Source organism: Chlorocebus sabaeus, chromosome 13, assembly GCF_047675955.1.
Source record: "Chlorocebus sabaeus isolate Y175 chromosome 13, mChlSab1.0.hap1, whole genome shotgun sequence".
Taxonomy (NCBI): Eukaryota; Metazoa; Chordata; class Mammalia; order Primates; family Cercopithecidae; genus Chlorocebus; species Chlorocebus sabaeus.
In genome coordinates this window covers 522,773-666,951 of record NC_132916.1, presented here as the reverse complement: position 1 = coordinate 666,951, position 144,179 = coordinate 522,773, and the positions used below count along the sequence as shown (strand labels likewise).

The 144,179-nt window shown below is 45.8% G+C and overlaps 1 protein-coding gene and 1 non-coding gene across 7 annotated transcripts; one reads left to right on the top strand and one right to left on the bottom strand.

Moving 5' to 3' along the window:
- Window positions 1-22,496: 22,496 nt before the first annotated feature.
- On the top strand, window positions 22,497-22,603 carry LOC119625398 (U6 spliceosomal RNA). Its single transcript, XR_005241606.1, has one exon. It is a non-coding gene; the product is annotated as a U6 spliceosomal RNA (small nuclear RNA).
- Window positions 22,604-42,766: 20,163 nt separating this feature from the next.
- Window positions 42,767-135,433, bottom strand: FAM120B (family with sequence similarity 120 member B). Of its 6 annotated transcripts, XM_038001242.2 has the most exons (12): window positions 135,312-135,427; window positions 129,371-129,433; window positions 122,925-124,535; window positions 118,839-119,019; window positions 110,127-110,228; window positions 93,831-94,003; window positions 83,899-83,991; window positions 57,438-57,644; window positions 54,754-54,862; window positions 50,546-50,638; window positions 43,230-43,281; window positions 42,767-43,070 (listed from the first exon to the last, which is right to left on the bottom strand). In XM_038001242.2, exons 3-11 carry the CDS (start codon window positions 124,512-124,514, stop codon window positions 43,241-43,243), a joined length of 2,589 nt encoding a protein of 862 aa, XP_037857170.1. In that variant the 5' UTR covers window positions 124,515-124,535; window positions 129,371-129,433; window positions 135,312-135,427; the 3' UTR covers window positions 42,767-43,070; window positions 43,230-43,240. The 6 variants fall into 6 exon arrangements, with proteins under 6 accessions (XP_037857170.1, XP_037857169.1, XP_037857173.1 ...); XM_038001241.2 differs by lacking the exon at window positions 129,371-129,433 and having other exon boundaries at window positions 135,312-135,433; XM_038001245.2 differs by lacking the exon at window positions 129,371-129,433 and having other exon boundaries at window positions 42,767-43,066; window positions 135,312-135,433.
- Window positions 135,434-144,179: the final 8,746 nt, after the last annotated feature.

The following is a 144,179-nucleotide window of genomic DNA, read 5'->3' as shown; positions in this document are numbered from 1 at the left end:
CTGTTTGTCGACTGACCCTCCTTGGAGAAGGGGTCTGAGACCACCCTGTCCACAGCCCCCAGCAACTGGCACGGTTCCCAGTGCGTAAGAGCTGCCACACTTGGCTGCTGGGTGAGAGCAGAGGACGCAGCCATCAGAGCAAACAGGCAAATGGAACGGAAGCCTCAAGGGCACTCACTGCGTGTGCCTTTGGAGGCTGCGATCTCAGTCTTTCTGAACTCACTGAGAGAACACTGAGGGAATTAGTGTTAAGGAATAACTGCATTTCAAAACTGCATCAACTTTTGAGATACCACAAGATTCCACCTCCATAGCCAGGCCCACCCCTGCCAGGGCGTGGGGCGCCAAGCAGAGCCTGGCCCCTGCACCTCCACCCACCGCCCGGGGGGCAGTGCCTAGAGGTCCGTCCCAGACGGAGGCGCTTCAGGCCTCCGGCGTCTGCTGGTCTGCCCTGGGTGTGATTTCCACCAGCCCACAGTGCTCATCTCTGCCTTCGTACTCTGTCGACGATCTGGCCCTTACCACCAGGCTCTCCACAGGGCAAGCCCTTGACTCTGATGTTTTTGCAGAAGATCCCACTTTTCAGAGTCAGAGGTCAAATCACAGGCAGGAGTTAGGCAGAAATAGGTCCGTTTGCTTTTTCTCTTTGACTTATACTTAAGTCTGCCTTTTTTTTTTTTTCTTTTTGACAGAGTTTTGCTCCTGTTGCCCAGGCTGGAGAGCAGTGACGCGACCTCCGCTCACCGCAACCTCCACCTCCCAGGTTCAAGTGATTCTCCTGCCTCAGCCTCCCAAGTAGCTGGGATTACAGACACCTGCCACCACGCCTGGCTAATTTTGTATTTTCAGTAGAGACGGGGTTTCTCCATGTTGGTCAGACTGGTCTCAAACTCCCAACTTCAGGTGATCCACCCGCCTCGGCCTCCCAAAGTGCTGGGATTACAGGCATGAGCCACTGCACCTGGCCAAGTCTGTCTTTTAATTACAAGTGCCACACAAGCTTGTAACACATTTAAACAAAAAGAAGGTAAAGGACATGGAGAGTGGTGGTCCCTGTCCTGGTCCCTGCCACTCACACGTGCAAACACCCTCCCGGGACGGCGCTGTCACCCTCTGCCAACGCTCTCGATTGGCTCCACTGCCCATTTTCTAAAAGCCCCTCCACTGGCCTCTCTCAGCATCCTCTGAGCTCGTGCCCCTGGCTCACGGCTGCACGGGGCGACATGCGTGGCCTCACCACTCTCTCATGCATCAGGCACCATCTACTTACAATTCTTAGCTGAGTCCTTGTGGAGTCAGTGTGGAGGTGCCTCAGCCTGCACAAGCGCAGAGCTGCCTGGAGGACGCAGGGTTGTGACTGAGACCATCAGAACGGGCGGGAGGCAGATGGCGACCTTTGCCACAGCACGAACGTGGCCTTGCTGGGCCAGGGAGCTCTCTGCCCTGCGAGCCCCCGTCTGGTGCAGGGATGTGGAGCTGAGATGCTCTTGGTGATGCATCAGGAGCTGGTGCAGGGTCCACGAGGGCCCTCCCCACGCCTGGGCCGGCAGGGCCCGCACCAGCAGCTGGTGTCCATTCTGACAAGGGGGTTGGTAAGCACGCTGGATACCAGCCACACAGCCATCGAGGCTCTGCAGAGACGACACACAGCTGTGAAGTGCTCCAGAGAGCTTTGGTGGAGGTGGCCTTCGGGAAGAAGCGGAGAGGAAGGGTGCCACCCGTGGGGTGCTGGCTCATGGCCCACCAGGCTGGTGCAGCTGGCTGCAGTGGTGTCCTTCGACATCAAGCCCCACCCCGTGGTAACCAGCTCCCGGGGGGAAAGGCCACAGGGACACAGATGTGGGGCAGCAGAGCCCATGTGGTGTCGGTGGTCAGAGGGCTCTGGCCACAAGGTTCATGTTTGCAGATAGTGACAGCCAGCCTGGGTCAGAGCCCGCACTGAGGGCTTCGAACTCCCACTGGAGCTTCTGGTGTCGGAAGGGTGGTGGTGAGGTGTGGTTAGGAAGATCGGGAGGGCAGGAATTGGAAGGGCAGCTTGAAGGGAAGAAATGTGGCTGCAGCCCTTTGCTGTGTGTCCTGAGGGAGGCGCTACCTGGTGCCCACGTGTCAGGAAACACTCGGTCAGGAGAATCCGACCAGGAGAATTCCTTTCACCAGAGTTTGTATCAGGTGGGTTCTCAGAATCAGAGACCCCAACGGTAAACCCACTTCCCTAGTTCCAGGGCCCTTAAACTCACTTCACGCTGAAGCCATTCTGTAATAGATAACTCCCATAATAGAAAACTTCTGTAATAGGTAACTTCCCTGTCTTTCCCCAGCGAATGCAGCCTACATGACCCACCGGTTCTGTCCTACTGACGTGGATTGTGTTGTGGGAAGAACGTTGACTGGCAGCAGGTAACTCTAATAGGCGGGTCCTCTCTGGGCTGGAGCAGAGTGAGACATCCTTGGTCACACACCCAAACTGAAGTCCTGGTGTGCACTGCGAGCTGGAGGAGACACAGGCCTCAGCTCCAGTCGGCAGGATTAAGCTGTGCTGTGATGGGCTGAGGCATAAGCTACCGGGAAATCCTGTAAAGGATGTTTCTCTGCCTTTTAAATTTTTAAATATGAACAAGGGACATAAAGTCCGTGTTTGTTTCTGAATTGTAGTGTGTTTTCTCCAGGAATTAATTCAAGGAGTAAAAATCTTCCACCCAGACATATGTCAAAATATCAGTAAGGAAGGAAAGGTCATATTCTGCTTCAGGAACTTTGAAAACGCTTCCCAAACTATAGCTTAACAGGCTTCACAGCGCAGCAGCTCAGCTCGGACTCCGCAGGCCACCCTTGGGTCTGGCCAAGGACGTGTGGGGTAGCTGACAATGCCGTGATTCCACCAATGGCAAATCCATCTGCTCCTGGCGCAGCTGTTTAATGGCTTGGCTGAACTGTTTGCGTGAAACCAAATAGCAAACGTGTTACAGTTGAGTCCCACTTGCAGGCGCGACGGCGACTTCACTAGCACCGTCCGGAAGCCGTCTCCGCACTCCTGTTCGGGGCCTGCTGTCAGAGAGGACGAAGACCAGCGTGAAGGCTGTTTCCAAGGGGAGCGACCGGGGCGAGCGCAGAGCTTTGCCTTTGCAGTTCAGCACCGAGCCTGCGCAGGAGGGAGAGTGGGACACAGGCTGTCTTCCCTCCAGGCTCTGACTTTCATCATAAAAAACAAACAACACTCACAGGTTTCCTTTCTTAGAAGCAAGGTCTTGATACGGAAGTGTCTATCCTGCTCTGCGTTCCTCGAGGCCCCAGCAGCTGGCCCCATTCTCCTTCTCACAAGGGACTTCTGGGCCCAGCAGAGGCTTCACCTCAGCCCACAAAACTCACTCTTGTTTTCAGGAGCACCGGGGGTCCCACAGGGCGCAGGGCAGCAGGTGGGCAGAGCAAGGGGCTCGCCCTCCCACAGCCGGGCTGCAGTGGCCTTGCAGCAAAGCAACAAGCAGCAGACACCTCTGGAGCTACACGAAGGGCACAGCACAGCCGCTGCCCGGAACCGGAGCACAGTCCAGAGGGGCTGCTGTCTCAGGACCCCAGGGAGTCGCCCCCGCTGGGGCTGTCTCAGGATCCCAGGGAGTCGCCCCCGCTGGGGCTGTCTCAGGATCCCAGGGAGTCGCCCCCGCTGGGGCTGTCTCAGGATCCCAGGGAGTCGCCCCTCTAGAGCACACAGCCGCAGGTCTGGGCCCGGCTCAAAGGGCTTTCCATCAGGAACAGCTCAAGTGGGCTGCAGCCTCTCCGTGGCAGGGAGGGCGTGAGGCCGTCGGGGTCAAGGAGGATGCGGTGTGAGGTCCCTGACTCGTCCCGAGCTGCACCCAGGAAGGCACGCGGCAGCCAGGGCTGAGGGGACAGGGTCAAGGGTGGACTGTGGACAACCTGGCATGGATGGCAACATGGTGGGCGTCGTGAGGCAGGGCCATGCCAGGAGAAAAACCAGGGAGCCAGGGAGACCTCGTCTGAAGAAGCTGCCAGGGAAGGTGACTTGAAACTTTGCATTCTCCCTTTGGCTTTGATGATAGGAAACAACTTTACCTGTTGAGCTGCTGCCTTTTCTGTAAGCGAGTTCTCAAAGTCCTTCCAAGTGTGTTCTGCCACCTGGACTGAGGCTTCTGCCCCAGCTTTGACAGCCAGGCATCGTTAGCAGGGATATTGATGTTTTGTCAGGGCTGTTCTATGAGAGGCAGGGCGCCAGGTATCCTCCAGACCAGACCCACCTGTGGGACTCAGCGCTCCAGCCCCTGCTCCTAAGAAGCAAGTCTGAAGAGGGCCGTTCTGTGAGGCAGTGGCAGAGGCCTTGGCAGGAACCCCTGAACCTGCCAGTGGAGAGGCTGAGCTGTGTCAAGAGGGTGGCAGGGCTGCTCCTCCACTGTGCATCCTCGCTGACTGAGGGTGTGTTTCACAGCAGTGACGGGCGCCGACTGACTGAGGATGTTTCACAGCGGTGACGGGTGCCGACTGACCGACTGAGGATGTTTCACAGTGGTGACGGGCGCCGACTGACCGACTGACTGAGGATGTTTCACAGTGGTGACGGGCGCCGACTGACTGAGGGTATTTCACAGTGGTGACGGGCGCCGACTGACTGAGGGTATTTCACAGTGGTGACGGGCGCCGACTGACTGAGGGTATTTCACAGTGGTGACGGGCGCCGACTGACCGACTGACTGAGGGTATTTCACAGTGGTGACGGGCGCCGACTGACCGACTGACTGAGGGTATTTCACAGTGGTGACGGGCGCCGACTGACCGACTGACTGAGGGTATTTCACAGTGGTGACGGGCGCCGACTGACCGACTGACTGAGGGTATTTCACAGTGGTGACGGGCGCCGACTGACCGACTGACTGAGGGTATTTCACAGTGGTGACGGGCGCCGACTGACTGAGGATGTTTCACAGCGGTGACGGGTGCCGACTGACTGAGGATGTTTCACAGCGGTGACGGGTGCCGACTGACTGAGGATGTTTCACAGCGGTGACGGGTGCCGACTGACCGACTGAGGATGTTTCACAGTGGTGACGGGCGCCGACTGACCGACTGACTGAGGATGTTTCACAGTGGTGACGGGCGCCGACTGACTGAGGGTATTTCACAGTGGTGACGGGCGCCGACTGACCGACTGACTGAGGGTATTTCACAGTGGTGACGGGCGCCGACTGACCGACTGACTGAGGGTATTTCACAGTGGTGACGGGCGCCGACTGACCGACTGACTGAGGGTATTTCACAGTGGTGACGGGCGCCGACTGACCGACTGACTGAGGGTATTTCACAGTGGTGACGGGCGCCGACTGACCGACTGACTGAGGGTATTTCACAGTGGTGACGGGCGCCGACTGACTGAGGATGTTTCACAGCGGTGACGGGTGCCGACTGACTGAGGATGTTTCACAGCGGTGACGGGTGCCGACTGACTGAGGATGTTTCACAGCGGTGACGGGTGCCGACTGACCGACTGAGGATGTTTCACAGTGGTGACGGGCGCCGACTGACCGACTGACTGAGGATGTTTCACAGTGGTGACGGGCGCCGACTGACTGAGGGTATTTCACAGTGGTGACGGGCGCCGACTGACCGACTGACTGAGGGTATTTCACAGTGGTGACGGGCGCCGACTGACCGACTGACTGAGGGTATTTCACAGTGGTGACGGGCGCCGACTGACCGACTGACTGAGGGTATTTCACAGTGGTGACGGGCGCCGACTGACCGACTGACTGAGGGTATTTCACAGTGGTGACGGGCGCCGACTGACCGACTGACTGAGGGTATTTCACAGTGGTGACGGGCGCCGACTGACCGACTGACTGAGGGTATTTCACAGTGGTGACGGGCGCCGACTGACCGACTGACTGAGGGTATTTCACAGTGGTGACGGGCGCCGACTGACCGACTGACTGAGGGTATTTCACAGTGGTGACGGGCGCCGACTGACTGAGGATGTTTCACAGCGGTGACGGGTGCCGACTGACTGAGGATGTTTCACAGCGGTGACGGGCGCCGACTGACTGAGGATGTTTCACAGCGGTGACGGGTGCCGACTGACCGACTGACTGAGGGTGTTTCACAGCGGTGACGGGCGCCGACTGACTGAGGGTATTTCACAGTGGTGACGGGCGCCGACTGACCGACTGACCAAGGATGTTTCACAGTGGTGACGGGCGCCAACTGACTGAGGGTGTTTCACAGTGGTGACGGGCGCCGACTGACCGACTAACCGAGGATGTTTCACAGCAGTGAACGTCCTGAAGACAGGAATGGAAATTCCCTCAGAACATCTCCGTTGTCTGGGCTCTCCCATCTTCACGGTAACACTCCAGGATGGTCTGTAGTCAGGAGCGGGCCGGGTTGCCATGGTTCAGGTCTGCAGTCACTCCCTGAGCTGGAAAAGCCCCTGCGGATTCTGGAGGTCACACCTGCTCAAGCCCGTTCCTCCACTCTGACAGTGCTGACCCTGGGAGGTGGCCCTGGGAGTCAGATTCTCAAGGGCGGAGTCAGGGTGAGAAGCTCCGAACTTTGAGGGAGAATCTGTGCCTGCTCTGCTCGGCAGGGCTGAGCGCACCCCGGGGCCTAATGAGAAACGCCCTTGACAGGTGAATGATGAAGGAGGAATCACAAACCAGCTAATGGCCATGTGCTGTGTGAGCCTTTTCCGAACTCTAGACCTGGTCTACGGTTGACGGCCACTTCCAAGCTTCTGTGGCCCTGCCTCTGCGAGTGAGCACACATACGCTGTTTCACGTCTGCAGTATCGTATCCGTAGAATAAATTCACAGGAATAGAATTGTTCATAGAATTGCTCAGCCAGGTGTCACATGCATTTGCCATCCAATGGATGTGGCCAGTTTTCTGTTATTGGGAAGAGACGGGCTTTACGCAGCCTACAGCGCACGAGACACTGACTGCCCACACCCTGGTCCTGGGCAGTACTTTGTGAGCAGGTTGAGCATTTTTTTCATGTAAAGTGCCTTGTATTTTGTTTTCTGTGAACTCAGTTGAAATCCTTTGCTGCTTTTTACTTATTGACTTACTGGTCTCTTTCTTATTGATTTAAATGTTTGGAAATGACTTTCTGGTATTAATTGCAAATTTATTTTTCAGCTTGTTATTCTCTTTTGATTGGCTCATGGTGGTGTTTCATTCTAGGCAGAAGTTTTTTATTTTTGTGTCATCATATTTCTTAGCATTATTGTGGCTTCTGGGTTTCGTCTTGTGTTTAGATCTTCCATACTCCAATGTCATAAAAAATTCTCCCATGGTCTCCTCTTTGCTTTTCTTCTTTTTTTTTTTTCTTTCTGGCAGTTACACCTTTGCTCTATTTGGAATTAATTTAGGTGAAGTATAGAACCAACTTTATGGTTTTTCCAGGAGACTACCTAGTCAACGTCATTATATGAATATCCTGTTTCCCCTCATGATTTAAATGTCTTTATCATATAATTTGCAGTATTTTGAGGTCTATTTCTACACTTTCTAATTATTTATTTGCCAGTAACATTTTTAAGTGGACATAGTTTTAAATGGAATTTTATAATATGTTGTCATATCTGATCGTAATAGTTTTCTCTATTATTTGCTTTTTCTTTTAGGTTTGTCTTATCTGTTCTTAAATATTTCCTTACACACACTTAGATTTAGCCTGTCTGATTTTTTAAAGGTTAGCCTTTTAACTGGGATCGTATCATATGTGCAGAGACTAACTTTGCAAACTGAAGCCTGTACCCCTGCCTGGCTTCCGCCCCATCTGTGCGCGCCGCTCCAAGGCAGGGCCGTTTTCCTGGGGTAGATCTTTCACATTTCTTGCTAACCTTGTTGAATTACATTTTTGCACGTTTTTTTCAATTGCTCCATCAGCGTTATCCAGATGTACAATAAAATAATCTGTAAGTAATCATCGCTTTCTCTGCTCCTTTCTCATTTCTGCACTTCCAGTTTCTTTGCCTTAGCTGCACGCGATGTGCCTGCAAAGCAGTGAGAGAAGGCAGCCTGGAAACTCTGAGTGTCTCGTCCCCCTCACGGCTGTGGGGCACGGTCAGGATGAGGCAGAGGTCATTTATCAGGTAAAAGAACTATTCGTCACTTCCTGTTTTATCAGGAATATTTCAGTCTCTACTTCAAAACACAGAGTAGGAGGTTGACTTCCATCCACTGTTTGCCAGCATGTCTAGGGCTGGTCACGCTACTTTTCTCTTTTGCTCTATTAAATGGTGATTGATATTAATAGACCCAACACTGAGCCACTGCTCCTTGCCCTGGGCAGCACAGCCCACACTGAGCCGTGGTGTGTGATTCTCAGCATGCTGCTGGGCTTCGTTTGCTCTGTTTCACTGGGCTCTTTGCTTTGCTATTGACACTTTAGGTTGGGTGGTAGCTTTTTGTTTTTTTTTTTTAACTGGTCTCTGGTGGCAATGTCATGCTGGCTTCAGGAAAAAATGTGGAAGCTTTCCTTCTATTTTTGTTTGGAGCAGTTTAAATCCTGTTGGAATAGATGGGAAATGGCACAACTGAACATTAACATTTTCCATTCTTTATCCAAGTAACCTTGAAATGGGTCTTTCTGTCAGAACTTAAAATATAAATCAGACACTACAAAGAAATTTCAATTTTATTTCAGTTGAGATAATGAAGTCTAAGAGCTGGAGTTTGGTGAAAGCCTAAGGTACAGTTGTCCTTAAACCCGTTTGGTGCCAACACACATTTGCCGGTTAGTTCAAAAGTTGTTTGAAGGCCAGACTTTAATCTGACTTAGGCAACACTCTTGATGCTTACAAGCTGCCATGGCGAATGATACAGAAGACTCCAATTCAGGGAGGGACAAATCCCTGTTTTTAAGGAGCGTAACATCCTATAGAGCAAGGAGTCTCATGGGCCTGACCTTGCCCCGGACAGACCTGTGGTGACCACACAGTGGGTCTTGGAAGAGTTGGCGGGAGCTGGACTTTTGAAAGGGTAGAATCAAGGCCAAGAGGGGTCATCTAGCCTGGGAGGACCCAGGAAGGGAAGGTCAGTAGGGAGGGGCCACCAGTGCTCACTGCGATGGAGGGATGCTGTTGAGCTCAGGAAGGCTGAGCTCCCAAAATGGCCAGTGAGACCCGGGCTCCCGACGGAGGATCCGTCCCTTCCAGTGAGACCCGGGCTCTCGACGGAGGACCCGTCACTTCCAGTGAGACCCGGGCTCTCGACGGAGGACAGGTCACTTTTACAAGGAAACTTTTAAAACAGATTTTGCAAAATTCTGGGGGCCACGAGTGATGATACCTGGGCCCGGGGCCTTCTCCATTCCAGGCAGAGCCATGATGGGCTGACTCCAACCAAGTGGTGACTTCTCTGTGTCCAGATGGGATCCTTCAGGGGCAGTGACTTCCCAGGGAGTTTGTGGGATGTGGGCATTCTGTGTCACTCCACTTATGCTCAGCATCCAGTGACAAGAAGGCCCCAGAGAGCCCGGAGCAGAGCTCGGCCTCCGTGTCTGACCCCAGCTGTGCGGCAGGACCGGTGACTCAATCACCTCAGCCAACAGCAGGCAGCCCAGGGCCTCTCTTCCTGGGAGCGAGGATGCTGGTGTGCTGTGCCCCTTGTGATAAAATGCCGTGGTTCCTGTGGACACAGAGCTCCCTCACCTGTGCTGTCTGAGACCTCATGTGGCCTCCACATGCCATGAATGTGCAGTCCGCATGCCCTGAGGCCCAGCATTCTGGCACTCACGCCAGTCCTGCGCAGAGCAGGCCCACGCTGCTATTCTTAGTCCCAGGATTCCAAGCTCAGACGAGAGTGAGGAGGGCTCCCTACAGACATTTGCTACCAGACTGTGAGACGCTGGCAGAAATAGAATGTAGACTTTGTGACGCTCAATCCCAGGTCTCGCTAAAGAAAACGCAGGCTCAGTTTGGCATTAGTGTGTGCCTCGGTCTCTCCATCTCACGCTAGTGACGTATCAGCACTTGGCTGATGTCCTTAGCAGGGAGGAGGTGGTTTGCCTCTTTTGGAGACTGCCATGAACTGGCTACTGCAGCTTCCATTATCAGCTCCTCCACTCAAGCTAAAAACTCAGGAACTCCCTCTGGGGGGTGGGATCCGCAGCTCCCACCCCTCCACGATTGCAATGTGCCGTAGGTCCCTTCCGGAGCAACTGAGCAGAGCGTCTTCCTGGGACTGTGGTCCATGGACGGCCCTGCTAACCACTAACTGCAGCCCATGTGTCCTCCGCACTCCAGGTCTCCAAAGCGGCATGGGGGAGCAGATGTCCACTGCCGTGGGGCGGCTTCTGGGCAGCTGCTGCCCCGGACTGGGAGGCTGAGAATCCTCAGCCTTAGATTCCAGCCTGCAGTTTGGGAAAGGCACTGGAGCCAGGTGAACAAGAACAAGCCTCCACCCAGCTCTCAGACTGGTCAGCCATATTCCCAGCTCTACCTGCTCTGAACTGTGGGGAGAAGGGCCAGAATGGAGGTGGGTGAGTGCTGAGGGAAAGGAGGTGGGAGAGAGGTGAGAAAGGAAAATGGAGAAGGGGAGCCTGGCCTCCCAGCTGCAGAAACCCCAGCCCCAGTCTGCCCCCCACAGCCTGCTCCCCCAGCCTCAGACCATCCCTCAGCCTTCTGACCACCTCCCAGCCTGCTGCCCCCCAGCCCCCAGATCATTCCCCAGCCTGCTCCCCCAGCCCCAGAGCACCACCCAGCCTGCTGACCCCCCAGCCCCAGACCACCCCCTAGCCTGTACCCCCCAGCCCCTAGCCCATCCCCCTATCAGCTGACCCCCCAGCTCCAAGCCTATTCCCCCAGCCTGCTGACCTCCCAGCCTCAGCCCACCACCCCCAGCCTGCTCCTCAGCCCCCAGCCCACCCCCGAAGCCTGCTGATGCCCCAGCCCCCAGGCCTCAGCACCCCCCACCCAGCCCCATTCCAGAGCACAGATAAAAGTGAAACCTGAGCGGCAAATGTTTGTGGAGCCGCCGCCAATCAAGGGCTTCGTTGCCAGGGTAACCGGGACACTTCATCAGCTCTGAGAACAGATGGTCAGTGAGTAACAGGCAGCATATGTTCCCGTAAGCCCTGACACGGGCACAGATGGAGGGTGGGCGGGAGGCTCTCCTCCCTTCCCATGGGTGCGGCATTGCCGAGAGGCACAGAGGCCAGGGGAGCCCGCGTGGTGCTGGTGAGCACGGATTACTAACACGCCAGGGCCGCTCCCAGCCTGGCTTAACCAGAGCGCTGCACTGTTAACAACACCGGGCACACAGGGCCGCGCCGTTAGCAACACCGGGCACACAGGGCCGCACGCTGAGGCTGAATCGCAGCCAGGAATCCTCACTAGCAACCTGCCCACCTTCCAGTGTCACTGTCTCAGGCCTCTGGTTTCTGTGGATGTTTGCGGGAGAAATCAAACTGCCCTTTACAGGATCAAAGGAGAATCTGGTGCCTTTCGGCATGGAGGTGGGGGTCCCAGAGGGTGCGGCCTCAAAGCCAATCAAAGTCAATATATACAGGTTCGCGTGCGCTGGCCACTGGCTGGTGTGACACGATTCGTCTCTCAGACCTTGTATTCCCTGCATTTGATTCCGCAAAATGAGGTCCCCAGTCTCTCCACTGTCACCAACATGAGGATAGCTCAGGGAGCAAGGATCTTGGTGATTCCATCGTCGATTGCCAGCATGATTAAAGCAACTGCCTTTCACCAAACATCTACTATGCCCAGGCCCTCGACACACCTCTGGGATCCCATCTCTGCCGGCCAGCAAGGGAGGAGGAGGTGTCTAGCCTGGCTCTGAGTTCCACGCCCAGCTGGGCTCCAGGGAGGTGGTCTTGTGGTCACAGGCCACAGGGCAGGCCTGGCTGTGTCTGCACTGGGGCTATGCTGTGGCCCGGAGAAGCCAGGCACCCTTTCGCCCGTGGACAGTCTTGCCAGCTTCAGAGAAGCCCTGGGCTCCTTTCTCCAGTGTCTGCTGGTCCTGGTGCAGCTCTGTCCAGAGTGGGCACAGCTTCCCAGCTCCCATTGTGTCTCTGGTCTCTAATCTCAGGCCTGTCTCTGCTCTACACGAGTCTGCCTGGTTCACCAGGCCCCACAAATTCACTGCTCACTGGTGCCCAATACAAGCACAGCTCTGACCCTCTGGGGTCCTGTAACAATCTTCAGTTGGATCCTATCCCATCCCAGGAATGTCCACAGCAGATTTCTGCTCGGGCTGGATGTGTTCCAGTCCTGAGCAGCGCTCTGCCCTGTGGAGAGGCCTTCAATATTCCGCCTCTAGGTCAAACGTGGTGGAAATCCATCTGCAAGCTCAGAAGTTATCAGGAAGAAGCCAGCAGGCGCAGCCACTCAACAGTTCTCCTTTCCATAACAAATCAGGTTAAAATCTGAAGGAGCAGGCTTGACTGACCAGAGGGATCAATCCAGTACAGAAACAAACACCCCGGCATGCTTTGCAGAGAGCCTGGACACGGAGACAACGTTTGCATGAGTGAGACCTGCCAGGTCCACTGGTGCCAGTGAACAAACTACTCATGGCAGTGCCCAATCAGACGTACTGCCAGGAAAGTCAGGAATTTCCTTTCACCTGCTTTCTGCTTGACTTGGTTTACCAACACTATACATCCAAGAGAAAAAAAATTAATGTGCATTTTCTCTTCAGGGGCACTTGTGTGAAAAAGATGTGTCTGCCTGTCATCATCCCTGGGTGAGCCCATGGCCACCAATCCCTGGGTCACAGCTCCCCGAAACCAAGAGAAACAGCCGGCGGGACAAAGCCAGGGCAGCCCTAAACATGCCACATCACCCCAGTGCTATGCAAAGGAAGCTTCAGGGGCATCTTCAAGGAAATGTGTGAATCTGAGTAAATTTTACAGATTAAAACTTTTACAAATTGTATAAAATTTTAATCATTCCAATTCAGCATTTAGAAAAACACTTGTTTAGTGGGAAATTTATAGCTATAAACGCCTATCCACAAACGAAGAAATGCTTAAAATCAATGACCCGAAGTTCCACCTTAAAATGCTAGAAAGAGAAGAGCAAACGTAACACAAAGTAAGTGTTAACAAAAACTAAAGAACAGAAATCAATGAAATAAAGAGCAGATGACAGAGAAATTTAGCAAAACCAAAGTTGGTTCTTTGAAGAGACTGGCAAACTCGATAAACTCCAACCTAGACTGATCAAGAAGAGCGAAAGCACAAGCTAGCAAGGCCAGGAATGGAGGAGGGTCATCATAACAGACCCTACAGGCATCAGGAGAATCAGCGGCAGATGGTCGTTGTCCTGCCAGGGCTCAGACTCAAGACAGCTTTTTGGACAGAAGCCTGTGTATCAATTGTGATAGTTACACGGGTATTTCCATTTGCTAAAAATGCATAATTTTGTTGGATGTACATTATACTTCAATGAACTTGATATCAACAGTAAAAAGATTTTCCTGCCTTCTTAAGCAGAGACAATTTTTCATGTTCCTCTGCCATAAATTCAGACATTCATTACACTTTTCTCTAATTCCACACGCTGTGAGGCCCTTGGGAGGTGAGCGCTGGTTGCTTCTGCCATAGTGAATGCCCATAGCAGGGAGCAGCTGGACCCATCCTCTCCCCAGGGTCAACCCACACTTTTCCTTGGTGCCAGCCCTCACCCTCCAAGCCTCTGGTATGTGGCTTCCACCAGCTGCAGCCTAGGAAGCCGTGACATCAACAGGGTTGGCTCTGGGGCTGCCCAGGCCTCTGAAGGAGAGATGGGTGTCCTTGTGCTGTCGGGATCAGGTGCTCTCTGAGAGGGCCTGGGAGTCACCTGTGCTTTCCCCAGGCAGTAGCCACACTTAGGAGGAACTGGAGGTTGTCAGATGAATGAGTGAGGTGCCCTTTGGGGCCCACTAGGCTCTGGGATTTCTCATGACCAGACACGTATTTTTGCCTTTGTTTAGGCAAATAGAGCCACACACATAATTATTTCAGTTGGGCCAAATCTGTAAAAGGAAAAAAGAAAGATTTTAAAACTCACTCAGAATGATGCATTTTGGGAACAGGAATTTTACAAAACCCAATCAAATATTTGTCAGATACCCACCATGTGAAGTCACTGTCCCAAGCCTTGTGGGGGACACAAAAATGAACAAAGCCATCCCCTGTGCTGAGGGTCTCACAACAGCCCTGCCAAGGCTGTGTGTCTCTCGTGCCGAGAGCTGGGCCTGAGCCTCGCGTCGGGGAGACCTGGAGATGGTCCTGGGGAAAGGCGGCATCACGCTGAGGCCTTTGGTGGACAGAGAAAAAAATCTCAAGATATTTACCCAGCTTTCCACTCAATGTCCCAAAGTACTAAGGCTTGCTTCAAGTTAGTTTTTTCTTCCTAAATCAGGCTCGTGTTGTTCGCAGTTTCTCCGCCCATGGAAAGCTCACCTCAGTAGACGCTCAGCTGTGCCAGGCAGCCCTCATCCTCCTGGGGTGGCTGGGGGCGTTGACTTTTGCCCACCGTGAAACCTGCACTCTGCGCACAGGGCTGGCTGTCCCGCGTGCCTGCTGCGGTCGGTTCCAAGCTGCGGGAGTGACGCCTGGAGTCTGGTTCTCGGGACCTGCCCGTGTCTTCATCGCACAGATTCACCTCAGGTGGAGGGAATGGAGGGACTGCTGTGAGACTGTGGGTTTCTCCAGAGGACTTTGACGTCCTCCTGGTCCCCCAGGGTAAGCACTTCTTTCAGACGCTGGTACAGCCAAATAGGGCAGTCAAGGTCACGGTGCTGAGTCACTGCGACCTGCCCCATCCCCTGCAAAGTGCTGTCTGAAGCGAACCCCAGCCTTCCCTCACTGACGTGGCCCCAGGCACTGTCCCCCAAGCTGTGCTGCCCTCCTGGAAGCTCAACCTGGAATTTCTAGAGGCTTTAGGAACCTGATTAGGTTGCTATATGGGAATGCAGATGCTAAATTTAGCCCTGCCCATCTCAATCCCGAATTCCAAAGCAATGATTGACAAGTTTTGCCAGTGGTTCATGACTCCAGAGCGTGTAGTCCAGGCATCCACAAATCCTCAGCCATGGGATGGAGGGCAGCAGTGACCAACGGCTGCATGGACAAAGTCGGGACATGGAGGGTGGTAGGGGGAGGGGAAGTTGCGGGAAGTCCTGCGGCACCCACAGGCCTCACCGATAGCTGGGGTGCCAGCTCTGCACGGCACTGGTCGCCATGGACTTCCAGTCCAGCCACCCTTGTGTGTGTTTCCTCAGACCTGAGCCTGCAAGGACAGGGCACACTCATCTCCTCCCCGCTGTAACCTGAGCTCCCCATCAGCTGAGGTCCAGGCCAGGACCAGCATGTCAGGCTGAGTAGCTAAGAAAGGAGAACCCAATTCCACACTCAGGGTCTGCAACCAGAACTAAGACAAGGGGAGTGTTTGCAGAGAGGTGCGTTGTTTACCTGCAGAGGGGCCACTCGTCCAGTCTCTGCAGCCACCTGTGATTTCTGGACCCTACTGGACAGTTTTTGCTATGGCTGCTGTGATACACAACTACATACCTCGTGGCTTAAAGCAACACACGTTTATTATCGTACAGTTCAGGAGGTCAGGAGTCCAAAATGGGTCTCACTGGGCTAAAATGAAGGTGTCGGCAGGGTTGGCTCTTTCTGGAGTCTCCAGGGGAGAACTGTTCCCATATTTTCCAGCTTCTAGAGGCAGCCGGCACTCCTTGGCTCATGGCTGCATCACTCCAACCTCTGTTTCTGTCTGGCCCTCCTGCCTCCCTGTTAAGAGGACCCTTGAGGTGCACGCAGGGCCCACCTGATCCGAGACCATCATCTTAATCATCTTAATCCTGAGACCATCAACTCAGGACCATCCGATCCGAGAGCCTCAACTTAATCACACTTGCAGAGTCCCTTTGCAGACCCCAGTCTGGTGGGGACAGCAGCAGTCCCCACCACCTGCCCGTGTGCCCCACCAGCTGCCCCATGGGCCTGCCATGCTCTGAGCTGTGTGTAGCGTTGAGGCAGGCAGAGCTTGGCAACCAGTGACAAAGACAATGGGGATAAGACCATGGACAGCAAGGAGCAAGGTACTGGGACCACACCCCGGTGCCTCTTCTCTTCCCTGGGCCAGGCCCTTGTCAGAGCCTTTCTGCTGCTCAGTGAGTGGGACAGGGAGGGAAGAAAGGCCTTCACCTGTCAACAGCAATCAGCCTCATGGGGCCTTGGAGGGCGAATTCCTCTGCAGTTTGCGAGTGTCTGAGAAGACTGAGTGCTGAATGAGTGGAGAGCAGGCCTGGACATCCCACACAGCCAGCGCCTCCACACACCTGGCCCAAGCCACTGTGAATTATTTTATCCTGCCGTTGTCCCCTTGGCATGGATAGAACCTTATTAATTGGCTCTCCATTGCTGCATATATATGCACATAGTTTACTACGGCACACGTATTCCCATTGCAATGCCTACTCCCAAATAAATACCAGTTTCTGTTAGAGCGCCTGTCTCTGTTGTTCAGGTTTACGTAAGTGGTGTCAGAGCAGAAGAAAGACGGTGATGGGAAGGAACTGGTGATTCTTAGAGCTGGCATGGAGTTGTCACTGGAGCCCTCTGAGCTCTCTGCGTCTGCCGCTTGCTTTTCTACCCTGGTGAGTCTTTGCTCAGGCCGAGTCTCGCTCTTTTTTGGTAGAGGCGGTTTGATTTCATAGGAGTTTGTTTTGGTGATAAGGCCACCTTTAATCAAGGACCTTCCATCCCTGCTGAGATGATAAAAGACCTTGTGTCTTTTCCAGCAAGTCCTTTCTGGTATAAAGTGTCTGATTCCTGCAGAATCTCCATTCTGTCTCTGAGGCGTGTCTTTTTTAGTGAATTTGCTTCTGATTCTTTCTGTGTACCTAATTTGATATTTTGCTTGATGTGGCCCTTTTCTCTTGCTTGTTTCTGGAAACCTTCTAAGAGCAAAAATAAGCATTCCAAATGCTGGACACAGGATGGCTCCCTAAAAGCCACTAGAGTGGTTGCCACTATCTAAAACACTGGTCCAGACTCCTGACATTCTCTTGAGAGGATTTAGAGGATTTTTTTGCTCTCAAGAGATTAATAAGGAACGGAACGGGATTCTCAAACATGAAGATGTGCCAGGTACTCTGGGACTCCAGCTGTCTGTATTGTGGCCCATTCTCATGCACATTTTTAAACTGAAGGGGCAAATGACACCAAGGAAAATTCAGAGCTCAGTGGTCATTATCCGAACTTTCTAAAAGAAGATTCTACAACTATAGAGTTAGCATTGTAAGTCCTCTATTTTTTTTTTCTGCTTATGTCCAATCTGCTGACCCTTCTGCTGGTATTGAGATAAAACTCACTGCTTATGATACTCCAGCCAAGGTTATTTTAAAAAAGTCTTAAAGGGCTTTCAAATTACTGGCTTTACAAATTACAACAGCTCCATGGTAACCAACAACCGAGCCACTTTTTGAAAATGTAAATTTAGGTTTGCCTAACAGTTGCTTAGGGTGATGGAACAGTTAATTGAAGGACTGATAGTCTAAAAGGAAAGACCTAGATAAATGTTTATAAAAGTTAGGCTCCGAGATCAAACAGGTCAAAATCTGGAGCTCAGAGCAGTAATACAATTTTTTATATCTCTGGCATAAACATGGCTTTTTCTGTCATGCAGGAACCAAGGGAAAAAAGCCCCCAAAACCTGCTAAAATGTTTCCCACCTGCATTGACCAGTCAGGGGCAAGGAAACCAGACTGCAGACAAAAGACAGATGTTTTACTAATTCAAGGCTATTGGACATTTTCTTTTTCCTTTTATAATTCAGCCAGTTCAAGGTAAAACATAAACATTAAAAATTTAACACTAAACTCATTTGAAACAAACAAAAATGTTTTTTAAAACCAAACTGCTTAACCCAACACTTTGCTGCACAGCCTTCGTTAGACTATCCGCAGGGCAAAGAAAGTTTTCGCCATGTGAACAGTTCCCATTTTGTCAGAAAGATAATTTGGATCCAACTATCGTTTATGAACTAGTGAGTTCGTATATACGACTAAAATTCTACAATGAAAGCTATAAGAGCTTTGTGTATGTATATGCCTTTAGGTGTGTTTATGCATATGTGCATGTATTATGTTTTACGTTGTATCTACATGGTAAAATCTGGCAGAGCGGGCCAGAAATCCCTAAGAAATTCCATTGAGATTTGCTGAAATGAGTGCTCATATAAAGTATACAGCTATTAACCTAAGTGTCTTCTATTTCATGTGACCTAAGTAGATCTTTGATAAATACGTTGGTTTTAAAATCATTGGTAAAATAAAACTGGAAGTATCTTCAAAATTGTGAGTATACATTTTTGCCTGGGTTTACTGGTGTGATAGTTTTATATTTGTCTGCCAGATGTTTTAAGGTGTTCAGGGTTTGACACAAAAGTTGTAAAACTATAAACTCAGCCTAAAACAGAGTGATCTTCATGCAATTCTTTGATAAATAAGACTAATTTAATATTGTGGTTTAATAAGAACAGCTGTGTCTTCAGAGTTATTGGCTAAATGCCCATATATTTAACTTTAAGGTTCTTACTTAGATGAATGCCTGATATTCACAGGCTATAAAAATGGTTAACAGGAAATAACTTGAAATGATGACAAGCTTTGTCTAGTATCTCAGTTTTCATAACTAATCTAGGCAAATTGTTAAAAATAAATTAGGTAAATGTAAATGGAATAAATGCTTATAAATAAGCCTTTCATGTAATTTGAAATCTTAACATTATGTTAACAGATACTCATTAAATGTCTAGATCATTTCTAAATAAGATTTAAAAACCTAAAACATCAATTGCTAAACATAAATATAAATTTGTTCTTGTCTTCTTACATTTTATAGAAAGACTAAATGTATTTGGGTCTATTAATATATATAAAACACTATGTTATATGGAGAAACATATTTATAAGAATTATAAAATGCCTCTCATCCATAAAATACCAATATGTGACAAACAGTTCAAAATTGCTTGCCAGAAATTAAAGTTACTAAGAATTAAAATTCTAATTTTTATATATATAATTCTGCATATAAAACATACAAAAAAGGAAAATGTGTTTTTGATTAGAAAAATAAGAAAGGCATAAAATGGGTTCTTTATTGAGAAAAAAGAATAATTCTGTCTAATTTACAGGTTATTTAAAGGTTGTTTCCAAATATAGATTTAGGAAGGAAACAGAGGCAATACAGCAAGGAACCAGTAAATAGGAGAGAGAGAGATACCAGGAATGTTGTGGGTATGAAGATGCATTCTTGGTAAGGAAGGCTATTAAAAAGAAAAGAGAATAATTTTATATAAGAAAAAATCTTGAGTAGAAATTGTTGTCTTAAAACAGCTGGTTATTTAAGAAAGCGTAAATAAGGGCACAAAGCAGAAATTCTAAGTATGTTGCCAAATGTCGCAATGAGTTGTGATGAGGTTTGTGAAGGATGAATTTATAAAAGGAATTAAGTTGGCTATAATTAGAAGGAAATTATTTATAAGTCTTTCTGAAGATTGAGCTTCAATATTAAAAATACACGAATACAAAACTAAAAACTTGGTACTCTATGTTAGAACAAGCTTTTCTTGGAATTTTGATCTCGTCTTAACAGCAGCTTTTCTCTTTTCTGTTTTACAGTCTCCATTGAGTTTCCCTAGTTTCAGATTAGATCTGCTTTTTTCATTCAGAACAGTAGTTTCATTTCTCAAGGCAGCATTTTCCTCTTGAAGCCTCTCAGGTTCATATCGCAGAGGCTCTTCTGCTGGATCTCGCTGCACGTGACTCGCCAGCCAGGCATCAGCACCCTCTGCTCTTCCTTTCCTCCCTGCGAGGAGGCCTGGGATGACAACTCTCTCCAACTTCATCAGCTCCTGTAACGTTTTTCTCCAGCTCTGATTCTGTGGTGAGGGCCTGAAGCAGAAATGTTTACCTTGGAGACCTAGAAAAGCAATGCTTTCCCCCAGTATAACTTGATTCTGTACTCTTGGCTTTCTTGATGAGTCTGAATTGTTCCGTGTAACCAGGAAATCTCACATGCTGTCACTAAGAGCTGTGCACTCTGACTTGCTGAAGGTACTGGTTTTCTTACAATATGGGACACACTCATAAGTTTGGACACACATTTTTTTTTTCTGTGTTTAATTAAATTCAAATACCTTTCATCAGATTCAATTTCCAAGATACTTAGATGGGCTTCCCAGAAGGAAGAGCAATCACAGTGCAGGAGGGTTTCTTTACCTTCTCGGTAACTGGCCTAAAAAGCCCAAAGAATTTACCTTTTACCAAGACAGTTTCCTGTGTTGTCTTCATTAGGTTTTTGATTACTTAAGAAAACAGCTTGAAAAGGGTTAAGGTTTTAAAATCCATGTACTTTTCTGTATTGCTTGTGAAGTCTTTTGATTATTACTTTGATTAAATGACTGTATTCCAGTTAAATGAAGTTATTTCACTGTGACCTGTCATTCTGTTTTGGTCAAGTGTTTTGAACCTTTTTATATCCTTGGCAGGCTTCCCCAGGATTGAAATTCTAAATTCAGTCTTTTTGGCCTATAATTAACTTTGAAATTTTCTAGTTGGGCCCCTGGAGAGCCTCACAGAATGTTCTCTCTCATCTTGTAGAGATGTTAAATAATAAGGCTTATTTGATAAATTATACGGAAAGCATTGTGAAATGGTAAGTGACACTAGATCATTCAGTTACATTTATGTATGTTATGGATATGAATATTTCAAAAATTATATAAATTCATAGAACTCCAATATGTCATCAGCCCTAATTTGGATATTATGTCGTGTGCTATAAAAATAACTCTATTTCCTTGTTACTTGCTGATTATAATAAAATTCCATCAGAGTTTTAACCATGGCTATTCTAAGTTAATATTTTACATTCTCCCCTAAAAGCATCTGCAGTCAGACTCATGGAAAAGATTTCAACAGGTGCTCTTACATATACATTTCTTATAACTTTAAGATCAATGGAATAAGTACAATTTTTAAAAAACTCTAATGAAGAAACTGGTGGGCTCATGAAACTGCTCATCAAGGTCAAGCAGAACAAAGATTAATCACCGAGATTAAATAATTGATAATGTTTTTGTTATTTTTATTTAAAACATTATGAGTTCTTAACTGTTTTGCTTTCCAGGTGTAAGGACATTTTCTCTCTTAAACTGTCTATAATTTACAGCAATTTGGTAAAGAATACTTTTGTGATGGAAGCATTTTTTTTCTTCTTTCTTGATTTCTCCAAAATTTGAAAATCATTCATGAGCATTTTTATGGCAATAAAGTTATTGGCTAAGTTCAATAAAAATCGGCTTTCTCTTTACAACAGAATACCATTTAAAAATTGTTTCTTACTCAGACTTTGACTGGTGAATGTACACAGAATGCCTGGTTTCAAGGGTTCCCAGACGTACAGTGAGTAGATAAAAATGGTCACTTCCTGGCAGGCACAGGAACTTTAAGACTGTAAGTAAAATCTAAAGTCTGCTGTGGTTTGGCTTCCTAACCCCCAGAAGTTTTTAAATCTCAGATTCCTGTGCGACAAATGTAGGGATACAATGTTTCTGAAGAAAAGCTATAATACACCTCTTATTAGATTGCAGCTCTGTGCATTGTTTTCAAGCTCTGGTTATCTACCTATAGACTAGACTTGAATTATCCTAACTCCTCCAATCCAACTTTCTTGCATAGAGTTACTAAAATTGAATACTGCTCTCTTCCTGAAGCCCTTTAAGCTGAAACTATATAAATTTTAAGGAACAAGTCTCATGTCTGATGTTTGAGGAACACCCAACTTACCAAAACATCCACTGCCATAGCCAGAGATGTTCAAACTGCAAACCAGGCTGAGAACTGGATGGTTCCATGCTGTAGACAGCTTTTTCTGACGTTAGAACAGAACTCTGTATCATCATGAGACTTTTACCCCTCTTAATGCCCACCTATTTCGCTTGACGGGATCATGGCCGATTGATTTATCCAGTTGGCTGCCTTTAAGCCTAGGTTCGTGGCTCAAAACCATTATGCAGACTAGGATAGTCACATTACTAACAATTTTACTTTGAATTTCCCCTTTTAAAACTTGGTATTTGTTACTTGTTAAATTTTTGTAGACGTGCAACTCCTAACAGAATAATGCTTGCCCAGTGCTTTGAGATGATAACAAAAGACTATGGAAAAAGACAACATTGAACTTAATACTAGATTTTAGGTAGACTTAGCCTGACAGCCACTCCCTTCAAACCTCCCTTGTTGCTCAAATGTAGCTAAAGGGTTTTGACAATGATCCCTACCCACCCATCACGACCCCCAGTGTGGGACCAGACCAGCAACCCAGGGCAGGTCCATCTTGGCACCAGGGAGCATCAGACCTCACTGCAGCAGGATTGATCAGTGATACTTTGGAGAGAGACCTTGATCAAAGTGGAAAATGTAGAAGCTGTAAGAATCAAAATCAAAATGGAGTCACTTCTGTTAACAAATGCTCTGACGCGCTCGCTTCGGCAGCACATATACTAAAATTGGAACGATACAGAGAAGATTAGCGTGTCCCCTGCGCAAGGATGACACACAAATTTGTGAAGCGTTCCATATTAAAAAAAAAAAATGCTCTGACAAATAGAGCTGGGACAGACCCTAAAGGGACGGTGGTCATGCACCACTGCGCAAACACAATTGCAAAAGACTGAAAAAACCATCACTCTGCACAAACGCCGTTGCAACCTTACACAAAAAACACTTCTACATCTGTCCAGCAAGTGCCTGTCCGGCACTGAACTGGAATCTCCCTCGTTATTCATCTTTGTAGCCAAGGATACTTATCTCAAAACAATCCTGTGTTCCTCCCCACTTTTCCCTTAAAAACCTTTGTCTTTTTTGACTTCCCTGAATGTGCACATCATCTACTAGGGCACGTGTATTTTCATTGCAATGTCCTATTTCCCAAATCAATGTCATTTTCTCTTAGAGCCTCTCTCTGTGTATTTCTGCTGACAGCCTATTACCCCCACCCCTGTTGCACTCACTCTGGACATTTGGACAACAATGTGGATGGACATCATGGTTCTCTCCCCACTCCTGAAATGGATGCTGCAGGCAGGGGGCTAGTGTGGCAGGAAGCCCTGAGGGCCTGTTAAAGTTGCAGCTTCTCTTCCATGGAGGGTACAGGAAACACGTTTTGGGGCATTTACTGTGGCTTGTTTTAGATTAACTTGGAAAAGGGAGAAAACATCAAATATTTTCCATCAATGTTCTAAATGTTAATTATTTAACAGTCTCTTTGCTGCTCAGAACTGAGAACACTTTTATCTGATAGTTTTTCGTTTCTTTCCAGTATTTTCAGTAACAATGAAGCCAAACACTACGATGAATTTAGATGTGGAGTGAATGAAGTGTCTGGCCTTCATCAGATACTCAAGAAATTCGGACGGAGCAGATGTCCTTGCACGTAATTCACACCTTAAGCCCAAATATAATGCAATGAGTTTTTATTTTGTTTCAAAGCATCAATGTGTGTTCTTTTCCTGCGCGTTCCTTAACAAATGTTACGGCTCTAAATTTCTAGGCGACTGTTTGCTAATGAATTGTTTCTATACTACATCATCCTGAGGCCAAAAGGAGAGTTCAGGAAGATCTCTGTTCGTAGCTCTAAGGTAGCAGAGCCAGCCTGGAAGCAACTTGAAGATGAGAACTGTCTCATGCCTTTGTTGCTCCGACACTGGGCACAGTAATTGCTCCAAAAAGGGGAATGAGTGGATAGATAGATGCCTGAACAAGCTTCTGGGCATCCAGGAGTGTAACTGCTTAGCATGTGCGATGGGTTCGTGGATTTTGTCTTTAAAAGTAAGCTTCAGGTTAAGTGAACAATAAAACTTGTGTAGACAAATTAACAAGGATGACGTTGAAATGAAAATGGCAATCATCAGGTAATACGTTTTGTGACTTTATTCACTTATGGAAGGTAGACATTCTCTATGGGGGGTTTCTGTTTGTTGCGGCCCTCCTCATTTGATGGGATCACATCTGATACGCAGGCAGATAAGTTGGTGCATTTATTTTCTTTCCTGTAAAAAGTTCTTTGACTTTTGCTGATAGTTTTCAAGAAGGTATTTTCCATGAAACCACATGAAAAGAAAAACAGAACCACGTCTCCCTGAGGAGCTGACACATCCCGTGTGGATTCCCTGCCCCAGCTTCCCCCATGCCCCCGGCTCTCATGAGCCTCTGTCCTTCCTGTTGAAACACAGAGCAGCTGGGACCACCGTGTTTCCAGATGTTCGGGAGCATCTGGGCTGGGCTGGGGGGGTGGGGGGTGCGGGCTCCCTGCATGCCTGGGGACGCTGCCCACTGAGCTGTTCTGTGCTTTCAGGCAAGGACAGTCTTAGAATTTCCATCCATGGTGACCCACAGCTCCTGCTCCTTCCAAGGTGAAGGCGAATCCACACACCTCATAGGCTCCTTCATTTAATAGCTTTTCAAATGACTAAGAATGTGCCAGAAGCTCCACAAGGCAGTGGAGACTCAGCCGTGCACAGGACAGAACCCTGCCCTTGGGGAATCTGTGCCAAGCAGGGCAGAACAGACCTGAGCCGGTAGGTCTAAGTGCTCAGGGGCCAGGTGCATTATCGCTGCCTGCCCTCTAGCCTGAGCTGACATCTGAAGAGGGCAACCTGCTGGTGGAGGTGAGGTCTGTGCCCCACACCTCCATGGTCCAGAATGTGTGATTTCTGGGAGGCAGCCACACTGGAGGGGACAGCCTTCTAATCCATCACCCCTTAATTGGCTTTGGAATGTATACCCTTACTTAGTGGAAGATTTAGTTCCTCAACTGTGTTTTCTAGGTTAACTCTAAGCCAGCTGGGCACAAGAGGATGCTGACCTGGAGCAGCCGGGAACCACGGGGGGTGAAACTCATCCAGGAATATGCAGGAGCTGAAGCGCTTTCCTGGGCTCCCCCTGCGCAGGGCCTGTGTGCATTTCAACGCATATTTCCTCAGGCCTTAAGAATGCCACCACTGCAGCCATGCAACCATAGAACCGGTGGCTTGGGACAGAGGCCTTTGGGAGAAGCCACGGCTGCCGGGCAGCTTCTCAGGACACAGGTCCTGCTCTGGGTGGGGCAGAGCTCTCTGGTACGTGGGAGTGATAGGTGGCTGTGTGAAAGGTTGCTCAGGGGACATGGATTACGGCCTCCACTGTCCTGTGTCCTCACACCACCACTGCACCCGTCCAGCCCACTGATGACCGGCTGGAGGTCGTGAGGCAGCCCGGCCGCCCTCCTCACATGCCTGGGCAGCTGGCACAGCTGCAGACATTCAGCCAAGGCAGCTTCACCTGGACCATCTCTGCACATCCACCTGTGTCCTGTACAGGGGGCAGGCTTCTTGGATTTAAATTCCTGTTCCAGCTAGTAGGCAAAAGAGGAAGAGAAGAGCAGCTATTCGGGGCCTGAGTGCAGTAGAAAAAAAAATAGAGAGACTTTAGGTCAAGGCCAGGCCCGTTTGTGCTCCTGGGCTGGGGAGGGGTGTGGAGAAAAAATTCACTGAAAACAGGATGAGGGACTCATGGCTCTCGAGCTCCCATCAGACATGTTTTTGTAACACGTCTCAAAGGGACAAGGATAACATTAAACTACGTTATGCTTAGTAAATTCTTGATTTTATTTATTTGTTATTTTTTAGAGATAGAGTCTCACTTTGTCACCTAGGCTGGAGTACGGTGGACTGATCTCGGCTCACTGCAGCCTCCATCCGCCTCCTGAGTTCAATAGATTCTCCTGCCTCAGCCTCCCGAGTAGCTGGGATTACAGGCGCCGCCACCACGCCCGGCTAAATTTTGTATTTTTAGTAGAGACTGGGTTTTGCCGTGTTGGCCAGGCTGGTCTCGAACTCCTGGCCTCAAATGATCCCCCCGCCTCAGCGTCCCAAAGTGCTGGGATTATAGGTGTGAGACACTGAGCCTGGCCAAATACTTGATTTTAAAAACATCTTCTCATTCTTCTTTATTGGCTTGTTTTAAGCGGCTATTAAACTTTGTATTAAAAAAGAAACCTGTCAGTTCACCAGTATTAATTCCTAAAAACGATTTAAATAAGAGCCGAGTTCAGCTGCACACGGGGCCGGAAGGCAGCAGCGAGGGAGGGCCAGGGTGTCGCCGGGGCGGGGCTTATCTTCCTTTCCCTGTTGTAAAAAACAGTCTAACCTCCTGAGAGGGGATCTGAAAGCCAGAGGTCTCCGGCGCTCCCTTCTGCCCCGCCCACTGGGGCAGGTTTCCTTGGTAGTTGCGGCCTGAGCTTGCATTTGGCCTCAGGTCCCCGGCTGAGTTTTCCCGACAGCAGCGCGTGGCTGTGACCAGCCTATCCCCAGGCTGAGCCGCCTCCGAAACCTCTGCTTGTGACACAGGCAGCGCCCTCCAGGCCGGGGAAAGGTCTGCACCCGCGCCAGAAACACGGGAAGGGAAGGCGTCTCCGCGCATCGGGGGCCGGCTCACTGGTTTGTGGATTTTCCAGGCTCTTAACAATTTCTTTCTCTAACCATCTTTCAGCCGGGTGATCGCGTGTGAGTGTTCCAAAAAAAAGGAGGGGATAGACCAACGGCGCTAAACAGCTTACTGAGAAGGAAGGCAGAAAACAGCAATGGGATTAAAGGGTCAGATCATGAATGCACCGCCCCTCCTTTTTTTTTTTTTTTTTTTTGAGACGAAGTCTCGCTCTGTTGCCCAGGCTGGAGTACAGTGGCCCGATCTCGGCTCACTGCAAGCTCTGCCTCCCGGGTTCACGCCATTCTCCTGCCTCAGCCTCCTCCTGCGCGCCCTCCTGCGTGGGTTTCTCTCTGCCTTCCGCACACTGGACTCAGGTCCTCAAGGGCAGGTGCCCTCCTGTGTGGGTTCATCTGCCGCGCACTGGACTCAGGTCCTCAAGGGCAGGTGCCCTCCTGTGTGGGTTCATCTGCCGCGCACTGGACTCAGGTCCTCAAGGGCAGGTGCCCTCCTGTATGGGTTCATCTGCCGCGCACTGGACTCAGGTCCTCAAGGGCAGGTGCCCTCCTGTGTGGGTTCATCTGCCGCGCACTGGACTCAGGTCCTCAAGGGCAGGTGCCCTCCTGTGTGGGTTCATCTGCCGCGCACTGGACTCAGGTCCTCAAGGGCAGGTGCCCTCCTGTGTGGGTACATCTGCCGCGCACTGGACTCAGGTCCTCAAGGGCAGGTGCCCTCCTGTGTGGGTTCATCTGCCGCGCACTGGACTCAGGTCCTCAAGGGCAGGTGCCCTCCTGTGTGGGTTCATCTGCCGCGCACTGGACTCAGGTCCTCAAGGGCAGGTGCCCTCCTGTGTGGGTTCATCTGCCGCGCACTGGACTCAGGTCCTCAAGGGCAGGTGCCCTCCTGTGTGGGTTCATCTGCCGCGCACTGGACACAGGTCCTCAAGGGCAGGTGTCCACAGAACAGCTTCCCAGCATCCAGACTCAGCGCCTGGAACATCGTAAGCCCTGGTGCAAGTTCTGTAATGAATGAGAGAACCAGTGTGGTGCACTGACTTCCTGGCTTCCTTCCTTGCAGCTTGGTTCCTTCCGTCTGCTTCGTGTTGCCAGAGTGATCTTTCTAAAACCATCTCTCATAGAAAGTCCCTGAAAAACGCATCAACAAGTCCAGATCCTCCCAGGCATCCAGGATCTTCACAGTCTAACCCAAGACTGTTCTCACGTCTCTCCTGCTTTTGCTCTTCCAAGACCCTCCACCCAGCACACGCTGCTCACCAGCCTGGTCAACACACACGCGCGGGTCCTGCCCACCCGGCTCACAGCGCACGCGCGGGTCCTGCCCACCCGGCTCACAGCGCATGCCACCCTCTTCTTTGTTCCAGTTACCTGAGTCCGTGCTGTCATCTCACCCACATGGGTCGCCCCGTCTTCCTGTCTGCCCCGCTCAAGAATGAGCTTCTGGTGGGCAGGCCCAGGTGGACTCATCTTTGGGCCCTGGCATCCAGCACGGACAGCATGCTTGTGGACACAACCAGTCTGCAACGTACGAGGCCCTGTACGCTGCACACGTGATTTTGGAAATACTGTCCACTGAACTGTGTCTGCATTTGGAAGATTTCCATAACTCACTGGACCAGTATCTTCCACATGACCCAAGCATGATGTTCACAGGAAAAAGATTCATTCAAAGTGCAGGACAGACCAATGGATTGTGATACAGCCACACGCACGCAGTCACCAACCAGCTTCAGATTCTATACTGTGGTCTTTAGAGGATGACCACTTGTGGAGTTTTGATGTGGTATCAGGGAAGAGTCCACAGTTCCCCGAAAAGGCCACTAACAAGCACCTCCCTGACTTTTCTTTTTGACTTCAACAGCAAAACACCACATTGCCGTGGGCTGACTGCAGGAGTGTGCATGTGGCCCGGCTTTCATGGGATTCAGATATTATGCAGACTTGCAAAAGTGTAAAAAAAATGCTGCTCTTCTAATTTTTTTTTTTTTTTTTGGAAAATATAGAGACTTTTTGCAAAAACATTAACATGTAGGTGGTGTACTGTTATTTTGAAATGAATAAACACATATTTTAAAATTTATCTGGTAAATCTGCAATCTGCAGTAACTTTTCAGTGTAGAGGGGTCTGGGACCATGGAGAATGAGACCTGCTGCTGGAGGGTAACTGGGTTGGACAGAATCTGTGTTGTCTGTGACCGTCTGATTTCTGTCTTTGGACACTTACCCACAGCACCCTGGCCCAATGAGTGCCTGCTGCTTTTTCATAAAAGAAAAAAGTCTTCCAGTATCCAAACATAACAGGAATGCAACTTTGTTATATAAATGCAGAAATACTTAGTTTGGGAGTCAACTGATTCTGTACTGGGAGAACTTTTATGAAAAGCTGATGGCTCGGTCTTACTTCATGCCAAGAACCCTCCTTTAAACCAGCTTTGAGACTGAAGGGTCAAATTGTTGCCAGGAAATGTACAAAACCCCAGAATATTGTAAAGGAGCAAAGGGAGAGGAGGATTTCTGAGGAAAAAAAGAGCATCTGACTCTCTGTTAAACCCCTTCAGATAGAAATAAAATTCTAGAACTATAAATTGGCGCTGCCACCTTAGAACCCAGAGAGCCTCCTGAGGGGTGGCACCTCCAGCACCAACACCACTGTCTCAGAACCAGCTTCCTACAGCCAACTCCAACCCAACACCGACACCACCATCTCAGAACCAGCTTCCCGACGGCCAGCTCCAACCCCAAGTTAGAAAACGTTCTCCCTTTCACATGAAACTCACGGTTCTCCTTCACAAACACACGCTGCTTCCTGCCCATCTCTCATCCCCAGAGGAGCTTCTGGAAGAAACACGTGCAGTCGCCTCCTCACACTCCACAGATTTTTTTTTTGTCTTGATTTGAATAGTTAGGGCTGTGGCTGGAAGCAATTGATTTAATAAACAAATTGGTATCTTAATTTAAAAGAATTATCTGCATTGTCCATACTTTTATAGCTACAGGGACTGGGTCAAGGGAGAGCCTGTCTCACACCATTTCATAAACACGTACAAACCCGATGCTCACAAAGGGGCAGAGGACTGAGTGGACACCTACAAACACCCCCAGGGCCCCTTTCACTCTTGGTATTAAATTGTCTCATATAAGATGGGATCAGAAGACAGTGAAATCGTAGAGAGAGCCAGTGGGGAAACATATGACCTGCATGACCTTCCTGGACTACTGTATCTCGTTTTATTGAAAACAGGATTAAAGTTCAGTGGCCCCTGTGGGGAAACGCAAAGCTGTAATCAGTGAAGAGCCGGTGGTTTCCTGACGTCCCCGTGTGACCTGGACTGCCCTGGGTTCTCAGGTTCTCCCCTGGTCAGGGTGAGGCCTGAGGGAACCCGGCCCACAGTGTGGGTGCTGCCAACAGAAATCACCTCAATCTCTCACAATGTGTCTTATGGGGTTTATTCTTACTCCGGCTTCCACAGATAAAAGAGACTTTTTAGGAAGTCATAAAGAAATAAAGATAAACCTCTTTTTGAAGGGCTGCTGCTTCTCTTTCTTTTTAGTTCAGATAACGTGCCAGGTAGAAAAGGTTGAAGTTAACTGTTTTTTATCTAACATCTAATAAAGTTGGCAATAATGAGATAAATCAGATTCTTAGACTGATTTCACCCTTCAATTTCCTCCTTCAGAAAAACAAACAGCTTGCAAGCCAAGGGCTGTTTCTACAGGCCTGAGGGGCTTACCCACTGGGCTTCCATGCTGTGACATTGCCCACAGCACCTGCAGCAATGGCAGGAACAAAACCAGCCATGCAGGCAGCAAGGGCCATCGGGGAAATGGGGGCTGGAGGAGGACCACAGGCCACAGGGCCCGGGGATGGCACAGGGGACTGCAGACGCACATGGCCAGCAGCCTTCCAGGCACCCAGGACCAGCTCGCACACTTGGCTCAACATGAGGGAAAAGGAAAAAATCAGTGCATTTCCAATGACTGCCTGGTTTCATCACTGTTTGACTAAATTTCATCACCGTTTGACTAAATCTCATCACTGTTTGACTAAATCTCATCACCATTTGACTAAATTTTATCACCGTTTGATTAAATCTCATCACTGTTTGACTGAATCTCAACACCATTTGACTAAATTTCATCACCGTTTGACTAAATCCCATCACTGTTTGACTAAATCTCATCACCATTTGACTAAATTTCATCACTGCGGGGGGTTGTGGCAACAACAGTGTGTGTTTATAATTTGTTTTCATTTCACTTCTGTGATGCCTTAGATTGAAAGTTGTATTAAGAAAGAACCTTAAGCATAAGGAATCTAAGTTGTGTTTGCACATATTTAAATAACATTGGGTGAGCAATCACAAATCACAGGACTCCACACTTTTTCTTCTTTCCAAGGGAATGTACACATGACTTGAATCAGAGAAATCCTGAACTGCAGCAAACCCAACTCCTTGAGGACAATGATACTGGCTTAGGCAGTCAAAAACCAAGGGTGGCCAAGTGCAGAGCAGGGCCAGGTGATGATGCTGTCACAATACCCCATGCAAACCACATGGACTCCGCTTGTCACCTGGGAGGGCTGTCTTAGATGCCCTACAGCCTTACCAGCTCTTGAACTTTAGTAACAGGTCTTGATGAAAAACAAAAGCAAACAGTTATGTTTTCTTGCAAGTAATAGCAGACCATTTGTATTTGGCAAGAAGTCACAAGACTGCATTATGGAACACTGTCACCACACGCAGGAGAGCCGCCAAGCCCTCAGTCTGTGAGGCCGTGGTGCTTCCTCTGCCTGGTGGCTTCGTCCAAGGCACTGGCAGATGAAATGCTGGAATGGAGGAGGGGCCTTGGGCACACTCCTGCCCACCCCTGTGTGCGCCACCAGGTCATCTTCTATGAGCCCTGAGTCAGGCCAGTCACTTCCTCTCTCCAATGGAGAGCTCGTGAGCTAATGATAAGGCCACTTTTGACAAGACAAACTTAAACAAGAAGTCACAGCACACACACTGATGTGCGCATCTCTATGGAGTTTATGAACTTGTACCAGACACGTGTCAAAAAAGCCAGTGTGAGAGTGACTTGCACGAAATTGCATCCTAAACCAAGGGTGACAGGTTTGAGGGCAGCTGTCAGAGGACACTGCATGCCGAGCTGGTGCTGCAGATGTGGCCAGGGCACGTGTGGGATGGAGGAGAGGTGTTCCTGCTGTTTTCCACCTTTCCAAAGGAGAGAGCTCACAGAGGCTGCTCTCAGCTACTTAGCAGAGCACAAGCCTCTGCTGGCCACAGGAAGATGGTTCTTCCTTTCTTCTTTTCTGAAAACACATTCACCATGTGTATGTGAACATTTACACATATTAAGTTACACACAATCGTTGTATTTAAGGGTGAAGATCAGTGAGACTTTTATGTGGCCGGCAGGTTGTTTCGATGAAGTGTCTGCCAGAAGGTCCTCTGAAGCCCCCTGAGCTGTCTCCACTCTGCTTCAACTCCTTGTTGCTCTAAGAGTCAGCCCCACTCTAACTGCTGCACGTAGGATGCACAGCACAGCAGGGCGGCTTAAGCCACGTCCACGTGATGCCACGCAACACATCTGTACTGGGCATCTGTGTAAAATGCACGGTGAATTTCATCATATGCCTTGATTGCAGAATAAGCAAGATACACTAACTTTATGCTCAATGTCCAAGCTTTTAAACAATGCTTTCTTCAACCCTGAAAGGGTTCTGTCTTATTCCGGCAAGTAGGTATCAGCTGGGCCACCTAAAACACCAGCAATCATGTGATATTCCAAGCTGACTCCTGGGATGGGTGACAGAATCAACGTCTCCCTCATCCAGTAGAAAGTGAGCTGCAGCCGGAGGATCTGGGCTGTGGGATGCAGCCCCAGGAAACGTGAGTGGCTGAGGCTGAAGAGTATCTGTCAACTGTGGACTTGTGGATCTCTCACTTGTAGTTCCCTTTGTGAGTGCAGTGGCTGAATTCCAGGTGTGTGTGAATGTGGCAGAGTGACCGATCTGTGGATTTGTAAGATATGTCAAGATTGGTTGGGAAAACTTTGTTCTATTTTTTACGTACCTATCTGACCTAATTCTAGAATGCCCTTCAGACCTGCTCCCTCCCTTCCTGAACGGAAGATCAAAGCCATCACTATGGATCTCCTAATTGCTGAAACCAAAGATCACATTTTCAGCCATTTTAACCTATGACTAATTATGGGCCCTGGCATCTCAGGGACACCGCATGTGTTTCCTTGGGACGTACCCTTTCTAATGGCCTGTGGTGCTGTGTGATCCGTTTTCTCCCCGCCCCTCTCTGTAGACTCACCTTTCCAATAGACCCACGAGTGCTGGTGTTCCCAGGTTCTATTCTTGGGTCTCTACAAGATTCCTGAGTGGTGCCGGTCCCTGCCATGCCTGTGTCCAGCCTGACAGGCCTGCATGCCTCTAGTGTTGGAAGGAAACTGTGCCACTGTGAATACAGTGGTGTGTACTCACTGTGCTGCGTAAGGCTAGATGCTTTACGGATATACATTCTCTCATTTAATCCTGGGGGAGGTAATGTTATCCTTTCAGACACACGTGCACATTCAAGGTGGCTGTCCTCCTGCCCATGCCCTGTGCTAACAGGCGGTAGACACTGAGTCAAGACCTCTTGCCCTATGCCAGTTGCCCAGCCACAGTGGTCCTCAAAGCTGTGTCCTTCTCCTCTGCTTGTGTCCTCCCCTGCATTTCCTAAGGTCATGGTGGTAAAATCTGAACCCAACTCAAGTCAGAAGCCTAGAAGTTGTCCCAAGGCCCTCCTCTGTCACCTCCTACCCTCCCCCAGTTTCAAAGGCTCAGAGCTTTTCTAGAATTTCTAAACTGTATCACTCTCCTTGTGTTTCCAACAAGAGATCGGAGGACTCTTATCTAAGGAAACTGAAAAAGCTAAGGATTCTAAGATCAGGACTTCCCCAAGGACTCCATGACTGACAAGACAGCTGAAGACCCAATCAGGCAGGCAGGCTTTCAGCCACCTTTTTAAAGCCCAGCTCCTACACGAGATGAGGCATTCAAGAATCACCAGGCATTGCAGAAGAAAAACTGAAAATGAAAACAGACTGAAACAACCAAATAAACAGAAAAAGACACTTGGAAAAAATAGTGTCTACAAAGGACACTATGAAATAACAAAATAAAACTACTGACACAATTTTCTCAGAGACAGAAGACAAAGTGTTGCAGCCATGAAACAAAGACTTTCCAACAAAAAAGGAACAGTCTGGGCTTTCAGAATTTAAAAACAGCAAAATTAAAGAATTAATCGAAGGGATGAAAGATAAAGTTGAGAAACCTTTCCAGAAAGTAGGGCAAAATGACAGATATTAGGAGAGAAAATATAAGATCATTACAGGACTATGATATAGTGTGTGACCTCTGAGACAGGGAACAGAACAGATAAAATGGAGGGCAGAAAATCATCAAAGAAATCATTCAAGAAAACTTTTCCAGATCTGAAAGAAAAGAATTAGCTTTATGGCACTGCTACCTTTGCAGACAGGAGCACTGACAATGGGAGGTGAGGCTTGAGGGCTCCGGGGGCTGGGCCTCCCCCATGGGATCCTCTCCTGGAAGCACCAAAAGGCTAGACAGGCAGGTGCCCCAGGACCACAAGGCAGCCATGCCTGGATCCTTTCGAGAGGAAGCTCACCCATCCCAACCTCTTTAAGAGTGGGGGAAACACGTTCCTTGCCACAGGTCAGAGTCACAAACTCAAGTCTGTAGATGAGAAATGACAGAGATGAGTTGGCAAATAAAATACGTGGAAAGTTGAAGTAAATGCAGTGAAATCTCAGTAATGCAAAATCTTGAACATTGGTTCGGAAGTTGAAGCTTCTAATATTGGGAAAAGACGGAAAGAGTTGTGTCTTTTAAGTGGAGAATTGGATGAGGGGGGTAGGAAGCTCACTGACAGAGGCAGCACACCAAAAGCAGCTTCTACTGTGGAGGGAGGCTCAGCAGAAAGAGGCAAGACAGACGGATTCTGGAAGAAGGTTCCAGAAAATTATAAAAAGGTCACCTGGGAAGAAGTCAGATGCCCTTCCACCCATTTTCCTCCTCCCAATGATGCTAAGGATGGATGGGACAGAAACTGTAGCAAAGACACCACTTGCACTTTTTGCTCAGCCAGGACAGTTTGATTGGACATTCTCTACAATAATGAAGCTAACAGTCAAAGATGAACTGAGGCAATCACACTGATATCTGGTCAGGCCAATTTAAGTTGCTAAGACATGTGTTCTGTGATGAAGGACTGAGGGGTTACACTGAAAATTCTACAGAGTGCCCAGCATGGTAGGTAAAAACAAACCCACACCAAGGAAGGTCTCTCATCACAAAATTTCACACAAATAGGGACAAAGAGGCCCTTATAAACAGCCAGGGAGAAAATACGGGTACAGACAAGCATCAACAACCAGAAAAGCATCAGATGCCTGCCTGAAACACTGGAAGCGAGGAGACAATGAGGCAATGTCTTCAAAATTCTAAGAAATTATTTCCAACCTAGAATTCTACAACAAGGTAAACTTTTAATTAAATATGAAAGTATAATAAAGACATTTTCAGACCTGCAAGGCCTCAAAAACATATTCCCTATTCTCCTCTTCTCTCAGGATAAGGAAATAAATCGAGAAAGAGGATTGTATGGGACTCAGTGCCCCAATCCCAGAGAGAGGGATGACAGCCACAGCTCACAAGGCAGGGCTGGGCCAGTGAGCAGAAGATATGTCGAGAAGATGAAATTGACAGGATACCTAATATATAGGTGTACTGAAATGAGATTTCTATAACTGAGAACTGAAATTATGATAAATGTATAGAAAACTAAACTCACAGAAAAAAAAAAACCAAGAATCTAGGGAAAACAAGTGATAAGTGAAAAAGCAAAAGTAACTGTAATTATTTGGTTTAGCTGTGAACAGTGATTTCATGGAAATAGTAATATAAACTAAAATTTAAAACATTCGAGAGAACTGGGAAACGCAGTGAGATGAGAGGCAAGAGAGGAAATCCTTTGATGTCCATACTGAGTGCTAGATAGGTAATCCCTAAAACAGAAAATAAAGAAGTAGCAATAGGAATTTTATTTAGAAATACACAGATTATTAGGAAATAATCATCTGAAAAGCTGAAAGTATAAGTAGGTGTTTCTGGGAAACACAGAAGGGAAAAGCTGAAAGTATAAGTAGGTGTTTCTGGGAAACACAGAACAATTTCTAAATTATTCTGCTTTTAAAAACAGCCTATCGAACTATCAGACTCTCTAAACTATGTGAATGTTTTACTTCAAAAAATTAAACCTCAAATTAAAAAAGAGTAAGTAGGCTGGGAAATCAAGCTAATGAATTATTGTAGGAGACAATGTTGAAGCAAATGACATCTTTATACACTGTGAACTCAATAATGTAGATTAGTCAGTTGTTTCTTATGCATTTCTTTCAAATCATATAGAAAATAAAAAGTGCAGTTCTAAACCAAAATTATAATAATGCTAGCTTTAAAAATTCCCCATATATTTATCTCTACTGGAGATTTTTTACTGCTTCATGTAGCACTTGGGAACCAGGCATCAAGTTACTGACTAGGGCCCTTTAATTTCAACCTGAGGGATTTCCCTTTGGCATTTCTTGCACAGCAAGTCTAGTGGTAATGAACTCCCTCAGCTTATGTTTATTTGGGAGTGGTTCCTTCATTTTTGAAGGATAGTTTTGCCAGACAGACAATTCTCAGTTGACAGTGTTTTTTCTTTCGGCATTTTAAATATATCTACCTATTGTGCTCTGTCCTCCAAAGTTTCTGATAAAATGGCAATAATTCTATTGAAGGTCCCTTGTAATCTATCTGACGGGTAACTTCTCACTCTCAGGATTGTCTTTGGCCCTCAATGGTTTGGCTATAATGTGTCTTGGTATGAGTCTCTTTCCAAGTTTATCCTAGTTGCAGTTTGTTGAGTTTCTTGGATTTGCAGATATGTCTTTTATCAAATAGGAGAAGTTTTCAGAATTATTTATTCTATTTCTCGCTCTCTTCCCCTTCTGAGACTCCTGAAATGTGTGTGTTGGTCCACTTGCTGTTCCCCAGGTTCCTTAAGCTCTGTTCACATTTCTTCATTCTTCATTCCATTTATCAGGCTCAATAATTTTCCTATTTTCAAGTTTGCTGATTCTTTATTGTCTGCTCAAATCTGCTTCTGAACTCCTCTGGTGAATTTTCATTTCAGTTACTGTTCTTTTCAGATCTAGAATTTCTTTTTGGATCCTATTTGTAATTTATCCTTATTGAGTTATTCTCATTTTGTTCATACATTTTCAATGGACTTTGTCCATGTTTTCTTTGAGCATCTTTAAGATAGCTGTTTCAAAGTCTTGTCCAGTAAGTCTGACATCTAGGCTTCTTCAGAAATATTTACTGCCATTTATTTTTTGTTTTGTTCGAATGGGCTATACTTTCCTGTTTCTTGTACGCCATGTAATTTTCTTTATCACTGAAAAACAGACATTTTAATCTTTTAACGTTGTACCTCTGGAAATCAGATAATCCTCCTCCCCTTGGGTTTGCTTTTTGATTGTTAAAGAGTGCCTCTGTGGTGAAGACCAGCCTGAGGGAAAAACGTCTCAGTTCTTCTCAGGTTTTTTCTGAACCTGCCACTCCCCTGGCCAAGTGCCGGAGCTTTCTAAATTTTCTCTTATATATGGTTGCTCTTGAATGTCCTAATCCTTAAGTGCCTGACTCCCCAAAAAAGCAAAAACACATCAATAGAAACCCACAGGTGTCACTCCATTAGATCCCATGAAGATGCTTTAGCCAGTGTGGGCAGAACCAATGGTGTCCAGCCTCCATCTGAACTCAGGGATCCAAAGCAGCAATCACAACACAGAGCCCTGGTATTTGGAGAACAAGGTCCTTATTGCTCATCCTGGCTCCAGCAAACTGCACCAGGAATGTGTGCATGACTGTCTACCATGCACTTGGGAACCAGGCATCCAAAACTGATGGAAACTAACCACAACTTACCAGGCAAGCTTCCCATTAGAGGCTGCAAGTTGTCAAGTAGACTCCCGAGTTCGAAAATAGTTACTTTGGTTAGTTTCTGCCAGTGCCATTTTTGTCTAGGTGGGGATACAGATCCCTGGTGCTTCCAGGTCTGCCATCTTCTCTGACATCATTCCCCTCCCACGAATTTCTTAAGGTAACACTTGTATTTCTAAAAGTAATTTTGGTTTTGATTTCCTCAATACATATTTTAAATGGTGAGTTAATTTCTAAGTGGAAATATTTTTGCTTTTTATCCTTTTGTTGTTGATTTCTCATTCTATTTTTCCTTTCTTTCTTTTTTTTTTTTTTAAAGTCTTGCTCTGTCACCCAGGCTGGAGTGCAGTGGCGCAATCTTGGCTGACTACAACCTCCATCTCCCAGGTTGAAGTGATTCTCCTGCCTCAGCCTTCTGAATAGCTGGGACAACAGGCGCCCACCACCACGTCCAGCTAATTTTTGTATTTTTAGTAGAGACAGGGTTTCTCCATGTTGGCCAGGTTGGTCTCGAACCCCTGACCTTAGGTGATCCACCCACCTCGGCCTCCCAAAGTGCTGGGATTACAGGTGTGAGCCACTGCTCCCGGCCTCTATTTTCTTAAGGGCAGAAAATAGGCTTGTGTTATTTCAGTAAATTGGCTTTTCAGTATTTTGACTGAGGTTTACTTTGGGGTCTACTACATGGTTAAATTTTGTGAACTGTCCATCTGTGTTCGAGAATATTAATAAAAAGGTATCTATTTGTTCTGTATATTTCTATTAGAATAAGCTTGTTTACTGACTTACTCAAATGTATGCCATTTCTTTTGGTTTATAAAATCTTTTGATTTCTGAGAGTGAAATGCATGTTAAGTGTCCTACTACTGTGTCTATTTCTCCTTGTATTTTGCTTGTAATTTTCATTTATTATGCCAGATGCATGAAGATGACAGCTTTAAGACTTTCCTTTTATTATTTACTTTTCTTTTGATGTGCATGCTTAACATTTCAGCATAAACTTACATTTTTCCAAAAAATTCAGATTTAATAAAAATTTGTGTCCTTTCTAAGCAAGAGTATGCTTTTTTCTTTTTATCTCATTGCCCTCATTCATCTCTTTCCTTGAAATAATATGGAAATTTAGTTTCCAATTGTTCGGCTTCTTTGCTTTGGGTTAATAGTTGCTTAGCAATGACTGAAATTTTACTAATTTCTGTACTCAACATTGTTTCTCATTGCCCATGTATTCCTGTTAGATGTGCTCATTTTGCTATCCAGTTTCTCTTGGAAAGGATCTATGGGTCAAAGAATTTCTGATTCCTGAAAATGTGTTAATTTTTCCTCTTAGTGTAGAATGCTAATTTGACTGACCTTAGGATTCTGGGCTCAACATTATTTTTCTATAAAGGTAAAGAAACATAATGTGGCTGCTGGAATGAGAAGCAGGTTGCAGAGGTTTTCTGTAAGATGGGACGGACAGCATGGAGGGGACACCGCTGATGACTCAGGGACAAGGGGCTGTCTGAGCAGCTGAGGGACCCTGGGTTCACAGCTGGAGAGATGGCCTTAAGTAGGAGCAGAGTGAGCTCATCCATGTGGGTAGGTTAAAAAGTGGATACTTCCTCTGTTGTGGATTTGTCTATTTCTACTGGTATTCTGTTTATGAATTCTGACTTGATGATGCAGATGCTTGAAGGGTAGCAAACATGGGTGTGAGAACTTACAGAAAGCAAAGTTGTCACCTGTGACTGAGGACAGGAGAAGTGCTGGAAGGCTGAGCAGAGGACACGAACCAAGCATCTGAAGAGCGGGGGGAAGTGGGGAATGGCCGCCGGGCAGCACCCAGGGCTCACTGGATTTAAGGTGGGACCAGTAATGATGACTGTGGGATTTTCTCTAGTCACATTCTAAAAGCAGAGTTGGATTTAACGCAGGTGTATGGTTTTACCACATAGATACAATAAAATGAGAGAGGCAAAGTAGTGTATATAAGAAAGTCACTTCCATTACTGGCCACGGAAGTTAGCAGATAGGGGAGGACAGGTGAAGAAGGGACCAGGGCTGATGACAGGCACTCGGCTGCAGTGTGCTGGGTCAATGGACCCAGCTCCTGTCTGACTGAGGAATCACCGTATGCCAGAGGTAACGAGCTGTGTGGCTGGAGAGTGTTGGGGACTGAGACTGTGAAGGAGTTGAGTTACTGGTAATGACAAGACCAAAGGTGGGGAGCAAGATCACCGGGAGGGGACATCAAGGAACTGAGATCAGGGCACCAGAAGGATTAGCTACAAGATACTAAGGCTGCCAGAAATTATTACAAGAGTCATACTGGGAAGAGTGAAAGCCAGGAACCCGAAGGCCAATAGGGAGGACTGATGGGTGGCAGGGTTGGATGATGAGATTCCAAGTTTGTTGCTTTAATGGAGAAGGGGAAATGGTCTGTGAAGACTGTATTTTCCAAAAACGGCCGTGGTAATACTTCTGGTCTCACATGATTTCCTGGGACTCTGTCCTGATCAGCCAAGAGGAAGCAGCTACTTCATCTCCATCTGAATTTGGACTTTTTTTTTTTTTTGGTCTGCCTTGATGAACAGGATATGGCAGAAGAGATGTTGGAGGCTGGGCTATGAAGAGCAACATGGTTTCTACCTGGCTCTTTAGCCTTTGGGATGCTTATGTTCAGAATCCAGTTACCATCCAGTTATCAGTTAACTAGACTAGAGGACCAATGAGAGGCTCACATGGAGAGACAAAAGCCCCATCTAAGAGCCAGCATCAGCCAGATACGGGCGAGAACGAAGATTCGTCCGACTCCAGGTCTTCCAGCCAAGCCCAGACATGGGAGCCAGGACAGGTGATGCCTGCCATTCCTTCCTTGCCTGGACTCAACGCCCAGAATCTATGAGCAAAATGAACAGGTGTTCTGCACCACCACATGCTGAAGTGACTACAACAGCCTGCAAACAGGCCAAGAATGCGAGGGGCATCAGCTCTATGCACCAAGGTATGGGGGAAACGCCAGCTTTCTGTGAGCAGGAAGGTGAAGGGAACAGTCAAAGACAGGGTGGGTGATGGTAGATTTACGTGGAGTTTCAGGAGTCAGTGAAAGACCACAGAGCCGTGGCCATGGTGGCAGCAGGGAGATGTTTCTGGGGCAGGCTCACCCTTCCCCGCATCCACATGCTGAAATGTCTTACAAAGAATCAAAGAAATGTGAAAGTATATTAATTATGAGTAATAAACATATTTTGCTTTACTTTCAATTTGATATATGGAAATTTCATAAGACTTGACTGCAGTGTTAACTTACATATTGGAATGACAAAAAATTCAGTTCTCTGGTTTTTCAAGTGTAATAAAGATTATATTAACTTAATGGCTTAAATAAGGCTTGTTAACCAAACACAAATATTTCATTGACAAACTAGAATTTAGGTATTATGAAGGAGAAAACAATTTTCATAGATTCCCACTCTCTTAGTCCAAGGGATGAGGAATTTATTTCAAAGTTATACAAGTGCAAAGAAATAGCTCTAGAAGCAGCAGGGGTTTCAAATGAGCAAAGATGGAAGAAATAGAAAGTTAATGTTTACTGACATAGGGAAATCCTCACAAGAGCAATGAAAAAAATCTATTTCCAAAGCTAGGAAAAAATGTTGGTCCTACAAGACTTGCATGGAAAATAATTCGATGTAAATGTCCTTAAGAAGAAACTGAAGGGAGTGGTTAGGGTTTTTCAAATATAAGAAATACAAATGTCATAAAATACCCAGAGGCCGTGTCCCTTTTTAGCAACACTCAGGATTTTAAGGAAAGATGACGCTTTGGAGCTCTGTGCCTTTGGCCTGTTGGTCAAGGTAATTTGTCAAGTTCAGGCACACCAACAGGCCTGCAAGCACGTTCAGGGGCTTATTTTGTTTTTAAAGAGCAACAACCAGAAGGCAGTGTCTTCAGGTGACAGAAGTGAGCACCTCCTAAGGACCCTGGGCATCTTCAGAGCCACAGCGCGGCCCAGCGGGACCGGGGATCACCACCAGCTTCTCCTCTCCTTTCTCAGGTGGAGAGAGACATGAGTTCGAGGTTTCTGGAAGACAGCCTCCCACAGAGGGCTAGCCTTCTAACTCCTCATCTGAATCTTTTCTATCATCAACACCCTGGCCATTCCTTTCACCACAGGTACAGCTCCGTACAATCTGGGGCTTAAAATTTCAATTCTTGGATGACCTGAAGATTCTTCCATGAAAAGGATTACTCTGAACTTAATTTTTTTAAAAAAAACAAAAGCCTCCAATGCTCAGAGATAAAGAGGAACAAACGTGCCATTCACTTGCGGCATCATAAACCAGGCCTGCTGGCAGCACAACCGCTGGCTTCTCTCAGCATGTTCTCTGTGGATTTCCTGTGTGACTGCATGGAGGGCCAGGCCTGTCCTCACAGGCACTGCCACTGAAAATCCTGAGCCAGGCCCTGGCAAAATGAAATGAAAGGGATGACTCCACAGAAACAGACACAGGAGTCACACACATGCTGTCATGTCTCCCAGGCAGAACCCTCCAGGCAGAATTAACTCTTCCACCAGAAAGGTGGGAAGTTAGTTGTTACTTTTCTGTTCAAACACTTCTCAGGACCAAGAGCACACATAGTTGGAAACTTATGTTTGATTAGAATTTCTGATTAGAAAAGAATTTCTGAAATATGCTCAGCTTCACTTTCTGGGGTTTTGGTTCCTCATGGTCAACTCAAGTCTGAAAACATTAAATGGGAAATCCATTTTAACTTGCTCGCCATTGTGAGTATTGTGATGAAACTTCGTGCCTCCTGCTCTGTCATGCCCGGGACATGAATCAGCCCCGCATCCAGCTTCTCTGACCATTAGTCACTTAATGGTGGTCTTGGTTTTCAGATAGCAAGAAGGGTGATTACAGTATGATATTTTGAGAGAGACCACATTCACGTAACTTTTATTAGTTATTGACTGCTGTTAATCTCTTACTGTTCCTTGTTAAGCTTTGCCACAGTATGTACGTAGAGGAAAAAGCCACGTGTATACATATATGTAGGGTTCCACACATACTATCCACAGTCTTAGGCATCCACTGAGGGTCTTGGGATGTCTCTCCCGCAGATAAGGGAGGACTACTGTATAGTGTTTTCTGACTTTCTAATAACAGGAGACAATCCCTCATAATCTAGTGTTGTTAATAAAAAATCAGAATACAACAGACCCCCATTTATTTTAAAATGAAATTAGCTAGGCATCATACATACGAATGAAAGATCAGAATGAAATACACGAAGATATTAACAATGATTGTTTTGGGCCACAGAATCAGGCACAAGCTCAGGAGAGAAGCCCTTCTGCATGAGGGGCGGAGGCACCACTGAAAAGGCATCTTTCCTTCTTCATGCAAGCGAGGCCCGGCTCCCACAGGCATGGTCTCCTTGCAGCTGCGACAGCAGAGGAGGGCGCTGGCAGGGCTCTGCGTCCAGGTGTGCCTCTTTTTCTCTCCACGCTCTTTCTGGAGGAAGCAAGCGTGTCTTGAAACCAAGTTAACTCGGCACCAGGTCAGCAGGATTCAATATCTGAGTCCTGTTTACTTGGGTACGTGATACGGAAGATTTATGTTATAAAGACAGACGTGACTGATTTCTTCTGGAGATGCGGGTGGTGAACTTACCTGGAGGACGGCTAGTACCTTCTCCACTGGTCATGCTCATACTGTCTGCTTCCTGCAGTAAACAGACATGAAAACCAAAGTAAGAACACATCTCTCTCAATACACAAACAAGAACGCTGCACATTTCTAAGTATGAACAAAGATGCTGAGCTGTATTTGGAGGACAGAGCTTCATCCTCTTCACAGTTGTGGCCACATGCCATTAAAACTGTGTTCCATAATTATTCCATTAAAGTGGAAGCAATTAATTAAGAGGTTCGTGGAAGGAAACAATGTCGAAGTTGTTCCTCTTCACACCAGCTCCATCCATCTGCGGGATTTCTAGGCATTTACTATTGCTGACGACGTTTGGAAATGGAAATTCACATGCAGATGGCTCACCGTGGACGTTCTGCCAACACAGAGAAGCCCACGTGCAGCTCTTTCTGCGGCTGGCCCAGGCTTCCCTTCTCCAGCCCCAGCGTGGGTGGCCACTGTCTGCCTTTCTGACAGACAGGGAACGTTGGGAAGAGACTCGGGGCGGAACCTCCCTCCTCGTAGTAGAAACAGTGACAGTTTTTCACATTTTAAAAATAACACTTTTCTTCCAGAGTTCCCTGCTCTATCTTCTGGTGTATGACAGTGTGAGCCTTCATTCGCAGTGACTGGGGATGGTCTCCACGACTCTCCTCTGACCCACTCCTGCCGTGGGCAGTCTGGGTCTCTCACACTCCCCCCAAAAGTGTGGGCTCCGGCAGAAGGTGTGAAAGGAGAGGGTTACAGCCAAAATGAGGTTTCCAGACCCTTGTTACCTCTGCCCCCACCCTTGTTATCACAGATGATCACAGGCAGTTTTACAGCAGGCCTCCTACAGAATCACCACAGAGAAGTGACAATCTGGAAAGTCACAGGCAAATTGTAGCTATGGACTGTGGAATTTAACACATCATCTCTTGCCAGCTGGGCTGAGCAACAGCAAGGAAGAGGTTAAAGCCTTCTCACTTGAGCAGCCTTTGTTCTCGGGGCAGCTGCCTGCACTGAGCTCTGAGGCCTTTGAAGTGGACCAGAGAGTTCAGGCTCCCCAGGACCCCGCTACCTGTCCACACACTCAGGCCCCGGAAGCTTGACAACCTTTTGGCAGTGACTGAATACTTTCATGATGAGGCATTTTTAGTGTTTTTACTAATACAAGGAATTTTTACCTATCAATTGCCCTGGAAACAGTGACAACTTTCTACTTGAACTACTTTAATGTCTCCAAGAAATACCAAAAGAGGAGTTCAAGGTAGGCAAAACCCAGGAAGAAATGTGTTGCCCCAAAGTCACTCACGGTAATTACAAGTGAAAAAGTGGATTACTTGGTCTGAAAAGCACATTCCAGTATGTGTATAACATACCCTTTACACGGGAATCTCTGAAATGAGAATACACACAGGCACCCCGATGTCATTTGTGTAACTACGTCCGCATGGAAGGCAGAACGCAAATGAAACGTAGCACCCTCGCTTCTGTTTTGCAAGAACCGCTTAATTTCTCCTGCTCTTATTCCTAAACTCTTAAATCTGGCATTCGGCATTTAACATCTCAATTCTGCCTTTAAGCTGAGAGTCTCCTAGGGCTACTTTCTGGCCCCAAACCGCATGCATCACCAGTCTCTGATTTCTGTGTTACTGTCACGATCTACTCCAATGAAGCAGAAATCTTTGTCAAAGACCTATTTATGAAACTAGGGCACGGCCTTGAAGTGGTGTTAGGCTCCAGCTGCTGAGGTCATTACAGTTTTATTGTTTCTAAGTGACCAGAACAGAAGTGGTAAAACGTGCCTCCCTAGGCCTTGCACCCAGGCTGACAAACATTCCTTCAGGTGCCCAATAGTTCCTGAAATTCTAAGTGGTCCTGTGGGCGGTGAGAAGGGACCCTACACCTGGAGTTCACGCCACGTAGCCCGACCGTCTCCTCCTTTCTGGAGGGCTGCGGGCTCTGCAGAGCCCGGGAGAGCCCACTGAACAGTGACGTAGGAACGAGGCGGCAGAGACAGGTGTGGAGCTGCTCTCCTGGTCTCACGTCCTTCACTCAGCAGGTGCCCGCACTTATCCTGGGCCCACTGCTCACATCTCCTCTGTGCTCCTTTCTGGGTCAGGAAGAGCTACAAATTCACTTTGGTTACTTGACTTTTTATTTGTCTTTGTCAATGACATCCTAAATAAATGGGTATCAGAAATGAAACTTGTGCTAAAGTGGTACTTACAGATGTGCGTACTGGATTTAAAAGCAAATTACTGGGCATGCTACGGAAAGCTTGGCAAAATGCAGAACCTAGGGAGAACCTCTGCCACCCCCACAGCCTTGTGGACCAGCTCAGGGATTCAGGAATCTACAGGAAGCAAGTATTAAAGCAAGACAAGAGGGCACACACACCAGGGGCCTTCATCTGCTGAGTCTGCCTCCTTAGGTCCATCCTGGGACGTGCACAGCACCCTCAGCAGTGGGAACACGGCAAAGATGAAAATGAGGGACTGAGTGTGGGACACGCAGGGTGCAGGGGGCCACAGAGCCCAGGGCGAAGGGAGTCCCAAGGGAGGATGGCATGTTCTGGGTAGAGAAAGGAGTGCCTCCTGGGGAGGCCTGTGGCCACTCACACGTCCAAACCCACAGAGACACAGGCTGCGGAGGCAGCCCTGGTTTGTTTATTAGCGGCTGAGTAACCCTTTTCTGAAATGCTTGGAACCAGAAGTGGTTCAGGTTTCAGATTTTTTTCAGATTTTGGAATATCTGCATTATACTTACCGGGGTTCAGCAACCCTAATCTGAATGTCCGAAATTCCAAAATGCTTCAAGGAGCATTTCCTTTGAGCGTCCTGTTGGTGGGTAAAAATTCTGGACTGTGGAGCATTCTGGATTTCAGACTTGGGATACTCAGTCTGTACATATTTTCTGCTTCCTATCAGTAGCTTATACTATTACAGGCAGAAAGGATTAAGAAACAAGTGCTCCCGGAGATACCGGCGGTGCCTGCCCTGGCTCCTGTCGGGGACAGTCTGCCTTTGCTCCCTTCCTCCCTGCTCCCTGGCCCTTTCTGTCAGCTGTCCTCAGAGCCTCTCTTCTCTGCCAGCTACTGGACGGCCTCCCTCTCCAGCTCAGTCCTGATGGGACGCTGCCTCTGTCTGTCTCCCGCCAGCCCCCCATGTCCTATCACCTCCAAACCTGTGTCCATCTGAGGGCTCTCTCCTCACCCACACAACCAGCCGCTGCATGCCACTTAGAGATCCCTCAGACTCAGCTCAGCCTGCCCCAAGGAGCTGCCACCAGGCAGGACGAGGAAACCATGGTGGCTTCCGGACTTCTGGCAAGACCAGGGGTGACTGGGGGTACCTGTTACTGGCTGGCCGAGGGATCTGCTGCAGAGGCAGAAAGGGTTCCAAGAGTGAGACTTTCCCCTGGCAGGGACCCAGGGCTGACAATGACTAGCTACGGTTCTGCCTATGGAAAGTCATTCTGCTGTTTTAATTTGCATGAGGAGGAGAAATTTCTGGACACTGTTCTCTGCTAACAGAATCAGAAAAAAACCTGTTTCCTGTCAATCCAAGGAAGGGGGTTCTTCTGGTCTACTTCAAAGATGCTCCTGTTGTCTCTGTCATCACACTAAAGAAAGAAAGAAGCCAATGTGCATGGCATGCTTCCTGGCACCTGACCCAGGGCTATGCTCTGGGGGAGCCCTGGGAGAAGCAGATGGCTCTGCTCCCTCCAGGCCACACCTGCAGGCTTTGGTGCTGTTCCTGCTTCACTTCATTCTGCAAGAACAGCGATACTGAGGTAGGACTGACATTGCTTTATGTTTAACAAAACAATTTGACATAAATATTAAGAGAAATGTTAGCATTAATGCCAGGAAAGGAAAAACTTGGTTTTGGAAGAAGCGACCACGATCACCTCCGCCTGGGTGCTGGTGCTGTGGAGGCGCCGTCCCTGCAGCTGGTCAGGTCACACTGATCAAAAGCCAGGGAGCAGCCCAGGGGTCCAGGGATCGCCTAAGGGCAGGCCACTGGGAAGGGGCAGAACCAGGGCTTGAGACAAAGTCAGCCTGTCTGAAGCTACCACAGCGGGCCCCCTCTGGAAGAAAGTGAAAAAAGAAAAGCCTGTGACTCTTACCATTCCCAGAGGAGTCAGTACCAAACAGGTCCCACTCCACCTACCTTCTAAGATCAGGGCAGGCCGGGGCATGTTCTTGATGGTACATCTGTCTGTAAATGACACAGCTCTACCTTTCTCACTCACTCCTAGGAGTTATGACACGGTTCCACCTTCCTTACTGACTCCTAAGAGCTACACTTTACTAATGTCTCACCCACCATTCAATATATAGAATCCAAAGTCACAGAATTCCAGAGCTAGAAAGGAATACTCAAGGTTATCCAGGGCACGTGCCCGATGGAAAGGGTTCAGGGCGTTGCCTGCGGCGACGCGTCCCGTCAGTGGCAGGCCTGATGGCACACTCTCGTTTCCTCCGTGACGTGACGGGCGGGCACACCTGTCTGCAGAACCCGCAGCCTTTGCCCATCCTCCCATCTGGACTGTGGACTCTCCTGACCATCCCCTCCCCACCTTCCTGAGGCCCAGGGGGAAGAAGGGGACAACTCCAAGCCAAAGAGGGTAAGCAGAAGGTCCCCTTTCTTACCACGAGGCTAGGAGTAGGGGACACGACAGCATGCCCTGCCCAGTCAGGGCTGCCCGAAAGAGAGGCTGTGGCTCTTCCCTCCCCCCTAGCCTGCCTTACTGGGTCAGATGGGTTCTGCTGAATCCTCACCTGGAGGGGACATGCCTTTCATGTCATCAAGGTTGGCCTGGCATTTACGGCCAGGCCGGTCATGGATCTCCAGGGCGGGAAGGTGTGGATGGATGAGGCTGGGATGTCTGTTACACCCAGTGGCTTTACTCCACATCAGTCAACCCAGTATTTCCAACATTACTAGACCCTAGATCTAGACCAAGCTGTATGCCATCATCAGCTGGATGTGGACGGTCTGCAGGCCTTGAGCATTTCCACGGGATGTGGTCACTGAGGTCTCACCACCTGCTGCAATCACCTGGGTCAAGCTTCTTGGTTGGGGTGGACTCCAGATTCGCACAGAGCTGCAGGGCCCTCCAGGTCTAGCCCACCTGACCTCGTGACAGCTCTGACTGCCTCCTCTGTCTCCACATCTGTCACAGAGGTGTCTGGCATCAGCTCCCACCCTCTCATCAGGCCTTTACTTAAGTATCACCTTGTCGAGGAGATCTCAGATCCGCTATTTAAAGCAGCAGAGAGAGCGAGGGAGGGATGGAGGGGGAGTGTAAGCTCTACCCACCCATTTGGACCTAAGTGCTCTGCACACGCTCACCTTCCTCTGGGAGCAGCCTCACCATGGCTCGTGTGAGGAAGGCCTTTCACCCCAAAGACTCAGAAGCCCAGACCCTGCACTCTTCCCAAGCAGCCCTAATGTGCACTGCCAGCTGCAGACAGATCCGCCAGGATCTGCCAGGTCAGGGCTGTACGCCCCCAGCCCACGGGGAGCCCCCAGGACAGGCGCTGAGCAATCTACACACACACGACCTCAGGGCTGCAGTTTCTGACCTGAAAGCAGACTCTTAACCAGAGTGGAGAAGCGAACTGGAGAGCCACAGCACATGCATCACACAGGACTGCAGCCCTAGGCCAGAGTCACCGAGGGCAGCGGCAACGGCCCCCAGCACCAGGCTTCAGTCTGAGGCTAGGTAAGTTTACAAAACCCCTCCTGTTGTTTTCAGGTTCCCTGTTCGTGGTTTACTCCAATCAACTGCAGTACCTTCTAAGTTAAAAGCAATCTCAAATATCCTTGCACAAACGGAAGGTCTTCTGCCCAGATCTCAGCTGCACTGCACTGGTATAAATACTCGGATGATTTAGTCAGTGACGAAGTGGAAGTGACCCTTATGTTAAACTGCAGTAGAGACTGTGAGAGGATGGACTGCACATGCTCAGTGGGGGCCATGTAGAAGCTCCAGATGACAGTGAGCACATGACTTGGTGGGGTAGAGTTTCCGCAGGTTAGGCTCATTCAAGGAAACATCTCAAGCACATGTAAACCTAAATTCATGGAGCCCTCTCTCAAGGACGGGCATTTCAAACACAGTGACCACGAATTCTGATCTGCCCTGCACAATCATACAGTGGACTCGCAATGTTTGCTGACTGCACAGACCCAAGAGGAAAGGACACGGTACTCAACAGACGTGCGGCCCTGCAGCCTCCATGCAGACTCCACCCCAGACAGACCCCAAAGGTCAACTGGCTTCACACCGAAGACTTGCTGTGTTTTAGAGAATAATTTGAGCAGCTTGCGAGTCTACACATTTGAGACGTTGTGAAAGTCACAAATACCATAAATTAAAGGTAGATTTGGCTTTTAAGGCATTAAATGATAAATATTAGGTAATTTCAAAGTTTATGAAGTTTGGCTCTCAAAACTATAAGGAATTTGAGCTCAAATCCTGATGTGAAGCTCTCGATGTATTTAAATTCAGCATAATACACGCATTAAAACAGTATCTGTACAACATATGTAAAAAACACAGGGTTGGGGCTATTTTCTTTTCTTTTTTTTTTTTTTTTTGAGACGGAGTCTTGCTCTGTCGCCCAGGCTGGAGTGCAGTGGCCAGATCTCAGCTCACTGCAAGCTCCGCCTCCTGGGTTTACGCCATTCTCCTGCCTCAGCCTCCGGAGTAGCTGGGACTACAGGCGCCCGCCACCTCGCCCGGCTAGTTTTTTGTATTTTTAGTAGAGACGGGGTTTCACCGTGTTAGCCAGGATGGTCTCGATCTCCTGACCTCGTGATCCTCCCGTCTCGGCCTCCCACAGTGCTGGGATTATAGGCTTGAGCCACTGCGCCCGGCCGGGTTGGGGCTATTTTCTACCTCACACTGTAATCCAAGTCACGGAAAATATCAGAATGCTATCACCTGAACACAGCTATGGTGAAACACTATAACCTGCCCTTTTTTCATGAGAACAATGGATCTTCCACATGTAAACTTTACAAGTGCCTTCTAGCGAGCAAATTACAAAAACTGGATCTTGAGCAGAATGAACTGATAGAAAATGAATAAAGGGGCCAGAAGCACACAGGGCTAGCATCAAGCATGGAAATTATTTGTTTTTATTTCACTAAATGATAAAACTAGATGCATCGGTATACTCATCTCTTTATTTACTGGAACTATACAACCTCTTTCTGAAAGAAAGGCAGGCAGTTATCAGCAAAAGCACAAGGTGAGAGGCAGTGCCATGCAGGTGGCCCAGCAGTGACCGCTGGCCTTCTTACCTGGTCCCTGGTCTCTCCACGGCTGCCCCTGACTGGAACGGCTATACCCAGAGCCCGTCCTGTGGTAGCTGGAGCCCTGTCTTCCCCACCTCCCTGCGGGAACACATGGTCAGAGGATTAGCAAGTTGTCAAATGTCTTAACCCAAATGACACATCATGTAAAGGTGGCAAGGCAGCACCAGGTTGGCAGTTTGCCTGTACTTAAATCAGAGGGAGGGTCATGAAAAAACGCAAATTTAAAGGCTGCATCCCCAGAGAACCCGGCTCAGGAGTGGAGTCACAGATCTGCATGTTAAACCCTACCCCAGGGGAATCAGGTATTGGTGGTGAGAGGTCAGACTCTGCAAACAAAGACTCGAGCAGCCCAACCACTCCTCTTCCCTGGGGCCCCCTGGACCCACGCAGGCCACGGCACCCATGACCAAGCCCATCCCTCCGGGGCCCTGGGTGAGGCATGAAGCAGCACTTCTGGGACTTGTGAGTTTCTCCCCATTCTCCATAAACTTCATTCACACACACTTTTCACACTTTAAAATTTCCGTAACTTCCCAGTCCATAACACCTTGTCCTGTTTGTCTCTACCAGAAGGCCTGATTAAATACAAACTCATGTGATTTTTTAAAGGAATCATGATAGTCCATGGCGCTCCACAAAGAAGGCCCAGGCCACTCAGCCCTGCCATGGGTACCGTCCCTGCTCCACAGGTGCACTGCAAGCATCTGTGAGGTGGGCCACACTGTCACCAGGACTCCCAGTGCATGACCACACATGCAGCGTGCAGGCCACAGGCCGCCTGGGGCTTTAACTATGAGTGAAGGATGGCCTTGCAGGATGTGCCTCCGCCAGGCTGGTCCTCCCTGGACATGCTGCAGTGTCCACGCGGGCATGGCTTTGTGCTGGCACATGCTGCCAGGCTCCCTTCAGGACACACATGTCTGTTAACAGACACACAAATCTGTTAGTTCAGGACCTGTATCCTGAACTAACAGATTTCTGATCATATCACCTCAAAAAACTTCAAAAGCTCCCCAGTGTGAGGTGGGTAGAAAAGTCATGACTTGCCTGGCATTCGACAGCCTCTGTGGTCTCTGAGGCCAACTTAACTTCCCCAGTGTCCTCCCACTGTGGTACCTTACCCCAGTCTAGCTACTGAAAGTCCCCCAAGATCCACCTTCCTGCCGGGATGTCATCCCTTTGTGACTGCTGCCCTTGTCTCTGAGCTACTGGTCTGCAGGACTGGTGACATGCCCCTCACATCTGGCCAGGGTCAGCCCGTGTGTGCTCATCTTACACGCGTGGTCTCCAGCTCACCTCCAGCATGGGCACTCGTGACCACACACGGAGAACAACAGGTGACTCCAAGCTCGGAGCAGTTGTGAGCTCACGGCTGTAGGTGTGGGTCCAGAGGCCAACACACCAGGAGTAGGTTGGCGTTGCAGTGGCCTGGCTGCGCGGCCCACGTAAGCAGACAATGGCAGTCAGGACTGCAGAGCCCCACGACGTCCCTACAGCCCTTCCCCAACAGAGGAGGGGTAAGCTCGGCATTACCCGAGAACACGGGGCTGGGGCCAAGCGGTGGAGGCTCCAGCCTAACGTCTGCAACTAAGAACCAACCTTGGTTTTGGGTGAGCCACGTGGGGAATAAGGTTCTTCAGCAAAATGAGGCACTGAACCATATAACCTTAAGTTGGATTTGTGAAGAAAATTACTTTGAGAACAAAAAAGGGAACAGTTTCCAAATCACAAAATGATCTTACTAATCTATCACAGCTCTTGAAATGTAGTTCACCACATTAATGGAATAATACAACAGGAAAATGTAGTCTGCCTCATTAACTTGGAATAATACGACAGGACACTGATTTCTGCCCATTTGTAGGCAAACTCCATTAGAAAGGAGTCAAAATTTAGTTTCTATACAAATTACAAGTAACTGTACCACTGCATTAAACTAACAGGTTATCTTTAGTGCTCAAAATAAACTTGTCATGCAGGACCTCATGGCCTCTGAAATGAAAGGGGAGTTTGGCCTGACAGCCGCCATGCCTGCTGCCACCTAAGCGGCAGCGTCCAGCACCCACAGGTCTCTCAGCGCCTTGTCATGGTTTTGCTGACAACCTCAGTTTGGAGAGGGGAGGGAATCCGGCAGGACTGCGTGTGCAGTGCAGACTTTTTTTTTTTTTTTGTAAAGACAGGGTCTCGCTATGTTTCTCAGGCCTGTGTCAAACTCCTGGGCTTAAATGATTCTCCCACCTCGGCCTCCCAAAGTGCTCAGATTACAGGTATGTGCCCAGCCACGGCGCACACCTCTGAGGACCTGTCAGCCAGGTAAGGAAACAGGCAATGTGAGAGAACATCACATATTTATTTTGCAATAAATCAACTTTGTTTTGGGGTCCCAATCTCTGTCTATCTATAGTTGGTGGCTGAAAGTCAAAAGACAGAGAAAAGGATTGGGAACAGTAGAAAAAGCAGCAATTCCCTCTCATGGTTGGACATGGCTCCACACACGCTGGCTGCTCTCCCTTCGTGGGGTGCTACACACGACACCTGGTGGGATCTGGGCGCACCTGAGGTAGCTCACAAAACCTCTGAGAATGGTATTTGCAAGGCTGACACCAAGTAGTTCTCCTAGAGTCTGAGTGGATAAGAATCTGGGCTGAGTTCTCTTATTCCATCGAGAAAAATAATGGGACTGCAGTAGTCACAGGTGTAAACATGAACTGAAGGAGGGCATGAAAGAATAATTAAAAAGTCTTATTAACAAAATAAGCTAATAAGATGTCTAACTTCACTGGCAGACAAAGCAGCATTCAATCAATGAGATACATTTTTCGTCTACCAAATTGTTTTTTACAAACCATCAGAACACGAGGTCAAGAGATCGAGACCATCCTGGCCAACATGGTGAAACCCTGTTTCTACTAAAAATACAAAAATTAGCCAGGTGTGGTGGCAGGCGCCTGTAGTCCCAGCTACTCGGGAGGCTGAGGCAAGATAATCGCTTGAACCCGGGAGGTGGAGGTTGCAGTGAGCCAGGATCAAGCCACTGCACTCCAGCCTGGGCAACAAGAGCAAAACTCCATCTCAAAAAAAACAAAACAAAAAAAAACCCCCAGACTTTTAGAAGTGTCAAGGGTGCCCTGAAACGGAAACTCTTGCTCACTGCTTGAGAAGGTATTCAGTGATCATTTTACCTAAAATTGATTAAATTTCAATCTATGATCCCACAGATGATGATACTCTGTTTTAAGAAAATAATAATAATACACATAAAAGCATTAGGAGTAATGAGAAAAAAATGGAAATATCCTCAGAGCTCCAAACAGGGAACAAACTATCTAGCAGTGGAAGATTCTGGGACCATTGTTTAAGAAGAATGGCGTTAACGCCCTAAATTAAGTGTAAATGGGAAAGCAGGATGCACACTGCATGGAATGTACTCACAACAAGATCCAAACATGGAAAACCTCGGCAGAAGCCCACGCTTGTTATCTTTATGTGACAGAATTAAAGGCCATGGATATTTCCTTTTTAATTACTTTCTTTATACTCATTTTTTATAATATAGTTTTATTGTAAGAAAAAATAAACCTAAACTCTTGTCAAATAAACAAACATTACCTAAGCAGCCCTTCTACTTTGGGGAACCCCAGAAAGGAGGTTACACACGCAGAGAAAGAGTTCTTAATTATTTAACTAATGAGTGAAGCCTTCCTGAGAAATTTTCCAAATGGGACCAGAATTCAAACCACTGGGTAGAGATCTATCATTTTAATTCTTCTTTTTTCTTTTTTGAGACGAGTCTCGCTCTGTCGCCCAGGCTGGAGTGCAGTGGTGTGATCTCCACTAATTGCAACCTCCACCTCCCAGGTTCAAGTGATCCTCCTGCTTCAGCCTCCCAAGTAGCTGGGACTACAGGCGCCCACCAACATGCCTGGGTAATTTTTGTATCTTTAGTAGAGACGGGGCTTCATCATGTTGGCCAGGCTGGTCTGGAACTCCTGACCTCAGGTGATCCGCCTGCCTTGGCCTCCCAAAGTGCTGAGATTACAGGCATAAGCCACCACACCCGGCCCCATCATTTAAATTCTATTCTGTTCATCCAATTGTATCAGCCTCTTCTTAGAATCATTTATCAACAAAACTCAGGAAGCAGTTAGGGTCTACGTCTGTGGGGCTTCTTGAGGCACTTGGCCCTCTCCCACCTGCATGGTGTGAGCCCCAGTGGGCTCGGCCGGTGATGCGTCTGTTCTCCTTCATGCAGGCCTTGCAGACCACTGCCTTCAGGTTGTGGAATTTGGTGAGCCGAGATCTCTGCAAACAGACCAGATGCAAATGAGATGTGAGGGGCCAGACGTGGCTGGAAGGAAGCTTATGGGACACCCTCCCATGCCGCTCCCAAGGCTAGGCAGCAATGGTGGCTGCACCCTCCTCCCAGGCACAAACCGCAGCACCGTTCTCCTTCAGCATGGCCACATCCCAAGCTGCACCCTCCTCCCAGGCACAAACTGCAGCACAGTCCTCCTTCCGCATGGCCACATCCCAAGCGGTTCTTCGAGAACATACTCTCCCAAATCCCCCAGAAAAATAACACCAAGGAGCTTGTGTAGGTTAAACAATCATTTCTAAAAAAGAATCTTCAAGTCCTATTACGACCAATTAGGTGATTACCACACAATCTTACCTTAAAAATGTTTGGATTTAATGTATCTTAATCTTTCAATTCTTAATTATAAGAACATTCAGCAGAAATGCCAAGGTCAGAAAACAAAATCAAAAACAAAACAACATCAGCAGATCAAGAAACGGAACATGGAACATTCAACCTTTCCTTCAAGCTTCCTGTTTTATTACTATTATTCTATCCTGTACTTTTTTTTCCAAACTAGAACCTATAATCACTTGGAACTTGGTCAAGAGATTGGATAAAGAAAGGAAAAGATCCTTGATGGATGACTTATAGGCTGTGGTCCAATAAGTCTACTTTAGCTTTCATTTCTATAGCCTACTTTCCAATACTTACTGGCTTATTAGAAGCATATTTCTCCTCTTATTCTGCTTTTGCTCTCTACAAAATTCAGGCTGCTTCTAAGTTCTAAATACTTGCAGTCCTATGCCACTCTGGAATCCGTGTGTGTGTGTATGTGAGGAACAGTGATGGCAACACATTACCAAATGTGTTCTCTCTGCTGTGAAAGCTTGGAGTGCTTTATCGTGACAGACCGGTAGACCGGTACGCTCTCTCACGGATCACACCGCTTTTTGCATCCCTGCGGGTACTAAAACACATTCCAAATGAGCTTGGCTTGAGGCCTTATTTGGAAATCTTCCAGGAGTCATGTAGCGATTGTATTTATAAAGCTGGACAGCAGCCAGCGTCCCCAACTAAACTGGCAGTCTCTGGGGAGTATTTTCAAGTAATAAACCATAACTATACCTATCAGATTAGTCTGATATCTGTGGGGACACTTTCGCAGGGAGTACTTGTTCCTCATTAAAAAACGGGGAGAGGGGCTGGTCATGGTGGCTCATGCCTGTAATCCCAGCACTTTGGGAGGCTGAGGCAGGTGGATCACTTTGAGCCCACAAGTTCAACATCAGCCTGGGCAACATGGAAAAACCTCATCTCTACAGAAAATACAAAAATTAGCCGGGCATGGTGACGCACACCTGCGGTCCCGGCTACTCAGAGGGCTGAGGAGGGAGGATCACTTGAGCCCAGGAGGTGGAAATTTGCAGTCAGTGGAGATTGCACCACTGCACTCCAGGCTGAGCAACAGAGCAAGACCCTGTCTCAAAAAAAAAAAGTATGTGTATTACATATATGTGTACACATATGTGTGTGTGAGAAATGCAGAGAGGAGTAAAAAGCACTTCAAAAATTAAAAATGTGTCAGACTGGTGTGATGCTGCTCGCCCTACCTAAGCATAAGTTTGGGAGTCCTGAACCCTATTTAAGAATTCTGGAAGAAGCTACAGGTTGAGCACTCCTAATCTGAAAATCCAAAATCTAAAACTGCTACAAGCGGAAAATTCCACACCTGATCTCATGTGATGGATGCAGTGAAAACACTGTTCCATGCATGTCATTAACAGTATTGTATAAAATTACCTTCGGGCTATTGTATAAGGTGTATATGAGACATACATGAATTCTGCGTTTAAAGCTGGGTCTCAGACCCAAGACATCTCATTATGTAGGTACAGCTGACCCTTGAACAACACGGGTTTGAACTGCATAGATCACTTACACGCCCATTTTCTTCTGCCTCTGCCACACCTGAGGCAGCAAGACCCACCCCCTTCCTCCTTCCCCTCAGCCCACTCAACGTGATGATGATCACCTCCATTTAATGGACAGTAAATATAGTTCTCTCTTATGATTTTCTTAATCACATTTTCTTTTCTCTAGCTCACTTACTTTATTGTAAGAATACAGTATATAATACATATATAATACAAATGATGCGTTAGTTGACTGCTTGTGTTATTGGTTAAGGCTTCTGGTCAACAGTAGGCTCTTTGTAGTAACATTTTGGGGGAGTGAAAAATTATATGCAGGTTTTCCGCTGCAGAACGATTTGGAACCCTTAACCCTTGCACTGTTCAAGGATCAACTGTATATGCAAACATTCCGAAATTCCAAAAACATTCGAAATCTAAAACACTCTGGTCCTAAGTATTTCAGATAAGGGCTATTCAACCTGTATGAGTTATGTTGACACTGAAGCCGAATGCTTCAAATCATGTGTTCCTGGTTTAATGGAATAATGGAATCTTTTATTTGGAAAGCATTAATTTGAAAAATGCAACAGCCAACTTCATGTTTTTTGTGTAGCCTGGAACTACAGGGATGTTTCTGGTGAAAGGTAGGTGTCTGTGAACTCACATTTTGTTCTAAAAGCACCTCCACAGCATAACCCTTTTCAGACTGCAAGTACTTCTGATGAAAAAGCTTCCCATCAAATATATTCCAGGGCATGAAATCACTCATCTTCCAGGGGAAGCCACACGCGCTGTTGACTAAAACCAGAGTGGTGAGGCCGCGGACGAGAAGGGAGCCCAGCTGCACTGCTCTGGGGTTGATGTAATCAGGCTGTGGAGACCAGAACACACACCAAAAATGTAAGGCAGGAGTCACATACACAGGAAACAGATCTCAGCACTGCACAGTTACTCTGCTCCAAACGGACGTTCGCTCAGAATGGACAGCGTCACCATGGCTGCGTCCTCAAAGCTGAGCTTCACCAGCTCTACTGATGACAGAGGCCTTGGAATCAAGCTCAGCTGATGGAAACGAGGGCGCCTCTTCAGTAAGTGTCCCCATCCATCCTCCCATCCGTCTGAACCTCGGCCACTGACTCAGGCCTGCACCACACACACAGGCGTGAGCACAGTCCTGCCTCCCAGGAACCTCTGGGCTGAGAACAGACATGGTGAAAACTGTGGTCCACTAGGAGAAAGCTCACATGATCACTCACTTCTGGGTGCATTCTTTCCTGAACAACTTTCTTCAAAGGCAAAGGGACAGACAGGGAAGCCAAGAGAGTATCATTTTAGACACTATTAAATTTATTGTATTTAAAAATCATAATTGTAATGATGAGTATTTGTTACGAAAGATCTAACTTTAAATGAATACTTACAATTTAAGAATAAAACGGCTTACATATCTCACCAGGTTGGTAGGCTGATAATCTTTGCAAATTAAGATCATACCCATATGAAATATTTCTTTTCACTGTCAAATTTACCTTGATGTCCAACATTCTGACTGTTCTCAAACAGGGAAGCCATCCTAAGATGCCGCAGAGGGTTCTGCATTTAGCAAGAACGCTGCATGAGACACTCTCTGCCTCCTGGCTGACACTGGCCCCAGGGGAAGTGACACTGATATCTAGCCAGTGTCCACATGAATCCATAAATGAGGTAAGTGCAACTGAATCCGTCATCGTCCGGCTTATCTATGCAGCTCAAATTATCCAAGAGGTATTTTAAATAAAACTGAAATAAATTAGGAGAAAAGTAACAGATATTTTAGCCCCTTTAGAAGTTAAGGCTTCACTTACTAAAATAAAAGCAGCTTGCTAACCATTGTAAGAAATTTATTATGAACTGAGATTATCTGAGAGTTAATCTAAGGTTTAATCACAATGATTTTGGTTGCATAGTACTGCTTTATCCTCAAATAGTGCTGCACGACACCTTGTGTTGTACAAAATTATCCAAAACAAGACTTGTTTTTAAAAACAGTAATCATTATACAAGTACACAGGGCTGAGCAGATGCTGACTAACAGGACGTGTTAGTGAGAAGTGCATTTCCTACAGAAGCCTGAAGGTGACTGCCAGTATTGTTTTCGCATCCATTCTATGCTTTTTCTTATTCACTGTTACTTACAATGGTTTTCAAATGTTAAATCAACCTTGCATTCTAAAAATAAACCCAACTTGGTCATCATGTATTATTGGTTTTATATATTGCTGGATTTGATTTGTTAATATTTTGTCTGGAAGCTTTGAATTTATTTTCATGAAACAAAACGGCCTAAATTTTTATTTCTTGTGACGTCTTTGTTAGATTTTTGCATCAGGATTTGGCTGGACTTAGAGAAACAGTTAGAAAGCCTTCCTTTTTCTGCTGTCTGGAAGAATGGGCGCAGCACAGCTGCTGGTTCCTCCTTCGGGGTCTGGAAAAACTCACAGGGAAGCTCTCTGATCCTGAGGCTTCCTTGTGGGCAGAGTTTTCATCTCAGATTCAATGTCTTCAGCAGACATGGAACCGTTCAAGTTTTCTATTTCTTCTTACTTCAGTCTTATTAGGTTATATTTTTCAAGGAATGTGTTCATTTTACCTGAACTTTTTTTACACGTTTACTCTTCGTGGCACACATTTTACCTGAAGTTTCCAATGCATTGGTATAAATGTTCCCTCATCTCTTTAGTCTGCATTATCTATGTATACAGATGTCCCTTTTTCAGGCCGTATACTGGCAATTTGTGCTTTCTCCTTTTTTGATCAATTTCATAACAGGTTTATCAGTTTTATATCTTTTCAAATTAACTTAGCAAAAAAGACTTTATGTTTTTAGAGCAGTTTTAGTTCACAGCAAAACTGAGAGGAAGGTACAGAGATTTCCCACATACCCTCTGCTTCTCTATAGACCAATGCCTCCCCCCGCCAGTCCCTGGAGGACACATTTGCTACAATCGATGAACCCACACTGACACGTCCCTCAAGTCCACAGCTGACACAAGGGTTCACTCTTGGTGGTGCACATTCTGCGAGTTTGGACAACCACGTAATGACCTGGACCCACCATGAGACTCATGCGGAGCAGGTGCACTGCCCTAAAGTCCTCCTGCTGCCCGCTCACCCTCCTCCCCTGAGCCTCCGGCAACGCCCTCCCCTGAGCCCCCGGCAAGCGCCCTCCCCTGAGCCCCGGCAAGCGTTCATCTTCCTACTGTTTCCATTGTTCTCCCTCTTCCGACTTCCTACAGCTGGAATCAGACAGTAGCAGCTTCTTCAGGTTGGCTTCTGTCCCTCAGTAATACGCATTTAAGTTTCCTCCATGTCTTTTCATAGCCTTTTTTTTTTTGGTTTGAGATGGAGTCTTGCTCTGTCGCCCAGGCTGGGGTGCAGTGGCTGGATCTCAGCTCACTGCAAGCTCCGCCTCCCGGGTTTACGCCATTCTCCTGTCTCAGCCTCCTGAGTAGCTGGGACTACAGGCGCCCGCCATCTCGCCCAGCTAGTTTTTTGTATTTTTTAGTAGAGACGGGGTTTCACCGTGTTAGCCAGGATGGTCTCGATCTCCTGACCTCGTGATCCGCCCGTCTTGGCCTCCCAAAGTGCTGGGATTACAGGCTTGAGCCACCGCGCCCGGCCTTTTTCATAGCTTGATAGACTTGTTTTTAGTACTAAATAACATTCCACTGTCTGGATAGACCACAGTTGGTTCATCTCATCACCCACCGAAGGACAGTTGGTTGCTTCCAAGTTTTGGGAGTTATGAATAGGGCCACTGAAACTTCTGTGTACAGGTTGTGGTGTGGCCGCAGCAAGGAGCACAGCTACCGGACTGCGTGCTAAGACCTGTTTAACTTTGTAAGAAACCGCTTCACAGCCATCCAGAGTGGCCGCGCCACTTTGAACCCCTACCAGCAAGGAAGGAGAACTCCTGCAAATGACATAAGAAACCTTTCTCTATTCTCCATTTGTTTCCTATTTCACTAGTTCCTGCTTTTACTATTTCCTTCCTACCTACCACACACTCCGAGTTTGATTTTTTATTTGTAATTTATAGAGATGCATACTTAGATCATTGATTTCCAGTCTTTTTTTTTTTTTTTTTTTAAGTACATTCATTTAATTCTACAAATTTCCTTCTCAGAACAGCTTTCAGCTTCATCCCACACATTTTTATGGACAATATTTTCACTGTCATTCAAAATATTTTATAATGCCCACTGTGGTTTCTCCTTTTTCCCTGTGAATTATTTAGAAGTGTACTGTTTTAATTTCAAATAATTGAGAATTTTTACTTATTGTTATTACTGATTTCTAGCTTACTGTGGACAGAAAAAAGATGGATGATTTCAATTGTCTGAAATTTGCAGACGCTTGCTTTATGAACTGTCATCTAGTCAATTCTGGTAGATCTTCCATATGCACTGGAAAAGTGTTTACTCCATAGTTTTTGGGTGCAGAATTCTATAGGTCCGTTAGGATGAGTGTGTTCACTGTGTTCAAAAATGTGTTCAGAAATTCGAATCCATAGCAACCTTCTGTCTGTTTGTCCTATCAGCTCTTGAGAGAGGCTTTGTTAAAGCTCCACAGACTTCCTCTGCAGGGGCCAGACAGCGAAGAGTTTAGGCCCCCTATAGTTTCTGTTAGATGTTCTTTTTTAAACCAACTCTTTAAAAATCCCCAAAAGCATTCTTAGCTCATAGACGCACACAAAAGCAGGCCAAAGGCCACACTTGGCCTACTGGCTGCAGTTTGTGGACCCCTGTGCTCACACGTCCCACCATGATTACAGATGTGTCTGCTTCGTTTTTCAGTTGTGTCCGTTTTCATCTGATGTACCTGGAAGCTGTGCATACTAACTTGCAGATCTAGCGAATCCGCAAATAATCCTGGGGTGCTGACCTTTCTTCTCAGGTGTTCCTTCTTTCTTTCATGGCCGTTTCTAACCGAAGTCTACTTCTGATGCAGACACACTGGTTTCTTTGGGTTAGCAGTGGCATGGAACAGCTTTTTCTGTCCTAAAACTTTTAATTTCCCAGTGTCCTGAGACCTTAGGTATCTGTTTGGTTGGTGATTATTTTAATTTTTATTTTGAAATGACTACAGATTCACAGGAATTGACAAAGATAGGATAGACGGCTGTACCCTTCACCAATGGTGAACATCTGACATACTATAGGACAATATCCAAACCAGGAAGCTGACATCAACGCCATCCACAAACCTTATTCGGGTTCTAGGCAATTTCAAAACCTGGTGGGTTTGTGCAGCCCCTGCCACCACCACCAAGACACAAAACTGTCTCTTCACATAAGACCTCCCTCATGCTGTTCCAAATCTCTGGCAACTGGTAATCTGTTATCCATCTCTTTATCCTGTCATTTTCAGAATGTAACATAAATAGAATCATGTAATATGTGACCTTTTGGGATTGGCTTTTTTACTCAGTGTAATTCCCTTGAGATCCATTCAGGCAGTTCCAAGCGCCAGCCACTCACCAAGTGCCAGCCACTCATTCCTCTTTATTGCTGAGTTGTGTTCCACAGCATGGATGCACCAGCCTGTTAAACATTCATCCATTTAAAGACATCTGGGTTGTTTCCAACCTGTGCTACTACAAATACAGCTGCTCTGAATATTCATGCACAAGTTTTTGAATGAACCTAAGTTTTCACTTCTCTGGGATAAATGGCCAGGCGTGTGATTGCTAGTTCAGACGGTAAATGCATTATTAGTTTTTTAAGAAACTGCCAAACTGTTTTCCAGAGTGACCAACACCAGCCATGTAAGAGGCTACTGTATGAGGATCGCATCCTTGCCAGAATTTGGTGGTGTCACTATTTTATTTTTAATTTTAGCTGCTCTAATCCGTGTGCAGTGATATCTCACTGTGGTTTTAATTTGCATTTCCCTAATGGTTAATTATGTTGAACAACTTTTCATGTACTTATTTACCATCTGAATGTCCTGGGTAAAATGTCTGTCTTTTGCCTACTTTCTAATTGGATTGTTTGTAATGTTGAGTTCCGAGAATCTTCATATTTTCTAGATATAAGACCTCTGTCAGACAAGTGGTTTGCAAATATTGTCTCCCAGGCAGTGGCTTGTCTTTTCCTTATCCTAATAGAGCAACATTTTTAATTTTGAATTTAAAATGTTGAATTAAATATGTTTGAATTAAAAATGTTTCCAATTTATCAATTTTTCCTTTTATAGACTAGGCTTTTGGTATAAAGTCTAAGAACTCTTTGCCTGACCCTAGATACCAAAGATCTTCTTTTTTTCCCAAAAGCGTAATAGTTTTATGTTTTACATTTAATTTAATATTCCATGAGAGTTAATTTTTGTAAAACGTGTGAGGCCAAAGACAAGGTTCTTCTGGGATTTTTTCGTTTTCTTTTTTTTGGCTTATGGGTATCCAATGCTCCAGCCACATTTGCTAAATAGGCTGCCTTCCTCCAATGAGTCGCTTCTGCACCTTGTCCAGATCCGCTGGTGGGACTCGCGTGGGTCTACGTCTGGGTTCTCTATTCTGTTTCATTGACCTTGTGTCTGTCCCTTCACCAACACTACATTGTCTTGATTACGGCAGTTATATAGCGAGGTATGTTATCAAGTGCAGTGATTCTGCCCATTTTATTATTCTTTTTCAAGATGATTTTTGTCATTTTTAGTTCCACTGCCCTTCCAGATAAATTTTAGAATAATCTTGCCATATCTGCAAAAAATACCTTGCTGGGATTTTTGCTAGCAAGTACATCAAACCTGTACATCAGTTTGGAGGGAACCAACCTCTCTATTATGCTAAGCATTTCAGTACATGAACATGGTATGTGCCTCCATTTATTTGGGTTTGCTCTATCAGTATTTTGTAATTTTTAGCATATAGATCCTGTATATGTTTATTTGATTTATGCCTAGGTAATTCATTTTTGTGAAACAATTGTTAAGTGGTACTATCTTTTACATTTAGGTTTCCATATGTTCATTAATAGTATATAGAAATGCAGGTGATGTTTGGTATGTATGTCTTGTAGCTTGAGGCCTTGCTGAACTCTCACTAGCTTTGGTTTTTTCTTTTTTTTTTGAAAGACAGGGTCTCACTCTGTTGCCCAGGCAGGAGTGCAGTGGCGCGGTCTTGGCTCACTGCAAGCTCCACCTCCTGGGTTCACGCCATTCTCCTGACTCAGCCTCCAGAGTAGCTGGGACCACAGGCACCTGCCACCATGCCCGGCTAATTTTTTGTATTTTTTAGTAGAGACGGGGTCTCACTCTGTTGCCCAGGCTGGAGTATGGTGGTGTGATCATGAATCACTAGAGCCTTGGCCTCTCCGGCTCAAACAATCCCTCCCACCTCAGCTCCCTAAGTAGCAAACACATCCAGCTAATTTTTCAATTTTTTGTAGAGATGGGGGTCTTACTACGTTGCCCAGGCTGGTCTTGAACCTCTTTGTTTAGGTAATCCTCTTACCTCAGCCTCCCAAAGTGCTGGGATTACAGGTGTGAGCCACCACACCTGACCTAGCTCTAGTTTTTTTGTAGATTCCTTGGAATTTTTTATTTGGAGAATCATGTCATTTGCAAATAGAGACAGTTTTGTTTCCTTCTTTTTGTCTGCATGCTTTTTATTTCCTTTTCTGTCCTCACTGCACCAGCCAGAACTTCCAGCATTATGTTGAATAAGAGTGGTGAGGGCAGACATCCCTGTCCCTAATATCCCTGATAATAGGGAAAAGCAATTAGTCTTTTACTGTTATGTGCTACATTGGCTGTAGGGGCTTTTGTAGATGTTCTTTATCAAGTTGAGAAAGACCTCCTCCATTATCATTTTTCTGAAAGTTTTTTTTTTTTTACCATGAATGGGCAGTGAATTTTGTCGAATCCTTTTTCTGAATGATCTATATAATCATGTGACTTTTCTTCCTTAACCTATTAATATGGAGGTTTCACTGACTGAGTTTTAAGTACTAAACCAGCCATATAGTCCTGGAATAAAGAATCCACTTGGTCATAGTGTATAATTAATTGCTGGATTTGATTCACTCTTATTTTGTTAAAGATTTTTGTATCTATGTTCATAGGGATAATGGCCTGTAGTTTTCCGTTTTGCACTATTTTTTTTTTCTGTCTGGTTTGGGTGTCAGGGTAATACTGGCCTCACTGGGGAGTAGTCTATCTTCTTGTATTTTCTGGAAGACTGTAGAACTGCCATTAATTCTTCTTTAAACATGTGGTAAATTACCGAGTGACACTTCTGGGCTAGAGACATCTTTTGGGGGGAGTTTGCAAACTGTGGATTCAATTTCTTCAACAGTTAATGGAGTTCTTTAAAGAACCTGTTTGGTATTGGGGGTTGTGGCCACCTGTGCTTTTCAGAGATTTGCCCCTATATCTAAGTTGTTGAAGCCATGTGTGTAGAGTTGTTTGCAGTGCTTCCCTTTCTTCTCAGAAGAGTCTATAGTAATACCCCCTGCCTTATCCCTAATAGTACTAATTCGTGTTTTCTTACTTCTCGACAGGCAAACATATCAGAGTGTGGCTTCTAACGACAAGCTGACCCCCCTTGATCTCTGTCTTCTACAGGATCTTGACATGGCACTTTTTTATAACCTTTTCGGTTCATTGACACCTTCAAATAGCTTTATTAAAAAATGTTGTGCTAGCTTTTCTATTTGTCTTCAGCCAGAAAGTGAGTCCAAAAAATTGTTTCTCTCTATAGCTCATTTTTGGAGTATGACACCCCAAGGCTCAGGCAAGAAAAGCAAAAATAAGTGGGACTACCTCATATAGCAAAGCTTCTGAACAGCAAAGGGACCAATGAAGTAAATGAGAAGGCAGTCTATGGACTTGGAGAAAATATTTGCAAACCATGTATCTATTAAGGGGCTAACATTAAAAATATGTAAGGAACTCACACAACTCGACAGCAAAAAACAAGCCAATTAAAACACGGGCAAAGAACATGAACAGACATTTCTCTAAAGGCAGTACACAAATGGTCAGCAGGCATATGCAAAGGTGTTCAACACTAATCACCGGGGAGATGCAAATCAAACCCACAGTGTGAAATCACCTCACCATGTGTTCGGAGGGCTATCGTCAAAAAAGACAAGAAATAAGTGCTGGTGAGGATGTGGAGAAAGGGGAACCTTTCTACACTGTTGGTGGGCATGTAAATTGGCACAGTCATTACAGAAAACAGTATGGAGGTTCCTCCAAAGCCTAAAAACAGAACTACTGTACGACCCAGCAATCTCACTTCTAGGTATAGATCCAAAGCAACTGAAATCAGCATGTTGATGAGATACCTGCACCCCGTGTTTCCTGCAGCACTCTATACAACAGCCAAAGCTCAGAACCAACCTAAGCATCTATCAACCGATGAATGGATAAAGAAAACAGCACACACAGAATGCAACACTGTTCAGCTGTTAAAAAAAAAGAAATCCGAAAACAGCACACACAGAATGCAATACTGTTCAGCTATTAAAAAAAAAAAGAAATCCTGTCACGTGACGACAGGGATGGAAGTGCAGAACTTTATGTGAAGTGAAGTCAGGCAAAGTCAGACAAATACTGCACAATCTCACCTGCATGTGGAATCTAAAAAACACCAAATACAAACAAACCGAGAGCAGAACGGGAGTTCCTGGGTGAGGGAGGAAATGGGAAGAGGTGAGTCCAAGGACACAGAGTTGCGGTTACACAGGATGAATGGGTCTGGAGAGATCTAATGCACAGCATGAGGACTAGAGGTCATAACACTCTACTGTACACTGAAAATCTGCCTAGAGAGTAGATTTTAGGTGCTTTTACCACACACATATACACAAAAGGTAATTATGGAAGATGACGGACAGGTTAATTTGGGAAAAAACAAACAAAATCTCTTTTGTATTGTGAATTTTTCTGGTAGTCTCATGAAGCCTATGAACACTTCCTTAGATCAGCAGTTAATGTGTATAATAAAATACACAGATTTATAAATTAATTAATTATGAGACAGTTTTCAAAATAATATAAAAATCAAATGTAAGATACAGTAATTTAGCCCCATTTTTATATAGGTTGAGCATCCCTATTCTGAAAATACAGAATCTAAATCTGCCAAATCCAAAACTTTTTGAGCACCGACATGACGCTGAAAGAAAATACTCATGAGAGCATTTTGGATTTCAGGTATTTGGATTATAAATGCTCAACTGGTAAGTATAATGAAATATTCAGAAATCTGAAACACTTCTGGTCCTGAGCACTTTGGCTGAGAAGTACTCAACCTGTAAAAACTGTACATAAGACCCAGCAGTGGGCCTAATAACCATAGTTTTGAGAAAATGATGATAGTAAACAATATGAGGACTTCTCCAACTGTAATGAAAATATCTGATTTCTATTGGTAACAAAACCACAGGTGCTGTTGACTATATCATAAAGGAAATGATAAATTTCAGTTAGAAGTTACTGAAAACACAGGTATATTTTTTCCTGTTTCAGACCACAGATACCCACTGAAGGACTCCTGCACTATAGCCTAGTTTTAACAGAGCCAGCAGGCTGATTCAAAAGGTGAGTTGGGTCATGTCATTCCTTCGTTCCAAGTCTTGAGCAAGGAGAAATCCCTCACCAGGCTGCCTGGGCCCATGGCTCTGGCCCCGTCCCTTGCTCCTCCTGATTTGCCCGACACAGACACACCCTCACCCCTGGCACTGGCCATCTACTTAGTACGCTCTTCTCCCAGAAAGCTGAATAGTTAATTCTCTTATTTTTTCAAGTCTTAGCTCAAATAGCCCCTTTTTAAAGTGGTCAAATAAAGGTGCAGCCCATCCTGCCCACACCCGGAAGCTCAGGGCTCAGCTCTGCCTCTCTACGTCCCAGGGCGCTGGCTGCCCCTTTGCAGGCCCGTCCACGCCAACGCTTCCTGGTTCCGCTTCCTGCTTCCGGTCCATTTCCCCTGCTAGGATGTGGTTCTGCTTCCTGTTTCCTGTCTCTTTCCCCAGCTAGGCTGCAGATCCGAAAAGGGCGTCGCTCACTGATATCCCATTCTCTTCACAGAGCCTGGCATAGAATAGGCGCTCAACGTCTTTTTTTTATTGTTTTAAACAAACGGAATAAACCGACAAGAAACTTTACTGTGGGACATGAATGGGAACAAGTCCTCAGGGAGGGGTGATGAAGAGGACTCTGAGTTACACGTCCTCCTAGCGGGTGGCAGGGTGTGTGCCAGGCGTCCACAGGTCAAGTCCAAACCAAAGGTCTGGGCTCTCAAGTCTCATGCTCCTCTTAGAAACTGCTGGGGGTTAAAGAATCCCTATAGAAAGAAAACTTAGGTAAGATGTGCCACAGCTACTCTGGGTATGGTAAAGATTAATAGATAAATAAATGGCAGAAGCGTTCTTTCAACACCTGGGCTGTGATCTCTGATGGAAGTCTGCAGAGTGTATGAATCAAGGAAAACTCCACAGACAGAAATGAGCATTTTATGGCAACTCTATCAGGTATTAAATATAAACTGTAAACCAAGAAAAAAACATTAGGCTGGTAAAAAGGTCACAGCCTGAAAGGGCTGACTGTGTTGATAAACTCATCTCTCAAAACATAAACATTTCCCTTTTGTTTTCAACTTCTTCAGTTAACTGCTCTATTCTAAGGGTTTCTCTGCCATCCAGAAAGAATGGTGCTCTCCCAGGCATCTGGGACTAGGGACACGCACACAGCACAGGGCAGCGTGAGCCGGTGCTCTCCCAGGCATCTGGGTTTAGGGGCGCCCACAGCACAGGACAGCGTGAGCCGGTGCTCTCCCAGGCATCTGGGACTAGGGACGTGCACACAGCACAGGACAGCGTGAGCCGGTGCTCTCCCAGGCATCTGGGTTTAGGGACGTGCACACAGCACAGGACAGCGTGAGCCGGTGCTCTCCCAGGCAGCTGGGTTTAGGGACGTGCACACAGCACAGGACAGCGTGAGCCGGTGCTCTCCCAGGCATCTGGGTTTAGGGGCGCCCACAGCACAGGACAGCGTGAGCCGGTGCTCTCCCAGGCATCTGGGTTTAGGGACGTGCACACAGCACAGGACAGCGTGAGCCGGTGCTCTCCCAGGCATCTGGGTTTAGGGACATGTGCACACAGCACAGGACAGCGTGAGCCGGTGCTCTCCCAGGCATCTGGGTTTAGGGGCGCCCACAGCACAGGACAGCGTGAGCCGGTGCTCTCCCAGGCATCTGGGTTTAGGGACGTGCACACAGCACAGGGCAGCGTGAGCCGGTGCTCTCCCAGGCATCTGGGTTTAGGGACGTGTGCACAGCACAAAGTGGCATATTCTGCACTTGCTCTACGCAGAAACAGGCACTTCCTCCTCTTCTCTAGGGGGTTACCCAAACCCCTGTGCCAAGCACTCAGATTTCTATTTCTTACCAAGTGGCCGCTTCTCCATCCTCTCCATGTTCACATCTGGCTAGAGTCCAGATTTTCAGTTCACATTCAAACGCCTCAAAAGATGATCTCACTGTCTCTCCTGCCTCACCACTCATCCCTACACCAAACCACTCCAACCAGCCTCCACTCCTCCAATCTCCTGGAATTGTTCTCAACAAGGTGAGCGGTGACCAAGGCTCAGGCCCAATGCCTACTGACCAGTCTTTTCTGGCGTACTGCCCTGCTGCACGTGGTCGCCCCCACATGCCAGCACTCTCTGCTCTACCACTCCTCTGACGCCCCCCCGCCCACCCCTGTCCTCCTCCTCTACACTCTGATCTCTGTGTTCACTGTCTTTCTCCTGGTCCTCAAACGAGGGTGTTATTCCCCGTGGCTTACTGTCCTACACGTACATCTCTCAACTGAACCTCATTCTCATCTATTTACAGAGACATGTCTTACGCTTCCCAAATCTTCAATGCCAAACTCTCTTCCAAGCTTCACGCTTGCACATCCAGCTGTCTGGAAACAGATCTCATACACAGTCCTCACAAAGCTGACTTCATCACCTCCTCCCCTTGTCTGTTAACCTACCCCAGAGACCCCACGTAGAGAAACAGTAACCACACTAGGGCTCCTCATCTCATGCTGTAATCATGATGAGGGCCTAGGAATTTCACTTCCTGAACCTGACCTGCCATCCCTCTCTTCACCTCCACCTCCAGTTCTGCCGTCCCAGTTAATTCGTTACAGCTCCCCGTGTACCTGGGCAAGGCTCCTCACTGGCCTTTTTAGGGCCACTCGTCTGCGGCTCCCAAACACCCCAGGGAACTTCTTTGCTCTCTCTTCAGAAACAGTCCCCGCTCTTTCCCTTGTTCTTACCTCTGACTCATTAAATCCTGCCCACCTTTACAGATCTAGTCCAGGAGTCATTTCCTCCTTGGAGTCTCTGAGACGCCTTCCAGGCCCAGACAGGGGCATCCCTCGTCCCTGCATCCGCTGTGCCCTGTGTGTCTCCTGTGCAGTTCTCGCCGCTGCACTTACTTTCTCAGGACTCTGAGCTCTCTGGAGGCCTCCTTGCCGTACCTTCTCTGTGCCCCTCCTCACAAGTCTGGCACATCACAGGAATTCAAATTTCTACTGACTAAATGAGTTTGCTGATTAAGTATCTGAACATGATTCTCTACCAACTGAGGCTGCTCAGTGAATGCACGAGCGGAAGTGTCTGTATAAGGAAATATGCTGATTTCATTTGAGAACACAATGCTTATTTGCAAGGACACAATTATTGACTTACTGTGTAACAGGCCAAGATTCTTACTCAACATACGTTCTTTGTAGGCAAAAGCAAACCACAATAAGCCTACCCTGACCTGAGAGCTTGCTGTTAGGAACAGATAACCTGAGAACCGTGTTTTGCCAACAATCCGTTTCCACCCTGAAGGAATGGAGTTCACAAGACCTTTGCTTTGTGAGCCCTGCTGCCTATATGCCGTGTGATTACAAACATTCCACAGTGGGTTATTTAGAAAGATACTGAAATTGCGGAACTCTGTGCTGACACACTGATTACAGCAACAACCACAGATTGGATCTACATCGTATGAACACTTTAACCACCAGCTTAGGGACCATCCCTGAGTTACAGCAGAGGGAGCCCTGAACTGGAAGCCCCAGCTCCCTCACCACCTGGCCAAGGGGCTGAAAGCAGGTGATGCCACTTGGGTGGGCTGTGGCGATCTCATCTGTGCAATGAAGAATTGGATTTGGTTCAGTTCCGTCATCAACAGCTAACAACTACTGAACCAGGTGCAAATGTGGAAGTCCTATCCTCAAGAAATTAAATTTCCTCAAGAAATAAAGACCGATGACATCAAACTATCATCTACTGATGTGCTCTGAAGGCCTTTCACAGGTAAAGCTGCTATGACACACCGCAGCAAGGACAGGTGAATATTCCTTAGGAATGTAAAGTGACATCACCAGTTCATCTAACAGATGCCATCCTGGGTCAGGCACTCGACCAACAATGCTCCATTCATTGCACTAACACTGAGTGAAGGGAAGAAGACAGGTGATTATTTCCCAAACTGAAAACTGAAAAGTTTGCTCTTGAAAATAATCAGGCCTAAATGGCAGACGTGTTAATTCTTAGCAGTTACGATGTGCTCTGAACAAGTGTTACATGTGGGTCATTTTTTCAATGAAAAAAAGCCTCAACAAGTCAACAATAAACATTAAACAATTCTGTTCCAAGCAAGAACTTGCCAATTCCTGGTGCAAGAGCATCAAGAAGAAATGAGATCTCATCTCGGGGAGAGTAAACGGCTGAAACGGAACCTGCTGGGGCCACACCAGTTCACCCTGTTCTTCCTAAATACACCTACCTCTGTCAGGCTCATTCAAGCTAAAAGTAAACCAAACTTGCCATGTTCCCATTTCACAATTTACATATAATTTACCTCTTTTATTTCTCTACCTCAAAGCATTACACATATGATCAAATCCAAAATGGGCAAAACCACCAGTGGAGGGTTTGAAGGGTGAGGAGCCAGGACGACACAACCTGAGATGTGCTCTTGCCGAGTCAGAGCACCTACTGTGGGGAGTGGTGTCAGCACCAGAGTGAAAGTTTAACCCAAGATGCTTTTTATAGACATTCAGTTTCCTCAGCGAGGCTTTCTTTTGCCCGCTACTTTAAGGAGAAGTGAGGGTAACAAATCCATGTAGAACTGAGGAACGATCTGGCATGGTAGCAGCACTGTGTTGGTGCAGGGGACTCTGGGATGCTGGGTTTGCATATTCTGTTGATTTGGTACCTGGGCATTTACATCCGGCATCAACAAGCGCGCCTATGATCTTTCCCGGATCAACAAGCGCACCTATGATCTTTCCCGGATCAACAAGTGCGCCTATGATCTTTCCCGGATCAACAAGCGCGCCTATGATCTTTCCCGGATCAACAAGCGCGCCTATGATCTTTTCTGGATCAACAAGCGCGCCTATGATCTTTCCCGGATCAACAAGTGCGCCTATGATCTTTTCTGGATCAACAAGCGCGCCTATGATCTTTTCTGGATCAACAAGCGCGCCTATGATCTTTCCCGGATCAACAAGCGCACCTATGATCTTTCCCGGATCAACAAGCATGCCTATGATCTTTTCTGGTGCTTCTGGAAGTCGGGGAGACAGAAGATACTACTTTAAAAGTGTGTTCATTGCAACATTCTTACTTCCCAGAATATACTTTAAAAGTGTTTCTCAGGCCTGTTTGCCTTGTACTTTACTTTTCTAATTGTAACGTAAGTTTTGTAAAGTAAATTACACCTCCTCTCAGCACATTTCCGTGAAGAGGTCCATAAAAACACTGTGCTGTAGCCTTGGGACTTGTGAAAAGCCTGGAAACAAAGACCGACTTCCAAATTACTAATCGCACAGAAAAAATGGCTAATTTAAGCTAACTGCGGTTACACGGGGAGACAGAACATTTTCACAGGCTGCAGGAGTAAAATCTGAGGATCTGAGGTTATCTTTGCAGCAACAGAGAAAGTCACCTGGCGACTCTCCTTCCCTAAGGAACTCTGGAATTTAGGGAACATCCTGGGAGCCTACGTCAGCGTGACAGAGGGCTGGCCACAGGTCTAAGGCCCACATCACCACTTCAATATGATTGAAAGGTATGGCCTTTGGCTTGTCCAACCCAACGAATAAAATTCGTAAATAAAAGCAGCCTGTATTTTGGAAATAGGCTTTAAGGTGTTCTGGAATAAAAGACAAGGAAAGCTGAGCTCTTCCTGCTGAGGCCATGGAGTACAGGGTCCCAGGGCATCCGATGGGAACCAGGAAACTGGAAAAACCAGTTCTTAAAGTTCCTAAAGCCTGACAGTAAATATTTAACAGTAAACAGCTCACCGTTTTTGTGTTTACAGGCTAAGGAAGGTTCATTTACTAGGGTTTATGGGCAGTTATGTAAAATGATACTTGTATGAACAAAACTGCTATTCTAAGTTTCAGACATTGCTTCATCAGGGTGCTTGTCCTACAAGCTGGTGGAAATCTAAACAGAGGGAAAACATTATGAACACATTGTTATTTATTAGTAAAGAAAACAGCAAAAATACACCGGTTTTCTTTGGTCCAAAAGGCCTAGTTTGATTTTTTTTTTTTTTTTTTTTTTTTTTTTTGAGACGGAGTCTCACTTTGTCACCCAGGCTGGAGTGCAGTGGCGTGATCTCGGCTCACTGCAAGCTCCGCCTCCCGGGTTCATGCCATTCTCCTGCCTCAGCCTCCCGAGTAGCTGGGACCACAGACGCCGCCACTACGCCCGGCTAATGTTTTTTGTATTTTTAGTAGAGACGGGGTTTCACCGTGTTAGCCAGGATGGTCTCGATCTCCTGACCTCGTGATCCGCCCACCTCGGCCTCCCAAAGTGCTGGGATTACAGGCGTGAGCCACCGCGCCCGGCCCCTAGTTTGATTTTATAACTAAGATTCTTTCTCTTCGCTAGAAGCCTTCCGATTGTAGTGGGCAGTCTTACAGAATAACTCATAACGATGTCTTTTCCCGAAACCTCGACGGTCCGGCATTCTGGTGGCACGACGCACAGCGAGAGCCCGTCCAGCTTCTACTCATGTCCAGCTACTCCTCAGCCTCCCTGAGCAGGGGCAGGAGGAGCCCAAACCTCCCATGTTGTTAGAGATGCTCCATGAGGGCAGAACCCACCAACCCAGCAGCACCGCAGTTCACAACTGCATTCATCTGAGATTCCCCTGTTGCATCCGACAGCTGTCTAAAGCCCACACAGTATTCACCTAAGGAAACAGCACGGCTCTGAGTTACAACTGTCAGTTCATAAAATTAGACTATCTTCTCTTCTAAGAAGGCGCTCACATTCAAAGAATCACAGAGCCGGAAGAGACCGGAAGCAGAGCCAGGCAAAACTGAATTAAGTCCCCCTCCCCCCGCCCCTGTAGATACTACCATCATCTTGGAGTATTTTACTTTCGTCAAACCGCTTTCACTAGATGTCTCTGAAATACTAATCTCAGTGACTCTTAATATTTAATCACTCTTTTAATAATAATATAATTAAAATAACGTATATAAGCAGTACCTGAATTGAGGCTTTCTTAGCTTTTAAGACTAAATCAAGTATAAAAAATCATTCTTAAAAAAAGTTTAATTAAAACTGAGAGTAAACAAGTTACTCAGACTGCATGAACCACGCTCTTATCAAATGGTTGAAACACGACACTCTATGTCTCGATAGAAAATAAGCTCTCATAATTCCTAATAAAAAATTTATTTTACTCATATCAGTAGGACAAACTCCTTAAAAATAACTGAATAAATCTGAGAGTCAACTACCTACTTTCACGCTTATTTTCTCTGTTTTTCAATTTCCTGACTCACTTAACACAAGGAAAACATTAAGAAAAGATGAATTTCTTGAAAGCTATGCGTGAAGGTCCTGACCCGCCTCAGTTACTTGGTTTCCATCTCTTCTCTGCTCCAAGCCTGAAGGTGTCAGCTGGTGCCACGCACTGCTCTCGCGAGCTGCAGCTGCAGCCTCCCAGCCAATCATCTCTCCCTTCCTGTCCGGGAAGGAATGGCGGACACTCTTCAAGGCCTGACTCCTGAAGACTCACAAGCTAGGAACACAGAGGGGGCTCTGACCACCAGGCCTCATTTGACAAGTGCTGATTGTAAGGTGCTTTTTGCTTTTTTCTTCTTCAATTAATCTTTCTGGAGAATTTCCTTTTTTCCCTTTTGCATCTTAGGGTGGAGGTTTTTATTCCAAATGCTTTTTACACACAATTCTTGAAACTCTTGAATTCAATGATAGCTTCTTATCATGGCATGGCAAAAGGTACATATAAAAAAACCAGAAAAGCTTTAGTTACTAACATCTGAGGGGATGTCATTCCACATATTTAAGGAAATTGCTAAGCAAGTCCACACAAACACTTGTAAAGAAATGTTCACAGCAGCATTATTCACGGGGCCAAAAAGTGAAACTACCAACTGTCTCTCAGTTGATGATGGACAAACAAAACATCGTCCATCCACATAACCCTCGGCCATTGAGAACCTGGGAAACGCAGTGCTCAGCGAATGACGCCAGACACGAAAGGCCACAAACTGTGCGATGCCATGTTTATGAAACGTCCAGGACAAAGAAACGTACAGAGGCGGAAAATGGATGCGTGGTAAACAGGGGCTGAGGAGTGTGGGGCTGGGGCTGGGGGGAGGGAGACTGCATAAGAGGTAGAGGTTTCTTTCTGAGGTGACAAAAAGGTTCTAAAATTGATTGTGGCTGAACAACAACTCTGTGAATACACTAAAAGCCATTAAATTGTACACCTTAAATGGGTGAATTGTATAGTTTATGTGACTTTGTCTAAATAACGTCTGTCTATCCATCCACCTGTACTGAGATACATATACACTATTTCTTGCTTGATGTGGTGGCTCAGTGTTCACACTCGCCTGCACACAGGGCTAAGTGCTACAAACTCTACTGCAGCATCTCCATCTGTGAGAGATGCACAACCATCCTGAGACCTCAGCATGATGATGAATATGAATAGCTGTATTTATAAATGTAAAGCTGCAGGAAGAAACCCAGTTTAACAGAATGTTAAGGAAAACAAGTCCTTAAAGGTGTCAGAAGGTGAATCTTCCTGAGAAATGCAGTGAGGTACTATCTGAACTGCTGACTGCAGTTCCTCTGTTCTTCTCCTTTACTGCCTTGCCCCACCCTCTTTAGTCATTTAGGACATCCCACAATGACAGGTACAGGATCAGACAGCTAACTGGAAAGGGTAGTATTACCAAGTTCTGGCTTCTGAGTTTAGATTTAACCCCCAGAAGAACTTCAAAGAACTCAGATCTGCCAGAGCAGGACTGGACAGCGCTCCTGGAACCAGGAAAGGAGGAGAGGAAGCCAGGGGCACAGAGAAACTGGGAGCCCTACAGAAACGGGATCCTCTGCCTTGCCCCCCAAGAGGGAGGGTGATGGACCCTCAGGTGGCTGGGGCATCTTAGAGCAGACCATCACTTTCCCTGCCCTCCACATAGAGCTCGGGGAAGTAGCTGCGTCTCAGAAAAGAAAGGTCTGCATGGAGTGTCTGGGCAGCAAGGGCCCCCTAAGGTGCCACCAGCCTAGTGCATCTGGCAGCAGGAGGACACACGGCCTGAGGGCCGCCCACTGGGGAAGTCTGTGAGGTGCAGAGAGCAGGGTCAGGACAGCTCAAGGGCAGCTGAGAGTCTCCCAGTCTCACCTCTGCAATGCCTCTGTGATAAATTTCTGCCAACTCACAGAACGGGTTTAAAAGAGAAATTACATTGCTATATTCAAAAAAGGTACACTTTGGTAAAATTGAAATTACATCCTGAGATTTGTTTCCGCTGTAGAAAAGTAAGTTACATGTGAAAGATTCTTATTCATGCAGACAAAACACATCTACCAGCATTAAAGCATAAACTCTAAGTATAAGATTTACGGATACATTCAGCAAACTGACCATTACTGAGCACCTACGAGGTGCAGAGGTTCCATGGAAATTAGAAGACTCAGTTTCCACCCCCAAGTAACCGAGCTCTCCTGATTCCAGGAACACAGACATACTTCGCTTAAGATTCTCCAGGACAAGAGAATCTCCTATCTAGGAATCAGGTAGGGGAGCAGGAAACACAAAAACTACCCTAAGTTTGCTGAGGCAAAGGTCACTCGAGGAGTGCCACAGGCTACATCCAGTGGTGGGTTCAGCCCCACGGCCCGCTCCAGCACTGCTGGCAGTAACGCCTGGATCCTTTATCACGAGAGACCTTGCCAGCTGACCTCTTCACGCTCTCCAAACTGGACTGGGAATTCCTCACAGAGATCACATTTTCTCAGACACGGACCAGGCTCTGCAGCAGGAGACACCTACTACAATTATGAGGACGACGGGCAAAGCCAGTGAAAGTGAGGCCCTGCTGCCAAGTCCAGGAGGCAGACACGCTGCACAGCTGGTTCCAGGCATCTCAAAGTCAATTCCTAGGTTCAAATGCAGCCACAAACCTCTCTTCTTTCTTGCCTGTGAAAATTCTGGATAAATACTGGAAAGTCCACGTGAACAAGAGAGAATAAAAGTGAGAAAAAAATACGAATACTAATTTATTTTGCTTTGTTCACTTCCATCTTATCTCATTTAAGCTGTTGAGGGACTCATCAATCATCTTCTGTGTTTACATTTCACTTTGAAAAGTCCAGTAAAACTTTCAAGATTCCTATTTTTACTGCTATGGGCAAATATGTCCTTCCAAAATTTCTTCTTTTTTTTTATGTTAAGCAATTCTTTTTTTTTTTATACTTTAAGTTCTAGGGTACATGTGCACAACGTGCAGGTTTGTTACATATGTATACATGTGCTATGTTGGTGTGCTGCACCCATCAACTCGTCATTTACATCAGGTATAACTCCCAATGCCATCCCTTCCCCTCCCCCCCTCCCACACTAGGCCCCGTGTGTGTTCCCCTTCCCGAGTCCAAGTGATCTCACCATTATGCTGAAGGCTAAATCCCCAATGGGATGGTATCTGGAGGTGGGGCCTATGAGAGCTGACCGGGTCATGGCCGGGGAGGGGGGTCCTATGGAAGAGGGTGAGTGCCCTCAGGAGACTGCTGTCTGCTCTCCGCCCTGTGAGGACACAGTGAGAAACCGGCTGTCGGAAAGCCAGGAGGGAGCACCCCCAGACAGCAGAGCTGCTGGCACGTCGATCTTGGACATCAAGTTTCCAAAACAGTGAGAAGGGAATGTTTGTGATTTTAGGCCACCCAGTCTGTGGTGTTTTGTTATGGCAGCCCAAACTGACTAGCGCATCTACTATTCATTCATTCACCAAATTTTTATTGAGTGCCTAATAGTAAAGCAATTTTCCTTCTTTAAAAATTGTATTTCTTCTGTGGACTTGTGTAGGGAAGTAAAAGCAGTTTAATAAATATCTCCTTGAAAACATATTACACAATCCTGTATTTTCATGGTTGTCTTAGGGATTTAATCAGTAAAGCGCCATTTTAGCAGCTTGATCTCATTATGTCTCCAAAGCATTTTGATTCTGCCTACAGGAAAACATTTGATTCGTAAAGTGAGAATTCACCAAGAGCAGCACTGAGTAAAGATCTTTTATGAGAAGGTTTCTCAATCTGCTTTTGACACAAGGCATACCTGCTTATCACTTTAGAGATATCTCACTGTCTAGTGAGAAGACAGGAAGTAAAGGCAGTGCCTGGTAGAACTCGGAACCCTGGCCTTTTGATCAGCTCGGACATGCGCTACTACCTTGACCTGGAGCAAACCGTTCCCCTAATCTCAGCCTAAAACCCTGGTCTGTAAGACAAAAGTGCTTGACTAGATTGTCTCTAAGGTACCACTGTGCTCTGAACCAACAGGCAACATGACACTTCACAATTAAATCACACAACATATACGCATATTGAAACACTGCACTGTACCCCATAAGTATGCACAATTATTATGTGCCAACTGAAAGCATTACTTAATCTTAAAAAAGCACTTGATGCTTGTAAGGCATCCTAACAGGTGTGAGGAGATCCATGTGAGTCAGCCACCCCCCGACCCCTAAGACTCCCAAATCCAGGTTTTATCACGGTGAGGGTCTTTGTGTAGGAGAATGAGGTGGAGGTGGAACCAAGAGTCAGCGAATTTACATCCTCACTTCAGCTCCTTTATAAGGACCAAGGCCAAGACACAAAATTCTTTGTATCTTAATTCTTCTAAGAATAAGATAGGACTTAATTACCTCAAAGGAATGACATGAAAACTAACTACCGAAGCCCTCTAATGTCTTTAAAACCTGCCACATTCACGCATGGGGTTATTACTGTCACTGCGTGTGCGTGCAGACCTGGCTGCAGGAGGGGCACAGACACAAAAGCATGGGGCTCCCCGTCCCGCGTCTCCCCGCGGACGGACCTGCTGGCTCCAGCCAAGGGTCAGCACGCTCTTCTGGAAAGAGCCAGATGGAAACACTTTTGGCTTTGGGGGCCATATGATGTCCCTCGCAGCCGTTCAACTCTGCTGTTGCAGGGCAAAGGTAGCTGTAAATGACTGAGCATGGCTATGTGCCAAGACAACCATTTTGGACACGGAAATGTGCGTTTCATGTAATTTTCACATCATGGAATATGATTCTTTTGATTTTTTCCTAACCATTTAGAAACAAACACCATTCTTAGCTCACAGGACTCACTACATGCTGGTGGCAGAATGTGGCCTATGGACGACAGTCTGGTAATCCCTGGTTGAAGCTTTTGATAAACTGAGAGTATCATTATCATTTAAAGTTTCATTAATTTGTAGCAAAATAAAAATATCATTTGGAGATTCAATTGCATAGAATTATTTTATTTTCGACTTCTACTGGTGAGTTTTATAGCTTCTCTATAACCTAAAAATAAAAATTTGTTTAAATCAGAATTGTCACAATTTAAAACAAGCTTAAAAGTGACTTATTCTAGGTTAATGAACTGTTTCTGGTGAGAAGAAAAGGATCAAAGCAGTGTGGGCTCAGCTGCAATGAGCATGTTCTGCCTCATTCTTCTCTCATCAAAGTCCTGAATATGAATATGGCAACAAGGAGAAAAAAAATCTAAAAAATAACGTGAGCTTATCCAAGGCTGGGCAGGGCGGTATGTGTGTCCTGACCTGAGGCCATATTCAACAGGACTAAGGGAAGATCAAGGCCCACAACACTGCTCATTTTGCGTACTCATGCCGACAAAGCACTCATTTGTTGGAAACTGTCACGTGTTCTTCTCAACAGCTGCATTCACCTAGTCTCTCACCTTCTAAGCCTTGTGGCTGGCTCTGCTCAACTCCCACTCAGCCCACACCAGAGACCATGTGGGCCCTGAGCTCTCTCAACTCCACCCCCCACCTCCCAAGTGACGCTTCCCCTCCTGTGGGTGACACTGGCCCCTGACAGGTGTGGGCCACCAGGGGCACCCCATTCAGGTGCGCCCACATGCCACTCTCCCTCATGCCCCTGGCACCTGCCCCTCAGAGTACAGGTCCAGCCAAGTAGACTCAGCTGCCTGCCCCTCCCCACTTGCCATTCCCCTTCCCGGCCATCCCCCGTTCCCCGATGCAATGGAGAGATTCCTACTCTTTCCGAGGAGCCAGCGAGGCTCTGCCAAGGCAACTGGCCAGAACCTAACAGCTTTCACCACCCATGATTCCCAGCTCTCAGCTCCCCACACACCAAGCTCTCATCTCACATGGATAACTGGGGAGGTCTCTGCTCCCCTTTCATCTTTCAGGCAGCAGACTCTAACTCCCAAGAACAGCGAGTTAGTGCCACCTCCCAACAGCCGCAGAGTCTGGATGTGCAACATGCCACTGAATGATAGAATGCCACTGAGTCTACACTTTGCTTATTTATCTATTTTTCCATACAAGACTTAGGCTCCAAGCATTTTCCCACCGAGAACAAGCAGCAGCTCACTGCTGTTATGATCATGAGGAGCTCCTGCTCTGTCCCCTTTGTGTTTCTGGTCAAGGGTCCTTTTACCAACACCTGCTGAGTCTTGTCACAGACCACCCCACCCAATGGTGATGGCAGGCGGATAAAGACTTGCACCAACTGGCCAGGCTTTGCAATTCTGATAGGCTCAAAAAGGGTGTGTGTTCCTTCCATGATTCCAACAGAGCCCTGCTCCAGGCAGCCTTGCAGGGGGCGGTGTCAGAGGCCCTGTGCTCAAGCCACTCTGCCACTGCCACCGCCCAGTTGTGCCAACTCTTTGATTTGAATTCCCTCAGAAGGACATATCCAGTTCATGAACAGAAAACATCTGGACCTTTTTCCTTGGTAATTCTCTCCTCCATGGTTTCATGGTTCAGTATCTGCTATCATCAAAAGCACTGCCTACAACCTCTTTCTTCAGGTGGACATTATTTGAGAACAAGGGGCAAAACCAAAGGTGAAGTCCAAGACACAACTTTGTTTCAAACAGCCAAGAATGCATGCCATAGACCACAGATGTCAGCCCTAGTAAGGCAAGAAGGAACCCTGCAGACCAAGCAGCAGATGAACCTAGACTCTTTTCTGCCCACCATCTTGAGAAATTCCCACAGCCAGCATGAATCCTCGTCCTCCAGGTTCAAACATAAACCTCTCATTAGCCTTGGTTTATGACATTTTGGTCTCAGAAAATCCAAGTGGGCTCAAAGTCTGACCAGCTTCACACACACACAAATACATATTCAATTCCACAAGGGTAAAGTGCCAGGAGGGAGCTGCAGGAGAGAGGAGATGGCCTAGGGCTCAGCCTAACTGGGGGTTTCAGGAGTACGTGCCCCAGGCACACCACACCCTCTCCTCCCTCCTTTTCCGCACTCTGCCCCATCCTCTCCTCCCTTCATTCTGATGTTGTAAACTCCAGAGCCCTAGCTTTGCTTTTCAACCCAAGAGCCAATCCAGTGAATAAGAAAATCATTCCATGGTCATCTATATGCATATGTATGAAAGGGCTTTTAGCTTCACCAACTGTAGGTCTCACCATTGCAATCTACAAGCTCATAACATTTCCAGGTAACAGAGGTGAGAAATGAAAAGGCCACCAGTTATCTGAAGAGGATGATTGTGGGAAGCAAGGACAGGCATGCCAGCATCTGTGTTTCAACAGCACCAGCCTCAGAAGGGCCCCTGGGCATCCATGTCCCAAGTGCCCCCATCAGCTCTTGAGACTAGAATTATAGGGAACCCCAGAGAGAGGTGTCAGAGGGAGTTCTGTAAAGATGGGGCTTTATCTAGACACCTGCTTTGTATTTGCACAATCACTTTGCTGAATCAGACAGACTCTGCCTGTCTCAGCAAACGCTCATGCATACTTTTAAATTGCAGGTATTAATTTAATCTTAAATCAACATTGGCAGGATGCTGGGTACTCGAAAATAAAGAGGAGCAAGAACACTGCCCCTTTTCTCATTGCAGGTATTAATTTAATCTTAAATCAACGTTGGCAGGATGCTGGGTACTCGAAAATAAAGAGGAGCAACAACACTGCCCCTTTTCTCAAAGGGTGTTAGTCTAGGAGAGGAGGGAAACTGAAAACCCTGAGTGGGACACTCTGGCTTCTCGCCCACGAGTCCCTCTCAGAACACACTCCAGATCAACCTGGCCAGGACTCTCTGGGGTAGTGACTTGGCATGTGGATTCAGAACAAGACCCACAATGTGAAAGGCGCTGCTGAACAAAGATAAATGAAAGGGACATCACAGGCTCAAAGGAGGAGAGGTCGGAGAAGGTGGAGGAGACTCAGGGCCCTGGATATGGAAGTGGCGTTTGTCAGCCTTTGCTTCATCGACTTCATGCAATGGAAGGGGCAGGCATCTCTCTCAGTGACTGAACAAGAGGAAATGCAGCACAAATCACCAGCACGCAGCCACGTCCCAGAGCCTGCCAGAGAAGGGAAACAGAGGGAATAGAAACCTTGCTGTAGGAGAATTTTTTTCCCCCAAATGGGAGACACCTGAGTTTTTCAGCAAGGGACCACAGCCAGTGAAAATAATGAAGTTAGAGAGAGGAGGTAGAGAAGACAGAGAGCTGGAGGGACGGTTCATGGAACAAACTTCCCAGGCAGGTGTGGAGGCGGGGTCCCAGGGCTAAGAGGGCACTGCAAATCTGTAGGAAATGGTCAAGTTGACTCATTTTAAGTGATATTCCAAATTATTCCTGGGATTTTTACAACTTAAATTATTAAAGTTCAAAAGTTTAAAACGCACACGCAGCACATGGAGTTGATGAAGATTTACAGACTATTAAACCCACGAAGTTAAAAGACGGATGCTTTAACTCACATAATGGAGATCCCAGCAAAACACATTTTTTAGTCAGGAGTTCCAGACCAGCCTGGCCAACAGGGTGAAACCCCATCTCTACTAAAAATACAAAAATTAGCTGGGTGTGGTGGCAGGCGCCTGTAATCTCAGCTACTTGGGAGGCTGATGCAGGAGAATTGCTTGAACCCGGGAGGCAGAGGTTGCAGTGAGCCGAGACTGCACCATTGCACTCCAGCCTGGGCAACTCTGTCTCAAAAACGACGACAACAACAAACCCCAAAAAAACACATTTTAAAAAAAGTATGTTTTGGCTGGGCACAGTAGCTCACAATTATAATCCCAGCACTGTGGGAGGCTGATGCAGGTGCATCACTGAAGGTCAGGAGTTCTAGACCAGTCTGGCCAACATGGTGAAACCCCGTCTCTACTGAAAATACAAAAATTAGCCGGGTGTGGTGGTGTGTGCCTGTAATCCCAGCTACTCAGGAGGCTGAGGTTGCAGTGAGCTGAGTTCACGCCACTGCACTCTAGCCTGGGAGACAGGGGAGACTCTGTCTCGAGAAACCAAACATTATGTTTAATAAGTGCTTTCTTCAATCACGAGACTATCAAGGCAGTACTGAGAATGACAAGTTTCACAAAACTGGAATTGAGGCAGCGCCTGTTAGTACCTCATCTGGCTGCTCATCCCAGAGCCCTTAAAGAGACAAACTACTGCATCACGAAAAGATCCTGACTAAAATGCCTTCCCGATCTTTTCTGTGAAACTTCAACTATAACGGGGAAGAGAAGGCTGGACTGCACAGCTGTCTTCCGGGCAGTGACAACTAATTGGTCATGTCTGTACCTGTAGGTTTACAAGCTGCGAGGTGGATTTTCCTTGGAGGCACAAGGCCTGTGCAATAAACGCATGCAAATCCTCCAGGCAAAGAGTGTCCACCTGAAAAGGACAGAGAAAGGCCAGTGTTAGGCTACAGGAAAAATTAAACATTTCTTACAAATTGATCTCAGTTACTAACTATGAGTGTGTGTATAGGTGCAAACACGCACACACAGGCACGTACAGGCACACGCACAGGCACATACATGTGCACATAAGCACACAGAGGTGCACAGGCATGCACACACACACAGGCACGCATGTACACGCACAGGTGCACAAACGGGCGCATGCACAGGCACGCACATGGTGCATCAGACCTCAGGCAGCGGACAGTGTGCAGTGGAAAGAGCACAGCCTCTTCACACCATCCTTGGCTCCTGGCTGTGAAGCTCTCTCTATGGTGTCCCCAGTTGTGCCCACAACTCACAGCCCAACTGGAAGGGGAGCCTAAATTTCTAGTCCTGTTAGACTCTAATGAGGTAGAACTCTCCAGAAGATCTGGGAATAACCATGAGGTGCCAACCAAGACCAGGTCTTAGGGCCAGACAGGTGATCATGTTCGGCACAAACTGCACAGAGCAAACAGTTTAGGGGTTTTCAGAGCGTGAGTATCCACAGCTGGGCTGAGCTGGGGTCATCATACACTTTCAGCAACCCAGAGGAAACCTGTGTCCTCGAATCCTAGTTGAGAGTAAATCAGAACCCACAATACGAGACCCTACTAACACTCTGTGGAATCAAAAGACACAACAAAGTGAGAAGAGGAAAGAGGGACAGAGTAACAAGAGACAGCAAAGGGCATACTGAGTATCCTGGGTGTGGAGTAGATGCCGGAGATGAGGAGAGGGCGTGAAGAGCGAGGAAGATCTGAACGGTCCAGGCCCTAACAACAGCAGACAGTGCTTTTGCCACATCCCGTCCCCTGCCCCACTCGGCGAGGGGGTCGAGACATTCCCCTCCCAGCCACCGAGTTCTGCCACCCAGAAAAAGGCAGAACATGCCCGCGGACTGAACGATTCCACACCGTCCTAAGACCACAAGAGCTGCTTCTCACAGAAGAGCACCTTCTGTGGCAAGTAAAGGCTTTTGCGGAAAAAGAAACAGGAAAGCCAACAGCAAACCCATCAGTAACAACTTCACTGACTCCTCTTGGATATTAAAAATGGCTAACATGCCTATTTGCAATAAGAACGACCCCACCATAAATCAGAAAGACTCCTGTGCTCCCCGGGAGGATGACGGCATTTGCTTCCCCCGGGGTGGGGGTGCTGACTGCCGTGTGGACCTGCCGATGCTTTTACTCACCATGTCACTATCCTACTCCACTTTTATTCCAAGTGGCTGTTACCTTGGAATAAAAGGAATAGAAAATATGTGCATTTCTATGATGTAAACTTACCTTTCCAGAGGGTATTCTCAGATGAGTCTTTAATAAAATCATTTGTGGCTGTTGTTAACTGGGAGCTCAGACCAAATGAGAGTACAGTTGACTCCTGACAATACAGGTTTGAATTGCATGGGTTCACTTATATGTGGATTTTTTTCCAACCAAATGCAGATGGAAAAATACAGTGTTCATGGGATGTAAAACCCGAATATAAAGGGCCAACTTTTCAAATACGTGGGCTCCGCAGGCTGACTGCAGGACTTGAGTATGCATGGATTTTGGCATCCTTGGGGGTCTTGGGACCAATCCCCCACATATATCAAGACACAACTGTATTTAGTTTCTCTGTCATTTTCGTGCACTGAACAGTATGCGGTTTTATCCCATATTACACATCAAAACATCGAATTTAGGCTTAATATATAAAACTGTAATATTTTTATAAATGTATCTTTTTAGCCTTATTCATTCTGAGTTATTATCCCTGTGAATAATATAGCACCACCTTCATCTAGTGAATGCCAAATTGATTTGTCAATCTGTTGTTTTCCAGTTTTAAAAAGTTCCAATTTAAACATCTCCTTTAAAGACAAGTAACCAAGTCTGCTCATGCCAACTTGCACTAAAGAGATTTTATTTAAGAGGTCTTCATTAATAGAAAAAAGGTAAAGTGGAAATTTTCCTCCCGATGTTTGTCTTGCTTCAGGTTTATACAAATAGGGATGTGATGTTGCTGTTCTGGGGTCCTGGGCTTTTTCTCCTTGAAGTGAATTTAAATAACTGACAGCCACCTGCGCAGTAATGAGAAGGCAGAACTGCGCTGCATGGCCACACACAGGATCAGCATTGTCAATGCGGAAGAGCAGGCAGCATGACCCTCCTGGAGTGCCCACCATGGATGGCCTCCCCATTGTTGTGTACACACATGGTTACCAACAACAAAACACATGTATTTTTACGGGTGAGAAAAGTCAGCTTACTGGCTACCACCACTTCTCAAGTCCCACTGCGACGCAATGTTAACCACAGACACCTGCAGACTATCAGACAACAGGAATACTAACCAACAGTGCATGCATGTTATATATAATATCAAAAGAAGTATCTTTTTACTTTTTTTTCCTCCAACGCTTAAGTTTGGGGGTACATGTGCAGGATGTGCAGGCTTGTTACACAGGTAAACATGTGCCATGATGGGTGGCTGCACAGATCATTTCATCACCTAGGTATTAAGCCCGGCATCCACTAGCGATTCTTCCTGATGCTCTCCTTCCCCCTCCCCCACCCCCCCCCAGTCCCCAGTGTGTGTCGTTCCCTGCCTTGTGACCCTGTGTTCTCAACATTCAGCTCCCCCTTATGAGTGAGAGCATGTGGTGTTTGGTTTTCTGTTCCTGTGTTCGTTTGCTGAGGATAATGGCCTCCAACTCCATCCATGTCCCTGCAAAGGACATGATCCAGTTCCTTTTTATGGCTGCATAGTATTCCATGATGTATATGTACCACATTTTCTTTACTCAGTCTATCACTGATACGCATTTAGGTTGATTCCAACTCTTTGCTATTGTGAATAGTGCTGCAGTGAACACATGCATGCCGGTATCTTTATAATAGAATGATTTCTATTCCTTTGGGTAGATTCAATGACGGGATTGTTGGGTCAAATAGTATTTCTGCCTCTAGGTCTTTGAGGAATCACCACACTGTCTTTCACAATTGTTGAACTAATTTACACTCCCGCCAACAGTGTAAAAGTGTTCCTGTTTCTCTGCAACCTTGCCAGCATTTGTTTTTTGACTTTTTAATAACAGCCATTCTGATTGGCATGAGACAGTACCTCATTGTGGTTTTGATTCGCATTTCTCTAATGATCAGTGATGTTGAACTTTTCTTCATATGTTTGTTGGCTGCATATATATCCCTTTTTTATTTATTTATTTTTTTTAGATAGAGTCTCGCTCTATTGCCCACGCTGGAGTGCAGTGTCATGATCTCCACTCACTGCAAGCTCCGCCTCCCAGGTTCCCGCCACTTCTTCTGCCTCAGCCTCCTGAGTAGCTGGGATTACAGGCGCCCACCACCATGCCTGGCTAATTTTTTTTTTCTTTTTTTGAGATGGGGTTTCACCGTGTTAGCCAGGATGGTCTCAATCTCCTGACCTCGTGATCTGCCTGCCTCAGCCTCCCAAAGTGCTGGGATTACAGGTGTGAGCCACCGTGCCCAGCCATATGTCCTCTTTTGAGAAGTGTCTGTTCATGTCTTTTGTCTACTTTTTAATGGGACTGTTTGCTTCTTTTCCTGTAAATTTGTTTAAGTTCCTTGTAGACTGGATATTAGACCTCTGTCAGATGAATAGATAGTAAAAATTTTCTCTCATTCTGTAGGTTGTTTACTCTGATGATAGTTTATTTTGCTGTGCAGAGGCTCTTTAATTAGATCCCATTTGTCAGTTTTTGCTTTTGCTGCAATTGCTTTTGGTGTTTTCATCATGAAGTTTTTACCCATGCCTATGTTCTGAATGGCATTGCCTAGATTTTCTTCTAGGGTTTTTATACTTTTGGGTTTACATTTAAGTCTTTAATCCATCTTGAGTTAATTTTTGTATATAGTGTAATGAAGGGATCCAGTTTCAATTTTCTGTATGTGGCTCAGTCAGTTATCCCAGCACCATTAATTAAACAGTGAGTCCTTTCCCTATAGATTATTTTTGTCAAGTTGGTGAAAGATCAGATGGTTGTAGATGTGTCATCTTATTTCTGAGTTCTCTATTCTGTCCCATTGGTCTCTGTTTCTGTCCTTGTATGAGTACCATGCTGTTTTGGTTATGGCAGTCTTGTAGTATAGTTTGAAGCCGGGTAGTGTGATGCCTCCAGCTTTGCCCTTTTTGGTTAGGATTGTCTTGGCTATTCAGGCTCTTTTTGGGTTCTGTATGCATTTTAAAATAGTTTTTTTCTAATTCTGTGAGGAATGTCAATGGTAGTTTAATGGGAACAACATTGAATCTATAAATTATTTTGGGCCATATGGCCATTTCACAATATTGATTCTTCCTATCCATGAGCATGGAATGGTTCTCCATTTGTTGGTGTCCTCTCTGATTTCTTTGAGCAGTAGTTTTTAGTTCTCCTTGAAGAGGTCCTTCACTTCCCTTGTTAGCTGTATTACCAGGTATTTTATTCTTTTTGTAGCAATCGTGAATGGGAGTTTATTTGTGATTCTCTCTCCTGTTGTTGGTGTATAGGAATACTAGCAATTTTATATCCTGAGACTTTGCTGAAGTTGGTTCCCAGGGATAAAGTCAACTACATCATGGTGGATAAGCTTTTTAATCTGCTGCTGGATTTGGTTTGCCAGTATTTTAGTGAGGATTTTTGCATCAATGTTCATCAAGGATATTGGCCTGAAGTTTTCTCTTCTTGTTCTGTCTACCAGGTTTTGGTATCAGGATGATGCTGGCCTCATAGAACAAGTTAGAAAGGTGTCCTTCCTTTTCAATATTTTGGAATAGTTTCAGCAGAAATGGTGCCAGTTCTTCTTTGTACCTCTGGTAGAACTCAGCTGTGAATCCGTCTGGTTCTGGATTTTGTTTGTTTGATTGGTAAACTATTTATTATTGCCTTAATTTCAGAACTCATTATTGGTCTACTCAGGGATTCAGTTTCTTCCTGGTTCAGTCCTGGGAAGACATATGTGTATAAGAATTTATCAATTTCATCTAGATTTTCTAGTTTATGTGCATAGAGGTGTTCATAGTATTCTCTGATGGTTGCTTATATTTCTGTGAGGTGAGTGGTGATAATCCCCTTATCATTTCTGATTGTTTTTATTTGACTCTTCTCTCTTCTTTATTAGTGTAGCTAGTGGTCTATTAATTTTTTTCAAAAAACCAGCTCCTGGATTTGATGATTTTTTTTTTAAAGGGTTTTTTGTGTCTCTGTCTCCTTCAATTCAGCTCTGATCTTGGTTATTTCTTGTGTTCTGCTAGCTTTGGGGTTTTCTTTTGCCCTTGGTTCTCTAGTTCTTTTACCAGAGATGTCAGGTGGTTAACCTGAGATCTTTCTAGCATTTAGTTCTATAAATTTCCCTCTTAACATTGCTTTAGCTGCATCCCAGAGATTCTGGTATGTTGTCTCTTTGTTCTCATTAATTTTGTTATTTAACCAAGAGTCACTCAGGAGCAGGTGGTTCAATTTCCATGTAGCTGTGTGGTTTTGAGTGAATTTCTTAATCTTGAGTTCGAATTTGACTGCTCTGTGGTCTAAGAGACTGTTATGATTTCAGCTCTTCTGCATTTGCTGAGAAGTGTTTTACTTCCTATTATGTGATCCATTTTAGAGTAAGTGCCGAGCAGCAATGAGAAGAATGTATATTATGCTGAATTTGGGTGGAGAGTTCTATAGATATCTATCAGGTCCAAGTGATCCAGAGTTGAGTTCAGGTCCTGAATGTCTTCATTAATTTTCTGTCTTGATGATCTGTCTAATATTTGTCAGTGGGGTGTTAAAGTCTCCCACTATTATTCTGTGGGAGTCTCTGTGGGTCTCTAAGAACTTGCTTTGTGAATCTGAGTGCTCCTGTACTGGGTGCATATATACATATGACAGTTAGCTCTTCCTGTTAAATTGAAACCTCTAGCATTATGTAATACTCTCGTCTTTTTTTATCTTTGTTGGTTTAAAGTCTGTTTTGTCAGAAACTAGGATTGCAGTCTCTACTTTTTTCTGTTTTCCATTTGCTTGGTAAATTTTCTTCCAACCCTTTATTTTGAGCCCATGTGTGTCTTTGCACATGAGATGGGTCTCTTGAAGACAGCATATGGATGGGTCTTGGCTCTTTATCCAGCTTGCCATTCTGTGCCTTTTAACTGGGGCATTTAGCCCATTTACGTTTAGGGTTAGTATTGTTATGTGTGAATTTGATCCTGTCATCATGATGCTAGTTGGTTATTTTACAGACTTGTTTATGTGGTTGCTTCAAAGTATCACTGGTCTGCATACTTCAGTGTGTTTTTGTAGTGGCTGGTAATGGTTTTGCCTTTCCATATTGAACGCTTCCTTCAAGAGCTCTTGCAAGGCAAGCCTGCTGGTGGCAAATTCCCTAAGCATTTGCTTGTCTGAAAAGGATCTTATTTCTCCTTCACTTATGAAGTTAGTTTGGTTGGATATAAAATTCTGGGTTTGAAATTCTTAATAATGTTGAGTATTGGCCCTCAATCTCTTTTGGCTTGTAGAGTTTCTGCTGAGAGGTCCACTGTTAGTCTGATGGGTTTCCCTTTGTAGGTGACCTGGCCTTTCTCTCTGGCTGCCCTTAACATTTTTTCTTTCATTTCGACCTGGAGAATCTGAGGATTATGTGTCTTAGGGTTGATCTTCTCATATGGTATCTTACTGGGGTTCTTTGTATTTTCTGAATTTGAAAGTTGGCCTATCTCGCTAGGTTGAGGAAGTTCTCCTGAATGATATCCTAAAGTATGCTTTCCAACTTGGTTCCATTCTCCCCATCTCTTTCAGGTACCCAGTCAGTCGTAAGTTTGGTCTCTTCATAATCTCATATTTTTTGGAGGTTTTGTTTATTCCTTTTAATTCTTCTGTCTCTATTCTTGTCTGCCTATCTTAATTCAGGAAGACAGTCTTCAACCTCTGAGATTCTTTCCTCCACTTGGTCTATTCTGCTACTGATACTTGTGGCTGCACTGTGAAGTTCTTGTGCTGTGTTTTTCAGCTCCATCAAGTTGGTTATGTTCCTCTCTAAACCGGCTATTATGGCTATCAGCTCCTGTAGTTTTATCACATTTCTTAGCTTCTTTGCATTGGATTACAACTTGCTCCTTTAGCTTGGCGAAGTTCATTATTAGCCACCTTCTGAAGCCTACTTCTGTCAATTCAGGCATTTTAGCCTCAGCCCAGTTCTGTGTCCTTGCTGGAGAGGTGTTTGCAGTCACGTGGAGGAGAAAAGGCACACTGGCTTTTTCAGTTTTCAGCATCTTTGCATTGATTCTTTCTCATCTTTATAGGCTTATCTACCTTTGTCTTTGAGGTCTCTAACCCTATCCCTAACCTTTGAATGAGGTTTTTGTGGGGTCTTTTTTGTTGATGTTGTTGTTTTCTGTTTTTCTTTTAACAGGCCATTCTACTGTAGGGCTGTTGCAGTTTGCTGGATGTCCACTCCAGATGCCAGCTGCCTCAGTTTCTCCCATACCTGGAGGTATAACCAGTGAACACTGTGAAACAGCAAAGATGGCAGCCAGCTCCTTCCTCTGGAAGCTCCGTCCTAGCGTTACTGAACTGTTGCTGGCCCGCACCCACCTGTAGGAGGTGGCTGGAGACCCCTATTGGGAGGACTCACCCAGTCAGGAGAACAGGATCAGGAATCTGGCTGCTTTTTGGTAGAGCTGATGTGCTGCACTGGAGGTGGGGGTCCCTTCCTTGTCCAGACTGCTTGTATTCTCCAAAGCTGGCAGGCTGGAGCAGGTGAGTTGACTGAACTGAGGCCTCCCCTCTTCCTGGGAACTTGGACCCATCTAAGGCAGACTCCAATTCACTGCCAGTGGCTGGCTAGGATTCCAAGCCAGTGGGTCTTAAATTGTGAGGTGCCCATGGAAGTGGAGCCTGTAGAATGATGCCGTTTGGCTCCCTGGATTCAGCCCCTTTCCTAGGGACATGCACGGACAGATTTCTTGTCTTGCCAGGGATCCCAGAGCCGGAGTATGTAAAACTCTTGGGTCTCTGTGTATGCCTGAGCGGCTGCTCTGCTGAGACTCCAAACAGCTGTGTATTGGACCCAAGGCCCTGGTGGCATGGGCTCATGAAGGGATCTGATACATGGGTTGCAAAGATCCATGGGAGAAGCATGGTTTCCCAGGCAGGGTCGCACACTCATTCATGGCTTCCCCTGGCTGGGGGTGTGGGTTCCTTTGGCTCCATGCTGTTCCCAGGTGGGGCCCTGCCCTCCACCTCTGGTTTACTTTGTTCTCTGTGGGTTGTGTTGTCTGCCTAGTCAGTCCCAATGTGAAAATCTGAGCATTTCAGTTGAAGGTGTTGAATTCACTTGCCCCTTTTTGTTCCTGTGAGAGCCATGGACCATGGCTTTTCTAATCGCCCATCTTGGATTCATCTCCTCTCTTTTTACATTTACATTTTAAATAGTTCCTGCCATCCTATATTAATTTATAATCTGCTATGTCTTGAGCAAATAAAGAAGTAATCTACTCAAAATGATAATGCAAAAAGTAAGGTTTACATGGCATGTGCATGTGAAACCAATAATGCAGCAATAAAACCTCTAAGCACTATTCAGCCATATCACGTCTTACAAAATGCAAAATGTAGAGCAAGCTATAGAATGGGCAGAGCCAAGAGGACATTTAGAAAGAAAAAATCAGTCCAAGATTCCCTTGAGATGTAATTCCACAATAAGAATACATTTCTTAAAGATAATCAATAATTTGTAAAGTAAATTTGGGTTTGAAAAAAGAATTAAATAATTTTCTAATCCAGGTAAGTGAACACCGAATGGCTATGCCAATGGAGACCCACCATATAGGGAGGTCAGAGAAGCTGGGACGATGGCTTGAAGGGGTGAAGAAAGCTTATGAGACGTCTCAACAGCCTGAAGAAGTAGACACTTTGTCAACAGTGGGACAAAAATCATCTTAAATCACAGAGCCAGGGAGGGAGGTGGGGAGGAGCAATGCAGAGAAAGAGGGGCTGGGAGATGGGAGCGTTCTCAGCCTTTCTCTTACTAAAGGTGTCCAAGCAAGATTGTGCATGTAGAAAACTATTAACAAGGTGAATCTTTTAACTGACCTTTATGATTTTCACATATAAACTAGGTATAAAGCTAATGCAAAAGAAACAGTCCACCTTGCTGAGTGTGCCTAAAACAAAGGTTCTAGCACTACAATGCCTAGCGCAGCTGGATGGGAGGACATAAATGATGAAGGTCATGACACCACCAGCTGATATCGCCCCAACAGCCCTAGGAAGCAGCTACTATGATTGTCTCATTTTCAGATTAGAAAATGAAGGCACATAATCAGTAAACATTTGCTAGAAGAATGGAATGAAACTGACAGAGGAAAAAGCTGAAGTAATCTGCCCAGAGGCAAAGAGCTACGAGAAGCTAGGTCTCTAGCTGGTCCTTTCTCACCTTTACACTAAAACCCAGAAACAAGAACCACCACCCAAACAATGCCAGGAGGACAGAGGAGGTACACTATGGTCCACAAAGTTGGAGAAAGTTTAGTCAAGGCCAAAGCAGCTTCCATCACCTGCAAGATTTCCTAAGTCTCCAATACAATCTCTAAAGCTGAGGTAGTGACAGAGTTTCTTGTACGTATTTTGCCATACAATCTTCTTTTTAGTTTTAGAGCACCTCAAAGGACTAATAATGTTCCATGGAACAGACATTGGAAAAAGACAATCCGGGACATCAGCCATGGCGATATCCCACACACTCCCCCTCATAAAGTAAGCGCAGGCTACAGCGACTAGAACGGGCAGCTGGACATTACCTGCACAAAGAGGTAGATCAAGAGGCAGCACAAAGCTTGAAACGGGCTTTCGACAGCCTGCAGTTCTTCTCTTGAGGAGGAAAGGTTGAAACAAGCGAGGAGTGTGTCCAAGCGCCGAACCTGCATTTCTGGCTCTTGGTTCAGCCATAATATTTTCAAACTAGGCGTTCCCCCTAGTTAAGAAAAAAAGTCCATTAACTGTTGTTCTTTGCAGCATGGAGTTATAATATGCTCCTTGTAGAAATACAGTGAAAGGAAACAAATCTCGTCCCTCCCTGATGTAAAACGAACTAGAAAGTAAACATGATCAGATTCCTGTTCTTTTAAGCGCCCAAATCTAAAGGGCTGGCATACGTACGTTTCAATGAAAACATTCCTTCTTTTTTAAATGACTAAACTGTGAGGGATACTGCACTTCCAACCGTTAAGAATGCTTTCCGAGCATCTTTCAAATGCACTGTCTCCAGGATCCAACAAGGCACTGCCGCCTGCAGTGTCACAGCTCTGGGGGCACTTCGATGAAACGCCATCCATCCACCCCTTTACTTTCCTCTCGTACTCTCCTCAATTAATGGTTTTCAACCCTTCATGTGGAAAAGAATCAACTGTAGAGATTATTTTTAAAAATGCCTTTTCCTGGGATCTATCTGCAAAAACTCTGATTTGATGTGACAGGTGTGGGTGCCTGGAAGTCTGCACTTTCACAACCCAGAAGACTGGGATGCAGGCAATCTGTGAACCCCAGGCTTTGGAAAGCACTTTCCTAAAACGATTAAACAAACAGAAATTCCTAAAATGTAATTTTTAGTGTTTCACTTCTATATTTTATATATACATTTAAATTATTAAAATCAAAAGAAAAAAGCCTTTACTCATTTACTTAAGCCACGACAAATGACGACGACTTACGCAGAGTTGCAGATGCAGGTGCAGCTCTGCTTCCACACTGACAAACAGAAAGGTGCCGTTCATAAGGTCAGACTTGTTCATCTGTGACTGGCGAGATGGTCTCCCTTGCTATCCACAGCTGTGATTTTCTGTGAGGGCCACTTGACAATAAAATATATGCCAAAAGCTCAAAGCTGGCTGGGATCTAAATGTCCCTTTTGTTTACTAAGGAAACAGAACCTACTAACCAAATGGCTTCAGAGTCAAATGACCTAAAAAAGGAAAGTCTTCTCTTTCTTACGTTTCCCACGATGGCAGTGATTAGTCTCAGGGGTATATTTCCCGCCATCAGAAGTGAAACAACTCAACAAAACTCACTTGAACTCCAAAATGGCTGAAGTATTCCTCCACCTGATAAGCTTTTTTTCTCTAAAGAGAAAGAAAACGCTAAAGATAATTGGCCAACACAAAACAACCCTATGGCAGTAGTACTTCAGAGATGAGTCCCAGACAATCACAAGTGTCAGTAATTGCTTCTTAGAAACATACTTTCAGGAGAATAATCAACTCAGGCAACGTGTGCAGCCTCGGGACTGTGGAAGACAGTGTAGCAATTCCTCAAGAGTCTAGACACAGAAACACTGTTTGACCCAGCAATCCCATTACTAGGTATATACCCAAAGGTATAAATCTTTCTACCATAAAGACACATGCACATATATGTTTACTGAGGCACTGTTCACAATAACAAAGACTTGGAACCAAAACAAATGCCCATCAATGATAGACTGGATAAACAAAATGTGGCACATATACACCACAGAATACTATGCAGCCATAAAAAAGAATGAGTTCATGTCCTTTGCAGGGACATGGATGAAGCTGGAAACCCTAATTCTCAGCTAACTAACACAAGAACAGAAAACCAAACACCACATGTTCTCACTCGTAAGTGGAAGTAGAACAATGAGAGCACACGGACACAGGGAGGGGAACAACACACATCGGGTGCTGTTGGGGGGTCGGGGGCAAGGGGAGGGAGAGCATGAGGACAAATACCTAACGCATGTGGGGCTTAAAACCTAGGTAATGGGCTGATAGGTGCAGCAAGCCACTATGGCACATGTATACCTCTGTAACAATCCTGCAAGTTCTGCACATATATCCCAGAACTCAAATTTAAAAAAAACAAAAATACTCAAAAAACCCTGACTACGCACACGCAAAGTGAATCTTTAGATGAGCAACTTCAAAAGCCTATTTATAATAAGCAAAAAAATTCATTCATATATAAACAGAAAACATTGACATCTCAATCCATCAAACTCTATACTTATATGGGTAAGTATTCTAATTTCACGCTTGCAAAAAGGACATCATTACACCACTTCCATCTGATGCATTCAACAGTGAAAGTGGCTATAAAAAGTAGTAAATGCAAAATTTAACCCTTGTGACTCTAAAGTGAATTTGTTAACACATTTGATAAAGCTTCACACTATGTTTTACAAGTCGGTGAAAAACCTGAGATTTTAACCAATTTATGTTGATCTGCGATGGTCAGGGTGGTTTCAGACACCGGCAGCCACATAAGAAAAGCCCCCACCAAGGTCAGGCACAGGTACACCCACACCCCAGCTTCCTTAAGTGCATGTGCACACACACACACACACCCCAGCTTCCTTAAGTGCATGCGCGCGCGCACACACACACCCCAGCTTCCTTAAGTGCATGCACACACACACACACACACCCCAGCTTCCTTAAGTGCATGTGCACGCACACACACACCCCAGCTTCCTTAAGTGCATGTGCACGCACACACACACCCCAGCTTCCTTAAGTGCATGTGCGGACACACACACACACCCCAGCTTCCTTAAGTGCATGTGTACACACACACACACCCCAGCTTCCTTAAGTGCATGTGCGCGCACACACACACACCCCAGCTTCCTTAAGTGCATGTGCACACACGCACACACACACCCCAGCTTCCTTAAGTCCATGTGCACACACACACACACCCCAGCTTCCTTAAGTGCATGTGCACACACACACACCCCGCAGCTTCCTTAAGTGCATGTGCACACACACACATACCCACACCCCAGCTTCCTTAAGTGCATGTGCGCACACACACACACCCCAGCTTTAAGTGCATGTGCACACACATACGCATCCCAGCTTCCTTAAGTGCATGTGCACACACACACACCCCCCAGCTTCCTTAAGTGCATGTGCGCGCACACACACACCCCAGCTTCCTTAAGTGCATGTGCGCACACACACATACACACCCCAGCTTCCTTAAGTGCATGTGCGCGAACACACACACACCCCAGCTTCCTTAAGTCCATGTGCACACACACACCCCCCAGCTTCCTTAAGTGCATGTGCGCGCACACACACACACCCCAGCTTCCTTAAGTCCATGTGCACACACACACACCCCAGCTTAAGTGCATGTGCGCGCACACACACACACCCCAGCTTCCTTAAGTGCATGTGCACACACACACACACACACCCCAGCTTCCTTAAGTGCATGTGCACACACACACACACCCCAGCTTCAAGTGCATGTGCGCACACACACACACACCCCAGCTTCCTTAAGTGCCTGTGCGCGCACACACACACACCCCAGCTTCCTTAAGTGCATGTGCACGCACACACACACACCCCAGCTTCCTTAAGTGCATGTGCGCGCGCACACACACACCCCAGCTTCCTTAAGTGCATGTGCACACACGCACACACACACCCCAGCTTCCTTAAGTCCATGTGCACACACACACACACCCCAGCTTCCTTAAGTGCATGTGCACACACACACACCCCGCAGCTTCCTTAAGTGCATGTGCACACACACACATACCCACACCCCAGCTTCCTTAAGTGCATGTGCGCACACACACACACACCCCAGCTTTAAGTGCATGTGCACACACATACACATCCCAGCTTCCTTAAGTGCATGTGCACACACACACACCCCCCAGCTTCCTTAAGTGCATGTGCGCGCACACACACACCCCAGCTTCCTTAAGTGCATGTGCGCACACACACATACACACCCCAGCTTCCTTAAGTGCATGTGCGCGAACACACACACACCCCAGCTTCCTTAAGTCCATGTGCACACACACACACCCCCCAGCTTCCTTAAGTGCATGTGCGTGCACACACACACACCCCAGCTTCCTTAAGTCCATGTGCACACACACACACCCCAGCTTAAGTGCATGTGCGCGCACACACACACACCCCAGCTTCCTTAAGTGCATGTGCACACACGCACACACACACCCCAGCTTCCTTAAGTGCATGTGCACACACACACACACCCCAGCTTCAAGTGCATGTGCACACACACACACACACACCCCAGCTTCCTTAAGTGCATGTGCGCGCACACACACACACCCCAGCTTCCTTAAGTGCATGTGCACGCACACACACACACCCCAGCTTCCTTAAGTGCATGTGCGCGCGCACACACACACCCCAGCTTCCTTAAGTGCATGTGCACACACGCACACACACACCCCAGCTTCCTTAAGTGCATGTGCGCACACGCACATACACACCCCAGCTTCCTTAAGTGCATGTGTACACACACACACACACCCCAGCTTCCTTAAGTGCCTGTGCACACACACACACACCCCAGCTTCCTTAAGTGCATGTGCACGCGCACACACACACCCCAGCTTCCTTAAGTGCATGTGCACACACACACACACCCCAGCTTCCTTAAGTGCATGTGCGCGCACACACACACACCCCAGCTTCAAGTCCATGTGCACACACACACACACCCCAGCTTCCTTAAGTGCATGTGCACGCGCACACACACACCCCAGCTTCCTTAAGTGCATGTGCACACACGCACACACACACCCCAGCTTCCTTAAGTCCATGTGCACACACACACACACCCCGATTCCTTAAGTGCATGTGCACACACACACACACACCCCAGCTTCCTTAAGTGCATGTGCGCGCACACACACACACCCCAGCTTCCTTAAGTGCATGTGCGCGCACACACACACACCCCAGCTTCCTTAAGTCCATGTGCACACACACACACCCCAGCTTCCTTAAGTGCATGTGCGCGCACACGCACACACCCCAGCTTCCTTAACTGCATGTGCACACACGCACACACACACCCCAGCTTCCTTAAGTCCATGTGCACACACACACACACCCCAGCTTCCTTAAGTGCATGTGCACGCACACACACACACCCCAGCTTCCTTAAGTGCATGCGCGCGCACACACACACACCCCAGCTTCCTTAAGTCCATGTGCACACACACACACCCCAGCTTCCTTAAGTGCATGTGCACACACACACACACACCCCAGCTTCCTTAAGTGCATGTGCGCGCAAACACACACACCCCAGCTTCAAGTCCATGTGCACACACACACACCCCAGCTTCCTTAAGTGCATGTGCACACACGCACACACACACCCCAGCTTCCTTAAGTCCATGTGCACACACACACACACCCCAGCTTCCTTAAGTGCATGTGCACACACACACACCCCGCAGCTTCCTTAAGTGCATGTGCACACACACACATACCCACACCCCAGCTTCCTTAAGTGCATGTGCGCACACACACACACACCCCAGCTTTAAGTGCACGTGCACACACATACACATCCCAGCTTCCTTAAGTGCATGTGCACACACACACACCCCCCAGCTTCCTTAAGTGCATGTGCGCGCACACACACACCCCAGCTTCCTTAAGTGCATGTGCGCACACACACATACACACCCCAGCTTCCTTAAGTGCATGTGCGCGAACACACACACACCCCAGCTTCCTTAAGTCCATGTGCACACACACACACCCCAGCTTCCTTAAGTGCATGTGCGCGCGCACACACACACCCCAGCTTCCTTAAGTGCATGTGCACACACGCACACACACACCCCAGCTTCCTTAAGTGCATGTGCACACACACACACACCCCAGCTTCCTTAAGTGCATGTGCGCACACGCACATACACACCCCAGCTTCCCTAAGTGCATGTGCGCGCACACACACACACCCCAGCTTCCTTAAGTGCATGTGCACACACACACACACCCCAGCTTCCTTAAGTGCATGTGCGCGCGCACACACACACCCCAGCTTCCTTAAGTGCATGCGCGCGCACACACACACACCCCAGCTTCCTTAAGTCCATGTGAACACACACACACCCCAGGTTCCTTAAGTGCATGTGCACACACACACACCCCCCAGCTTCCTTAAGTGCATGTGCGTGCACACACACACCCCAGCTTCAAGTCCATGTGCACACACACACACCCCAGCTTCCTTAAGTGCATGTGCGCGCACACACACACACCCCAGCTTCCTTAAGTGCATGTGCACACACGCACACACACACCCCAGCTTCCTTAAGTCCATGTGCACACACACACACACCCCAGCTTCCTTAAGTGCATGTGCGCACACACACACACACCCCAGCTTCCTTAAGTGCATGCGCGCGCACACACACACACCCCAGCTTCCTTAAGTGCATGTGTACACACACACACACCCCAGCTTCCTTAAGTGCATGTGCGCACACACACACACACCCCAGCTTCCTTAAGTGCATGTGTACACACACACACACCCCAGCTTCCTTAAGTGCATGTGCGCGCACACACACACACCCCAGCTTCCTTAAGTCCATGTGCGCGCACACACACACACCCCAGCTTCCTTAAGTCCATGTGCACACACACACACACCCCAGATTCCTTAAGTGCATGTGCGCGCACACACACACACCCCAGCTTCCTTAAGTGCATGTGCGCGCACACACACACACCCCAGCTTCCTTAAGTGCATGTGCGCGCACACACACACACCCCAGCTTCCTTAAGTGCATGTGCGCGCACACACACACACCCCAGCTTCCTTAAGTCCATGTGCACACACACACACCCCAGCTTCCTTAAGTGCATGTGCGCGCACACGCACACACCCCAGCTTCCTTAACTGCATGTGCACACACGCACACACACACCCCAGCTTCCTTAAGTCCATGTGCACACACACACACACCCCAGCTTCCTTAAGTGCATGTGCGCACACACACACACACCCCAGCTTCCTTAAGTGCATGCGCGCGCACACACACACACCCCAGCTTCCTTAAGTGCATGTGTACACACACACACACCCCAGCTTCCTTAAGTGCATGTGCGTGCGCACACACACACCCCAGCTTCCTTAAGTGCATGTGTACACACACACACACCCCAGCTTCCTTAAGTGCATGTGCGCGCGCACACACACACCCCAGCTTCCTTAAGTGCATGTGCACACACGCACACACACACCCCAGCTTCCTTAAGTCCATGTGCACACACACACACACCCCAGCTTCCTTAAGTGCATGTGCACACACACACACCCCGCAGCTTCCTTAAGTGCATGTGCACACACACACATACCCACACCCCAGCTTCCTTAAGTGCATGTGCGCACACACACACACACCCCAGCTTTAAGTGCACGTGCACACACATACACATCCCAGCTTCCTTAAGTGCATGTGCACACACACACACCCCCCAGCTTCCTTAAGTGCATGTGCACACACGCACACACACACCCCAGCTTCCTTAAGTGAATGTGCGCACACACACATACACACCCCAGCTTCCTTAAGTGCATGTGCGCGAACACACACACCCCAGCTTCCTTAAGTCCATGTGCACACACACACACCCCAGCTTCCTTAAGTGCATGTGCGCGTGCACACACACACCCCAGCTTCCTTAAGTGCATGTGCACACACGCACACACACACCCCAGCTTCCTTAAGTGCATGTGCACACAAACACACACCCCAGCTTCCTTAAGTGCATGTGCGCACACGCACATACACACCCCAGCTTCCCTAAGTGCATGTGCGCGCACACACACACACCCCAGCTTCCTTAAGTGCATGTGCACACACACACACACCCCAGCTTCCTTAAGTGCATGTGCGCGCGCACACACACACCCCAGCTTCCTTAAGTGCATGCGCGCGCACACACACACACCCCAGCTTCCTTAAGTCCATGTGCACACACACACACCCCAGGTTCCTTAAGTGCATGTGCACACACACACACACCCCAGCTTCCTTAAGTGCATGTGCGTGCACACACGCACCCCAGCTTCAAGTCCATGTGCACACACACACACCCCAGCTTCCTTAAGTGCATGTACGCGCACACACACACACCCCAGCTTCCTTAAGTCCATGTGCACACACGCACACACACACCCCAGCTTCCTTAAGTCCATGTGCACACACATACACACCCCAGCTTCCTTAAGTGCATGTGCACACACACACACACACCCCAGCTTCCTTAAGTGCATGTGCGCGCGCACACACACACCCCAGCTTCCTTAAGTGCATGTGCACACACACACACACACCCCAGCTTCCTTAAGTGCATGTGCGCGCGCACACACACACCCCAGCTTCCTTAAGTGCATGCGCGCGCACACACACACACCCCAGCTTCCTTAAGTCCATGTGAACACACACACACCCCAGGTTCCTTAAGTGCATGTGCACACACACACACACCCCAGCTTCCTTAAGTGCATGTGCGTGCACACACGCACCCCAGCTTCAAGTCCATGTGCACACACACACACCCCAGCTTCCTTAAGTGCATGTACGCGCACACACACACACCCCAGCTTCCTTAAGTCCATGTGCACACACGCACACACACACCCCAGCTTCCTTAAGTCCATGTGCACACACATACACACCCCAGCTTCCTTAAGTGCATGTGCACACACACACACACACCCCAGCTTCCTTAAGTGCATGTGCGCGCGCACACACACACCCCAGCTTCCTTAAGTGCATGTGCACACACACACACACACCCCAGCTTCAAGTGCATGTGCACACACACACACACCCCAGCTTCCTTAAGTGCATGTGCGCGCACACACACACACCCCAGCTTCCTTAAGTGCATGTGCACGCACACACACACACCCCAGCTTCCTTAAGTGCATGCGCGCGCACACACACACACCCCAGCTTCCTTAAGTCCATGTGCACACACACACACCCCAGCTTCCTTAAGTGCATGTGCACACACACACACACACCCCAGCTTCCTTAAGTGCATGTGCGCGCAAACACACACACCCCAGCTTCAAGTCCATGTGCACACACACACACCCCAGCTTCCTTAAGTGCATGTGCACACACGCACACACACACCCCAGCTTCCTTAAGTCCATGTGCACACACACACACACCCCAGCTTCCTTAAGTGCATGTGCACACACACACACCCCGCAGCTTCCTTAAGTGCATGTGCACACACACACATACCCACACCCCAGCTTCCTTAAGTGCATGTGCGCACACACACACACACCCCAGCTTTAAGTGCACGTGCACACACATACACATCCCAGCTTCCTTAAGTGCATGTGCACACACACACACCCCCCAGCTTCCTTAAGTGCATGTGCGCGCACACACACACCCCAGCTTCCTTAAGTGCATGTGCGCACACACACATACACACCCCAGCTTCCTTAAGTGCATGTGCGCGAACACACACACACCCCAGCTTCCTTAAGTCCATGTGCACACACACACACCCCAGCTTCCTTAAGTGCATGTGCGCGCGCACACACACCCCAGCTTCCTTAAGTGCATGTGCACACACGCACACACACACCCCAGCTTCTTTAAGTGCATGTGCACACACACACACACCCCAGCTTCCTTAAGTGCATGTGCGCGCACACACACACACCCCAGCTTCCTTAAGTGCATGTGCACACACACACACACCCCAGCTTCCTTAAGTGCATGTGCGCGCGCACACACACACCCCAGCTTCCTTAAGTGCATGCGCGTGCACACACACACACCCCAGCTTCCTTAAGTCCATGTGCACACACACACACCCCAGCTTCCTTAAGTGCATGTGCACACACACACACACCCCAGCTTCCTTAAGTGCATGTGCGTGCACACACACACCCCAGCTTCAAGTCCATGTGCACACACACATATACCCCAGCTTCCTTAAGTGCATGTGCGCGCACACACACACCCCAGCTTCCTTAAGTGCATGTGCACACACGCACACACACACCCCAGCTTCCTTAAGTCCATGTGCACACACACACACACCCCAGCTTCCTTAAGTGCATGTGCACACACACACACACCCCCCAGCTTCCTTAAGTGCATGTGCGCGCACACACACACACCCCAGCTTCCTTAAGTGCATGTGCGCGCACACACACACACCCCAGCTTCCTTAAGTGCATGTGCACACACACACACCCCCCAGCTTCCTTAAGTGCATGTGCGCGCACACACACACACCCCAGCTTCCTTAAGTGCATGTGCACACACACACACCCCAGCTTCCTTAAGTCCATGTGCACACACACACACACCCCAGCTTCCTTAAGTGCATGTGCGCACACACACACACACCCCAGCTTCCTTAAGTGCATGTGTACACACACACACACCCCAGCTTCCTTAAGTGCATGTGCGCGCACACACACACACCCCAGCTTCCTTAAGTGCATGTGTACACACACACACACACCCCAGCTTCCTTAAGTGCATGTGCGCGCACACACACACACCCCAGCTTCCTTAAGTGCATGTGTACACACACACACCCCAGCTTCCTTAAGTGCATGTGCGCGCACACACACACACCCCAGCTTCCTTAAGTGCATGTGCACACACGCACACACACCCCAGCTTCCTTAAGTCCATGTGCACACACACACACACCCCAGCTTCCTTAAGTGCATGTGCACACACACACACCCCGCAGCTTCCTTAAGTGCATGTGCACACACACACATACCCACACCCCAGCTTCCTTAAGTGCATGTGTGCACACACACACACACCCCAGCTTTAAGTGCATGTGGACACACATACACATCCCAGCTTCCTTAAGTGCATGTGCACACACACACACACCCCAGCTTCCTTAAGTGCATGTGCGCACACACACATACACACCCCAGCTTCCTTAAGTGCACGTGTGCGCACACACACACACCCCAGCTTCAAGTCCATGTGCACACACACACACACCCCAGCTTCCTTAAGTGCATGTGCACACACATACACACCTCCCAGCTTCCTTAAGTGCATGTGCACACACACACATACCCACACCCCAGCTTCCTTAAGTGCATGTGTGCACACACACACACACCCCAGCTTTAAGTGCATGTGCACACACATACACATCCCAGCTTCCTTAAGTGCATGTGCACACACACACACACCCCAGCTTCCTTAAGTGCATGTGCGCACACACACATACACACCCCAGCTTCCTTAAGTGCACGTGTGCGCACACACACACACCCCAGCTTCCTTAAGTCCATGTGCACACACACACACACACACCCCAGCTTCCTTAAGTGCATGTGCACACACATACACACCTCCCAGCTTCCTTAAGTGCATGTGCGCACACACACACACCCCAGCTTCCTTAAGTGCATGTGCACACACACACACACCCCAGCTTCCTTAAGTGCATGTGCGCACACACACACACACCCCAGCTTCCTTAAGTGCATGTGCACACACACACACAACCCAGCTTCCTTAAGTGCATGTGCGCACACACACACACACCCCAGCTTCCTTTTACCACCCACAGAAGCCTCCAAGACTTGTTGAGACTTTCTTGACTGACCTGTAGGCAACAAGGGTCAGATGAAAACCTTCAACAATGTATGTAAGAGGAGGTGAACAAGAAAGCAACTGCAACTGTTTGACAGCAAATGACAGACTGAATCAAACACGTGGTCTTTTTTTCATGAAATGCATGACTTACCCTCCTTTCATTTTGTAAAATAGTCTTCTAAGATATTCTACAATTCTGGTAAATCAAATGTGTATATCCAAGAAATACTAAGCTTTCTGACTGTTGAACACCACTTTAAAAAGGTCCTTCAAAATAGACAAATTACCAATTAGAAATGTGCATTAGTTTCCTAGGTTTCTAAAATAAGGTTATGCTTAAAGTAACTTAAACAATGACACTTACAAGAGAAAAAAAGCTATCAGCACTTTGAAAATGAAGAATTGACAAATCTACAATTCTGGAGACTGAAAAGGCAATTTCAAACGCTTGCCTTTGGTGTGGGCCAAGACTCCCACCCAAAGAATGGAGAATGTCAGGAAAGTGAGTAAGAGGAGTGACAGCAGTGTGCTGGGAAAGGGTAGACACACATGCACAGATCAAGGACCTTCACGAGCTGGGTTTGGGAAATGGAAGCTAAACTGCGTTATCAGAAACATCATCTTCCATGATATATTGTAAAGGAAATGAAATGTAGTATCCTGTAGACATGCTCCCACACGCACACATGGACAGGAAGTGTAGTATATAGTCCTGTAGACATGCTCCCACACGCACACATATAAAGGAAGTATAGTATATATATGTCCTGTAGACATGCTCCCACATGCACACATATAAAGATGGGGCTCATACGCTGGGCAGTGGCTCACACCTGTACCCCCAACATTTTGGGAGGCAGAAGTGGATGGATCACTTGAGGCCAGGAATTTGACACCAGCCTGGCCAACAAGGCGAAACCCAGTCTCTACTAAAAATACGAAAATTAGGGTGTGGTGGCATGTGCCTGTAGTCCCAGCTACTCAGGATGCGGAGGCTGCAGTGAGCTGAGATTGTGCCACTGCACTCCAGTCTGGGCAACAGAGCGAGACTGTCTCAAAAAAAAAAAAAAAAAAAAAAAAAAAAAGATGAGGCCCACAGAAATACACACATGTAAATAAGCTCCCTGAATAAAACAAATCAGTGTCTTGGTCCATCTGAGATGCTATGGCAAAACACCATAAATGAGGTAGCTTATAACAGCAGAAAATTTCTGGAGGCTGGAAGTCTAAGACCAAGGTGCCAGCATGGTTGGTTTCTGGTGAGGCCCTGCTTCCCAGGTCACAGATGGCACACGGCACCTTCCCACGGAACAAGGAGCCTCTTTTGTAAGAGCAGGAATCACATCTAATCACCTCTTTCCCTCCCAAAGGCCCACCTCCAAATACCATCACATTAGCGATTAAGTTTTCAACACAGGAATTTGGCGGGGGCCAGGGCGAGGGGTTACAAACATTCAAACCATAGCACCCAGGAATGAGATTTCTTTTTCTGCTCCCTGGCTGGTTAATTTTTATTATTTCCCCTTCCTAATTTTTAACTAATTTCTATCATTTTTTTCTGCACTTTCACTTTGTTGAAAAATACTTGTGATTTCCTTTCATTTCTACAATTCAGGAAAGTAAACATTAAATCATATGTGCTGTCAGAAAAAATGCTCATCATCACTGGCCATCAGAGAAATGCAAATCAAAACCACAATGAGATACCATCTCACACCAGTTAGAATGGCAATCATTAAAAAGTCAGGAAACAACAGATGCTGGAGAGGATGTGGAGAAATAGGAACACTTTTACACTGTTGGTGGGATTGTAAACTAGTTCAATCATTATGGAAAACAGTATGGCAATTCCTCAAGGATCTAGAACTAGAAGTACCATACGACTCAGCCATCCTATTACTGGGTATATACCCAAAGGATTATAAATCATGCTGCTATAAAGACACATGCACACGTATGTTTATTGCGGCACTATTCACAATAGCAAAGACTTGGAATCAACCCAAATGTCTGCCAATGACAGACTGGATTAAGAAAATGTGGCACACATATGCCATGGAATACTACGCAGCCATAAGGACACAGAGTTTGTGTCCTTTGTAGGGACATGGATGCAGCTGGAAACCATCATTCTCAGCAAAATATCGCAAGAACAGAAAACCAAACACCGCATGTTCTCACTCATAGGTGGGAACTGAACAATGAGATCACTTGGACTCGGGAAAGGGAACATCACATACCGGGGCCTATCACGGGGAGGGGGTAGGGAGGGATTGCATTGGGAGTTATACCTGATGTAAATGACAAGTTGAAGGGTGCTGACGAGTTGATGGGTGCAGCACACCAACATGGCACATGTATACATATGTAACAAACCTGCACGTTATGCACATGTACCCTAGAACTTAAAGTATAATAAAAAAAAAAAAAAAAGAAAATGTAGCACTCATGAGATTACCCTAATTAAAACTGTCTTAGAAGAACAATGAAAATCAGGGGTGTCATTTGGGAAAAACCGGCTCTAATGGTGCGACAAGAACCTTTTGCAGGTTTTCCTGACAGGTGGAAGGGGAGGGCCCATCAGCAGGATCTCACTTTTTTTTTTTGAGACGGAGTCTTGCTATTGTCGCCCGGGCCGGAGTGCAATGGCGTGATCTCAGCTCACTGCAACCTCCGCCTCCAGGGTTCCAGCAATTCTCCTGCTTCAGCCTCCTGAGTAGCTGAGATTACAGGTGTCTGCCACCACACCCAGCTAATCTTTGTATTTGTAGTAGAGACGGGGTTTCACCATATTGGCCAGGCTGGTCTCAAACTCCTGACCTCAGGTAACTCACTTGCCATGGCCTCCCAAAGTGCTGGGATTACAGGTGTGACACCCACCCCGCCCGGCTGATCTCACTGTTTTTAATCATATGTTGTATTCATGTGAATACTTGTGACAGGAAATTGGATGCTCTGTTTTCCATTTTCGTTTAAAATCATTTGGCAATATTCCTCATAGACACTGAAAAGCATTTTAAATTTAAAATATTCTCTTTTTAATTATCGCTAATGCAAGTGTAAATAAGGAGTCATCCATTGAAATAACCTGGAATAAAAATTCAGTAACAGCTGTGGAAATGAGTGTGTCTGAGATGTGGCCCTCCGTGTAAAAGATCAAATCCAATTTCTAGAGTAACAGCTGTGGAAATGAATGTGTCTTAGATGTGGCCCTCCGTGTAAAAATTCAAATCCAATTTCTAGAGTAATAGCTGTGAAAAAGAGTGTGTCTGAGACGAGGCCCTCCGTGTAGGGCACAGGCTTCTGGAGTTCCTTCCAGAAGAGAACCCAACGTGTGGTCCATGGTGCTACACACACGCTTTCCCACTCCCGGAGTGCAACGGAGGATGTTTTCACAAGCTCTGACGTAGTCTCTCTAATACACAATTTCTAGAATTTATTAAAACATTATATAGAGTGGCCTTTAAAATTAACTCTTGACACAATGACGAACAGTCAAATGTTCTCTTTAATTCAAACAATGAAGAGAGATGTAATAGTCATTTTCCATATTATATTTGGAAAGATACTATAAAATGAAAATTACATATATAATAAAACATTTTTGGAAAATTATTTTGGCTATCCTTTAAAAAAATGCTGCTTAACTTTTGTAAAAACCAATGTCAATGCATTTTAATTATGTTTCTGTGATAAGTACTTTTAAGGTTTTAGTCTACGATTGATTAACAGAATAAGGAACACGCCCTACAATAGCTTTTCTCAACTTCTCTCTCAAAACAATTCCATTTATTTAAAAACCATTTATAGTGCTCAGATCCATACTTGGTAAATTATAGGTTCATGTGATGGAGAATAATAGCGACACCAGAGAATTCAATGTATATGAAAATGGAATAGCAAAACTGTAGGAAAATATTTGTTCCGTGAAACAATGATGTGAGCCACTAAAAATAAACTCTGAAGCTTAGCCTCCTCTTCCTTAACTGTTTGTATGTAGAACCCTACCCTGACACTTGTACATTCCTGACCTGTTTCAGATACTACGAACTCACAGAAAGAAAGGCTGTTCTTTGGATATACTTCAGCTAACCTGTAGGTGAACTTTGTTTTTCCTTACCTCTCATTAAGTTTTAAGATACTACTCATGAAAATATAACCTTTTTTCCAGTTAAAATAACCCTTCTTTATCTTCTCTTTCTGGTTCCAGAACTCATCAAAATATACTTTCAGTGGTGGGGAAAAGATAAGATTGTTGATTCCAGCAGAATATCAAGAATCTATCCCGCTAAACTCCATGGACGTCTACCAAGCAACAACTAGATTTCAGGCACTGGGGCTGTGGCAGCAACATGCCCTGACCACGGCCATCCTTCTGTCTCTTTTCTCTCTCCACTGCTGTGGACCTGGACCAGGGTGGTGGAGAAAGAGGCAGAGCACTGCCGCAGATGGTCCAGGGTAAACCTGCCACAGCATCTTCCTTCCATTATTTTAGGACTTTATTAGATGAATACATTAATCATGAGCCAAGAGTTTAAATAAAAACTAGTATTTGTGCAGTTCTGGTAAAAGATGCTTTCCATAACTGATCCATTCTTAAGACTTTTATCATAGAATGGAAAGATCTGTGGTTCATTTAAAGAAAGGCTGTCTGTACCTGGAACAGTCATCTGCAGTGGCCTGACGAGGTCCGGGTGCCTCAGTGGGTTCCCAGGATATACAAACCACTCCTTGACAGCCGGGCAGGTGCTGGCAACATCTGAAGAAAAAGAGTTGGGTCAGTAGATGTGCAAGAGCACGCGTCGCCAAGCTCACAGTGTCACAGACCCAGCTCTGCCCAGGTGGCCAATTCAAAGTCCATAAATAGGTGAGCTCTCAAATCCAAGGTGACTAAGTAACCTTAGTTATCCAACAATTAGTTTCTTACCCTCCAATCTGAAGGTAACCTGTTCATTCCATCAAGAACCATACTCTGTGGAACTGACAAAATCCTCAAGATAATCTGGGTAAGTAAACAATAATATGGGAGAGAGAGTTTACCATGTTAATGACTCCTATGATGTCCTTCCTCCCCACCCCCCTCACACTGTTCCAGTAAACACTTAAAGAAAACTACTGGAATTTGATAGTCAACATGGATACAGTTCTTTAAAGCAAGACCAGGTAAAGAAAGACAGTGGGTGTAGCTGAGGAACTCTAAAGGGAAGAAGTAAGCAGAGAGCAGGTGCTTAAGGGGGAAGGCAAGAAGAGGTGGTGTCCCTAGATGCCAGACATTCCAGCACAAATGTGATCATCAGTCAGACAGCTGGTCCAGTTGGGCAGAGGGCTTCGATGTGGGGCAGAGAGAGGCAGTGGGCTGAATCCAGGGCTGGGGGAAGCAGGCCTTGATGAAGAGAAGAAGAAGGGGCACTTTTCTATAAAAGAGCTGAGAAACGAAGTAGAGAGATGTTCCCTTAAAGTAGAAGAAAAAGACAAGAACAGGAATCAAAGATGAAGAAAGAGAGTATCAATCCAGGAAGCCCCACCTGCATTTCACAGCAGTTCTAGGAGAGAACTGAGACAACAGAGATTTGCTAAACACAGGATAAAGAGAACATCTCAAAACCTTCTAACCATGAATCACTCCAGCACTCCATTTTGCACTTGGCATTATCAGCACCTGCGATGCCACAGGACCGTGGCGGTGGCTGTGATGAAGGAGAGTTACTGAGCTGGGGACTGTGGCGGTGGCTGTGATGGAGCCACTGAGCAGGAGACCGTGGTGGTGGGCGCTTGCGAATGGGCAGAGCCACCGACCTGCCTTCCTACCGTCAACACCAGAACTGAAGAAAGGGCTCTAGTGACTGCATTCATGTGACGGGCGATGCACGGGGCCAGACGGTTATCCCGGACAGAAGGGAAACAACCCTCTATCACGCCAATTTTCTGCCCATAGGCACTGTCCAGATTGTATCCTAGTGAGGGAGGTAGTCCTCACAGGAGGACACACAGACTGGAGACCAAGACTACTGAGGCCACGATCTGCAGGACAGAGCATCAGAGAGCAGGGCAGTGTGCAGAGAGCAAGTGCTCTTTAGCCTCCGGCTGAAGAGAGAGCTGTCGGGTTTAGGGTAAGACTCAGAGAAGCCAGGCAAGGTCCTGGGGCTGACCGACCAATGGAGCTTGCACGGGGCTTGAAGACAGCGGAGTTTCCACCACCAGCAAACATGAAGAGGCCTCATCCTACACCTCGGGCACTCTGGTGATAGCCCGGAAGGCCCTGTCTTAGGAGTAGGCCTGTGCTAGTGGTAAAGTGAAAGCCACAATGGACACAGCCTAATGAAGTTTAAAGGTAAGTCTCGGCAGGAGCAGGCAGAGTAACTGCCTGACAGAACAAAACTCAACACTCTTCTTAGTATCCAAAACGTTCTAGCATCCAATCAAAAAACGCCAGACGTGAAAGTAAGCAAAACAATGTGGACCCTGTGGGAGGAAGTCAATAAATGGCCCAGAGGAAGAGGCAAAAGAGACTGAGAAAGACAAAATCTTATTTTAAAAATGCTCATCTCTTCCAAATTTGATAGGAAATATCAACCCATAGATTTAGGAAGCTCAAGAATCCCATGAAGGGAGCGGAGTGAACCTTACTTAAAATCCAGCAAACAGGAGAGGAATTGTAAAGACAGCCAGAGGAAGAAAAGCCATGATACACATGGGAAATAATGATAAAGATGAGCCTTATTGTCTCATAAGAAAGTACACAAGCCAGGAGAAAATAGAGAACTACCTAAAATTCTATATGCAGCAAAACTGTACCCCCAAACAAAGATGAAATACAGTCCCGCAGGGCATAACAATGATCCGGTTAGTGACGGACTGCATACACATTCCTGGTGACGCCTTGATGATCTTGACCCCGTGGAGTCCTAGACTAAATTTGTGTGCTTGTGTCTGAGTTTTTAACAAAGAAGTTTAAAAAAATTAAACATTTCTAAAGTATGAATTCAGGAGGTAGAGTTAAAAAATCTTCCAATAGAAAAAGGCTTATATAATGACATAAAGAATTTTTTGTCCAGTTGTATAATGTATTTGTATTTTAAGTTTTAAGTTAGGTGTTAATTACAAAAGAGTCAAAAAGTTAAATAAATTTAAGTTTATAAAGTAAAAAAGTTAGAGTAAGGTTAATTTATTGTTGAGGAAAGAAATATTTTTTATGAATGTATGATAGCCCTAAGTGTGCGGTGTGTATAAAGCCTACAGCAGTGTACGGTCGTGTCCTGGCCTTCCCATTCACTCTCCACTCACTCACTGGAGTCACTGGAGCAGCCTGTGTGTGCAGTGTCTATAAAGCCTACAGCAATGTACGGTCATGTCCTCGCTTCCCATTCACTCCCCACTCGCTCACCAGCCTCACCAAAGCAGCCTGCGTGTGCAGTGTGTATAAAGCCTACAGCAGTGTATGGTCATGTCCTGGCTTCCCACTCACTCCCCACTCACTCATGGATTCACGAGAGCAGCCTGTGTGTGCAGTGTGTATAAAGCCTATAATTTAAAGTGGGTATTGGCAAACTACCAGCTCATGGGTCAAATCTGCCTGCTTTTATACAGTCTGAAAACTAATAATGTTTTTTCATATTTTTTTAATGGTTGGAAAAAAATGTTTTTAAGAATATTTTGTGACTCCTGAGAATTATACTCTCTAAAATTCAAGTATTGACCTGGTGCAGTAACTTGCATCTGTAATCCCAAAACTTTGGCATGTTGAGGTGGGAGGAGCGCTTGAGGTCAGGAGTTTGAGACCAGCCTAGGTAACACAGCGAGATCCTAGCTCTTCAAAAAAAAATTTTTTTTTAATTAGCTGGGTGTGGTGGCGCATGACTGTCATCTCAGTTACTCCAGAGGCTGAGGCAGGAGGACCCCTTCAGCCTTGGAGCTGAAGGCTGCAGTGAACTGTGATGGTGCCACTGCACTCCAGCCTGGGCAACAGAGTGAGACTCTGTCTCTAAAAAACAAATCAATCAATAAAATAAAATTCAAGTTCTGTCACATGGGAACATTGAATAAAGGCTTCCTGGCACACAGCCACACTCATTCCTGCACATGTTGTCTCTGCTTGTTCTTGCACTACAATAGCAGGATTGGGTAGTTGTGACAGGGACTGTGGAGGGAGCCCTCAAAACCTACAATATTTATTATTATCTGACCCTTCACAGAAAAAGTGTGCCAACCCCAATTTAAAAGTGTTAAAATCATGTATTATACGGTTTAAAACATACGCATAATCTCCAAACGTTACATATTGGTTACATACTGTATGCTGCTATTTATATAACATTCTCAAATGAACAAGAACATAGAGATGAAAAACAGACTAACAGTTGCCAGAGGACAGGAATGGGGGGAAGAAAGATTACCAGGACATAGGGGCACATGGAGGGAGTGCTAACAAACCAGTTCCGTATCTTGGCTGTGGTGGTGGTTGCGGGATCTTTGCACGGACCTACACACCCACACACATAACTGCATGCATGTAAAAAACGGCACAAGTGAATAAGGTCTGCAGTTTGGTTAGCGCTGTACCTGATGTTAAATTTCTGGCTTTGATATTACACCACAGTTATAGAAGATGTCATTTTTGGAGGAATCTGAGTGAAGGGTACATGGGAATCTATGTACTATTCTTGCAACTTCCTGTGAATCTGTAATTATTTCAAATTTAATATACATATATATGTATAAGACATAAAACAACAATAGCAAAAATGTTGGGGAAAATGAAAATACACAGTTATAAGGTTTTTATATTGCAAGTAACATGGTATATTATTTGATAGTAAACGGTGATGTTAAAGATATTAAAAGTAATTGCAAAAACCGCAATTACTTTTGTACCAATCTAACAGACCCCCAGATCAACCACTTTTTTTTTTTCTTTTGAGACTAAGTCTCGCTCTTGTCCCCAGGCTGGAGTGCAATGGCATGACCTTGGCTCACTGTAACCTCTGCCTCCTGGGCTCAAGCAATTCTCCTACCTTAGCCTCCCGAGTAGCTGGGATTACAGGCGTCTGCCATCACGCCCAGCTAATTTTTATGTTTTTAGTAGAGACAGGGTTTCACCATGTTGGCCAGGCTGGTCTCAAACTCCTGACCTCAGGTGATCTGCCCACCTCAGCCTCCCAAAGTGCTGAGATTACAGGCATGAGCTACCATGTTCAGCAAACCACTTTTTTTTTTTTAAATGGTAAATCTAGTAATCCAAATGAGTGCACAAAACACAATACTAAAAATTATTAAACTAATCCAAAAGAAGTAAGAAAATGAGAAAATAAGGTGGGGGGAAAAAGAACAGAGTAAAATGGAAGAGTGAGCCCTAATTACGCCAGAAGTTACATTCAGTGTGAACATTCCAATTAAAAGAAAGAGACTGTGACACTGGACGTGCCGTCTTTAAAACAGATGCACTTTAAATGTTAAGAAATAGTTTAAAAGTAAAAGGATAGGAAAAAACACCACATCATGCAAACATTAACAGTAAGAATACTGGAGTGACTATATTACAATAAAACAAAGACAACTTTAGGACAAGGAGTATTACCATGTTTTTAAAAGCAAACTCTCCTATTAAAAGGGTTGATTCATTAAGAAACATAACAGTCCTCAATATATACGCACCTAACAACAGTTTCAAAATACCTACAGCAAAAACTGACAGAACAGAAGGAATAAATAGACAAATCCACAGTAAGAGCTGGAGTTTTTAACTGTTTTCTCTCAGGAACTAAGAACAAGTAGACAGAAACTCAGTAAAAGACTTGAATAACCTTATTAGCACTACTGACTTCTACAGAACACTCTACTCCACAACTGTAAAATACACATTTTCAAATACAAATGGGATCATAAACTAAGTCAAACACATAACATAGAATACACTTCATTATCATCATATATAAATCAGCAAAAACAGCATTTTATTTTCACATATTAATAATGTAAACTTCATGTAGAAAGCCAAAAAGTTGAGGGAGAAAGAACTAAATATCAACCATGAAGACAAGTTCAATGTGAATGTTTTTTCCTGTTTATGTGGTTATCTAATAAAGTTATCCACTTGGTCGTAAATACATTACATTAACAAAGTATGAAATTTAGGTTAGTGAAGTTTACATAGTTTAATTTAATGAAAGAGTCTGAAAATAACTCCAATATTATGATTTAATGTAAAAACGTTTTCATGAGGAAGATCTCTTTTTTCCATCATTAGAGTCAATGTGCAAATATCCATGTTAAGAAAGAATGTGGGTGGAGAGCACCTAAGAAAAAGAAATTTTAAAAAATGATTTAAATATGTGCAAAAATCACAAGCATTCTTATACACCAGTAACAGACAAACAGAGAGCCAAATCATGAATGAACTCCCATTCACAATAGCTTCAAAGAGAATAAAATACCTAGGAATACAAATTACAAGGGATGTAAAGGACCTCTTCGAGGAGAACTACAAACCACTGCTCAGTGAAATAAAAGAGGACACAAACAAATGGAAGAACATTCCATGCTCATAGATAGGAAGAATCAATATTGTGAAAATGGCCATACTGCCCAAAGTAATTTATAGATTCAATGCCATCCCCATCAAGCTACCAATGACTTTCTTCACAGAATTGGAAAAAACTGCTTTAAAGTTCATATGGAACCAAAAAAGATCCCGCATTGCCAACACAATCCTAAGTCAAAAGAACAAAGCTGGAGGCATCATGCTACCTGACTTCAAACTATACTACAAGGCTACAGTAACCAAAACAGCATGGTACTGGTACCAAAACAGAGATATAGACCAATGGAACAGAACAGAGTCTTCAGAAATAATACCACACATCTACAGCCATCTAATCTTTGACAAACCTGACAAAAACAAGAAATGGGGAAAGGATTCCCTATTTAATAAATGGTACTGGGAAAATTGGCTAGCCATAAGCAGAAAGCTGAAACTGGATCCTTTCCTTACTCCTTATATGAAAATTAATTCAAGATGGATTAGAGACTTAAATGTTAGACCTAATACCATAAAAACTCTAGAAGAAAACCTAGGTAATACCATTCAGGACATAGGCATGGGCAAGGACTTCATGTCTAAAACACCAAAAGCAATGACAACAAAAGCCAAAATTGACAAATGGGATCTAATTAAACTAAAGAGCTTCTGCACAGCAAAAGAAACTACCATCAGAGTGAACAGGCAACCTACAGAATAGGAGAAAATTTTTGCAATCTACTCATCTGACAAAGGGCTAATATCCAGAATCTACAAAGAACTCAAACAAATTTACAAGAAAAAAACAAACAACCCCATCAAAAAGTGGGTGAAGGATATGAACAGACATTTCTCAAAAGAAGACATTCATACAGCCAACAGACACATGAAAAAATGCTCATCATCACTGGCCATCAGAGAAATGCAAATCAAAACCACAATGAGATATCATCTCACACCAGTTAGAATGGCGATCATTAAAAAGTCAGGAAACAACAGGTGCTGGAGAGGATGTGGAGAAATAGGAACACTTTTACACTGTTGGTGGGATTGTAAACTAGTTCAACCATTATGGAAAACAGTATGGCGATTCCTCAAGGATCTAGAACTAGAAGTACCATATGACCCAGCCATCCCATTACTGGGTATATACCCAAAGGATTATAAATCATGCTGCTATAAAGACACATGCACACGTATGTTTATTGCGGCACTATTCACAATAGCAAAGACTTGGAATCAACCCAAATGTCCATCAGTGACAGACTGGATTAAGAAAATGTGGCACATATACACCATGGAATACTATGCAGCCATAAAAAAGGATGAGTTCGTGTCCTTTGTAGGGACATGGATGCAGCTGGAAACCATCATTCTCAGCAAACTATCGCAAGAACAGAAAACCAAACACCGCATGTTCTCACTCATAGGTGGGAATTGAACACTGAGATCACCTAAACATGGGAAGTGGAACATCACATACCAGGGCCTATTGTGGGGAGAGGGGAGGGGGGGGTTGGCACTGGGAGTTATACCTGATGTAAATGACGAGATGAAGGGTGCTGACGAGTTGATGGGTGCAGCACACCAACATGGCACATGTATACATATGTAACAAACCTGCACGTTATGCACATGTACCCTAGAACTTAAAGTATAATAATAATAAAAAAATGATTTAAATAACATTTGGCTCCAGAGTTTATTACACAGGTTCTTTATTTCCGTTTTTAAATCAGCTTAAACATCTTTCTTCTGTCTGCTTCCTTAGGCCACAGGGGTAAACTCTCGCAGTATGTATGGGAGAAAGCAGTGCACTCTGGGTGGCGCTACGGGAATCTAACGAAAGCTGGATTAAATAACCCCACTACCCCTGAGCCCCATCATCCAAAAATAATAATGATGACTTTTCCATATGATGATTCTATCAGCACTTTTAGATCATGTAAATGTTCACTTTCTGGAACAACAGAGTAAGGTTAATATTGACACGTTTGGAAATAATGACATTTAGGCAAATGGACCACTTTCACCGGTATTCTACTCCTTCTCTCTCTCATCCTGGTAATAGTGTAGACCATGTTTCTTATCAACACACTCTCAAATCAGACTGTAAAGTACCTGTCAAAGGTCTCTGTTTAAAAAAACAAGGCCTTAACTGAAATAGGAGGTCACTAAATGCATTCAGCATCTCTGGTTTCTAATATGAAGTGTTCTTCCACACTCCTGATTCTCCCCAGAACTATTCCAAACGGTGAGTTATGGGACCTTCACTAACTTTCTCCTTGGGGTTAAAATTCCTCATTTTCACTGTTTGGGTGATTGATGGTGCACTCTCTACTCTTGTTGCTAAGCACATAATGGAAATATAGATGAGAAAAACACAAATTTAATCACAAAAACACCAAAGGAAAATTGTTTGTATTTAAAAACATGACATACTAGATTCTGTAAAATTATTTTATAAAAATCACATTTTGAGGGAAGACTAAGTAGACACTGTTTTCTTCTAATAATAAGTATATCCTACTCTCCCCTACAGCAGGAAAGAGTTTTCACATTTTTAAAAAAGCATAAATCCTTTTAAGGCATAAAAATATGACATTTTATAGAAATCATGCATTCTTTTAACACATACTGATCAACAGCCTGCTAATTAGATATAGATGTCAAATGGCACTTATACTTAGTTTTTTATAGATGTCAGTGGTATTCTCAATTACAGATTTGACAGGGAAATAAAACCTATTTAATTGTCTCCATGTCCTGAAAGAATGCACTCTATTTCATGTGGCCAGTTTCTCAGAATTCAACTCCAAACAGAACCTTTCCTAAGAGGGGCCAACCAATTCTCACCTTGACAGTCCTCCAGTAAGAGTGAGTAGACTCGCTGTCGGATGGGACGGTAAATGAAGGCCTGGCTGGGTAAGGCCTGGTCAAGCTCATCTTCCAGGGTGTTGCTGCATTCAATCTCTCCACTGCTCATGATGTTGTACACCAGGTAGCTTTCTGCTTGGACGTGATGTGTTCTAGCAATCTGTTTGAAATTTAAATACAACTGGATTTCTCCTTAAAAACAAGACAGTAACCTTCAAATCAAATAGAAAAAGTCAATGCCTTTCATCATACGGCAGTTTTTTAAGGCCCTCAGAAATGTAATTGACACTGAAATTCATGACATCAAGTTGCCATGTTCTCTTTCCTTCAGACTACCAATTTCAAACTTTCTATTCCCCCTCCTCCGCCTCTCTCCAAACGTCTACGTCTCATCTTCTGCAGTATTTCACTGTTCTGTCTCCTGGATACCCTCCCAGTAACCGGGTATTCACTACTTCTCACCAGTACTGCTATGAAAGGGTCTTAATCCCCTAGCCCAGTTTCTCTCCTTTCCAACCCATCCTTCACACCATTGCCACACTGTCTTTGAAAACTTTGCTACCCTATTCAAAACATTTGAAAGGCTACCACAAATCCTTCGCATAACATTCGAGGTCCCACTATGAAGCCTCAATCTCCTTTTTCTAGCCTTGTACACCATTTCACCCTCATAGAAATGGCCATAATCCAGTCTCAACAGAACATCTTCATTGTTCCTCAAGAGTACTCAATCTTCTTCTACCTTCACTTGTGCTCCATAAGAACTTACCCTACCCAGAATCTCTCTTCCACTCTTTCCCAGCCTCCCACTTTACAATCCTCTTTCCCTTTAAGGTTCGCCAATGTCACCCTCTCCTCCTCCCTTAGACAGGACCAACCTCCAGCTTGCCTTATGGAGCTCGTATCCTATTTTCCCTGTAACACAGCTGTCTGGTCTGCCTCCCTTATTAAGCTGTAAGCTGCTTAGCATTAGAAGCCGTACTGTATTCATTCACTCATTTGTTCAGAAATTGCTTCATGAGTGAAAACCACATGCCAGGCACAGGTGCTTCTCCTCTGTAATGTCAAGACAGTGCTGGCTCATGGTAGGTGATGAGACATAAGATTTAAATTAATTCCACTTTCTCATTAAATAAGTAGTTAAAATCAGAAGGTCTATCATAGCCTAAATATGTAGGTTTTACCTTCCAGTGAAGAACATTACTACTGTGAGAATAAGTTCATCTAGATTACTATTCAAAATTTAAATCCAGTCTACTACTAAAGGCATTAAAATGTGATGCTAGGATAACCTGGATACTAGGAACTCTGAATCCTAAGCGTCTCATTTATATGGACTTAAACAGTCCTACTTATGTTGATTCATTATTCCTAGGCTTCAGTCTTAATCTCTGTTCCTTACCTTCTTCCTAAAGAAAATGGGTTTAATAAAAAAGTGCCCGGCTCCCAGGACTATTGTGAGGATTAGAGTCAATATAAGAAAAACACTTGTCCTGAGGTGTGGCTTGCAGCTCACTGCCAATGCATGTTCTATAGGATTATAAGACTAGACGGCCAGGCGTGGTGGCTCATGCCTATAATCCCAGCACTTTGGGAGGTTGAGGTAGGTAGATCACTTGAGGTCAGGAGTTCAAGGCCAGCCTGGGCAACATAGTGAAACCCATCTCTACTAAAAAATACAAAAATTAGCTGGTCGCGGTGGAGCGCGCCTATAGTCCCAGCTACTCAGGAGGCTGAGGTGGGAGAATTGCTTGAACCTGGGAGGTAGAGGATATCCTGCCACTGCACTGCAACCTGGGTGACAGTGAGACCCTGTCTCAAAGAAACAAACACTCAACTGATCTTCCAAAATGCTGACATAGAGAAGACACAGATATATGGCTGTGGTTATGTGGGTACCCAATGTAACTGCTGTGCCCACAGCCTTTCTACCTGAGCATTTTTCCAGGGTGACTGTGTATAGTTGATATAGTTGAAATACATGTTGGAATTTTAGTTGCCTATTAGGGTTGGAAGATGACACTGCAAAAAATTTTTATAGAGAAAGTGTAAGGGCAATGTAAGAAACTTCAAAACTGTTTCCAAAGATATAAGTAAGTTAAATCCATGTGAACAACTCGACCCACCACTTTGCCCAGGCACTCCCTTCCTGTGAGGACTCTCCTTGACCCCGCCTTCCCCAACAAAGGCTCTTCCACTGCCAAACCCCCTGCTGACTTTCCCTCCACTCCCAACCCTGTGCTGCAGTAACTCTCTGAGGCCACCAGGACCTCCTCATGACTGACCCAAGTGCCTATGTCTAGTCCTATTCCACTTCTTTACCTCTGTAGCATGTGATACTCCTGTTTCTTTTCTCATTCGCGAAACCTGCCCCCTTGGACTTTTGTGGGTATTATCCCCTCCTTATTCTTCCTCCTCTGCTCACTCCAGATCTCTCAGTGGAGTGTCCCTTAGTCTCCATCCCACATCATCTTTTACTTTACACATAAAATAGGATAACTCCCAGATGCCTGTCTCTTGCCAGTAATAGAACTTTAGGCCCATATTTCACTACGAGAACATGTGTTAGAGGTGCCATCTACTCAACTAAAATATAACCCACTTAACCTTCTTCTCCCTGTCAAACCTTTCCTCCTCCTTCCTTAGATTAACAGCATCTACCATCCCTGGCGCTCCAGGAGGAACTTCACCTCCACACCAAGGCTTATTTATTAGTTTCACTTCTGAAACATTTCTTGAATTTGTTTCTTCCTATTTCCACTGCCATTTTCCTAATTCTAGCTCTTTTGTATTTTACCTGAGTTTCTGCAATGGCCATTTTAACTCCACTCACTGCACTGTAATGTTTCTAAAACCAAAAATCTGATCACATCAATATACCTGCTTACAAAAATCGAATGCTGGTTGGTTGGCAGGTTCACATCACTGCCCTCCAGGTCTCATCACACAGCTGCTCAGCTGCTGTCCAGGCCTGAGTTCTGCATCAGACTTGGGGCAGGAGCTTCCTTACAGATCTATGTAGTTGTAACTAGAAGAAAGATGGTGGCATTCAAAGCACCGGGTACAAGGAAAGGTGTGTGGTTAAGATAGTTAAGTTTGCTTTAGAACTTGCTGAGGTACCTTTGAGACATTCATGTGGACACAGACCTCTTCTGTAAAACAAGGATAAGTCTATCTCACAGGGCTGCTGAGAAGATCTAATGAGAAAAGTTACCTAATGCACCTACCACAGAACCTCATACATAGTGGCCCCCTTCAAAAATCTTCAAAGGTGCTATAATACTTTCAGAATTAAGTCCAAATTCCTCATGAGGCATTTAATAACCTTCCCAATTTGGCTTTGTCTACCTTTTCCCATTTTTTTTCTCCAAACCCCATGCTCCAGCCTGGCCTTTCTCCCTGTGCCCCCGAGTGATGCAGATTCGAAACCTGCACCTTTAGTACTTCCACAACTCCCAAGTATTTGCTTATTCAATGCATACTTTGCCTGCCTCATTAAGGTCTGGCTCCAGTTCTACCTCTTTGGGGAATTTTTCCCTGTACTTTATTTTTGTTACAGAGTTTTGCTCTCATTGTCCAGGCTGGAATGCAAATGGCATGATTTCAGCTCACTGCAACCTCCGCCTCCCGAGTAGCTGGGATCACATGTGTGTGCCACCATGCCCAGCTGAATTTTGTATTTGTAGTAGAGATGGGGTTTCACCATATGGGTCAGGCTGGTCTTGAACTCCTGACCTCAGGTGATCCACCTGCTTTGGCCTCCCAAAGTGCTGGGATTACAGGTGTGAGCCACTGTACCCAGCCTTCTCCCTGTACTTAACCCACAAAGCTCTCTTTCTCTCTTGTATTCTTACAGCACTTTTCTGTAATATTCATGTGATAGTATCCAACACCGGTTATGAGTTTTCACACGTATAATGTCACACTTCCTAACAAGCCTTATAGACTCCTGTTGTGCATCCTCTCACAGTGGCCAAACACCAAGGCAGTAATAGATCTTCACCAACAAATCTGTCAGTGGGTATATTTTCAATCATGGCATACTGGTTGGGCACAGCCACATACCTTTAAGATTTCTGTGTCTGAAACCATGGTTACTTGTTGCTTTATTTCAGGCCCCACATTTGTGGGGTCTTCTTGTTTAATTTCAGGGTTTGTACACATGAGAGCTTCTAGCTTAAATTCAAAATCTGTTGCTACAGGTAATTTTTGATTGATTTCAGTGTGTGTACACATGGAGTCTTCTTGCTTGGATATAGGATCTGTACATATGGGAAGTTCCTGTTTGGATTCATGGCCTGTACACAAAATTTCTTGCCTAGATTCAGGGTCTGTCCGTATTAAAACTTCTTGCCCAGACTGAGGGCCTGTACACATGGGAACTTCTTGCCTGGGTTCAGAGTCTGTACACATGGGAACTTCTTGCCTGGATTCAGGGCCTGTACACATGGGAACTTCTTGCCTGGATTCGGGGCCTGTACACATGGGAACTTCTTGCCTGGGTTCAGGGTCTGAACACATGGGAACTTCTTGCCTGGATTCAGGGCCTGTACACATGGGAACTTCTTGCCTGGGTTCAGGGTCTGAACACATGTGAACTTCTTGCTTGGATTCAGGGTCTGAACACGTGGGAACTTCTTCCCTGGACTCAGGGTCCGAACTCATGAATATTACTTGTTTGTCCAAAGTTATTACACCTTTGGGTTTTTGGAAAAACCATGGAGATTTCTGTCCTGGTAAAAGATACGATGCCATTCCTTTATAAAAAAGAGCTTTGTTTGGTCCCAGAGGTAATAACTCTTCTAATTTTCTCTCACCTTGATACAAGTGAAGAACTTTCGATATATGGTCTGACACAGCTAATATGATGTTACCTTTTTTGTCAAAGTTCTCTTTTACAGAGGTATAGGATGATAAGCATTTGTACCTAAAGCTTTCAAACATGCCCTCTGGGATGATGTCATTGCCAAGGAGGCAGGCCAGAAGAGGAAGGTCGGCTACACGGAGGCCCAGACTCTCACAGAGCTTCTCTCTGCAGAGCATGACAGTGTCCAGGCTCTCGAGGCAGAGCTCGCTAATTGAAAAGTAGGGACAAGTGTCATAGATTAGGTAATCAGTGTCTTCCCCTAGAATCCCAAGGCATTTATGCTGGAGGCCATAGGAAGCTACTTCATAATCTGCTTCCTGTAAGGAACACAAAGTTTCCTGGCCCAGTGTCTTTAGAGCAAATCGTGTAAACACAGCTAGCCCTGAGGGGATGAAAAACATATTTCTGCCTGGCTGCTCCTTGTGTGACTTGATGTAATGAAAAATCCTGGATATCTCCCTATTGTTCTTGAGCCTTCGTTTCACCCATTCATCTCTCTTATCCTGCTCCACCATGCCATCAAAGAAGAATATCAACTTGATCCCAACCGCCGTAAAAGTTTTAACAAAATCTCGCAAAGCAGAAAAGTATTCTCGCCACTGGCCACCGCAGATCCAAGACTCTGGAGTATACCAGTATCTGAGACAACACATGGCATCAACCACAATGGTAGGGGTACATCCAGGATACTTGCTTCGGTGGTGCTCTGCCAGTTCTTTGAAATTTACTACTGTACATATATGTGGACAGGTACTTCCCACAAATCCTTGCAAACCTCTCACACCCATAACTGAACTCCGGGAAAGGATCTGGAAAGAAAAATAAATTAATCAGTAATTATGGCATTATCATTAGACGTATGGCAGCTTTCAAAGCAAACACAGTAGTTAATATTTACACTCTGTTTCCAAAAACATTCTTGTCTCTGAGGTAACATGATACGCTGGTTAGGAGCCTGAAAAGTTCTCAATTCAAACACATGAGGAACTTTACTGAAGTATAAGTTAATTACTTGAGCTGGGCTTTCACAAGGACAAGAGAGTGTAGCAGTCTTTTAATGTTTTCACTAAGATTATTATTCAAGGTATTTCTTGATAAAATTCAGAAAGAGGTTAAGTTTTCAAAGTAGTAGTATTTCTCACCTAGGGACTCAGAAGTTACTGTCAAAAATCTAAAACATAAATTGAAATACCACATGGATGATTCTCAAGATAATTTTTCTGAGTAAAAGAAGTCAGACAAAAAGAGTACACACTATGACTCGACTTAACATAAAATTCTAGTTCATGAAGCGTTAGGCTAACCCCTAGGGACAGAAAGCAGGTCAGCGGTTGCCTGGGATGGGGACGGACGGTGGAGGGAAGGGTTATCAAGGGTACACTTTTGGGGGTGACAGATACATTCACCACTTAGTGCTCACGGCTTTACAAGTATGTGTGTGTGAAAACTTACCAAACTGTGTGCCGCAAACATGGGTCACATACACCTGAATAAAGGTGTTAAGAAACTCACATAAAATTCACTATGCCTAATGTTGTGGTATCTGAGATAGTGACTGACTGACTTTGCAGAGAAACTGCCCATTTGGAAATTTAAAAACAGATACAAAGTAGTTTACAGTTACAATTTGGAATCTGGAAAAGGTATGAGCACAATATTGTATATGACGTTATAAAAGGCGTTCTTCAAGTAGGCAATGATGGGCGTCAATGGTCAGAAAAACTCCATGCTGACATTCTTTATGATCTATGCTTTTTCCACTACAGTTTTCTTTAAGATTCATGCAGGCTTTATGTCCTTTGATAAAACACAACAAAAAATTCTTAATATGCAAACAGCAACACAAAACCGACGACGCCCCTCCTGGACAGGCTGAAGGCAGCAGGCACCAGGTGACTAAGCGCATGGGTATCTCTCGTGTTCAGGGTATTTCCCAGCTGCCAGGCAGAGGTGAGCACTTTACACAGACATTCTAATGTTTAGGGTGACCCTGACGTGTAAGTATTATCCGCTTTATTCTACAAATGAAGAAACTATAAATTGTCAGGTTGAGAAAAGGCATCCTCATAGGACTATCTTTTAAGAATTTACTGATTTTTTTTTTTAGACCAGGTCTCACTCTGTTGCCTCATCTGGAGTGCAGTGGTGTGATCACAGTTCACTGCAGCCTCAACCTACCAGTTCAAGCTACCCTCTTGTCTCAGCTGCCACCACACCTGGATGATTTTTTTTTTTTAAATTTTAGCAGAGACAAGATCTCACTATATTGTGTTGTCCAGGCTGGTATCAAACTCTCGAACTCAAGTGATCCTCCTACCTCAGCCTCCCAAAGTGCTGAGATTACAGACATGAGCCACTGAGCCCAACCAGAATTTACTGATTTTTAATGGGCTCTAACCCCTAACGGCAGAATTTGAAGGTATCCATTTAATAGCCACATTAATGGGATTTTCATTAATTGCATAATGAAAATATGCAAAAATTGGGTGAACATAAATAACACACATTTTATGTTGACATTTAGAAAAGTCTTGCTCACTTTGGGAGGCCGAGATGGGCGGATCACGAGGTCAGGAGATCGAGACCATCCTCGCTAACATGGTGAAACCCCGTCTCTACTAAAAAATACAAAAAACTAGCCGGACGAGGTGGCGGGCGCCTGTAGTCCCAGCTACTCGGGAGGCTGAGGCAGGAGAATGGCGTAAACCCGGGAGGTGGAGCTTGCAGTAAGCTGAGATCTGGCCACTGCACTCCAGCCTGGGCGAGAGAGCTAGACTCCATCTCAAAAAAAAAAAAAAAAAAAAAGAAAAGTCTTGCTTATAAAGTTATTAAATATAATGGGATACATTCATACATCTACACCAAAATCACTACAGTGTTGTGATTTGTAAAGAGTTTATCTTGGAAACACAGCCAAGGTATTTGAGTTTTTGAAGTGGAAAGTGGGCTTCATATGTGATTATGTCAACTGTAAGGAGGTTCTACGGGATGGACCCCATGTACAGGAAGGTTACACTCTTATTTCTGAAAAAGGGTATTCTTTTTCATTTGTTATTCCAACAGAGTAGACAGGGGACAGGCATTGGAAAGGAAATACAAGAATACAAAGAAGATTGGTCAAAATGGATTTTAAAAGAAGGCTTAGATTTCATCAGCTCTAGACGACTGCTGTATGCCTGGCTTTAATTTAAACAGGGCTTGCATGGTTTGCGGCTGATGAGCTGGCTACAGATAAGCCTCACAAATCTCGAGTGTGACTTGATTTCTATGCTGTGAGGGAAGGCCCCACTTCTCTCACCAAGCTCTGTGCTGGCTGCTGCGGGCCCAGGAGAGGCCCTGGACAGCAAAAAGGAAAAAAAAGGAACAGCATTTGAATACAGTCAAAGCAGAGGACTGAATCTGACTGCGAGCCAGGTCCTAGGGTTCACTGCACGCCCACTGTGGTCAGAAGCCAGCAGCCAGGGGGGCTCTTGGGCCAGGCAGTTCCCAGAGTTGTGGGTTGGACTGCTCAAGACACATAGGACCAATTTCTCACAGTTTAAATCATGAGTTCGAGTGTGACACTACAATATGCTCTTCTACAGTATTCACCAAGAAAAAGTGGGATAGTAAAGGTTTTGGGAACTTGTGATATTAGAGGATGCCTTCCAGTATTTCAGTATCTTCAAAGTGCTATAATACTCACAACATCCATTAATCAATGCAATTAGTGACGTAGTGAATAAAATGTATAAAAAGGTACGGAAAATTCCATGGACATGTCTCTAAATTTTTTCTTTTTTAAGCCTTTCATTGCTAAGACTATATACGGAGGCTTTTCATTCTCTGAAGGTGGTTATTATAGGATGACTGGGGAAAATAATATGTGTATACAAAAGTCATTCTATCTGCAAATTATATAAGGAATTTTCATTATCTAGGTAATCATTGTTTAGAAAGAAAACAGAAGTTATTTCTCATTAGGGAGGAGTCTAACTGCCCTAAATACGGCCTGGGACCCTTTGGGGATCACTCCCTTTAAGGTGGGCCTCACCATCCTGTCTTATCCCAGCACCTGGCACAACATCTGCATGGGACAGGCCCAGTATTTGAATGAATAAATGAATTAATCCAAGGACAGTATATAAAGAGAAATCAGGAATCAGTAAGTTACAGACTTCAATTATCGCCAAAGAAGCAGTGCAAAGTAGAATCACTGCCCTCAAGCAGCTTACAAAGGGTTTGGGAAACAAAGCATCAGCAGGAAATCCTAGTAAGGAGCTGCAGCAGGCGTAAGGTACAGCTGGAGGCTGCCTCGTTCCTGGGGCTGGCTCATTCTCCTGACAGCCAGACCAGTTCCAGGGTATTGGGTTACCAGTAAATGGGGAAGTGGAAAGTGGAAAGAGAAGTCCAGAAGCTCCTTTACTATAATCTTTCAACTTACAGACACTTGAGGTTAAGAGCAATGTGCTCAGCATAAATGAAATTGCCTGACATTGATGGACACACACACAGTGAGGACGACTCGTCTGGCGTCACTCTGGACACAGGGATGAGGGACTTATGGACAGCCCAAGGGCAACTCCCCATATAGACAGCAGCCTCTGCAGGACAACCAATACCCGGCTGCTATAGCCACCTTAACACACTCCCAGCATCTAAGCCATGTCAAAGCATGACTGTCGAAAGCTAGAAGTGTAACTCAGGCAAGTAGTAATGAGCAAGGGCACTTAAGAGACAGCGAAGCTGGATCAGAGCACTAGAGGAGCTCAGGCTCACACAGTGCATCACCAAAGGCACACTGGAATAAGCAAGGTAAGCTGGAGAAAATAAAACCGTAATCTTTGCACAGAAATAATTCACATCTCGAATCTACAAACTAGCACATAACCCCACAATGTCTGTACTCTAATGGAGAGTAAGCAGCAAAGTCAAACAGAGGTAAATCTGTTAGAAAATTAAATAATCTTGGGTTAGTCTGAAACAACAGCCCAGTATGACAATATAAAACACGAAGTCTTTTTTTCTTGTTTTGTTTCCAAGTACAAAGTAATTTTTCTTTCAATGGTAACTTCTGGCTAAGCCTGGGTCCAGGCTCTCCCAGTGATGTCCCCCCATGGCTTGTTGTGGAACATCTGAGGTCTGTTGTTTCTTCTCTCCTCTCCTCCCCTGCCTAAAAAGTGAAACTCATAGGGACGTCTTGAACACCAGTTGGGTGAGAACAGGCACCAAAAACCCCAGGAGATTAATAGTTATCCCTCGCCAGCACACAGGACAGCATCTGCTGAAGGTTTATAATTTATGAATGCACAAACAACCAGGTGAATAAATAAGGGTGGGTGCCAGTTAAGTTGGTCTTGATGCTTCAGAGGATCTCCATACAGGGATCATTAAACTGCTGAGCTTTGCAAGAATTTCCAACCACTGATAAAGACTCTCACCTTCACCACACTTTTGCTAGGGCCTTGAGCCCTCTTCTCTACCAGGCCTCAATCTGGGGCTTTTAGCAAGAATCCTGCTCAGTTTAGAGAGAACCCACCTTTGATATCTGGCCACCCTGGCCTGCCTTCAGCAAGAATTTCCTTGTCCCCGATGTCTTCCCTCAGAAATGCCCACCCCTCACCCTCACTCTGCTCGTTGGCTGTAAATCCCCAGCTGTCCTCACCGTGTTCAGAGTGGAGCCAGATCTCTCTCCTTCACTGCAACAGTCTTGAGTAAAATCTTCCTACTGTTTGAACAAAGGTCAGAATTTCAACATCGGCATCTCAAAGAAAGCCTATAGCTATTATGTACTTTAAAATTTCTAGGAATAGATGTGTAGACTCAGGGTGCCCTGGAGGATATCTCAGAACAGTCAGGCCATGACCACTGGTGCCAGCTGATGTCACAGGGGAAGTGGGAGAATGATGGGTAGAGTTTTGTTGATAAAAGGAAAAGTTCCAGAATAAAATGCAACAGTCCAGATTCTAACTGCCACTTAGCAACAGTGAAATTGTGGTACAATTTTATTTATAAATTTGTTCATCAAACATGTTTATCAATTGCCTAAAGCTTAGTAAAATCTGTCCAACATGTCAAAATTCTTAAATTATCACAAATTTTAAAACAAAGACATAAATTTTAGTAAGGTTTTATTGTATTTATAATTTTTATAAGCTAGATTACTTTTTAATATTGGGAAATATATTAGTTTGTAAAAAAAAGATCAAAAAATGAACCATTTGCAGAAAATTCAGAGAAAACACAAGAAAAAATTTTTAAACATTTTACATATTTCAGCCTTTTTCTACTATTCACTGCTTCTAAAAACTGAGATTATACTTTTATAATCTGTTTTTGTGTCCAATTTATTATACATTCCCAACTCATAATGTTTCTATTCTCCCACAGTGTCATGTATAACAGATGTACAACATGGACGTGAGTTCTCTAACTCCGCTGGAGAACACCTGGATTATTTCCAACTTTGCACGCCATAACTAAGAATGTGAAACGCATCCTTGCATATAAATCTTAGAGATCTCTTCCTTAGTATCTCAGACAGGAAGCTGCTGACTCACGGCATAGGCACACATTGGCAGTTTTTCTCCAGAAGCATTGTATCAAGAATAGACCCACTTGTAACTCATGAATATTCAGCTCTCTTCAACAATATCAGGTAATTTTATTTGAAAATAAATTAGGTTTACTCATTCAGCAAGCACCTTTATGTCAGACATTGGAGTAGTCACTGAGCTATGAACAAGACAGATAAGGTCCCTGCCCTCCAGCAGTCAACAGTCTCTTGGACACAAGTGTAGGACTGAGAAGGTAAGAGTGTTGGGGAATTTTCAGCAGAAAAAGCTAACCTCGTTTAGGACTCTAAGACAATCCCTTGAGGAGAGGGTAAAGGGAAGGCCTGAAGACAGGCAGGTGTGGCCAGAGGAAGGCATGAGCAACATGGAGGAAATATTTTAAAGGTCTATAAGGTATCTTTTTTCAAATTATTAGGTGCTTAAAACATCTGCTCTATTAAGTAGTTTAATGTAACTTGCAACTGTATTTATAAATTTGTTCATCAAGTGTAGCAATGGAAAAAAAAAAAAAAAACAACGCCACCTTCAGTATGTCTAGAACCTATTTTAGGGAAAGATGAAGAGATGAGATACTGCTGGAGGAGTTGAGGCCAGGTGAGTGAAAGGCCTAGCAAACCTTGCTAAAATGTCTACGCTTCATCCGAAGGGAAATGATATGTCACTAAGGACTCAAGCAAGTGCATTTCAGAAACACTGCTCTGCCTATGTTCCGGGGATGGGTGGAGGCAGGCAAGACTGGAGTCAGATGGTCCATCGTGAACCAGGTGCTATGGCTATTCAGCATCCACTCTCCCTCCCTATTCTGGGAGAATCCCAAGGCTAGAGGGATGCAGGGCCACTTCCTATCACAGAAGAAAAAGAAGGGCAGAGAGACCCTCTTCTATCCCCCCACAGACACACTAAGAACATGAGATCTAAACTCAACCACATTCCCACATTCACTCATAAATACTCATTCAGGATTTACTGTGCTCCAAGGCCTGTGTTAGGAGCCGTGGATACAGCAATGAATAAGACAAGATTCCCAGCTAAGACCATGAATCCTGAGGAAGGAGGCAAGCAAAGACTCGGAGTCCTCTAAGCAGCAGAGAGTTTTGGGTGGGGGCTGTAACACACCTATCAAAATGTACCTAACTGGTAACTGTGTGTAGTCTACTCCAAAAGTCCCATGGCAGCCCCTCTAGTCCCACTGGCCCAGATTAGAGCACATTATCAGTTTTGTGCAGCCTCTTAAGTCAAAGACACATTCTAGCAGCAAAGAAGAAGGCAGGAGTCACTTTGGGGAGGCAGCAAACTTTGTGTCAGATGAAATCACCTGCCTGAGGCCACAAGCAGTAATTAACAAGGAGGCCAGGATTTGAATCCACCTGACTCCACAGCCCAGCTGCCTTTCACTAGGCCGCAACCCTCACTTAGCACTGCTGTAGGTTAGTGATCTGGTCATTGCTGTGTGCTGCCAGTGGGGCAAAGGCCTCACCACAGAGCCACCCTGTGGGATGTGTCCTTACCCGAGATCTCTCCTTCCCACGTTATTCCCAGTCATTAGCCTATCGGTAGGTCCTGAGAGGAGGATAGGGAATTAAGAAGACTCTCTGGCTTCTCCCAGCAACCCAGAACTCTGGTGCCCTTGGCCTTTCCTACACACTGCGCTCTACAAAACCCCTTGGGAGGCTCTTGCAGCATAAACAACTTACTCAGAAGACACTTATTTAGGCTCTTATTATCATCTACGGACGACTTTTCGAATCAGTTCTAACAATTAGCTCCTAAACCCATAATAGAGAAAAATACAGAAACTTTGGGCAGGAAAACTGACAGCAGTTAGAAGTGCTAACAGCTGACTCAATGAAATAGGACAGAAAACTTTAAAAACTGGAAAGATGCAAAAACCCCCACAGGAAATAGCTGTATATGCCTCAATAAACCTAACAACATTACTGTTCACATCACAACATAACAAATTATATTTAAAATGGTCACTTGAGATCATTGAGGAAAGTTTACATCACATTCAGCACATTCCATTTAAGAACACAGGAAATAATACACTTTAGGAAGATTCCCAACCTAAACGGGATATTTTGGTGCTTAATGGGCAAAAACCTAATCTAGCCAGAAAACCCCTCTGCTATTCAGAAAGTTAATATCCTTTGGTCATAATTAGCCATGGTTTTATTGTAAATGACTTTATAATAATTTGCACAAATCCAAATTAAATTAATTCTTTGTACTAAAGTCCTAATAGGAACACTGTCAACACTGCCCACTTTTATAGAACCTAGTGTGTAGATACATATGGATGTGCACAGATAGGTATTAACATGTGGAAACACCGAAGGATATAATTTACTCCATCTTACATTAAATGTTATATAATAAGAGCTGACTAAAATAGATTCCTCTTTATCATTTGTTTGTACGGAAAACAGTACTCAGAAGCTGGCTTTTTTGGTTAAGGGAGGCCCTGATTTACTGTACAGCTGAAGACAAATCATTTAACCTCTTTGTACATCACTGATTTCCTCATTTGTAAAAATAAGATAATTATTTACTTCTCAGGGAGATTTAAAACTACTACTAAAAAATTCCTTAGAAATACCTTATCTTTGCATAAATAATTTAAACTTTAAACATGTTTTAAATCTGAAGATTTTCCAACAGAACACAAATTAAAATTATTTATACTCATTATAAAGCTCTATAAAACTAACTGGTGGCATTTTCAAAGTAATAAATCAAAAGTCGCAATAAATTCCTGTGTGAATTCACATAGTGTATAACTGTAGTTTCCATGGAGTTAAGAGTTGCTTTTATGATTTCCATTAAGCAGACTATCCTTCTTAGCATCAACCTTTTCTTAAAGGGGGTGGCAACTCAGCAGTGAAATAAATCTAACAATACAGGCATTTAAGCTTGCAACAAAGAAGTTACAAAGATCCTGTCCAACATGCTGAGTTACTAAGCTCTGACATCTCCCTCCGAACATTACAGCTAAATAAAGTCAGGTTATGGCAGGAACTTGATCAGTTCCATTCATTCACATTTTTTCCTCCATGCCTAAATAAAAAGCACACACCAGAAGAGGAAGAAGTAGGAGGTAGGGAAGGGAAGGGGTGTGAAGGACAAAAATGCAAATCTCAAGGAAGGATATGACAAATAGCCAGTTTTGCAGGGATCTAAGTTGTAAAAGACTTGAAACATATCATTTGGGAACCCTCTTTTCAGAAAAGCATACAAATTATAAACAGAAGATCTCTGAGGTCCCAGTGCCTAGGTAAGGGCCCATGCAAGTGACAGACCCAGAAACCTGAACCATTAGCTTTACAGTAAATCTGCCCCATAAATGGTATCCAGATTCAGGATCATGGATGGGGGAGAATCTCAAAATGCTAAAAACTATGTTACCCCAGATGTCACCTACCGTAGTTTTCTCAGTGGGCCACAGGTGGTCAGAGATTTCAGTATGTCTGGAAGATTAGGTGGTTAGAAACTAAGTAAAAAAACTGGAAGGTCAAGGTAGTCACAAAACGGGGTGTGTGTGGGCGTGTGCGTGCGTGTGAAGATGAGCGGTGAGGACCCTGACCCAGCAATGGTGTTGGTGCTTTTCAAGAATACAACTGGTAAGAAGGCTCAATTAGAGTTCCAAAACAAAAGGAATGGCAAAGTCAGGGGGAAAATCCACTAATGACGGAGCTGGGAGATGGCAGAAATGGGATGAAGAAGGTATCAGAACACAGACTGTGAAGGCTGTAGTGGTGACAGAGGGTGGCTCCTAACAGTAAAGTCCAAAGATGGGCAGGTCAAAGAGCCTATGTGAAGGGGAGGTCAGAGAAAGGTCAAAAACAAAAGCATGACACTAGACATGGGGGAACTTGGGAGTACAGCTGTGGATAAGATGCTCTCACATATTCAGGAGATGGAGGTTAGGACCCTGCTGCTCCAGATATGGTCCCCATTCTAGGCTTTTCCCTCTCCATACTTCTCCACTCAAGGACCCAGGCCATGAGAAAGTCCACCCTCTCACTTCTTTACCTCCAGGTTCTCTCCACTACCACTTCGGGATTTCCAGTCCCGAACGACTACAAAAGCCTTTTGTCTGTCCACAGTCACCCTCATCCCCACCCCTGTATCTGCCAGACTGAATCTCTTTAACGCTAATATCTGATCACATCACTTCCTTGCCCCACATGCTCTTTAGCTTCCTTCCTGCCATTCCCCATCCCTAACCAACATTTCTTGTCTCACAAATGCTCAACTCCTAGTTCCCAGAATATGTCAGACTGTCTGAAACCATCATGTCTTAAACATTTATGTTCTTACTGCCAGGAATAGGCTCTCAACTCTCGTTCACCTCCCAACTCCTGCTTACTCAAAACTCTGCTCAAATCCCACCTTTATGGAAATTTCCTTGACCCTCTGGGCAAATCACCCTCTAAGGTACCCTTTTCTTTCTGCATCGTAGGATCTGCTTGACGCTCAGTGTTGTCCCACGGGTCTGTAAACTCCTTGCTGGCAGGGAACTCTGTCTTTCTGTCGTTCCCCAAGGAGCTGGGGCCCTGACTCAGGGATATGCAAGAAAAGTGAAAAGATAAGAGGATGCCTCTCTCTTCTAAGGAAGACCACAGAAGTCGTGCAGCTATGAAGGATAACAGATCTACCCAGAAATGACACACAGGAGCCAAACGCACATCTTAAGGGAGAGAGTCGAGGTCACAGGTGACCTCAAGATGGGGCAGGCAAGGCGAGCAGCTGCGGGTCGCGAGGTCGGGGAGCACGGGACGACGCGGACCAGGGCCCAGCAGGAGGGTCCTGCGCAGGGGCAGGGATGACTACAGGCCCGGCAGCGGGGAAGCGAGGATCCCATGATGTCGCAGCCGCGGTGACTAGGGCAGAAACACGGCCAGGACGGCATTCGGGACCGGGCAGAGGCCGAGAGGCTGACGCGCACAAGGGTCGGACGCGGGTAAAGGACGGTCACGCAGGCCGGAAGCGGCCCGGACGGCGCGCGGGTGCCCTCGGGCCCGGCCCTACCTAGAGATGCGCCAACACCAGCCGCAACGCGCCCGCTGCGCCCTAGGCCCAGCCGCCTCAGCCACCGCAACCGCCACAGCCGCCTAGTTCACTTCCGCTTCCGCTCAAGGCGCTTCCGCTCGGGACTTTGCCCGGTTCGCAGGGGCGGGGTCTGTGTGGCCGTTGCGAGAGTGAGGCGCGCAGGCGTCGTGGGTGGGGCGGGGGAGAGAGACGCGCAGGCGCAGGGAGCAGGGGCACGGTGCGCAGGCGCCGGCGGAGTGGGACGCCGCGGCCTGTTGCCACAGCAACTGCGCAGGTCCTGGTCGACCTCGGGTAGTCAGGTAGCTGCCCGCTGGCGTCGGGCGGGTGCAGCCCTTGAACGTCTTTGTTCATACACTGTCCTGCGGCCGGGATTGTGTCTTGATGCTGCATGCCGGTCTTTGTCCTGCCACAGGCACGGAGGACCGGCGGCTCCCAGGGCCTCAGGCCGCAGTTGTGCTATCGCGGCCGGGAGACTCTTCTGGGCCGGAAACGGGGACGGCGCGGGGGCTCCTGCCCTGGGGACCCGCCGCGCGCCTCCCCGCCCCGCTTGGAAAGGGAGCGGGGACGTCCCGGCGTGCGACTCTCGTCTCCCTATCGGGACGACCCGGCCCCAGTCAGCGCTGAGCACTTCTTGGCCGGGTGGTCTGACCGCCACCGTTGTCGCTCTCAACTACTCTTCAGCTGAAAGTCGTTTCGGGCAGGTTTGCTAGTCTGGAATTGGGTGGGAGAGAATTCCAGGGAGAGGAAAGGCTGAGGCAATAGCAATGAGGGAGCAGGATGCTTCAGAGGAATTCCAGTGGCTGCTGTGGATACATGGTGGCGGGGACAAGTGCCACCTAATCGTTCAGGTCCCTGTCGTCACGTTCAGGAGTTTGGACTCTGCAGTCCACAATCACAGCCTTAGTTCTGCAGCTCTTCTAAGATAGCGAAACTCACCTTCAGGACATGCTCCCTTGGGCTAGGAGATAAGGTGGGCTCCGGGTGATGCGCAAGTCCACCCCTCTGGCTGCAGTTCCACCTTTTTCTCTGCAACCAAGCAAACATTTTGGCAGCCAGGTGTGAGTGACGACCTTGAAACTAGTCTGATTTATTTTTCTGAAAAGTAAGTTATTGACTAATGTCAATTTTTAATAATATCACCTTATTTAGGATGTATCTCCAAACCTATCCTTACACACAGTATGTCTCGGCAAGGCAGCTATAAGCCCTGGTGAGCTAATGGGTCTTCCATCAGGGAAGTGAAATGGTCAAATACTGTTCTAGGAAAAATGTTCTGTTGATTTTCTTCAGAATCTCTGGCAAAGCACTTGATCAAGTACTCAGAAAACATTACCAAATGGAAGTGGCACCAGGTCTGCATTAAAGTATTTGGGAAGGAATCTCCATTCAGGCTTACTTTCCTGATGGGCCTTTCTTTAAGTAAAATCAACAGATGGTGTTCAGCACCTACTGCTGATTAGTGCTGTGGGCTGACACCAAGAAGTATGTGAAATGACCTGTAGTCTTAAGGAGTACTCATCGGGGTTGGGGACATAAACTAACATACTTTAAATACCAGGCAACAAGTGAAACATATTGTAAGGAATAAGGGTTGTAATGTTTCTGTCCCCCCCCCAACATTCATAGGTTGAAATTAATCGGAGCATGATGATCTTTGGAGGTGGGGCCTTTGGGAGGTGAATAAATCATGAGGGTGGAGCCTCATGAATGGGAATAGTGCCATAATGAGGCCACAGAGCTCTCTTGCCCACTTTCCACCATGTGAGGATACAATGAGAAAATGGCCTGCAACCCAGAAGAGAGGCCTCACCAGAACCTAACTATGGTGGTGTCTGATCTGAGACCTCAGCGCCTCCAGAGCTATGAGAAATGAATTTGCAATGAATTTGTACCACCCAGTCTAAGGTACTTTGCTGTAGCAGTCTGGACAGTCTAAGACAGGGATGAAAAAGCTTCAAGGAGCAAATGTAGGAACTGAGCCTGGAAGAAGGGGTAGGATCTGACAAAGGGTTAGAAGAGGAAGGATTCCAAGCAGAAGGAGCAAACCTAGGAAAGAGACTGAGGGAAAAATTCAGGAGACTAAACTCTCATGTGCAGGAGGTTCATGCTGAGGGGAGCAGGAAGTGGAGCTGGACTGGGGAGGCCTTGAAAGGCAGGCAGAGCAGGGAGCCCCAGCAGGTGACAGTGCTCATTGGCCTTACAGACGGATTTGATGGTATCACTCATGATGGAACAAAAACAAAAAAGACACAAATGTGACATCTGAAAAACAGGAAAGAGAAAGATAATAGAGAAAATGAAGAGAAGAAAATCTTCCCAGGTCTAGAAGATATATTCTCATATGGAAAGGGCCCAGTAGGACCCAGCACAGCAAACCTAGAAAGACCAACACCAAGGCACATTGCCACAGCACTCAGAACACCAGGGATAAAGAAGAGATCTCCAGAGTTTCCCGAAGGAAAAATGAAAAGGTCACATTTAGAGGACTGGAAATCAGAATGGCATAGAAATACTCCACAGAATCCCAGGAAGCTGAAATACAATGGGGCATTAACTTCAACATTCTGAAGAAAATAATTCTAAAATAGAATTCAACTCTCATTATATTAGCTGTTTGTGGGTAGGATATAGATATTTTCAGATATCTTTTTCTCAGAAAGCTACTGGAGGATATTCTTCTCTGAAATTAAGAAATAAGTCAGGAAAGAGGATAATATTTGGGACCTAGAAAACGGGAAGTCCCAGCTTAGGAGAGAGGAGGTGGGAAGTACTAGGACAGAAGCTAGGACTTATACAATAGGGGATAGAGGCCTCTAGGAGAGATGTCTCCAGAAGGAGGTGAATCACATGGAATGCCTGATATGGATGAATATCTTAAAAGGGGATCTTCAGAATTTGATGGTAAGTAATAGCTAGATAGGAAAGTGAATAAGGAAATAAATGAGGCCATTATTGAGTCTAGTGAGAACAATAAACAAAAAAGGATATAGCATATGTCTTGGCTGTGAATAAATATGTAATTATAACAAGATAATTACTGAATGGGAGTTTAACCCAAAGGGGTGTTATAATTATTTTTGAAAAAAGGGAGGAGACCTTATATGTGTTTATATAAATGTGCGCGTGTCTAGGAAGTGAGGGTGGGAGAGTTAAATCCTTGTCTTCTAGAGTTAGGAAGTCCATAGACTATACACACAACTGAAAAGTAAGGACAGAACATTAAATACACATTCTTAGAAAATATGAGCATAAGGCCGGGCACAGTGGCTCATGCCCATAATCCCAGCTCTTTGGGAGGCCAAAGTGAGAGGACTGTGTGAGCACAGGAGTTGGAGACCAACCTGGGAAACACAGTGAGACCTTGTCTCTACAGAACATTTTTAAAAATTGGCCAGGTGTGGCATGCACCTGTAGTCCCAGCTACTTGGGAGGCTGAGGTGGGAGGATCATATGAGCCCCAGAATTTGAGGCTGCAGTGAGCTGGGATTGTGCCACTGCACTCCAGCCTGGGCGACAGAGTAAGACCCTGTCTCACAAAAAAAAAAAAAAAGAAGAAGGAATTGGGAGTGGGAATGTGTGGTGTGGGCAACCACTATTTTTGTTACAAATCTAGAAATACCATTTGAATTTTAAAATTATTAATATTTGATATAAGGAAAAAGTTTTAAGTTTAAAAAAGTTATTCACTAGTACAAGTGGTACTAAGGGGCATGACTGTCACTCAAATTCTAATCTGTCTAAATTCTCAAGCTTTAAAAAATTGTTATGACTACAGTACACTACAATGAAGGGAAGGAAAAGTCAAGGATTACTTCAAGGTCTCTTTCCTGGGAGACTAGAAGAAAAGTTGCATGCAGAAATCAGTGTAAGAGCAGCAAGAAGAATTACATAGGATTATCCACATCCTGCTTCACCTCCTGCTGCATAGCTCAGTAAAGCACTTCCCTGTGCTCTGCTGTGCACAGCCAGTTTATCAGTGTGGGAAAAAATCTAAAAATGAGATGGAGGTTTACATAAAAGAGAAACATAGGAAAAGAAAGGGGAATAAAAAAGAAACTAGAGCGAAGTTGGGGGTTAATGCAGAGGAAAAAGCTAAAGTGAGAGACATCACATCAGCTGTGAGAGAGAAACCCAGAAAATGAATGGCAGGGGCATCTGGGATAGGTTTCTCTTGGTAACAAGTTGACCCTTTAAATAGACTGCAAGATGTATTTGCAGTTTTAATTTTATTTGGATGCTGAACTAAATTTCTGAGTATAACAACCACATGAGCTCAAGATTTTATTTGGGTAATGATATGGTTTCACTGTGTCCCCACCCAAATCTCATCTTGAACTGTAGTTCTTATAATCTCCACATGTCATGGGAGGGACCTGGTGGGAGGTAATTGAATCATGGGGGCGGTTACCTCCATGCTGTTCTCTTCATAGTGGTTGAGTTCTCATGAGACCTGATGGTTTTATAAGGGACTTTTCCCCTGCGTCACTCTGCATTTCTCCTTGCTGCTGCCAAGTGAAGAAGGACATGCTTGCTTCCCCTTCCAGCATGATTGTAAGTTTCCTGAGGCCTCCCTAACCATGCTGAACTGTGAGTCAATTAAACCTCTTTCCTTTATAAATCACTCAGTCTCAGGTTTGTCTTTATTAGCAGTGTGAGAATGGACTAATACGCGAATTGGTACCACGTAGTGAGGTGCTGCTGTAAAGATACCTAAAAATGTGGAAGTGACTTTAGAATGGGGTAACAGGCAGAGGTTGGAACAGTTGGAAGGACTCAGAAGAAGATAGGAAAATGTGAGAAAGTTTGGAACTTCCTAGAGACTTGGAGGGCTCAGAAGATAGGAAGATGTGGGAAAGTTCGGAACCTCTTAGAGACTTGTTGAATTGCTTTGACCAAAATGCTGTTAGTGATATAGACAATGAAGTCCAGGCTGAGAAGGTCTTAGATGGAGATGAGGAACTTGTTGGGAACTGACGTAAAGGTCACTCTTGTGCTTTAGCAAAGAGAATGGCAGCATTTTGCCCTTGCCTTAGAGATCTGTGGAACTTTGCATTTGAGAGTGATGATTTAGGGTATCTGGTGAAAGAAATTTCTAGGCAGCAAAACATTCAAGAGGAAGCAGAGCACAAAAGTTTGAAAAATTTGCAGGCTGGCAATGCAATATAAAAGAAAAACCCATTTTCTGGGGAGAAATTACAGTTGACAACAGAAATTTGCATAAGCAACGAGGAGAAGAATGTTAATCACTAAAACAGTGGGGAAAATGTCTCCAGGGTATGTCAGAGACCTTCATGGCAGCCCCTCCCATCACAGGGCTAGAGGCCTAGCAGGGAAAAATGGTTTCCTGGGCAAGGCCCAAGGCCCCCCTTTCTGTGTGCAGCCTAGGGACTTGGTGCCCTGCATCCCTGCTGCTCTAGCCATGGCTACAGTGGGACAATGTACAGATCATGCTGTGACTTTAGAGGGTGCAAGTGCCAAGCCTTGGCAGATTCCATGTATTGATCCTGCCAGTATGCAGAAGACAAGAACCTCCCCCTAGGTTTCAGAGGATGTATGGAAACGCCAGGATGTCCAGGCAGAGGTCTGCTGCAGGGGCAGAGCCCTCATGGAGAATCTTTGCTAGGGCAGTGCAGAAAGGAAATGTGGCGTCATATCCCCCACACAGAGTCCCCACTGGCACACCACCTAATGGAGCTGTGAGAAAAGGGCCGCCATCCTCCAGACCCTGGAATGGTAGATCCACCAACAACTTGCAAAGTGCATCTGGAAAAGCCACAGACACACTATGCCAGCCCGTGAAAGTGGCCAGGAGGGGGTGTTTTACTCCATAAACCCACAGAGGTGGAGCTGCCCAAGGCGTGGGAGCCCACTTCTCGCATCAGTGTGATGTGGATATGAAACATGGAGTTAAAGGAGATCATTTTAGAACTTTAAGGTTTAATGACTGCCCTATTGGATTTTGGACTCGTATGGGGCCTATGGTCCCTTTGTTTTGGCCAATGTCTCCTATTTGGAACGGGAGTATTTACCCAATATCTGTGTCCCCATTGTATCTAGGAAGTAACTAACTTGCTAGTGATTTTGTAGGCTTATAGGTGGAAGGGACTTGTTTCAGATGACACTTTGAACTTGGACTTTTGAGCTAATGCTGGAATGAGTTAAGACTTTGGGGGACCGTTGGGCAGGCATGATTGTGTTTTGAAATGTGAGGACATGAGATTTGGGAGGGACCAGGAGTGGAATTATATGGTTTGACTGTATTCCCATCCAAATCTCATCTTGAACTGTAGTTTCCATAATCCCCACATGTTGTGGGAGGAAATTTCTGGGAGGTAATTGAATCATAGGGGCAGATACCCTCATGCTGTTTTTGTAGTAGTGAGTTCTCATGAGACCTGATGGTTTTATAAGGGGATTTTCCCCGCCTTCACTCTGCACTTCTCCTTGCTGCTGCCAGGATGTGTTTGCTTCCCCTTCTGCCATGATCGTAAGGTTTCCTGAGGCCTCCCCAGCCATGCTGACCTGTGAGTAAATTAAACCTCTTTCCTTTATAATTACCCAGTCTCAAGTATGTCTTTATTAGCAGCATGAGGACAGACTAATCCAGTTAACAATTGACCATCCAAAAATTAGGAAAGACAAAAAGCCAAAACCATGAAAACATACTGATTTCTACATGGGCAATGCACATTAAATGCTGCTGAAGTGTTTTATTGCTGATAAAAGGTATCATATAGAAAGATAATGTTCCTCTTCTTCTAATGATCATTGTAACGGTGAAGATGTCTGGTACTGCTGCAGACATGCAGTCGGGAAATGGAGTGACCGACAGGCATGGATGGCAGAGCAGAAAGACAAGAGCACTTGGGCCTTGACATGGCAGAGCCACTACATCAACCGGCACTCAAACCACCTTCTTTCCTGATTATGAGAGTATCTTCTTTATACATAGTCAGATAGTCAATCAAGATGTTCTGTTACAACCAAAAGTGTCCTGTTCTAGCTTCCATCTGATAAGCAATAATTCCTACAGAACTGCTCCTCCCACTTTAAACTAGAAAACTGGACAAAAATACAAAATTACTATTTTCAGACAACAGATAACAGGAAGGAAAGGATGGAGAATCTTGAAAGGAGGAAAACAAATGAGGTGAGCCCAGTGGTTGCCCCATCTCTACCTAGAGCCCGGAAAAATCAATGAAACAAAAGACTGGTTCTTTGATAAGATCGATACAACTGATAAGCCTATAATACTCTGATCATAGTCTCTCAAGAAGAGAGAAGACACAGATTGTGCATCCCAGCAATGGAAGACAGTATCACTACAGAAACCACCTGCAGTTAAGGAATAAAAGAACATTTGAACAACTTTAGATAAGAAATTCCTTGAACCATGCAAATCACCAAACCTGATCAAAGAAGTAGAAATGATGAGTAAGCCTATATTAAAGAAGTTGAATTAAGTAAACCAAACAACAACAACAATAAAAAAATCCTTCCCACAGAGAAAAGGCCAGGTGCTGACAGCCTCATTGGTGACTTCTATCAAACTTTTAAGGAAGAAATAGCAATTCTACACAAACTTTCAGAAAATGGAAAAGCAAGAAAGTCTTCCCCAACTCATTCTGTAATTCACCTGGTGGCAGAGACAGGTCCAGTTCCACTTTGGGTCCTCAGCCCCTGTGATGAGTCAGGAGTGAACAAGCCAGTGAGGAAATGAAGTGGTCTTCTACTTCCTGCATGTCTTGCCCTAGCCCATGAGCTCTAAGTCAGTGTGGGTTCCCCTCTGCCTGCAGAGTGGTTGGCTCCTTAGTGCCCAGATGCCTGAGCTCTAGCCACTGAGAAATGAGTGACACCTGGCAGGTGGTGTTACTTTCTAACACAATCAGTGCCTGGGAGCTTCACAACCTGCAAGCAGCTTCACATCTTGCCTCAATCAGCTTATTAACAGGAATAGGAACAGTCTCAACTAGCAGAAAAGCGAATCATAGTTCGTGATCTTTCCTAAAAAAAATTCAGACTCACCAACTAGGCTCCTACTGATCCCCCAACGAATAGATTTTGAAGGCATTGTATGATCATGAGTTATTAGTGATGATGACTGACAAATATGCCACCCCAGTTCCCCATTTTCCTAAAAGGAACAAAAAAAAAAAAAAAAAGAAAAAAAAAGAAAAAGAAAGAAAAGGAAATATTGTATCTTGAAAACAAACCTTGATGGTGATCCAGGACTATCGCTGTTCTGTTTCCTCATTGGAAGTGGTGGAGTGAGGGAATAGGAATTACAATAAGAATGAAGGAAACTGTTGAAAGCAAGGAATGCGACGATGGAAACTAATATTCTGAGATTAGGAAATATGTTGATTTAAAAGTGAAAAAATACTTGCCTAAATTTTGTTCCTTCTTTTTTTTTTTCACCCTCTGATACTTGGATACTTGGGCTGTTTATTGGGGTCCCTTTCTCTCCAGCCCATTTATTGGAGCAGGGCTTTGCAAAGCCGGTCTCCTAGCAGCCGAATGCAGAAGGCCCATTCATATTACAATGGAAGGAAAGGAAAGAAAGAGCTTGGTTTGTTTAAACTGCCTCTGTCTTCATTCACAGCCTGATGTCCGTGTGCATTGTGAGTCCACAATGGCACTAAAGGACTCATTGTGGCCGAAAACAAATCAAAATAAAATAAGGGATGCTAAGATAAAAGAGTCATGCAACAAAATTGCTTAAAAAATCTAAGTCTTACATCTGAGATTTATGTTACCTTTTGGCTGTGTGGCCTGTTGACCGGTATTTATAACAACCGCTAGAGTTTAATAAACAAAAAGATAAATGGGAACTTTATGTACATTTTT

Coding starts and splice junctions, on each gene's coding strand:
- FAM120B (XM_038001241.2), bottom strand. CDS start 124,514: ATGGGTGTGAGAGGTTTGCAAGGATTTGTGGGAAGTACCTGTCCACAT. Junction 83,992..93,830: donor TGATCTACCTCTTTGTGCAG/GTAATGTCCAGC, acceptor TGTCCTTTTCAG/GTGGACACTCTTTGCCTGGA. Junction 57,645..83,898: donor CGCAGCTTGTAAACCTACAG/GTACAGACATGA, acceptor TGGTCTCCACAG/CCTGATTACATCAACCCCAG.